Here is a 144179-nt window from a genome sequence, read left to right on the forward strand (position 1 = left end):
ATCGTTTTGGGTCAACTTATGAGTTGGACCATATTACTAATTAGGGTTTTTATATAGCTACTCCTAATACCTAAATTCTAACCCAATATTAAGCTAGGGTTTGCACGATCACGAGGCACATGAGCCGTGATATTTCGTGTGACCTAAGATACAATAAGATTATTTTGTAAAGATTTTATTCTCTAAAGATTATCTTACATGGTCCATGTGGTGGTGCGGAAATGCATGGGCCCGGGGGGGACTCAACCCCTTCGTCATAAAAAAAAAGATTATCTTTACATCACTTTTATATCTTACTTGATATGGTTGTTTATGATAAAGATATTCTTGTTATGGAAAATCTTATCATATATTAGGATTTATGGAAAAAATAATAATAGAATTTATATTCTATCTTTTGAAATATTCTTTATTATCTTTAAGGCTTAAGGAAAGAAATAATAATTAAAAGATATGATTTGTTTACATATCTCTATTTCGGCTATTAGGGTTTCGTGTAAACCGTTAGCTTTGCTCCTTCCTTTCCTATAAATACTTTGCTTTTGCAACATTTAAAAAGGAGAGAGACCTTAAGCATAAAATTGACTTTATTTTTACAAGCAAAAACCGTGTATTTCAAAGCATGAAAACCGATTTGCTATTTTCAAAAGGTCGTGTGTTTTAAACTCGTATGTTCATTTGTGTTATCGTTATAAGATAATAATGCTCATTAGATTTCTTACTTGTTCATTAACGTGAACCTTTGCAAGAATCATTAAGTGCTTTCTTATTAGCGTAAGTTAGTCACTCGAGTATTTAACGGTACTCATTGAGTTACAGCTAGAGTTAGTTGTACGAGTTGGGTTAGTAAATTTGTAATCCGTAGAAAGGTACTAAATTTATTAATCAAGAATAGTGGACGTAGGTTTCGATTTGTGAAACTGAACCACTTCAAAAACCGTGTGTCTCCTTCTCTTTCGTTTGTTTGCTTACTTCGTTCCTACTCATTCATTAGTTAATTAGTTAAAGTTTAATCAATAAACTTTAAATAATTAATTATATTCATACAATCGAAAAAGTTTTAAAAGTTTTAAATCCTCAATTCACCCCCCCTCTTGAGTATTTTGGATTGATAGACTCTTCAGTATCGTCATCACAAAGGCCATGAAAACGGTTAAATTTGTTTTCAAAGAATTTAAAATTGAGTTGAAAATTTTAAAACGGTTAAATTTGTTTTCAAAGATTTGATTTTAAATTTCAAATTTGAAAACGGTTAAATTTTTTTTCAAAGATTTGATTTTGAATTAAATTTGTTTTCAAAGATTTAATTTTGAATTGAAACTTGAAAACGATTTAAATTGTTTTCAATGATTTGAAATTGGAAATTATGAGGATTGAATTCGTCATTACGATGGGTTAGAAAACCGTTTTAACCTTTGAAAGACGGTATGCAAATCGACAAGTGTGAGAATTGAAATCGTCATTACGACGGCGTAAAAGGGCGCTTTGAGAATGCAACGGTCGGTGACAGACCGAGGTTTGAAATGGCCATTATAACGACGTAAAAGGGTATTTTGAAATGGTTTGTGAAAACCAAGTTTGAAATCGTCATTACAACGACATAAAAAGGTGTTTTGAAACAGTTGTAAAAGCCGTGATTGAAAATCGTCATTATGATGGCGTAAAAAGGTTGTTTTTTTAACGGTCGGCGAAAGACCAAGGTTTTGAAATGACCATTATGACTGCGCAAAAGGGTGTTTTCGAAACGGTTGGCGAAAGGCCGAGGTTTTGAAACGTCCATTACGACGGCACAAAAGGGTGTTTTTGAAAGTTTGGAAATGACATGGAAGGACTCATGATCACATAGCACATAAGCACTCGCAGTTCATTATACTATGCATAATGCTGACACGGATTTTCGCTTAATAAGGGTGGGTTGCACACCAAGCGACCAATCCCCGATTTTCGAGAGGGATACCAATCCAAACAAAATGTGTAAGGAGGGTGCCCTAGCCTCTTGCACGAAGGAAATGAAAGCTCTTTGACGAAACAAAAATGTGTAACGTCAACGGTATGCTTGACTCATCGGGATTCGAAACGCGGGGATGAGAAAACTCACGCCGACGAGACGAGCCAATTGGTCAAAAAGGGTTAGGTTGTGGGCCCGGACAAGCAACCCGACTATGACCGTAATATCAATTAATGCATTTCAACCAAGACCTCATTCGAGTCTCACCATCTAGGGATCACAAAGGCACAAGTATCCTAGTTATCTCCAGCGGAGTCGCCAATTTGTGGACATGGGCCACATACCAGTGTGTGGACTAGGGCCACCTACCGATCTGTAGTCATGGGCCACCTGCACGCCAAGCCAATCTGTGGACATGTAGCGGTCTTTTGAAAGCCACCCTCGGCGGCGTAAAAATGCTTTCGACCGGATCGCTTTAGATCGGTCGGTTGTGTCTCAGCAAAGGTCTCGAAACGATGTAGAGATATTCGGAGTCGCCACCAAGAAATTATGGGATGACAGGAAATCGTTCGAATCTACTTTATACCTAGGTCAATCAAGGAAAAAAGCGGTGCTTGCCATAGGTACTAAAGATAAGGATTCGCCCCCCTTTAGCATCCTATCGCTAGAATGACTCTCGTACACCCTAGATAAGGCCATCCACTATCCAAAAGTTCCGAGTAAGGGGTGAGGGTACGTATTGGGAAGCTCTTTAATCGAACACCCAATCCCGCCCGCGTTAGCGGCCTCTACTGATCAATCGTGGTTGTTTAAGTGCAAGAGTTGATAAAACGGTTTAAATGCATGAATGCGCATCCAAAACCTTAACCTAACATGTGAGAATTTCATAAGTCGGTTTGTTTATCCACATATCATGAAATTTATGTCAAAGTTGGATTTAGATTGATTTGCATGTGAGAACGAAAATTAAACATCCATGTACCAAGTTCGGATTATGGTGCTTAACACGATCCATTATTTGAAAAAGGGTGTCAAATGACAATGTGTAAAAACGTAAACTTGTCAATCTGATCCGTCATGTATTCCATTTACCGTAATAGGGATCGTCCTAGACAAGTACCAAAACGAGACAGAATAGTGCCAGGCAGCCCCAGTGGGGCGCGAGCCATTAGGCGAGGCAACAAGGCCTGTTCAGGTTTTGAAATATGAAAACAGACGGCCTCTTGGGGCGCGAGTCAGACAACAACCCAAGGGGCGTCTACTGGTTGTTAAAAAGGTTGTTTAAAACCGTATTTGTGATTAAATGATTTTCAAGTATGATTTGCACGATGCGGAATAATTACTATTATGTTAGTAATATTCATTGTCGGATTTGCAAGTTTGAAAAACATAGTTTACAAACAAAAATGTAAAATATGTGTGCTTAACCATTTTATCACCATACTTGAATTAAATCGACATGGTATTTATTTAAACCAAGGGTGACATTCAATATGGCCAAGACAAAGATGAAAGTAAAATGAAATGAAAGTGAAAGGAAAATGTTTGATTTGAAATAAATATGTTAAGTTCATTTATTTGTAATTAGTCAAGTTTGTCATCGTATTCGAATTAAACCGACATGATATAAAGAACCAAGGATGATTATGAATTATGACTAATATATTTGCAAGTATAAATAAATAAGAAAAATGGTAAATAAAAGAAAAGAGTGTTAGAATACCCTTTAAAAAGTATTAACCAATTATATCATCGAGTCACGGAATAAACCGTCATGGTATAAGGAACCAAGGATGATTTCGGTAATGGTCAAAACATTTGTCATAAAAATGAATTAAAATGGTAAAAACCGTAATAGAAAAGAAGTAAAAATAACAGAAAGTGTTGAAGGAAGATGAACTCAAACACATTTGAGTCTGTCCCGAGAAGCCACAAGAGGTGCGAGCCTCTTTGCATTGCAAAAAGTTTTTGTCTCAGGCCAAAACTCGGTTTTTGCTCATCTAACCTATATTTGAATCGTGTTATGCATTCTTCATGCTTATAAACTCATAAAAATAGTAAAGACATGAAATAAATGAGTTGTTTACACCCTTAAACTTGTGTGTTATAATGTTTGCGAGGTAGACGACTTTAGAGACAGTTTTCTCGTATGCGACTACTCACGATCAAAGAAGTTTAAAAGAGTGCCTTAAAATAGGATTTTGTTTTGAAAATGTGTTGAAAATATGCTGTTGAAAAACATATTGATTAATGTTGAGTTGGTCGAATGGTTCGGTCAAATGCACGGCGACAGTACCAAACAAAATGTGTAAGGCTTGTGTTTTCGATCGGTAGGTCGAAAATTAAACACGTGTAGATTTTTTGGCTTAAGAAGTCGGGTATAGAAGTTTAAGGGAGATGTGAGGGGGCGGACACTCGCATAAGAATTGTGGTGTGTGAAGGTGGGTATTTATAGAGAATGGTGGGGTGGTAGGTCGGTTGAGTTTGCTTGGAGACTAAGGAGGACGCTTAAAGAGGCGCGAGCCACCTAGTGATAGAAAGGGGTGTGTTGTCCCTTTCAATTTGGACGTGGCCTTTGCTCCATCTATTGTTTGGTTGGTTTGATTTGTGGTAATCAAATATGATGTCGTGTAACAATATGGGCATCTAATAAGATGATTTTTTTGGTGTTATTTGGGGTAGGCATTTTGTGCTCGACTCAGGTTTGATCCGTGTTGAGTCGGGATTTGAATTCGGAGTTGGTTTTTGGCCCGGTGTCAGTTTTGACTCTAATTAGTGTCTTTTTAATGCAAATGGCATGATAAAACCATTCATGGCATTATTTTCGACATTCAAGACTCAGGTTGACTCGAGTTGCGGGTTTCTGTGTCGGTTTTGGGTCCGAAGGCGATTTTAACTCTAAATAGTGTTATTTTAATGCAAATGAAGTTAGAAAACCAATTTTGAAATCATTTTTCATATCCGAGTAATGAATTAAACCGTCTCATGTATAGCCAATCCACGCACGCATATCAAAAACATATTGTAGTCCGATCATCGTCGGGTGATTTTTTGAAGGTGCGGATACTGGGTATCTACACCAACCCAACAATAAAATCCATGGAAATGCTCTCCCACTTCTATTCTAGCACATATAAAGATTCAACTTTACCATGTGGTCTCTTGTGCTCTCTCTTCACCCTTTGACATACTAAGCATCTTGCAACAAACTCAGCTACCTCCTTCTTCATCTTTGGCCACCAAAAAGTCTTCTTCAAATCTTTATACAATTTGTCTCCTCCAGGATGAACACAATAAGGTGTAGAATGAGCTTAAGTAAGGATCTTTCTTTTAAATTCATCATTATGAGGTACACACCATCTTCCATCAAATCTAAGACTGTCATCAGAATGAATCTCGAACTTGGAAACACCCTCAGTGCTCACGGCACTGCTCACGACCGTGCGCCACTTCACCACCCTAGGATCATCTTTTTGCTTCTCCCTGATCTCAACACATAACTCGCGTTCTATGGTCAAATCCCTAATTGAATCACCCTTTCGAATCATACAAATGCCCATTTTCTTCACCTCTTCGTGCAACTTCACCCTTGACATAGCAGTGTATAAAGCATGGACAGACTTCCTACTTAGTGCATTTGCCACGACATTCGCCTTCCCTTTATGATATACTATTTCCATGTCGTAGTCTCCATTCAACTCAATCCATCTTCTTTGTTTCATATTCAACTCTTTACGGGTATAAATATACTTCAAACTCTTGTGATAAGAGAATACCTTAAAAGTAGCTCCATACAGATAATGGCGCCACAATTTTAATGAAAATACCACGGCTCCCAGCTCCAAATCACGAGTAGTATAATTCTCCTTATATGGCTTCAACTGTCTCGAGGCATAAGCAATTACCTTCCCATTCTCCATCAACACACGCCTCAAACCATTCTTCGAGGCATTGGTATATACTTCAAGATTTTCACTCCCTTAAGGTAAAGCAAGAATAGGAGCTGTAGTCAGGCGCGCCTTCAAGGTTAGGAAAGCCTTCTCACAACTCTCATTGATACCTGTCCTTTAAGTACCAAAAATAAATACCTAAGTACAACTAACAGAAGCTAGCGGTAAGTAGGGTCGATCTCCACAGGGAGGCGGTCACTATCTACTTGTCAATTCGGTCTGCCTAAGGTCACTAGATGGGGGTTTGAGTTATATAAGCTAAACTAAGGAAGATTAAGGCAAGAGAAAAGGATTAGAGGGATTGACAAGAGAGAGAGAGAAAACTAGGATTTCGGGTCATCAATGAATATCGGATAGTCCCAGCTAAGGTCACAGGTCATTCGATTGTATCGGTATAAGGGGCAACGAATATCTCCTTCCGGTCTCAATTCGCCCTAAAATACTATTAGCTTAGCTTCCGCCCTCACTATAACATCCTATTGTTCACTGCGGGTCTCACCCCTTCCAACCTTCCGGTCTAGATTAAGGATTACCAAGATTAAATAGGCTAAATGCATCGATTCAAATAGCTAGTTACAGCTGAAAGTAGTGATTAACAACATAGACATGATAACAATGAAAGATCTGTAACCTAATTAGCAATTAACGATAAATCATTGAATCCCTAAATCCTAGCAGGGGAATTAGCTAAACATAATAAATAAAACAAAAGCAGAAGATGAAGACATAAAGAACATTGCAAATTAAAGAGAGAATTACTAAAAATAATCCGGAAGAATAGAGGAAGGCAGTATTCAGCAGTAACAGGGGAAAAGTAACGTATGATGTGTTCCTTAAATCTCATGTCGTCTTTCCGATTTATAGGAAAGACAATTATTTAACCTAGAAAACGAAATTAAACTAAAGAAGCCCAAGCCCATTAGATAATTACTCGATCGAACCGTTTAGAGATACTCGATCGAACAGAAACAAGCAAAAACCACTCGATCGAGATGATAAACCACTCGATCGAGGAACCATTAAAAAGCTCATCTCGATCGAACACATAAAGTACTCGATCGAGTCTTCTTATCCTCCAAAAGTGCTAGATCGACTAGTAAAGCCTTCAATCGAGTAACTTTGACTCAGCCAGCTCGTTATGTCGTTAGCTTCAGTCTTGACTTGGCGATTTAGCTTCCGAAATGACTTCACGCATCCCATAACGGCAGTATTCTCGCTCCAAATCCACTCATCCTCTAAATGCAAGCAAAGTGGACGATAAAAGGCTCGATTCTACCACTTATGGGTCTATTCCTGCAAATAAAACAAAACAACCCAAAGTAGAATATTCGGGGCATTTCGTAGCATAAAACTACGAGGATAGCATAGAAATACGTGCATAAAGAGGCTTAAAAAGACTATATAAAATGCACGTATCAAATCTCCCCAAACCAAACCTTTACTCGTCCTCGAGTAAACTAAATGCAAACTAAGGAACGGAAAAGAAAACTCAGAGCTAGCTATAAATGCCCACTCAAACCAATTTATTTCAAGCGAACTAACACTTATAGCGAAGGCTGTCAAATGCAAACGAGTTGTAAGATGTTTATAACAGAGCTGAACCGTCGACCTTGCAAGACCTTTAAAATTGGACTCTCACGGGTCACTCTTCTCTCATGAAGCAAAGGGTGAACATATGAATGTAAGAGATAAGGAAATATAGTCGCACCTAAACTACGACCCACGTAGACATGCATGCAACTAATATGATAGACAATTCTAACTACCGTACACAAACACATTCCAACCAAACAAGGTCCTTTCACAGTCGAGGGCTTACAAAAATATGGTAAAGTGAGGCAATGGTAAGAAAGGACAAAACATTTATGGGAATGTGGAGGTATAGGCGGCCAAGCTAGTACCTAAACAAAACCATATAACAACATCCCATTCTCACTCAATTATAGAATTAAGCACATGTGCCCTCCAATTTGGCACAAAACTCACCAACCAAGAAACAACAACTCCTCATATGATATAGAATAAAGCATAGGAGTAAGACCGTCACAAATCAAACATTTTTTCTTTTTCTTCTTCTTTTCGCTTTCTTTTCTTTTCTTTTTCCTTTTTTTTTTTCGAATTCTTTTTTTTTTCTCATTTCATCCTCCTTCTCCTTCATAAATTACCAGCTCCAGATCAATACAATACAAACCAAACTTGATCGATAAAATATATACCACAGAAACATACACTAAACTAGCTTGACAAGGCAAGCTAAATTTGGTTGTAGTTAAGGGTCAAAAGGCAAATTTGGCTAATGTGGAGTTAAATGGGTATAAATGAAAGAAAAGGGAAATGTAAGTACCTCCCTGCATGTGACACCAACCACTAACCCGAATGTATGTAGGCAAACAGCAAATGAATATCATATACGTGCAAATTAATGTTACATGTTATGCAAGGAGTAAGTACTCACAATCCTACATGAAACCGGTCATAAATGGCACCAGTTTATACGGCTCTAAATCTTAGAAATTATAAGTAGTTTGCCAAAATTATCAGGTCAAGTTTATTCGTTCAGCTGAATTTAAACATTAACTCGTAGATATGCAAAAGACAATGCTAAAGATATTAATTTATGCAAGGCTTAAGCAAAAAGACAATTGCAGTGCAATTTCATCATTGAAATCTACCGTTCCGACTCAACCTATATTGAAAAATAAACGTGAATTTTTTAAAATTTTTAAATTTTTAATTTTTATGAGATTTTTGATTTTTGTAAAAATAGACAACAGTGCATACAGAAATTAAACGTGATAACAAAAAATGCAGTAAAGACAACATGCAGACACAGATATGGATGCATAACCTCCCCAAACCAAACCGTACAATGCCCTCATTGTACACAAAAATAAGGAAAGGAAATGCAAACTAAAAAGGAGAGAGTGGAGATGCGGAAAACTCACAAGAATACGCGAAGTAGGGACCTCCCCAAAGCAGCCAGCAACATGGGAGGTCGCTAATAGCTCCAGAACAACGTCACAGGAAGCGAATCAAGGCAAAAGCACTCGATCGAAATGGAACAATGGTCGATCGAGGGAACTGGGCATCTAGGCAGTTCGATCGAGGGAATAAGGCTCTCGATCGAAAGATCCTCTGTGGCAGGCACTCGATCGAAAAGAATTTGTGTTCGATCGAGTGAAATCAGCAGCAAAAGGGTTCGATCGAGTATATAAAATACTCGATCGAGCCATACACAATAGATTCCTGCAAAGACGCAACAAACAGCCTGCGAAACTAACAAAACAAGCTTAACCAGTCCGTCTTATGGTTTAAAACCAATTATTACACACACAGCTAAATGTTTGAAAAGCAACTAAAAATTAAAAACTCCGGGTTGCCTCCCGGGTAGCGCTAGTTTCAGACAGGTCCCAGCTCGACCTTCTTTTCTTTCAACAGCTGCTCCAGTTAATCGCGATCAAAGAAACTCAAAGCCCTTAGCATTAGATCATAAATCTGCGCATGTGCTACACAAGAGCATAAGTAGCACCAAAATAGAAAAGGAGCATATGAAAGAAATCGAAAGTACTATCTCAGCCTAACAAACTTCCGATGACAAATACGATAAAACATTATTAACTTATTCGTCCAAGCGGAAGGGGGTGGAGCATCAGAATAAAAAGCAAGAGTCATATGAGATAGTGTACTATTAATACCAATAATAATAAAATTATCGTTAACTACCTCAGGTCAGTTTCTCCTAACGTCAGAATCAATGACAAAAGAGTATATTACCTCTTCCGTGCTAGGAACAATTACTGACTCAGCTAGCTTCTCATTTCCCTCCTTTGTGGGTTCTGTCCCATATATCGCAGCCTCTAAAGCATCCAACTCGGCTTTGAAAAGGGAAGATTCACCGTCACCATTGTCTTCATCAAAACTGTCATCCAAAACGAACGAAGACGACATATCATTGCTCTTCGTGGCCATATCACTCGAGCGAGAATGCATAGTGCTCGATCGAGGAGTTTCTTCACACAGTTCACTCGATCGAACAAGGCAAGGTGTTTGATCGAGGTCTTCCTCATACAAACCATTCGATCGAGGAGTTTGTTCTACTCGATCGAATTCCTCCTCATAGAATTCACTCGATCGAATATGATGGGCTGTTCGATCGAGCGTTTGATGCTGAACCGTGGTGAAGTGCTTGAGAAATGCTTCGTGCTCTTCAATTTCTGAGTCGTACAAATCTTCATCATTAATAGACAACTCAGGTCTTTCATGGGAAAGACCACTGACGGGAAAAACAACATATACCGTCTCTGAGTCTCTAGAATCTAACTCGGTAGCTAATTGAGCTACTTGAGATTTAAGTAGCTTGAGGTGAGCTTCCTTAGATTTCTCGGTTTCTTGCATTTGAAGTACAAGTACCTTCACCATAGACTTCAATTCAACAATCCCTTCTTTCTGTTTATCAAGAGAAGGAGTAGCTTGTTGTTGCGGTGGCCAGACAAATGGAGGCTTTTGATAGCCTCGTTGATAAAGTGGATGTGGCGGCACAATTACAGTGGAATGACTAGCTTGTCTACGCTGCTTGAACGCATAGACCTCATCGTTCCCTGCTAAGCAAATAACGACATTGTGCCTAGCAGTACCATATCTCTCACAGTAGACCACCTGTTGCGCCATAGGATGGAATATAGGTGAAAGATCAAAGGTACTCAAGCCTTCCCTGTGATGATCTTTTACCTAGAACTGTCTAGGTAGGACCAATAGGACCTATCAAAACAGCACTAAAGAAAAAGATGAGAACGGCCTCAAGGGAAAAATCCCTTGAGACTAAAAACAGACAAAATTAAACTAGTAAATAAAGTAGTTGCCTCCCCGGTAACGGCGCCAAAATTTGATACCTGTCGTTTAAGTACCAAAAGTAAATACCTAAGTACAACTAACAGATACTAGCGGTAAGTAGCGTCGATCTCCACAGGGAGGCGGTCACTATCTACTTGTCAATTCGGTCTGCCTAAGGTCACTAGATTGGGGTTTGAGTTATATAAGCTAAACTAAGGGAGATTAAGGCAAGAGAAAAGGATTAGAGGGATTGACAAGAGAGAGAGAGAGAGAGAGAGAGAGAGAGAGAGAGAGAGAGAGAGAGAGAGAGAGAGAGAGAGAGAGAGAGAGAGAGAAAACTAGGATTGTCGGGTCATCAATGAATATCGGATAGTCGCAGCTAAGGTCACAGGTTATTCGACTATATCGGTCTAAGGGGCAACAAATATCTCCTTCCGGTCTCAATTCGCCCTAAAATACTATTAGCTTAGCTTCCGCCCTCACTATAGCATCCTATTGTTCACTGCGGGTCTCACCCCTTCCAACCTTCCAGTCTAGGTTAAGGCTTACCAAGATTAAATAGGCTAAATGCATCGATTCAAATAGCTAGTTACAGTTGATAGAAGTGATTAACAACATAGACACGGTAACAATGAAAGATCTGTAACCTAATTAGCAATTAACGATATATCATTGAATCCCTAAATCCTAGCAGGGGAATTAGCTAAACATAATAAATAAACAAAAGCAGAAGATGAAGAAGTAAAGAACATTGCAAACTAATGAGAGAATAAAGAGAGAATTACTAAAAATAATCCGGAAGAATAGAGGAAGGCAGTATTCAGCAGTAACAAGGGAAAAGTAACGTATGATGTGTTCCTTAAATCTCATGTCGTCTTTCCTATTTATAGGAAAGACAATTATTTAACCTAAAAAACGAAATTAAACTAAAGAAGCCCGAGTCCATTAGATAATTACTCGATCGAACCGTTTAGAAATACTCGATCGAACAGAAACAAACAAAAACCACTCGATCGAGTAGATAAACCACTCGATCGAGTAGATAAACCACTCGATCGAGGAACCATTAAAAAGCTCATCTCGATCGAACACATAAAGTACTCGATCGAGTCTTCTCATCCTCCAAAAGTGCTCGATCGACTAGTAAAGCCTTCGATCGAGTAACTTTGACTCAGCCAGCTCATTATGTCGTTAGCTTCAGTCTTGACTTGGCGATTTAGCTTCCGAAATGACTTCACGTATCCCATAACAGCAGTATTCTCGCTCCAAATCCACTCATCCTCTAAATGCAAGCAAATTGGACGATAAAAAGCTCGATTCTACCACTTCTGGGTCTATTCCTACAAATAAAACAAAGCAACCCAAAGTAGAATATTTGGGGCATTTCGTAGCATAAAATTACGAGGATAGCATAGAAATACGTGCATAAAGAGGCCTAAAAACACTATATAAATACACGTATCACTCATCCCACTTAAATCTATTTCCCTTCCTCATTTAGGTAGTCAACGGCTTAGCTATTTTTGAGAATTCCTTTACAAACCTCCTATAATAACCAGCCAAACCCAGAAAGCTCCGGATATCCCCAACAGTTTTCGGCCTCTCCCACTTTGCAACTGCTTCAATTTTACTTAGATCTACCGACACTCCATCTTTTGACACAACATGACCCAAAAACGCCACCTTCTCCAACAAAAACTCACATTTACTCAACTTGGCATAAATATTATTCTCTCTCAAAGTCTTCAACTGATACCTGTCGTTTAAGTACCAAAAATAAATACCTAGTTACACTAACAGAAGCTAGCAGTAAGTAGGGTCGATCTCCACAGGGAGGCGGTCACTATCTACTTGTCAAATTCGGTCCGTCTACGGTCACGATCGAGGGTTTTTAATTGTTTGAACTAAACTAATCAAGATTACGGGAGAAGAATTAAGGGAAAGAGGAATTAACAAGAGAAAGAGAAAACTAGGATTGTCGGGTCATCAACGAACGTCAGTTAATTGCAGCTAAGGTCACAGATAAGTCGATGTGTCGGTCTAAGGGGCAACGAATATCTCCTTTCGGTCTCAATTCGCCCTAAAATACTATTAGCTTAGCTTCTGCCCTCACTAAAGCATCCTATTGTTCACTGCGGGTCTCACCCCTTCCAACCTTCCGGTCTAGGTCAAGGCTTACCAAGGTTAAAAAGGCTAAGTGCATCAATTCAATTAGCTAGATACAATTATGAGCAGTGATTAACGACATAGACATAACGATAGCGAAAGATCTGTAAACTAATTAGCAATTAATAACAATCCATTGACTCCCCTAAATCCTAGTAGGGGAATTAGCTAGACATGAATCAGAAAAGAGCAAAAGATAAGAAAGAAACAAACATTGCAAATTAAATAAAGTGAGTAAAGGGAGAAAGAGAGTTACAGATTAAGATCCGGCAACAATAGAGAAAAGAGATGTTTAACAGTGAAAGGAGAGAAAGAAAAATATCGTAAGTGGTGAAAGAGGAGTCGAGGAACAGTGTCGAAGATAATTATGACCTAATCCCGACTTCCTTTATATAGGGAAGCGGGATTTTACAAACTTAAACCTAATCACGGACTAGCTAACCCGTGTATTAAAGCAAACCACTCGATCGAGCCATTTGAAACTGCTCGATCGAACAAAAACCAACAAAAACCTCTCGATCGAGTAGATAAACCACTCGATCGAGGAAACCCTAAAAAACACATTTCGATCGAGTAAATATAATACTCGATCGAGGTCTTATTCTCTTCAAAAGTGCTCGATCGACCATAAAAGCATTCGATCGAGAGAGTTTGACTCAACCAGCTACTTGTTTCGTTGATTTCAGCGTCGATTTGTTTATTTAGCTTCCGAAATGACTTCACGCATCCCGTAACAACAGTATTTCCCGCTCCAAATCTACTCATCCTCCAAATGAATGCAAAACGGACGATAAAAGATTTGATTCCATCACTTTCATGTCCATTCCTGCAAATAAAGCAAAACAAACCAAAGTAGAATATTCGGGGCATTTCATAGCATAAAACTACGAGGATAACATAGAAATACGTGCATAAAGAGACCTTAAAAGACTATATAAAATGCACGTATCAAATCTTCCCAAACCAAACCTTTACTCGTCCTCGAGTAAACTAAATGCAAACTAGTGGAACGGATATGAAAACTCAGAGCTAGCTACAGATGCCCACTCAAACCATTTAATGCACCAAACTAACACTTATAGCGAAACAGTCAAATGCAAAAGAGTTGTAGGATGTTTATAATAAAGCTGAACCGTCGACCTTGCAAGACCTTTAATGATGGACTCTCACGGGTCGCTCTTCCCTCATGAAGCAAAGGGTAAGCATATGAGTGTAATAGAGAAAGAAATATAGTCGTTCACCTAAACTACGACCCACATAAACATGCATGCAACTAAAATGATAGACAATTCTAGCTACCGTACACACATTCCAACCAAACAAGGTCCTGTCACAGCCGAGGGCTTACAAAAATATGGTAAAGTGAAGCAATAGGTAAGAAGAGGCAAAACATTTATGGGAATGTGGAGGTATAGGCGGCCAAGCTAGTACCTAAACAGAACCATATAAAAACATCCGATTCTTACTCAATTATAGAATTAAGCACATGTGCCCTTCATTTGGCACCAAAACTCACCAAACCGAACTGAATATACTCCTCATTAGATATAAATAAAGCATAGGAGCAGAAACCGCCAACAAACAAACTCTTTTCTTTTCCTTCTCTTTTCATTCTTTTTCTTTCTTCCCTTTTTACGGGTTTTTTTTCTTTCTTTTCCAATTCTTTTTTCTTTTGATTTTTTCTTCTTTCCACGTTTCTTTCTTTTTATTTCTTTTCCTCATTCTTTCTTTTCTACCAACTCCGTACAGATAAGAGCGAGCCAAACTTGCAACAATATGAAATATACCACGAAAATTACACTAAACTAGCTTGACTGGGCAGGCTAAATTTGGATGTAGTTAAGGGTCTACAGGCAAATTTGGCTAATGTGGAGTTAAATGAGTAAAAATGAAAGAAATTGGAATTTAACCACCTCCCTGCATGTGACACCAACCACTAACCTGAATGTATGCAGGCAAAAAGCAATTGAATTTCATATACGTGCAAATTGATGATACAAGTTATACAAGGAGTAACTACTCACAATCCTACATTAACTGGTCACAAATGACACCAGTTTATTAAGCTCTAATTCCTTAGAATTTATAAGTAGGTTGCCAAAATTTCAGGTCAAGTCTATTTGTTCAGCTAAATTAAACTTTAGCTTGTAGATATGCAAAAGACAAAGTTAATAAGATATCAATTTGCACAAGGCTTAAGCAAAAAGACATATTATAGTGCAATTTCATCATTGAAATCCACCATTCCGACTCAACCTATATGCTAAAATAAACGTGAAAATTTTGAATTTTTTGATTTTTATGGGATTTTTTGAGTTTTATAAAAATAAACAACAATGTATACAGAAATTAAACGTGATAACAGAAATACAATAAAAACATAGATGCAGACACAGATATGGATGCATTACCTCCCCAAACCAAACTGTACAATGCCCTCATTGTACCCAAAAATAAGGAAAGGAAATGTAAACTAAAAGGATAGAGTGGAGATGCGTAAAAATCACAAGAATACGCGGAGTAGGGACCTCCCCAAACAAGCCAGCAACATGGGAGGTCGCTAATAGCTGCAAACAGCGTCATAGGAAGAGAATCAAGTCAAAAGCACTCGATTGAGAGAGAATATTACTCGATCGAGTGAAATAGGCTGTGGAAGTATTCGATCGAGAGGCTATAGTACTCGATCGAGTAAAATGTTACTCGATCGAGAGCTCTCCATTATACGTACTCCTAGGTGACAGAAAGACACCTGCAAAGACGCAAATACAACAACAAATACGACAAAAGACCAAGCCTAAATTGTTCCGCAGAGACTATAGTTCGAAGACCAATTATTACACACAACTAAAATGTTTGAAAAACAACTAAAAATAAATATCCGGGTTGCCTCCCGGGTAGCGCTAGTTTCAGACAGGTCCCATCTCGACCTTCTCTTCTTTCTCCAGCCATTCTGATCTATCCAAGTCAAAATAGCTCAAAGCGCGCAACAACCGATCAAATAGCTGCGCATGTGCTACACAAAACTGTAAGTAGCGCCATAGCAGAACAGTAGCATAGGAAAATAAAATGTACAATCGTTTAAGCCTAACAAATTTCCTATGACAGCTCCTAAATTTGTCCACAAACTAAAGGACCTCAGGAGCAATTGATAATAATCTAAGGTACCGTTTCAGGTTAACGAATTTCTGACGACAAGAATGGTGAAAAACTGTTAAATTGTTTGTCCAACCGAGAGAGGGTAGAGCATCGGAAGAAGAAAACATAGGAGTCATATGAGATAGCGTACTATTAATACCAACAATAATAAAATTATCGTTAACTACCTCAGGTTGGTTGCTCTCAAAGTCGGAATCATTGATAAAAGAATGTATTACCTCTTCCGTGCTAGGAACAATTACCGACTCAGCTGTCTTCTCATTACCCTCCTCGGTGGATTCCATCCCGTAAATCGCAGCCTCCAGAGCATCCAACTCGGCTTTGAAAAGGGGAGATTCACCGTAACCATTGTCGTCATCAAAATTGTCATCCAAAATGAGCCAAGATGACGTTGCATTGCTCTCCATGGCCAAACTAGTCGATCGAGTAAAGATAGTACTCGATCGGGAGCTTTCCTCCTGAATTTTACTCGATCGAGTACATGAATCAGCTCGATCGAGAACTTCCTCAAAACAGCTGTTCGATCGAGTGGTATAATCTGTTCGATCGAACATTTCCTCAGATATTTCACTCGATTGACCACTATAATCAGTTCGATCAAGCACTTGTTGCTGTACAACGCAGAAATCTTCAAGTAATGCTTCGTTTTCAGATAGATCATCATATTCCGAGTCATACAAATCATCAGTAGCGCTAGGCAACTCGGGTCCTTCATTGGAAAGATCACTCTCGGTGTAGGTAACGCTTACTTCCTCTGGTTTCCTAATGTTCGACTCAGTAGCTAGCTGAGCTATTTGAGACTCAAGCTCATTAATTTGAGCGTAATTAAATCTATCATGTTCTTGCAATTGGAGTGCAAGTGCCTTCACCAAAGATTTCAGCTCAGCAATCTCTTCTCTCTGTTTATCAGGAGGAGGAGCTTGTTGTTGCGGTGGCCAGACAAATGGAGGCTTTTGACAGCCTCGCTGATAAGGTGGATGTGGCGGCGCAATTATAGAAGGTTGACTAACTTGTCTGTGCTGCTTGAACGCATAGACCTCGTCATTTCCCGCTAAGCAAACAACAGCATTGTGCCCAGAATCACCACATCTCCCACAGTAAACCACCTGCTGCGCCATAGAATGGAACATAGGTGGGAGGTCAAAGGTACTCAAGCCTTCCCTTTGACGATCTTTTACTTAGAACCGTCTAGGTAGGACCCGCATGACCTATCAAAACAACACTAAGGAAAAAGATGAGAACGGCCTCAAGGGAAAATTCCCTTGAGGCTAAAAACAGACAAAATTAAACAAGTAAATAAAGTAGTTGCCTCTCCGGCAACGACGCCAAAATTTGATACCTGTCGTTTAAGTACCAAAAATAAATACCTAGTTACACTAACAGAAGTTAGCAGTAAGTAGGGTCGACCTCCACAGGGAGGCGGTCACTATCTACTTGTCAAATTCGGTCCGTCGACGGTCACGATCGGGGGTTTTTAATTGTTTGAACTAAACTAATCAAGATTACGGGAGAAGAATTAAGGGAAAGAGGAATTAACAAGAGAAAGAGAAAACTAGGATTGTTGGGTCATCAACGAACGTCGGTTAATTGTAGCTAAGGTCACAGATCAGTCGATGTGTCGGTCTAAGGGGCAACGAATATCTCCTTCCAGTCTCAATTCGCCCTGAAATACTATTAGCTTAGCTTCCGCCCTCACTAAAGCATCCTATTGTTCACTGCGGGTCTCACCCCTTCCAACCTTCCGGTCTAGGTCAAGGCTTACCAAGGTTAAAAAGGCTAAGTGCATCGATACAATTAGTTAGATACAATTATGAGCAGTGATTAACAACATAGACATAACGACAACAAAAGATCTGTAAACTAATTAGCAATTAATAACAATCCATTGACTCCCCTAAGTCCTAGCAGGGGAATTAGCTAGACATGAATAAGAAAAGAGCAAAAGATAAGAAAGAAACAAACATTACAAATTAAATAAAGTGAGTAAAGGGAGAGAGAGAGTTACAGATTAAGATCCGGCAACATAGAGAAAAGAGATGTTTAACAGTGAAAGGAGAGAAAGAAAAATATCGTAAGTGGTGAAAGAGGAGTCAAGGAACAGTGTCGAAGATAGTTATGACCAAATCCCCACTTCCTTTATATAGGGAAGCGGGATTTTACAAACTTAAACTTAATCACGGACTAGCTAACCCGTGTATTAAAGCAAACCACTCGATCGAGCCATTTGAAACTGCTCGATGGAACAAAAACTAACAAAAACCACTCGATCGAGTAGATAAACCACTCGATCGAGGAAACCCTAAAAAACACATTTCGATCGAGTAAATATAATACTCGATCGAGGTCTTATTTTCATCAAAAGTGCTCGATCGACCATAAAAGCATTCGATCGAGAGAGTTTGACTCAGCCAGCTACTTGTTTAGTTGATTTCAGCCTCGACTTGTTTATTTAGCTTTCGAAATGACTTCACGCATCCCGTAACAGCAGTATTTCCCGCTCCAAATCTACTCATCCTCCAAATGCATGCAAAACGGAAGATAAAAGACTTGATTCCATAACTTTCAGGTCCATTCCTACAAATAAAGCAAAACAAACCAAAGTAGAATATTCGGGGCATTTCGTAGCATAAAACTACGAGGATAGCATAGAAATACGTGCATAAAGAGGCCTAAAAAGACTATATAAAATGCACGTATCAGCAACACAATCCTCAAATGCTTCACATGCTCCTCATTATCCTTAGAAATACACCAGGATATCATCGATAAAGATAACTACGGACTGATCCAAATAGGGACTAAACACACGATTCATTAAGTTCATGAAGACTGTCGGTGCATTAGTTAACCCAAATGGCATAACAACAAATTAATAGTGTCCATATCTAGTCCTAAATGCAGTCTTAGGAATATCTTCTTTCTTAATTCTCAACTGGTGGTATCCCGACCTCAAATAAATTTTAGAAAATATTCCAGCCCCTTTCAACTAGTCAAACAAATCATCAATTTGAGGTAAAGGGTACCGATTCTTGATCGTCACATTGTTCAGCTCCCTGTAATCAATACACAAACGCATACTCGCATCCTTCTTCTTGACAAATAACACAGGTGCTCCCCAGGGTGATACACTTGGCCTCACATAGCCGTTATCTAAATGTTCCTCCAGTTGCTTCTTAAGTTCCTCGAACTCCTTAGGTTCCATCCTGTAAAGTGCTTTAGAATTTGGTCTCGTCCCAGGTTTTAATTGAATCACAAAATCTATATCCCTCTGAGGTGGCAACCCAGGAATATCATCTGGAAACACATCCTGAAAGTCCTTCACTACCTCAACATCACACGCCCTAGGCACCTCCTCCCGCAGGTCTGTCACATGAAACAAAATTAATTGTCCTCCCTTCCTCAAACAAGATTTTAAGGTAGTTGTAGAAATAAGTTTTACATTAGGCTTAACAACAAATCCCTTATAAGACACCCTTACTCCCTTCAATCGCCTCAAGGTAACTCTCTTTTGGTGACAATCAATAAAGGCTTTATATATTTCCAACCAATCCATCCCTAAGATCACCTCAAAACCTCCCAAAGGAAATTCAATTAAGTTAGAATGAAAAATAACCTCCCCAATCTAAGTAGGTACTTCTTTATAGACTCGACTACAAGGTATAGACTCCCCCGAAGGAATAATTACAATATCTTTAACAACATCAAACAAGTCTAACTCTAAGGCTCTAGCATGTTCACTTGATATAAAGGAATGGGTCGCCCCCGAGTCAAACAAAATAAAAATTAGTTTAGAATTAACAAGGAATGTTCCAGTGACAACGTGAGCATCATCCTCAACTGCTTCCTTCCCCCATCATAAACAACTTCCCACTACTCTTAGCTCCTCCCTGACTAGCTGATGTTGACCCATTCTGTTGACCTCCATTCATTATCTTCTGAAAAGTTCCACTTCACGTGCTTTGATTATTATTGTAACGGTTCTGATTAGAATAGTTGTTGTTGCTTCTATGATAGCTTCCACCTCCAGACCTTTGATTATAATTCCCATAGCTCTGAATAGGAGTTCGAAATCCTTCACTCTGGTTCACATTAGTATACCCCCTTCCTTGGCCACTCATATTAACTCTTCAATCAATAACTTTATGACCCAACTTTCCACACCTGAAGCAACTAACCCCACTACTCCCCACTATTTCGGTCCGGCCATAACCCCCACGACCAACTCCTCCACTACGTGCGTTATTCGAGAAATACAAAAGAAATTGATTTGTATTTTGCTTCTTGTTCCTAGCACTCTTACTTATAGACTCAGTCTTTTTTTTCTCACCCTTTTCTTTCTTCTCCTCTTTTAACATATCAGCGATTCTTTCAGCGTACCCAGCTCTTTGATAGATCTCATCCATATTTTTTGGCTCACCATCTGCAAGCCTCTTCTTGATATTAGTTGTCAAACCTTTCTCAAATCTTAGTGATAGCATCTCCGGGGTAAAGTTGAGATCATCCACATATTCAGCTAATTCCATAAACCTATTGTGATAAGTTTCCACCGTCATATCATCCATCATCATGAATGAGTCAAACTCTGCCCTTATCCTGCTCCTAATATACTCAGGTACAAAGGTAGTCATTAGGATCTTCTTGAAACCCTTCCACTTCACATAATCATTCCCATTATTTGCAGCAGCTTCCTTTATAGCCTCATTTGGACAAGTCCACCACAAACCAGCTTTCGCTCTCAAATAAAATGCAGCTTGGTCTACTTGTAGCTCCTCCGGACAACCCATCAATTCAAAGATATTATCAAACTCCCGACACCACTCCCCCAAAAGAGATGGCTCCCCCAACCCATCATATTTGGTTGGGTTATGCCTTAAAATTTTAGCACTCATCTTTGATAGATCCACAGCTGACCCCTTCGCCTCTAGTGCAGCAGTTAGGGCCTTGTTTGTAGCAATCAGACGATCTACCTCCTCCTGAGACATAGTATTGGGTACGAATTTCTTTGGAGGCATGATTCTATAAAACAGAATAAAACACATAAGCTTCCGCCTAAGAAATATGGCATAACGTTTAAAATAAGTATCCCTGCAAACAAACCAACGTGTAATGGACTGGCTGGCCACTAGCCAGCCCACCACGGTGATTCCAAACCGTGGCCTCCACGTCCCTACCTCCTCACGGCCATCCGTGAGTCCACACTCCCATAATTACAAACCCTAATCACAATTTAGAAATCTCAATGTACTTTACCAATTATCGCTATCTATCATGGTTTAGGGTCACAGAAAGCCGCATATAACTAGACATATAAATTCTACTTCACACATCACACCACATTCAAATATACTCAAGTTATTCAACCAATATTATTAGCATTTGTCTTCCCATATATATAAACCAACTAATAATGTAATTCAGCACACAATCCATATAGTCACCCAAATTACAAAGATAAATTCCAAACTCACAACCACATCACACATGACCCACGACCTTCACACCACCACACAGTACTTACCTCACTCTGCATCCTGCAACAAGGTTAGCAATATTCATCTTAAAGCAACCAATTGACCCCTAGAATTAATATAGCTTCATTTTAATTACCCCACTCTTAATTTTCTCTCAAGGTAACCGATTTATAAAACTGAAAGGGCCAGAAGTTTGGTGTGAGGGGGCCTCTTACTCATCCCAAGCCTAAGCAGGCTCCTAACAATTTCTACCTGGGGTTCATTTTATTAGACACACCCTATATTCATTGTTGTTCATTAGTTTTAGGCATGAGGAACGTTCGCTCTGATACCACTTTGTAACACCCCCATTTATCTAAGAGCCTTAACTAGGCATTTCTAGATAAAAGAAGTTAACATCTCGGATTGCCCGAGGTAGTGAATAACAAAGTAAAACAAACCGTAGTACTTTAATAAAATAAATGTTTAACGGCCTTATTATAATTTATTTAACTAATTAACTGAATAGAAATATTAAATACAATCTCGCAGCGGAAATAAATAAATGATGTATCTAAATAAACTGTGTAAGTGAGCTAGACTTCTAAATGGTCCATCATCATCCATCCTCACGTCCCAAGCTCCTAGTCAGCTAATCTCTAGTACCTTTCAGTCAATCTGCTCCCCATTAATTGGTTCATCACATGTGTTTACAGAATACACTGTTAACCAAATGGTTGAGTAGGAATATCTAAACAACATGAAAACAACCACAATATAAATAACAGTCAAGATATGCAAATGCTTAACAACCAACTCACATCTCCCAAGACACCCATTGATCTCGCCAATCCCTGGACCGAAGTATTCACACATTATCCACCAGACACTAAGTCAGGAGCCTTCTAAATTCACACATTATCCACCAGCGACTAAGCCCAAAGCCTTCCAATACTCACGTTTTCCACCAGACACTAAGTCAGGGGCCTTCGAAATTCACACATTATCCACCAGCGACTAAGCCCGAAGCCTTCCAATACTCACGTTTTCCACCAGAGACTAAGCGTGGGGACTTCCAATACTCAGCCAACCAATTCAACAATATATATACTCATATGAATCATGAATTACTCAATAAATGATAATTATCAATAACAATCCATATAACTATTCACCAGAAATTAACATCCATTATCCAAATAATAACCATATGACAATAAACACATTAACATATTCCAGTTGAGTAGATATCCTATCTTTGCAGCTAAAATCCAATTACGCAGCCCGAAGAATAAATCAGAAATATTCCATTTCAAATCCGTCACCTAAGACAATTTATAATTTAATTATTAATCTTTTCATATCTCATTTATTAATTAATTACGATTCATTATTATTATTTATAAAAATTACGAAACCAAGACCTGTTTTAAAGAATAACAACCCACGCACAAACCCCTCTTGATCCAAGTCCTAAACCCCGACCAAAACAACCCTAGACAAGGTCAATACATGCGTGTCTCATCGTGGTCAACCACCCAAGACCATAGTGAGCCGAACCAGCCACCACGGTCCTGGTCGAGCCCAACCACCAAGCCATAAACCCACGCCCTAGGTCCCATGTGTACGGACAACCCCTTTCAATAACCCACATCCACCGTCTATAAAACCCACAACCACGACCACCATAAGGACCCACACCACATCTGACCACCATCATCATCACATGACACTCACGGTGGTTCCAGAGGTGGCATCCTTTTCCCATCGTCGCAAATCCACCGGTCATGGCAACCATCTTAAGACAGTTTCAAACAAACACAAACAATTCCCCATGTTTGCGTTTTTCGGCCACCATAACCACCAAGGTCCCGCCTTTCTCCCTCCAACAACCACCACGAGGGTCGATGCCACCACCCAAGACCAACCAACCCTAACCCAAGTCACGATGTTCAACGTAAACGGTTCGTATCCCTATTTTTAATCACAAGGCAACATCACAACCCTACCACGAAACCACCCAATTAACCACCCCAGGTAAGTCGTTGACGGTCACGTATGGGTCAGGCGAAGTCACGGTGGTCCAAGCTAGCCTATGGTCTAAGTCACGGTCATTTGGTTGCTTTTATGGTGGTGCACGGTGGTTTATAGTCACAGTTACAAGGATAAACAAGACAATTGAATAATTAATGAGACGGTCTTACCTTTTGTCGATTATTTGATCTTAATTTCCTTCTCTCTAGATCTCTTATTCTTCTCTTTTGTGAATTATTTTTATGTTATGAATGAATAAAAGCTAGGGTAAGGTCCTCTCTTCTCTATTTATACTTGGTAGATTAAGTTATTAGAAGACAATTAGGAAACCACTAATTATATTACTATTACTATTATTATTATCATTAGTATTATGCGAGTCCATCCGCCCAATTACACGGCCATACACGGCCCAATGCTAATTCCCGACTCAACCATTATTTATTATTTTATTATACTATTCCGTATTTGTAGACACCTCATTTCTAAACCTCCCGCCAACCACCCAGTGATGATTGGGCCGCATGTTTAATCACGCAGAACGATTTATGACATTTCGTAAGTTCGTCGACACGTGATAGCTCAAACAGTCAAGTCAACCTCATGGTCGTCATCTACATGCCAATACGGTCGTTTTGATAGTAATTAGAGTTTATTTGGAGTCCGGGTCAAAAACCGCTTCCATTTTCTAAACCGTCATAAACCCGAGTCGGAATATTCTGGAATATTCCGGAGTATTATTCCTAAATTTTATCTTTTATCACAAAAATATCTACTTTGCACAATAAGGAAGCCTACATCTTCCCTAATTGCTAAAATCAACCGCAGAAATCTTTCTTGTTGAGGAGGAAACTGCCCAAGAGAGAACGCAACAGGTAATGCGCCTCATGGAAGGGTCGCAGTTCCTGTTGCGCCTCTTCCTGGGCTGCAGTTTCTCCAGTTTTCATATTTCTTCCGGATTTCTTTCCTAATTCTAGTTTTACCATAATTCCTCCCCGTAATTAGTATAAAAAGAGGCCTCTGCCTCACATATTTTTCACGCGACTGTCCGCCCTTCTCTTCTCCCTTTGCATTCTAAGACCACACTCTTGATTTTTGACGCCTACGTGCTTGCTCTACGTGACCACGTAAGCTCAGATCATTCTGAGTACCCGTCACATTTACGTGACCGACCAATTTGACCACTACACTTTAATAAACTCAATCAATTTGTTCTAAATCCTCTTAAGAGGGCACTTTCATATTACATCGAGTCGAGCAATCACTAATACGACAACTTAGTTAATCTCGCTTCCTCAAACATGTAAGTCTGAGGGTGTAAAATTCCAATTTTATTTATTGTATTTTATTTTGTACCAATTAATGTACGGATTTATATCACAAGTATGCCAAAACCGCTTTCAAAATAACCCTTTCAATTTTATTTTTCAAAACAGCAGCGAAAGACATCCTAAAAGAAACGCATCAGCAGATGCGCCTTTTGAAACAGTCACAACAGATGCTGCGCCTCTTCTAAAGGCTACTTTTCTACTGCTGCTCTTCTTCTTCCGAGTATTTGTGTCTTTGTTTTATTTCGTTTTCTTTTCTTCTTTCTTTCAAATTTCATAATTTCAGTTTATAAATTTGTTTTCATTAATACTTTTCGATAATTTTCGATTTAAATCCCTTATAACTAATATATGCGGGTTTTCGTCATTAAATTCGAACTCAGATTTAAGAGACTCAATTTTTTTCATATCAAGTCCCTTGATTCGTCTTTGATATATGGTTTTCATTATGTTTCTCATCAATCTTTATTTCCTAGTTTTCGTAACTAATTCAAGTTTTGTATATAAATCAATTCTGACATCGTAAATAACCCAACTCGTAATATTTCGTTTAATTTATCCTTTTGTCACTTTATGCAAGTTTATATGTATGTAATCTGACTAAATCACCTCCACTCGAGTTGTATAACAATAATGAATGTAAATTAACCAACAAACGATAACAATTTAACGAGTATGACTTTCACAGTCAGAACTCAACTGAAGAACAGACGCACGGTCTTATGCGCCTCTTCTAAGGGATGCAGTAGATGCTGCGCCTATTATGATGGCTTCTACCTCTGAACTCATCTCGTTCAGACGTAGCTTTAGTTTATGGCTTTAACCGACTTTTATTTTGCAATATCACTTATAATTTGACATTTTTTCATATTTTATTTTATTTTCATTTCTTTTATTTTATTTTCAAACCCTTTTTTTTCGAGCGTACTTGTGACGTTGATTCAAATTATCCATGGTAATTCAATTGTAATTTATTTATTTTTTTATAATTTATTTATTCATATTGTTCTTGTATGATTTATTTAATTGGAATATTCACATGTAACGAATTTAACCTCCTACTTCGACCCAATTAATTGTTAAATGGTTTGTTCACCGACTAAGTTAATATTCACATGCTAGATTTAAAACGTGGATGTTGCGTTGCATGCATACTATTGATAACATATCAAATATAAACAACTTCCCTGATCATTAGTAGAGGCCGATATCGAGGCGGGCGGGATTAGGTGTTCAAATAAACACGCTTCCTAATACGTACCCTTACCCCTTACTCAAGATCTCTGTGAATATCCGTGTTCATTGGCATCACGAGAGTCATTCTAGACATACAATGCTAAGGGTAACGAATTTCTTAGTGTTCATGTCACTAGTTTTTGTCTTGACATGACACGAGGTATTCGAACGGTTCCAATTTTCCATCAAAATTAGTGGCGACTCCACAAATACAGGCTTGTCAAACCTTTCACCGGTTCTAATGCCTTTCAAATCAGTAACGGAACATGACGTGCTTTGGCCTCGCGCCAGAGTTCCGTGAGAGAAGTGTCGCCGCCTCGAAACCAATGCGCGGGAGCGCGCGGCGTGGGTGTTACTCACTATTATTAATTATAAATGTCATAACTAATTATTAAAATGTTCAAGTTGCAATTATAAATGCTACCAAAATATGGGGTATTAAAGTATGATGATGATGATGCCACGGATGTTGGTGGGGCTACGAGACGAGCTTGACGTCATGCCGAGAGTCTAGTTTAGATTTTGGATAGTTTGCATTTAGACTTATCTCATAGTTCCGCTCCTGGATTTGTAGTTTTAATACTTGGTTTGTAAATCACTAAACTTTGGAGTTTATAATAATTGTTTCCTAATTGGAGTTTTTGATGCACAACCTCAGGAAACTGAGATGTTGGCATCCTTATTTATCTTGGCCGGGTAAATGGGGATGTTACAGACATGGTTGTGTCAATCTTTTACCGTTTATTCTTTACATACCGTTCACACATGATTCTGATGTAAAGTTGTTTACTTAATGATTTCTTATTGCTTAATTATGATGTAATATGGATGAGGGAACCCTGAGTTACGTACCACTGACTGTGATATTCCTTTTTATTAAATGAACAGGTTGCAGGTTGGTGCTTACACGAGGTTTTGAGGAGTGAGTTAACGAGCGTTTTACTTACAACGACTGAGCGTGCACGTTGTATTTTATACCCGTGTCGAGTATTATATTTGTGCTTTATTGAGGGATTCCTTGTATTCATATAAATTGTATTTTGTATAAAAGCGTTTAACCTTATGTTTTGTTTTTGTGGCTTAGTGACTTTGCGATTTTTATTATTATAGTTTTTAAAATATTGCATTTTTTGCTCTAATTTTTATCTTCATTTCGTTGTATAACCACGGAGGTTAATAAGGAATTTTTTTTATTACTGATTTGCTTAGCTTTCATTCAACGTCATCAGTGATATATTCAATCAAAACAAACCCCCCTTTATTGCTAACCATCTAAGGCACTTGTTAAACGTAACCTTCTCTTGGTTCAACCTTTAACTTACTGTATAAATACTACATTTTATTTAATGAGTGAAGGTTCATAAATATTTAATTTGGCGGGTCACAACAAGTCAACAAGTATAGCAAAGAATAGAGTCTTAGTCGCAGAACACTCATCATTTGATGATATATAATTTTCAGGATAATATAACACATTGACCTTATCCTTTGGCATTTTTATATTACCCTATACTTTTTTCTTAAGACAGAACTTTGTAAAATAATTTTGATGACAAATATAACCTCTTCAGAATCAACAATTTCCAATAAATATATTTCTTAAAGTATACATTAATTAGCAGCGCAAGCTTTATCAACCTTTCACGTCCTTGGGTTTAAAAGCCAAATGTTGTTTGTGAGCCTGTGTTGGAAGCTTAACATCCTTAGCTAAGCCAATAAATTCAAGAAGCGCGATAATGTACCATGTAAGATCAATCTGCCACCATTCCAAGCCATGTCTAGCTGAGTACTCAAACGCATGGTGGTTATTATGCCACCCTTCTCCGGCTGTTAGCAGCGCCACCCACCTAAAAACCACCATTTTTTAAATACAAGTATGTTAGTATATTATAGTGACGCATGTTACAAGCATTCAAGTTGTTAGAAGTGTTACAATGGAGAGTTCAAAAATCGTAGTCACCATATTGTAAACCAAAATTCAAGAATTTTACGATTACTACTGTTTTATATAGAAATTTTGTACATAATTTCACATCTTATACGTGATGAGTAATAAATAAGTGGTCGTGAAATCCCAACCCCAAGATACTCCTTCGCCCGTTCCAGTAGCATTGGAAAAAAATTAACCATCATATTAGATTATTTTATACGCCCTCCTTGGCCTCCTATTCACTCATTTTTAGCCGAATTTTCTTCCCTTTTTGGAGTTGTGTGTTTTGTGCAGTCAAAATTCATCCCCTTATTTCATGTGAAAAAAAAACACAAGAGAAGAAGGGCATGAATAGGAGGAAGTATAAGTTTTTTTTTTTAACAAGAGTAAAACCTATGCTCATAATTTAGCACTAGTTTAGATCTCGTGTAATATATGCACGATATTTATAAAATTTTACTTTTTAGTGTACACTGTATTATTTATGGATTTTAAATTGATAGTTCATTTATTTCTTTATGTTTCTCATCACTTTATTTTAATTTGAGCAATAAAAATTTAAATTGTAAAAAGTCATGAAATGAATATTTTAATGAAAGTTTTTTTTACCGAAAAATTAATGATGTTATTTTTAAAATATTTTTACTATTAACATTTTTTGTGCAACTTCTTATCATTAAAAGTCAATGAATTTTTATGTATAATTATTTTTAAAAAAAAAAGTATACAGTTTTTTTTATCATATAATAATGGAGATAAATTTATGTATAATGTGAAATAATATAGAATGTTAAAAATACTACACTTTATTTTAGGAAATATTATTTAGGCGAAAAAAATAAGAGTTTCACCTATTCATTTAGTAAATAGGGGATTATACGTCAGATTATGGGCCTTCATATTCAATAAGCGACGAATAAACAAGACACAATGAAAACTACAAAGAAAATCCATAATATCCTTAATTATAATCTTATTATGCTGCTTCACTTCCGAAACGCCAATCAATTGCGATAAGAATTGAAGGTGATCAGAGTTAAAGGTAAGATGTAAAATCATTCTTCTCCTAGCCCACAAGAGAGTTGTAAGTATTTACATATTATTTGTTACCTAGTTTGTAATTATCTGTTTCTCTCTTTGTAACAATTAGTTAATTTAGTTCCTAATTTGAGGATACAAACTTTGTATTTATATTGATGATCTTAATCAATGAAAGGCAACCATTATTTGTTGATTTCCTTGCAATGTGTTATGATAATCTTAAGGATGACGATTGATAAAAGTTGAATGATAAAAAGAATTTGGGAAATGAGTCAGTTCTTTTGCGGCTGCTCAAGTTGCATATCTTTCTCTATCTTTTGGGTTACATCCCTGGTTTGCTTTATATACTACAGCTTCCTATACAAGCTAGGTTAAGAAATAGGACAAGGACAAATTACAGCACATCCCAATACAGCTCATCCTCTCATGTGATGCCTTGACAGTGTATATTTCTGGCATTCTTTTTTTGGACCATGTAACTAGGCTATAGTCCTATGCTTCTATGACATGGGCCAAAATATTGATGCCTTATATTTCTACACCCCCCCCCTCTCAAGATGTGAGTGAGATGCATTTACCACTTACATCTTGGATAACAGCTTCTAATGTTGAGACACAAGTAAAAGCTTAGTGAGAACATCCTCAAGTTGTCTGTAAGATGGCATATAGAAGGGTTTAATAATGCCTTGTGTAACTTTGTCCCTGATGAAGTGGCAGTCAATCTCTATGTGTTTGGTTCTCTCATGATACACAGGGTTGGCTGCAATGGAGATGGCAGCTTGATTGTCACACTTCAAGGCAGCAGAGTGTATATGCTTGAGTCCTAGTTCTTTTAGTAGAGACACGAGCCAGGTGACTTCACAAGTGGTTAATGTCATAGCCATGTACTCTGCTTCTGCATAAGATCTAGCAGTAACAGTTTGCTTCTTTGATTTCCATGACACAGGAGAAGCCCCTAGCAAGATACAGAAGCCAGTGGTTGATCTTCTAGAAAATGGACAGGAGGCCCAATCAGAATCACAATAAGCAGTGAGAGTAGCACTAGATTCCTTAGCTAGGAGTATGCCATGTCTTGGTGCTTGTTTCAAATATCTAAGAACTCGCTTGGCAGTTTGCATATGATCTGATATTGGTTCTTGCATAAACTGACTCAGCAAATGAACTGAATAGGATATATCAGGTCTTGTGATTGTTAAATAGATCAGTTTGCCTATGCGCCTCCTATATAGCTCAGGATTTGGAAGAGGGGTACCCTTAGTAGGTTCAAGCTTGACGTGAGTATCAAGAGGAACTTTCAGGGATCTTTCTTTGTGGATTCCAAATTCTGTAAACATATCTGTGGTATACTTTCTTTGAGAGATAAAGAGGCCCTGTGGAGTGTGTGCTACTTCTAAGCCTAGGAAGTAGGATAGTTGCCCTAGGTCTTTCATATGAAATTTTGTATTGAGAATAGACTTCAGATGAACCAGCTCATGTTTGTCATTACCAGTAATCAACATATCATCAACATAAATGAGCACAGTGGTAATGAATGAGCCTCTGGTTTTTATGAACAAGGAATGGTCTGCCTTGGATTGACTGAATCCAAATTGCAGTAAAATGGAAGATAGCTTGGAAAACCATTGTCTGGGAGCTTGTTTCAAGCCATATAATGACTTCTTTAACTTGCATACCATGTCTCCATTGCTCTTGAAGTCAGGTAAATGGCTAACTTTAATCCTGTCTCCTAGTTTGTGGTAGCCCTTTGGCAGTTGCATATACACTTTCTCATGTAAATCACCATGAAGGAATGCATTTGTGACATCCATTTGACAGGTATCCCATCCCTGCATAGCTGCTATAGCCAATAGAGCCCTCACTGTTGTCATTTTTACAACAGGTGCGAATGTTTCCTTGTAGTCTAAACCTTCTGTTTGCCTGCATCTCTGAATGACTAACCTTGCTTTGTATCTTTCCAAGCTCCTATCAGGTTTGTACTTGATTTTGTACAACCACCTACTGCTAATAGCTCTCCTACCTGCTGGTAGAGAGGTCACATCCCATGTATCATTTGTTTCTAAAGCATCAAGCTCCTTATTCATTGCTTGAACCCAATTAGGGTCAACAACAACTTCATGAAAAAAATATGGTTCAGTATCCTTTGTCACTTTGTTTACCAAATTGGCAAAGGACTGGTGGACATCAGTATTTGTGACAGTGCTTATTTTGGTGGCAGAATGTTCGTTTGTATGCCCTTTGTAATTGACAACAATATCATTCATCCAAGCTGGAGTTTTTCTTTGTCTAGTGGATGCCCTGGGATGTGTCTCTTCTTCTAAAGGTTGCTCTTCAGTTGAACCAGGAGAATGAGTATCGACTTGGTCTGTGGTGTTCAGGTCATTATAGCGGTAATTAGAGTTTCCAGAGATGCCAGAGATGACAACTTCTGGATCAACAGATTCTGATATCTCAAGTTGATGTGAAAGAACAGCAGGTATAGGATGCATGATCTTGCCCTTGGAATGTGATGAGTATGGATATATATCCTCATGAAAAGTGACATCTCTTGACACAAACCTCCTCTTGCTGTCAAGTTCTTGAACAATGTACCCTTTTTGATGAGCGGGATATCCAAGGAACACACATGCTACACCCCTAGGTTGGAACTTATTCTTAATCCTCTCAGGATTGTAAGCCAAAGCTAGACACCCAAATGCTTTCAAGTCATGGTAGTTTGGACACCTTCCATATATGACTTCATATGGAGTTTTGTGATTTATGACAGACGAAGGCAGTCTGTTGATTATATGAGCTGTAGTTTTTACACAATCTCCCCAATAGGACAAAGGTAACCCAACATGAAATCTTATAGCCCTGCTTATTTCAAGCAAATGCCTGTGCTTTCTCTCGATGACCCCATTTTGCTGAGGTCTCTCTATGACACTGGTTTGATGAATTAATCCTTTTTCAATGAAATAAGATCTGCATTGTCTATCATCAAACTCCAGTGCATTGTCAGATCTGATGACTTTAATTTTGGCACCAAATTGTGTGTTTACATATTTATAGAACATTTTAATTGTGTCAAATGACTCAGATTTTATATGACAGAAGGAATACCCATGTACCCCTGGACAATTCATCCACTATAGTTAGGAAATATCTATATTTCCCTTTATAAGCCACCCTATAAGGTCCCCATATATCAATATGTATCATTTCAAATGGCAGGGCAACAATGGTTGTACTCAGAGGGTAAGGGTGTTTTGTGTATTTAGCCATTGGGCAAGTTTGGCACAAGTTGTGAGAGTTTTCAATGTTTATTTTGGAGATATGCCTCAACTTAGATATAGGAGCATGTCGTAGTTTTAAATGCTAAAGAGAATAAGAAGAAACAGCCTTGTTTGCACTCATAGATGATTTTTCATTACATTGTTTTTCAAAAATAAAAAAAGATGGTTTAGAACATGCATGTTCTGCCTTAGGTTTACATTTTTGCAGAACTGAAAAACTATTTGCTAAATTTTGAGCATTGACCTTGGTGATTTCATGATTGGAAAGCTTGGGAGAATTTTTAATGTTGGTGAGGTAGTACAAACCACTGACTGCCCTTCCTAAGATTTTAGCATCTTTACTAGAACATTCCTGCACACAACAATGTGTGTTATAGAATGTCACATAGCAACTATTATCTTTAGCTAATTTTTGCACAGAAAGGAGATTTTGTTTGAAAGATGGTACATAAAGCACATTTTTCAGTACAAGTCCATTTTCAAGAGTAATATTGCCTTTATGAGTAACAAAGGCCATATCACCATTTGGAAGATTGATTTTTAATCTCTTATTCAGGCACACAACATTCCTTAGTAAAGATTCGGTCATATGATTAGAAGCCCCTGAATCAACAATCCAGTCATTTTTAGCCACACATGTATTATAACAGCTAATCATACCTGCATAATTGCAGTCAATTTCCTCATCTGTGTCTCCTCCTCCTCCTCCTTTTGATCCACTACTGTTGGAAACAAGTTTGAGTAGATCCAGCTGCTTTGTTGCAGCATCAATTGCACAAGACAAATCAGTCTCCTCATACTTGGCATTAGCAACAATTTTTTGCTTGTCCCCTTGTACCTCCATAGTTGTTTTGTTGTCTCCCATTACCAACATTGTTGTTGTAGAATCTGCTATTTCCTCCATTGTTGTTAAACCTTATATAACCCTGATAGTTGGAATTAAATCCTTGATAGTTAGGATTAAAACCTTGATTGTTGGGACTGAACCCTTGATAGTTTCTTTGGTTTCTGAAATTCACATCACCATTCCTTTCAAATTATTGATTTGGCTTCTTGTTCTTAGGATGCCCTTGAGGATATCCCTTGAGTTCCCAACAGTCACTGGACTTATGATTACTCCTCTTACAGTGCTTACATTTGTCCTCAGGCTTAGTCACCTCCCCCTTACTAAGAAGAGCAGATACTTCAGCCACCTTGGACCCACTGGTGTTGCTGTTTTGAGCTTCTTCTTGCAGCAGGATGGACACAGTTGTGTCAATAGATGGAAGAGGGCTCATCAGAAGTATGTTGCTTCTCAATGCAGCATACTCTTTATCCAGTCCATTAAGCAACTGAAATAACCTCCTTTCTTCACATTGTTTCTGTATGGCGGTCAGATAGGCTTTCATTTCAGCAGTCACTTTGGTGATAGTAGGGTAGTTGTTCATGTTTTCTAGTTCATCCCACACTATATGAAGTTGGGTATAATACTCAATGCTTCTATTGTTCTGACTAATTTCATATGTATCTTTGTTCAATTTAAACTTCCTAGCCCCATTCTCCACAGTGTATCTCTTTTGCAAAATTTCCCATATTTCTTTTGCAGTTTCTGTGTACATTATTACTAATTTAATTCTTTCACTCACATTTTGCATGATCTAAGAAATAACCAAACTTTTTCCAGTATACCAGGCTTATTCTTTATCAGTATCCCCCACAGGCTTAGACACACTCCTAGTCACATAACCAAGCTTTCTTTTTGCAGAAAGGGGAACTTCCATTTGTCGCCTCCACGTGGGATAATTTCCAGTACCAGTCAACTCAAGAGTGATCTTTAAAGTCTGGGTACCCTCAGAAGGGTTGTAAAACAGAGAGTCTGACATATTGATAAGAGTAGAAGCTCCAGAAGCAGGTGTAGAGACAGTATCAGGCATTTTTTTTAACAAACAAGATAAACAACACCAAGAAAAAGGAAAAGGTAGAAACTTTCACACAATACAACACAAAAGATCTCAACTTTAACACAAGGACATAGCAGAGAACGATAAAATAGTAAATAGAGAAAATACTCACATAACACGAAGGTCATCCATGATTATGAGGAGCACAAAGGCTCTGATACCATGTTGATTTCTTTGCATTGTGTCATGATAATCTTAAGGATGACGATTGATAAAAGTTGAATGATAAAAAGAATTTGGGAAATGAGTCAGTCCTTTTGCGGCTGCTCAAGTTGTATATCTTTCTCTATCTTTTGGATTACATCCCTGGTTTGGTTTATATACTACAGCTTCCTATACAAGCTAGGTGAAGAACTAGGATAAGGACAAATTACAGCACATCCCAATACAGCTCATCCTCTCATGTGATGCCTTGACAGTGTATATTTCTGGCATTCCGTTGTTAGACCATGTAATTAGGCTGTAGTCCTATGCTTCTATGACATGGGCCATGACATGGGCCAAAATATTGATGCCTTATATTTCTACATTATTCTCCTTTAAAGTTGATAGATTTTTTTAGGGTTAGATGCAATAAAGACCTTTGAACTTGATAGTTACAAATGTTTTAACACCTAAAATTGAGAAGAAGAAAAAAAAACATTTCTACTATATTGTAACTCTCATTTTCGTGATATTAGAGTAAAATAAATCATTGTGTTGAAATTTTTTGTGTTAAATGAGCTTATTTTATAATTATATTGTAATTATGTTGACAATGAACCACTTAAAATGATGTGAGGTCATATGACAGTTTTTGCTAATTTGTTTTCAACAATGCATATGATAAATTTTGTCATTTGACCATTTTTCGGTCTTTAAATCTAAATTTAGGTGCTATATTGGGTTTTAAATGTGAATGGATAATTCATTTACATGTGAAAAATCATCAATAAAAAAAGATTAATTTACTGAAAAATAAAATATGTCAATAAGCGACCAAAAATGGGGAAGAACTATACACTTAACTTTTATTTGCCTAGATATATTTGTTGGATGATTCTCAAAAAGAATAGAAAAAAATGGAAATTAGGCCAAAATAGCATTTGCACGGAATTGAACCCATGTTCTCTAGGAAAAAGACAGAATGTGTACCACTAAGTATAATACCCGTTATATTCTAAGGTTATAAGACCCTTTGTGCGTCCAAGTAATGGGTTGGAAAGACGATCGTTTGTATTAGGGTCAACTTCAATCTATAATATCTAGAGTTATAGAGCTCCAATGGGGGTGATTCGAGTTTGAGGTGATACATTATTATCGTATATTTCCAACACATGGTCACAAGCTTTATTCCGCTAAGTAACGAAGAAATAGCGGCTGTTTAAATTAAGTGTGCGAAACTAAAATCGTGCGAGGCTAGGTTCCTCGATCGAGTAAGCTACTTACTCGATCGAGGCACCTAATCTGGCATATGGCTCGTGGGAACCGTAGCAGAACTTTAATGAGGCTTGATTTCACAATCGAGAAGCCCTCTTACTCGGTCGAAGCACCTGACTTTTCTAGCTCGGGTTGAGTTTCCTTATTTCGACGTTTCCAAATATCTTTATATTATTATATATTATTTTATCCTATGACCGATATACCATGGTTTAAGCCTATAAATACTCTATTAAATACCGGATTTAAACCCTTTAGCATATTTACACATTCATTCACATAAATTCAACGCCGAGGAGAGATTTTGAGGGAGATCGCAATTTAAGAACGAGATTTGAGCAATTTAGCAGTTGTGATCATATCTACTATTCGTAAGTAATCTAATTTGTATTTCTAATCATTAAGTTGCGTATTAATCACTATATCGTTGACCTTTAATCGTGTAGATTGAACTGTAACACCCGCGCTTTTCATCATATTTTAAATAAATTTTTAAGTGATTTTTTTATTTAAATAATTATAATTTAAAACTTATCTTTAAATGAAATACTGTCGTAGTCGTATAACAAAAGTAATAATATAGATAACGATAATAATATTTTCCGTCTTGGGTTATAGTAGGCTTGAGATGTAAATTTTAGTGGAAATTGACTCATTTAGAGTTGTTGGGCCTAATGTGCCTCATAGGCCTTTTTCCTTCTCTTTTCTCTTCACAAACCCTTCCATAAACCCACAACTTCATCTCCTTCACTCATAATTTCTGAAATTTAGCAACAAACACACCACCATTGTTGCTCCATCTTCACTCAACCCTAAAATCCTCATATCTCACTCAATTCTTCGCCAATTTCGTCCATTCTCCAACTCATCTCGTTCTACTTCTTTTTAAGTAAGAAAGATGCCGACTTTCCTCATATTTCGAAATTCTCATCTTATAAGGATGTGGATTCTTGACTTAACTCTTTCATTTTTTTTTGTGTTTAAGGGAAGGTTTAGACGGCTCGGAAGAGGATAGCTACATCATTGACGACTCATTAGAAGATTGAAGTGCAAAAAGGTAACGATGATGGGTTACTTTGCATTTTTGAGCTGAAAAATCTTGAAATTAAGCTTCAGTGTGCCTCTGCCGGTGGGCCGGCAGCCGGTGACCCTACCGGCAGAGAGCACATTATGACTTCTTGCAAAACTGTTGGAGTAGGATGAGTCCCCTGCCGGTGGTCTGGCAGCCGGCCTCCCAACCGGCAGCGAGCACATAAATTCCTTGTGTCATTTCATAATAGGAGAGAGTCCCCTGTCGGTGGGCCGGCAGCCGGTGACCCAACCAGTAGGGAACACACTGAGTGACTTAACTATATTTGACATTGGCATGTATCCCCTGCCGGTGGGCCGGCAGCCGATGACCCAACCGGCAGGGAAGACACTTACAGATTTGACTGGCTTGTGTCCCCAGCCGGTGGGCTGGCAGCCGGTGCCCATGCCGGATGGGAGCACCTGATATTTGATTTACTCTTGTACTTATACATGCTTCACATGAATTGTTTACATTATGTTTGTGTAATAATTTTTACTTTTATTTGTGACCCAAGTGTGACGTTTTACATTGTGTGACTACTTAACATTTCTTATTTACCCTTTCAGACCTTTAGTTACGGTATGTGTGCCATGTTTCCGAATTGGGTTATCCGTCCGCCTTTCTTCAGACCTTTGGTTACGGCTATCTGTGCCATGTTTCGAGTCTTGGATGCGATTGGTATATCGTTTGTCGAATCGGGTGACGTCCATCCCGAGAGTTTGGATCCAGGTTTAGACTAGGACCGTATTATTATCGTCATCCTACCAAGAGGTTGGAGTCTAGGTTGTTGTCTTGTGAGTCCATGCTAAGTATATGTCTTACACTTGTTGAGTCGATTCAATGTGAAATTGGTTGACTTAGTTATTCTACTCCCTTACATGCATATTTAATATAATGTATCATGCCTATCTCATTATGAATGTATTATGCCTATCTCATTATGATTATCATTTATATCCTCTTGTTCATTATTATTCAAGTATGATGTATGAGCAATATGTTTAAATAAGTTCTTGTTTACTTGTATTTTGACATATTGTGGCCGGGAGAACCCTGAGTTATTCCCCACTGACTGTGGCTTTCATATTTCTATGATTGACAGGTTCGTGATGAAACTTAAGTGGGGGAGACCGTGTGAGCTAGCGAGTTCTTACCCTGGACCTTATTTTATTATCTATTGGACTCACCCTTTTTATTTGTGCGTATTCGTGGGATTTCGTTTCCCCAACACGTTACTTGGTTTGTAAAACTTAAATTTATACCTATCGTACTTTCTCTTATTTATGTTAAGTGGATCTCGCGCCTTAGACTTAAAAAGTTTTTGAAAACCCGTATTTTCTGCCATTTTATTTAATAACGTTATGTGATTATAGCACTGGGGTTCACAGTTGGTATCGGAACTTTAGTGCTCCCGACGCACACACGTGTACCTCAACTTAAATTTCGAACTTGGCCTTGAATAACAAATGAGAGAGGGTTAGCCTTAAGGATTTATAATTGGTAGTCTTCTTGTGTATGCTCTATGTTAGGTTCGAACATGATTGAATTTTGTTGTTTTGAGAAGATGGTGCGACCAAACAATGTGGAGAATACTATCTTGCAAAACCTTATTCAAATTCTTCAAAATCAACAAAATGTCAATGTTCAAGCTAATCTCGCTCCACAAGTGGGAGATCGTCAAAGAAGTTTCACTTGGATTGCAAGTCAACTAGCAAGGAACAAGGCTAGGACCCTATTGAGCTCTCCGAGTGGTTCCATGACATGGAAAAGATTTTTTATCTTTATGATGTTCAAGAACAAGATAAGGTGAAGCTTGCTTCTCATTTATTGGTGAAGGAAGCCGATCGTTGGTGGACTATGACCGGACCATCCGTTATCCAAGATCCTACTTTCGATTGGAGTCATTTAAAGATGCTTATGAAGACCCAGTTTTACCCCAAAGAACTCAAGCAACAAAAGCTCAAGTAATTCATTGATTTTAAGCAAGGAAGCCTATCCGTGCAAGCTTATACCGATAAGTTTAATGACCTAGATCATTATGCTTCAAAATTTGTGAGAGATGAAGATGAACGTGTCTACTTCTACCGAAGTAAGTTGAATCCTAAGTTGGAAAGCATGGTGAGGAGAGACTCCACATCCTTTGTGGCGGTGTATGATGATGCTCTTTGGGTAGAGAGTTCCTTGAAGGCCATGAAGATAATGCTAAATCCCGTTCTTCCTCTACTTCTTATCGTCCCAACTTTCATGGCAATAGACCGTTTGTGCCTTCTACTCCAAATTTTTCCAACAAGAAGAGGTTTGTGCCGAGAGTCCAAGGGCAAATAGTACAAGATCATGGAGGACAAGAGCCAAGAGTGTAAGAGCCGAGAGGACAAGTCCCCACTTCTACTAATAGGCTTGAGAAGGACCGCAAGTGCTTTCATTGTAGACAAGCTCTACACCACGGAGTTGGATGCTACAATAGGCCATTGATTTGTTTTCATTGCAAGAAGCCCGGACATCGTACCATTGAATGCCCCGAGAAGAAGAATGTTACTACTCCAAATGCTAAGCCAAGAGGAACCATCTTTGTTATGAGTCGAGCCGAAGCCGCCGCTCATCCCGATATCATTACGGGTATGTTCTCAATTCTTGATCAACCATGTCTCTTTCTTTTCGATACCGGCGCATCTTTATCTTTTATATTTTCCAAGTTTTTGGAAACGTTAGCTCTTGATCCTATACCTAGTGAGGATACCTCTATATCCTTACCTTTCGGAGAGATATTCTCATGTTCCTACTCTTTTTCCGAGATTCCTATCTTAATTTCCGGAACTATTTTCCCCGCTAACTTACTTCGTTTTCCCCTTGAGGAAATCGATGTAATTTTGGGTATGAACTGGTTGTCTAAGTACGAAGCAAGATTCAAGTGTTGAGACCAAAATATTCGCCTCAAAAGCCCGTTAGGCACCCGAGTATCTTATAAGGGAGTTTGTTCCCAAGTAAGTGTGAAGTTTATTTCCGCTTTGAAGACGGTGAACTTGTTGCGGAAAAGTTGCCAAACCTTTCTATGTGTGGTGACTTCTACCGAAGTTTCGTTGCCAAAGCTTGAAGAAGTTCCCATTGTTTGCGAGTTTGCCGATGTTTTTCCCGATGAGTTACCCATAATACCTCCCGAGCGTGATGTAGAGTTTTCTATCGACCTTGTGCCCGGAACCGGACCGATTGCTAAAGCCCTTTACCATATGGCTCCAACCGAACTTAAAGAGTTAAGGAAATAACTTGATAATATTATTGATAAAGCATTCATTCGACCTAGTGCCTCACCTTAGGGTGCTCGCGTTCTCTTTGTGAAGAAGAAAGATGGATCCATGAGACTCTGTATCGACTATCATGAGCTTAACCGTGTCACCATCAAAAACAAGTATCCTCTACCAAGTATTGAAGATTTGTTCGATCAACTCAGAGGTGCTTCTACTTTTTCCAAGATTGCATATGAGATCCGGTTATCATCAAATTCCCGTTCGTGAGTCTGATATCCCTAAGACCGCCTTTAGCACGAGATATGGACATTTCGAGTTTAAGGTGATGCCCTTTGGTTTAACCAATGCTCCCTCTATCTTCATGGACCAAATGAACCGAACCTTTAGTGAGCTCTTAGATAAGTGTGTTGTGGTCTTCATCGATGATATTCTAATATTTTTTAAATCCGAGGACGAGCATGATGATCATCTTCGTATCGTTTTTGAGGTTCTTCGTCGTCAAAAGTGGTTTGCCAATTTCTCTAAGTGTGAATTTTGGTTGTCTAAGGTGTCTTTTCTTGGTCATATAATATATAAGGACGGTGTTATGGTAGACCCTTCGAAGATTGAAATCGTGATTGAGTGGAAGAGTCCAGCCGATGTTGGTGAGATCCGTAGTTTCTTGGGTTTGGCGGGTTATTACCGTCGATTTGTGAAAGATTTTTCCAAACTTGCTAGGCCGATGACTCAACTTTTGAAGAAAGAGGCCAAGTTTGTCTGGACCGAAGCTTGTGAAGGTGCATTCCAAGAGTTGAAGAAGAGATTCACTACTGCTCCCGTGTTGACCTTTCCCGAAGATGGAGTCGACTTTGACGTATTTTGTGATGCTTCTAAGATGGGTTAAGGTTGTGTTCTTATGCAAAATAGAAGAGTTTTTGCCTATGCTTCGCGCCAGTTGAGAGTTCATGAGGTGAACTATCCCACTCATGATTTGGAGTTAGCCGTCGTTGTTCATGCATGCCTTAAAGTTGTGGAGACATTACCTCGTTGGAGTTCATTGTCGTATCTACACCGATCATAAGAGTTTATGGTATATTTTCACCCAGAAAGAATTGAATATGAGACAACGACGATGGTTGGAATTGGTGAATGATTACGATGTAGAGTTGTTGTATCATGAAGGAAAGGCAAATGTGGTTGCCGATGCCCTTAGTAGGAAGTCTACTCATTCTTTGAGTGTCATTTGTGTGCTTCCCGATGACCTTTCTACCGAGTTTCGTAAGTTGAGTTTGCAATTTATGGAGAGTGGGTCTATTTACCTGAGTGCTATGGTTGCCGAGCCCGTTCTTCACCATGAGATTCTTGATAGCTTAGTGGATGATGTTACTTTCAAAGGTTTCCAAGCCAAGCTTCTTAGAGGGAAAGCTAAAGATTGTGAGATTGATGCTAGAGGTTATCTTCGTTACCGAGGACGCATATATGCACCCGATGCCGTTGAATTGAGAAAGAGAGTTCTAGATGAAGCTCATCTATCCCCTTATTTGATTCACCCCGGAGGAGACAAGATGTATAAGGATTTGAAGCTTCAGTTTTGGTGGCCTAACATGAAGAATGACATAGTGTCATATGTTGGAAGATGTCTTACTTATCAACAAGTGAAGATTGAGCATAAGAGACCCGGAGGTTTGCTACAACCATTGGATGTTCCTTTATGGAAGTGGGAATTCATCTCCATGGATTTTGTGATGGCTTTGCCTAAGACCGTTGGTGGAAAGGATGAAGTGTGGGTGATTATGTACAGGTTGACCAAGTGTGCTAGGTTAGTTCCTATCCAGGAGACTTGGAGTTTAGATCGACTTGCTAGTGCTTATGTTGAGGAGATCGTTCATTCCATGGTGTTCCTAAGAAGATCGTATCGGATCGTGACCTGAGATTTTGTTCGAGATTTTGGAAAGCTTTGCAAGATGCTATGGGTAGTAAGTTGTTGATGAGTACCGCTTTTCATGCCGCTACCGATGGACAATCCAAGAGGATGATTCAAACTGTAGAAGACTTGTTGCAAGCTTGTGCCCTTGATTTTGATTCTAGTTAGGATAAGATCTTAACTTTGGTAGAATTTTCCCACAACAACAGTGATAAGTGCATAATTTACATACTTTTACCCCTTAGATTAGCTCCATTTTATATGTATTATGCACTACCTTTAGTGTTTATGAGCTAATATTTGCTTTCTAGTTCCATTTGTATGTTTTCTCATGTTTTGTAGGAAAATGAGCTAAAATGAGCCCAATTCTACTCAAGTACAAATACTAGAAGCATGAGCTAAGCTAAAGAAGAGATGATGGACCAACAAGGAAGATGTACATGGATTTGCATGGATAAAATGATGGATTAATTTGAAGAATTACAAATACAAAGTCAAGCTCATAATTCACAAGTCAACAAATGCCTAGGATGCTAAAGTCCCATAGAGATCCTTTCTAAGATGCCAAACATTGCATTCAACCGGGTGATTAAGGCAGAGTTAAGGCTTTACTTAGGATTCCTTGGATCATTTAAGCACGGATTTAAAGAAAAATACCCGGATACCCATGGCCTTGATCCGGGCTGGCAACCCCGATCGGGGTTGACCCCCTGTAGGACTTTTACGTTATGCCCCTATTTTCTTATAAATAGGGACCTTAGTCCGTCATTAGGGTTATCTTTTCTTACGTCTTATATTCTCTATAATAGTCTTAAGCAATATTTCTCTCATTAGCTTTCATATTTGTTTTCAATATTGTTAAGTATTTAGTTATGAACATTTGGTTATACATTTAAGCTTTTGGTTCTACTTTAGTTCTTCCTTACAAGTTCATTTCCATTACGGTATTCCTATTTCTAGTTTATTATTTTACGTTTCTATTTAGTTATCACATAGTTTATCATTAGCACCTTTATTTTATCACATTAGTATTATTCTTGTTATATGATTCACCATTTAGTTTACATCATTTCTACAATTATGTCTAGCATTTTATTCAACAAAGTTTATAGTTTACATTGCACTAAGAGTAGCTAAATTCCTTAGTCTAGGGGCTATGGAAGCCATGCAAAATCAAATATGTAAAATGGTAAATTAGGTTGACATAATATTGTCTAATTGTTTCTATCACATGTTTGCATCGTCACGTTTAATCTTTGTTTAAATGCCTTATTCATCGATTAAGTTTGTTCATTCGTTCTAAAAGTCGAGAGGCGTGGAATTGAATTAGACTAAGCATGTGTAGTAGGACGACCTAGTCATAAACGAGAGTTACTTTAGGACCCGGTCTATGGTTGACGCTAATATCGTAAGGTGGGTGTCTCTAAGCCTAAATAATTGACAATGTTATTATTACCGAGTTTATCAAGGTCATATATTTACCTTTGCATGTGTGACCCAACTCCCCTAGACTCCCTTTAATCATATAGTTTACATCTTAATTTTTGTTAAACAACAAACAACACAAATCGAAATCGACCGTGATAGAAATATTTCCATAGCAATTCACAACGCAATTCCCGTCTCCTTGTGTTCGACCCCTATTACTACATTAATTTGTGTCTAGAGTAATTATCTTTGCATAGGTACACGATAAGCCTATCAAATATTGGCGTCGTTGTCGGGGAGCACGGTTTTATTGCGTTTTGAATTGTCGATTTTTATTTTGTTTTCTTTTGTCTTAAGGAACACTTGTTCCTTGAGACCGTTGCTTATAATTTTATAGAAATTGTTGTCTTATGCCCAGGTCCTCTCGTAGTGGAGATTTACTTTCACCAGATTCCGATCCCGAGAAAACCTTTAGGAGAAGAGGACATTTTTGGAAGGAAGTAAAAGAAGCCTCTTCTCTCGTACAAGTTGAAAGTGCTAGAAAGTCTTACTTAGACGATCTAGAAGCCCTTGAAGAGGAGGAAATTTCAAGTTCATCATCTCTACCACCACCACCATCTTCAGCTAAAACGATGGTGAAACTTTCCGATCACTCAAAGCCCACCGTGGCCATGCTTTCGGCCGGTATTACAACCACTCAAATTACCGCGCTGGACTTCGAGATCAAACCGGATTTCACTAGCCTTGTGGAGAGGAAGCAATTTGGGAGAAGTCCTTTGGAGGATCCCAATTTGCATGTGCAAAATTTCTGCGATTATTGCTCCATGATCCGTCAAATGGGCGTCACTCAAGCCCAAATAAGGGAAATACTTTTCCCTTTCTCGTTAAAGGACAAGGCCAAGCTTTGAATCAATAGCCTTGACCACACTGCTATGGCAATCACAAATTGTGAGACATTGGCTCTTGCTCTATCAAAAGTTTTTTCCACCGGAGAAAACTCAAACCTTGAGGAACCAAATCACCGGATTCCGTTAACAAGCTCTTGGGAGCTTATATGAGGCTTTGGAGAGGTACAAATAATTGCAAAGACAATGCCCACATCATGGGTTAGATGATTGGTTTTTAGCTATAACATTCTGCAATAGATGTTGTGCCGAGTACCGAAGGATTCTTGATTCCGCCAACAATGGGCGGTTTGATCAAATTGACACTGATATTGCTCAGGCCACGATCGAATCTATGGTGGTCCATGATGCACAATATGTCAATTCTCGAAGTGTGCCACTCAAAGGTAAAGAAGAATCCTCCGACAATCTCGTCTTGTCGGCTCAAATTGCTTTACTTCAACAATAATTGGCGGAACGAGATGCTAGAGATTTTCTTCAACAACACAATGCCATGTCTTCTACAAGTCAAATCATTATTTGTGATGGTTGCGGAGGTGCAGGTCATTACACCACTCATTGCCAAGCTCCTATTGAAGAGGTAAATGCTTTTCAAGCTTTAAGACAAAGTTCTTATCCACCGGGTACATTTTCCAATATATATAATCCAAATTCAAGATTTCACTCGAATATGTCTTATAGAAGTGACAATGTGCTTAATCCTCAACCTCAACCCTAACCACAACAAAATGCCTATGTCCTTCAACAACAAACGTATAATCCTCCACCGGGTTATCAAAATCAACAAAGGCCACCAGAACAAAATTACCAACAAAATAAACCCCTCACCACAAAATGGCCAACAAAACAACAAAGGAGGAGGTAAGCTTGAGGGCTTGATAGTGCAAATACAAAAGGAATTGTTGGCTCAAATCCAAAAGAATGAGAAAGCTCATAATGCCGCAATCAAAATGTTGGAGCAACAAATGGCTCAACTAGCCTCATCTAGCTCTTCAAGGAAAACGGGTCAACTACCCCCTCAAGGTGAGCAACCACATGCTACCCTTAATGCCATCTCCTTAATAAGTGGTAGAAATATGATGGACCACCCATGCCCAACAAAGATGAGGAGGTACTTGTTGAGTTGGAGATTTCTCCAAATGGTAAAGAAAGTGAGGATGTTCCAAAGAAGGTGAATGATCCATTTGTGGTAGAAAAAGTCAAAGATGTGGAGGATGCTCCTCCAAAGAAAGATGTTGAAATAAAGGTGCTGGAAAAAGTCAAAGTGCCATTCCCTCATAGATTGGCAAAGTATCAAAAGAATTCTCAATTCGGTAAGTGATGCGTGTTATTTATATGATGTTTTACATCCCATTTTACACGCATTTCAGAGCTCATTCTTGTAGTTTATGCTACATTTCTCCCTATTTCCGTCTACTTCCGTATTTTGTACATTATTGCAGAAATGTGGAGAATTCAACGGGAAATCAAGCCAAATCCGTCCCCGAGTAATCTGCATTGCAAATGACGTAAAGGAATTGCTTAAGAAACGAGCTTGGTGCGCAATTCAAGGCCCAAAAGACAAGTCCACGAGTTAAAAGAAGTCAAGTAGCAGCTCATCCAGTCGTTCAACCGTCACCTTCAGTCGATCGACCAATGTTCGGGTTCCAGAAGCTATTGTTTGCTGAGGAGCAGTCGATCGACCAGCCTTGTCAGTCGATCGACCAGATCGCTATTCCAGACGTAAATTAAAAGACCGTGAATCTTGAAGCCCGTGAAGTTTAGGTTTAGGAAATAAGGTGTTACGTTGATTGCTATATAACGTAACATAAACAATCAAGTTATACATCAGTTTTCTATCCAAGTTTTTATCACAATACAGTACTTTCAGTTTTAGTTTATTCGAGTAATTAGGGTTTGGAACATCGGTTAGCATTGGATTTTCTGTTCTTATTCTTAATCGTTCCTCTGAATCTCGGTATTCTTTCTGCCCTAATTTCCGGTTATTGTTTTAATTTCTTCATTAGTATAATATTTGCTAGTTAGTATCCCAAAGCCATTTATCGTTTTATCGCTATTTGTTATTTACTTTAAGCATGAATTCAGTAATTGCTGTTAGTTTTATTGTTGTTTTTACCTTTAGCATGAGTAGCTAATTCTTTAGTGCTAGGATGTAGGCGATTTACGGCAGAGGCGGCATTAGATTAGAAAGGACTGTTTCGCGTGTTGGTCGATCGACTGACATTGCCAGTCGATCGACTGACCTCGTAGGGTTTTATATTCGTTTTAATTGTTTTAATCTTGTATTTAACGAATCGAATGCATACGACCAGTTAGATACCTATTTTGTGACTGACCCATTAGATCGAAAGATAGGGAAGGTTATTAGACCATCAATTAAATCGACTAGACTGTGCTAAGATCGAAAGATAGGTATAGTTTAGACCGTTAGTCACTTTTCAGGACGAGAGTTAGTATTAGTGACATTAGGGACCTATAGCGAGATCGAAAGATGCTATTTGTTAAGAGTGGACCGAGAGGACCTCTTTATTTCCCGCCTTACCTGTGTTTGATTCAGACCGACTTAGTTTGCTGCCGCCGAAGCTATAATGAACCGATCATCCTAGTACCCTTCTTTTATCTGTTTAAATCGTTTATTTAGTTTATTGCCTTTATTCTCTTTTAGCTGTAGACCAATTCAATTCAACCCCCACAATAGTTACCTCAGACTGAACATAAATCAACTAAAATTTACAACTGCCTCCTTGTGGTTCGACCCTGTTACCACTAGCCTAGGTTAGTCTTAATAGGAGATTATAAATTTTATCTTTGGTACTCACAACGACGGGTATCAGTAAGTTCATGGAAGTTGTGAAGAATCTCCAGGTAACCGTTCCTTTTACCGAATTAATCACTCAAATTCTATCTTATACTAAGTTCATGAAAGACATTTTAACTAAGAAGAGGACATTTGGCAAAGTTAAAACGATAGCCTTCATCGCCGAGGTGAGTGCTCTTTTGGAAAACACGTCCCCTCCTAAGTTAAAAGATCTCGTAGCTTTTCTATTCCATGCACAATTGGCACCTATCAAATTGATAAAGTTTTATGTGATTTAGGTGCTAGTGTGAGTGTAATACCTTACTCTATTTGTGCTAAGCTTAATATAGGAGTCTTAAAATGTACTAGTGTCACATTACAAATGGCGGATCACTCTATAAAAAGTCCTTTGGGAGTTTTGGAGGATGTTCCCGTTAAGGTTGGTAAATTTTTCATTCCGGTTGATTTTATTGTTCTTGACATGGCCGAAGATGCTCAAATCCCAATCATCTTGGGAATAGCCTTTTTACATACCGCGGGTGCGGTAATTGATGTCAAGAATGGTAAAATTACATTGGAAGTGGGTGACGATAAGGTCACATATAATTTGAATAGCGCCATGAAGAGTCCCATGATAGAAAAGTTTTGTTATTCTATTGACATTTTGGATGTTGTTGACATGGTTATAGAAGACTCTACACCTCGATCTTTATCTAAAGATCTCTTGGAGGCACTATTGCTATTGGAATCTTTTGCAAGTGATGATGAGATTAGAAATGAGGAGATTGATGCTTTGGAACAAGAATTGGATGGAGAAGAGCTATCATTGGAGGAAATCTCACACTTTATAGGTTTGGTTGCTACACCTCAAGACCTTGAGGTACAAAAACCCGAACTTAAGCCCCTCCCCTCCAATTTGAGGTATGATTTTCTATATGATGAGGAGATGTGTCCGGTAATTGTTAGTGCTAAATTGAATGAGAGTCAATTGTCTAAATTGCTTGATGTCTTAAGGTCTCACAAGAAAGCCATTAGATACAAACTTTACGATTTAAGGGGCATAAGCCCCGAATTTTGCATGTATAGAATTAATCTTGAGGAAGATCATAAACCATGTGTCCAAGGTCAAAGACGACTAAATCCTAACATGCAAGAAGTGGTCAAAAAGGAAGTGCTTAAATTGTTGGATGCGGGAATTATTTATGCAATTTTCGATTCTAAATGGGTGAGTCCGGTCCAAGTGGTTCCTAAGAAAGGGGGAACCACCGTAGTCAAAAATGATAAAAATGAACTAATTCCAACTAGAATTGTGACGGGTTGGAGAATGTGCATTGATTATAGGAGGCTAAATTTAGCCACCAAGAAAGACCACTACCCATTGCCTTTTATTGACCAAATGTTGAAACATTTGGCATGTCAAAATTATTTTTGCTATCTAGATGGTTATTCCGGGTTTTTTCAAATACCTATTCACCCGGATGACCAAGAGAAGACCACATTTACTTGTCCCTATGGTACATTTGCTTATCGTAGAATGCCTTTCGGTCTTTGTAATGCCCCCGCCACTTTCCAACGTTGCATGATAAGCATCTTTTCTGATTTTATCGAGTCTATCATGGAGGTGTTTATGGATTATTTTAGTGTCTATGGTTCTTCTTTTGATGCATGTTTGGTTAACTTGTCTAGAGTGTTGAAGCGTTGTGAGGAGGTTGACTTGGTGTTGAATTGGGAAAAGTGCCACTTCATGGTGAATGAAGGAGTGGTGCTTGGTCATATTGTCTCGGAAAGAGGAATTGAAGTGGACCGTGCTAAGGTCTAAATTATTGAGCAACTACCCCCACTGGTAAATGTGAAGAGTGTAAGAAGTTTCTTAGGCCATGCGGGATTTTACCGCCGTTTCATTAAAGATTTTTCTAAGCTTGCAAAACCTCTTATGGAGCTTCTTTTAAAAGATGCGCCCTTTGTGTTTACTAATGATTGTCTTGAGTCTTTTAATAGGATCAAGAAGGCTTTGATTTCCCCACCTATCATCTAATCACCGGATTAGCAGTTGCCATTCGAGCTCATGTGTGATGCAAGTGACTACGCGGTAGGTGTCATGCTAGAACAAAGAAAGGACAAGGTTCTCCATGCTATCTACTATGCTAGAAAAACCTTGGATGCGGCTCAAATCAACTATGCCACCACGGAGAAAGAGCTACTTGCCATTGTCTATGCCTTAGACAGATTCCGCTCTTACTTGATCGGTTGAAAAGTCATTGTTCATACTGATCATGCCGCACTAAAGCACCTCCAAGCCAAATAAGAAGCTAAGCCAAGGTTGACATGATGGATCTTGCTCTTGTAAGAATTTTATCTTGAGATTAAAGACAAGAAGGGGGCCGAAAATGTTGTTGCCGACCACCTATCCCGTTTGAAGTTCAATGATGGAGGTATTGAGTTACCTATCGATGATTCCTTCGCCGGTGTTGTTTTGATGATGTTGGAGGCCAATACCCCTTGGTATGCCGACATAGCCAACTATCTAGTTGGAAGAGAATTGCCACCTAAACTTTCATATCAACAAAGGAAGAAGTTCTTACATGATGCCAAGTTCTTCCTATGGGACGATCCAAATTTGTTCAAACATTGCTCCGACGGGCTATTCCAGAGATGTATCTCACATTCGGATATGAAAGGGGTTCTAGAAGGATGCCATTATTCTCCTTATGATGGTCATCATGGACCTTCAAAGACCGTTGCAAAGGTGTTGCAATCCGGCTTCTATTGGCCAACTAGGTTCCAAGATGCTAAAAATTTCGTGATGGCTTGCGATGCTTGCCAAAGGACGGGTTCCATATCAAGGAGGCACGAGATGCCTTTAAATGGTATCTTGAAAGTGGAAGTATTCGATATTTGGGGTATTGATTATCAAGGACCGTTTCCTTCCTCAAAAGGGAATCGGTATATTTTGGCTGCCATTAATTATGTCTCTAAATGGGTAGGGGCAATTGCTACTCCAACAAATGATGCCCGTGCCGTGATCAACTTATTCAATAAGATCATATTTCCGAGGTTTGGTGTTCCAAGAGCGGTCATTAGTGATCGCGGTACTCATTTTGGTGAGAAACAACTTGATGCCTTATTGGAGAAATATGGAGTCTATCATAGAAGAGGCTTGCACTACTACAGATACAGGCTATAACAACGGTCAAAAACCGTTGTTATATAAAAAAGCGGACGTTGTTAAAGCGTCCGTTGTAAAAGGTTATAACAACGGTTGGTTTTCTTAAGGAAACCGTTGTTAAACATATTAACAACGGTTTTAAGTATAAAAACCCGTTGTGGAAAGTGTGACTCAATTTTGGTGGGAAAGTTATAACAACGGGTTTTAATATACAAAACCGTTGTTATAACTAAAGACAACGGGTTGTTTGTAAATAACCGTTGTTGTTTGTTCTTAAAAAATAAAAAAAATTAAATTAAATATTACTAGATGCATGCATAATTACGGCCCGTTAGAATTCCGATGCATGCATTATTACTGACATCACTGTACATATGAACGGATAATATGGAATGAGAAGGGTTAGTAATAAGATTTGAAGCAGCATTATTGAGAGATATGATGATGATTATGGCACAACTTCCTAACATATATATTAATTAAAAAGCAACTCAACCCACACATTGCTTAGTATAAATATATTGCATTATCTCAACTAACATTTCCATTATCTCAATATATTCATCTCCAAACCCTAACTGCTAAAACAAACTCTACTTAATCTTTCAAAACAAACTCCAAAAACTCCAACAAAATGAATGATTTCATCCTTAAGACTCTTACCATGATCGAGAACAACAACAACTTCATCCGCCGGTTCCTCCATATTGAGGAAAGTTTCAGGAGCTACCTTGCGGATGCTCGATCCGCATTGAAGCACGCCAAAGAAGATGGCTTGACGGGAGCGGCGATTGCGGCTATATGACGATATAGCAATCTGGCTGAACGGAACCTCCAAATAGCCAAGGAGGAGAGGACGGATACGATAGAGCAGAATAAGATCCTCTATGAAAATATAAGAATTGCATTTTTATATATGTAATTTTTTTTTTAATTTATGTATTTATAAATATATATATAAATATATATATATATATATTAATTATGTTTATCTTACTTCTTCATCTTGCTTCTTCATTGTTTTACTAACTAATTATGCGAACAATACTTAAACAAATAACATAATGGTCGATAAAAACACATACATGCAAAAGAAATAAATAGAAAAAGAAAATAATGACGATGAAACTAACAGTGACGGCGAGATTTACCTGATAAATACATAACGTAATAGACGATGAAATCAACAAATGTGGCGAGAAGATAAAGCGACGATGAGAAAGAGAGAAAGAGAAAGAGAAAGAGAAAGAGAGTGTGTGTTTTGTGTTTGTTTGTCCGTTGTGTTTGTGTTTGTGTATTAAGGGTTGTGTTTTGTGGTCAGCAGCAGACTTACATTTGTGTGGTTTATAGTATGGAAGGTATCTTGACAAGGGTTATTAAACAACAACCGTTGTGAAATATGTTTTAACAACGGTTGTAAAAAACACCCGTTGTTAAATAAGTTTTAACAACGGGTTTCAAAAATAACCGTTGTGATTACTTTTCACTAACTTTGCGCCAATTTTGCGCCAAATTATTAACAACGGTTGTGCATGTGTGACCCGTTGTTAAAACTAATAACAACGGTTTTTATAACCATACCCGTTGTAATTGATTTTAGTAAAATTCGCGCCATACATTCTACAACGTCTATTGTGATTTTCGTGAATAATCGTTGTTAAAGAGGCGTTGTAGTTGCCTGGATTTGTAGTAGTGTTGGCTTACCATCCATAAACTAGTGGCCAAGTGGAGGTTTCTAACCGTGAGATCAAGTCCATACTTGAGAAAGTTGTTGCCAAGTCACGAAATGATTGGAGTATGAAGCTCGATGATACCTTGTGGGCCTACCGTACCGCATATAAGACACCTATTGGTACCTCACCATATAGGTTGGTCTATGGAAAGGTGTGCCATCTCCCCGTTGAGATGCAACAAAAAGCTTATTGGGCGGTTAAGGAGCTTAATATGGATCCAAAGTTGAGTGGAGAAAAGCGGTTGTTGCAACTCAATTAACTTGATGAATTTCGCTGACAAGCTTATGAGAGCTCTCGTCTCTACAAGGAGAAAACAAAAAGATGGCATGACAAGAAGATCTTGAACAAGGAATTTCAAATTGGTGATAAGGTGTTGCTATTCAATTCCCGTTACAAGCTATTTCCGGGAAAGTTATGATCACGGTGGTCCGGTCCATATACCGTCACAAATGTCAACAAGTTCGGTTCCATTGAAGTAATGACCACCAAGGGCGAAAAATTCAAAGAAAATGGCCATTATTTCAAGATCTACCATGAGAATGTGATCGTTGGTATGATAGAGGAAATGACTGTTCAACCTCTACTAAACAAAGCTTAAACCGACTTAAGCTTTTACATCGTGTGGGACGTTAAACCAGCGCTTCTTGGGAGGCAACCCAAGCTTTTTAATTACTTTTTTTTTTTTTAAAAAATTTTCGCAATTTACTGTTTTTCGTAGATTAGTAATAAAATACTCGACTTGAAGATGTTTCTTTTTGTGATTTATAGTTGAAAATGAAGAATGGAGACTTAGAGGAGAAAGTAGCACGCTTCCCCATGCAAGGACCCCGTTCGGGGACATAGTTTTCGAAAAACGGGACGGATAAAACAATTACCGAGGAAGCAAAGTAAAAAAAGCAAGGACCGGTCAACCCCGATCGGGGACGTGGGTTTATATTTTTTTGGCAGCTGCTTAACATGGGTAAAAAAAAGCATTTCATTTGCTCTCATTCCTAAAACCCGACGGTACCATATTCTACTCTTCTCCTTTTATTTTCTTCATTTCTTCACTCCAATTCACTAGGAAACATCTAGTTCTTCATCATTTTGCAAGATTCAATCAACCATTAACATCAACAAGAAAGTTTCTCTTCCTTTTCTCTTTAATTTCGTCCATTTCAATCAATTTAATCAAGTTTAGCAAACTCTAACTCAAATTGGGGGAATTTGATTTTGTGCTTATTTGTACTAGAAATTGGTTGTAGAATGCTCTATTCATGTTTATAGTATGAATTAGTTCACTAATTCGTTCTATTATGTCTATTTGGATGAATTTTGGTTTGCCTTAAGATGAATTTTTGTCTTAAATTTCAGAAAAATGGCACCAAGAAGACCTCCTACCCAGAGTGTTTCTAAGAGGAGAAGGAATGATGCGGAATCCTCCCGGGCTGTGGAGGATGTCCAAATGGATGAGGTCCCGGAAGGGCGAGACCCGGATTTTCCCGGAGTAATTTTCAATTGTCAAAAACAATATGATAATTGGGTCATCTTAAGAAGCAAAGGTATGAAACCGACTAAGTTTATTAACCAAGCTTCTTTGAATAACATTGGAATTGAAAAGAATGTTAAGGCGTTGTTTAAAAACCTTAGTATGAAACATTGTTACACAATAGATTACAAGACATTTTCCGAACTCACCCTTGAGTTGTTGAGCTCTTTTGAGTTTCATAGGTCTAGAAAACCCGGTTTTGTGCTTTTTGTGACCTTCCGATTATTCAATGATGACCATAGGATGGACCTAGCGGACTTCGCTAATATCTTCCAATTGCCCCATAAAGACTTACCTATTGAATCACCTGATTCTTATAACCCTGTTTTGACATAGAATGTCATTTCTCACTTCCCTTTTCAAAGTTAGGACCATTGCCCTTACCAATACATACATTAACCCGACATTCGGGTTTAGAAAAGGTTTATGGGATGGACCTTTTTTGGGAGAAATGAGCCACGCTCGGTGAGGAAAGTTAAGGTGGAGATTTTGGGTGCTTTCTTGAATGTTATTGGTGATGATACTTGGGGGATCAATATCCCCTACCACTTTGCAGTCCACTTGACCAAACAATGTAACCCCAAAAATAGTTGTATTGTCTTAGGAGGTTTGGTTACAAATATTGCTCACCACTTGTGTCGATTCAACCAAGAAAATACCGACTTGAGACCATTACTTATGTCTAGGGAAAAGGGGGTTGGGCTAGATTATGAATATTTTCTTTCTTGTAATTGGTTTAGGGATACTCACCCTAACATGGTTTGGAAAATTGGTTGGCAAGACTCCATTAGACTACTAAAAGAGAAGAAAGAAATTAAGGCCTTAGTTCTCACTAAGCCATATTATGGGAGTGCCCTTTTCACTAGACCTACTTACCACTTGGACCTAAGAGGTGAGACAAGTACCACCGTTGAGCGGCGTGAGGGAGGTCAACCTTCTCAAGCACGCCACTCCACCTCTAGTATTCATTCACTCTCTAGTCTAGAAATGATGGATATGATGCGAGAATTGAACTTAAGTGTTAATACAATTCGTGATGACCAAAGACTTGCATTACATCCCATTTATGATCATTTTGCTAGGCAAGGAGTAATCCAACCCAAGGGGCCACACCCTTCATTTTATACTTATCCCCCGGGTGGATTTCCTCCTCTCACTCCCCCTTCCCCTCCTAACGATGATGCAGGTACTTTGGCTACATATGCTCCCGGTTCGGATTTTTGTGGTTCGGATTATGGATTTGAGGCATTACATGGAGACTATTGAGGGTATGGTGGACATGGAGGGTATGGTGGTTATAGTAGTTATGGTGATGGTCTTGGTAGTAGCCAAAACATTGGTGAGTATGTCACTCCTCTCCAAGAGGATGATTCTAGTGGAAGTGGTCAACAAGGTGAAGCAAGTGGAAGTGGTAAGAAGAAGAAAGGAAGGAAGAGGTTCAACTTTTGGCCCTTTTCTTAGATGAATGATGAAGAAGTCCCTCGTATACATACTAGCTTGGGGGGAATCTAGCAAGTCTGGAAGTTTTATTTGCTTTGCATTTTAGTTTAATTTGCTTTGCGAGAAATTAAACTAAAATGTAGCAACAAGGTAGGCAAATTATAATGTAGCAAGTCCTTCTTGTTTTGTGCTTTAAGTCATTTTTATGGTTTCATTGGGTAATTTAATTGTTGGCACATTGAGAACAATGTTGTGTTTAGCTTGGGGGGGATTGCATTTGTATCATAGTGTAGTTTTCATGTAGTGTAGAAATTTGAAAAATTTTGAGAGAATTTTGTGCTTTTTGCTTGCTTGTCACCTACTTTCCCTCTTGCTTATCCTCATGATAGCTTTTGGCTAATGATTTATTCTTATATGATGGGATAATTGATACATGGGGATGTCTTGACATAGTAGGTGGGAGATGGAAAATGAACCAAATAGGCTTGATCTTGACTATTGGCAAGCTACAAAATGGTAAGGTGGAACCTCTTTAGACCGATGCATCCATATCCGGTCTCTCTTAGGTGAGTGTAGGTGTCTCCTTATGATGTGTGTTTCATTAAAACGCACAAGTATAGTTCTCATGTCATCTCTTTAAAAGCATGCATTCATTTGTTATAGCATTTTGGAGCCATTTACATAAATATAATTGCCTTCTTGACCCCTTCACAAACATTTTTCCCTAGCTACATTATAATTTGCCTACCTTGTTGCGCTAGTAGCTTTGTTTGGTCGTGTTTGGGTGCTTAATTGGGATTTGTTTCAAAGTTTGAGTATCATGTGAGCTTGGTCTTCATGCTCAAGAAAGAAAAGAGAAAAAAGTGATGATGAATTGAAATGAAAAATTGAGAAAGGAAAAAAAAAGTTGAGAAAAAAGAAATGAAAAAAGCATGAAAGAAAATGAAAAAAGAAGTATGAATTGAAAAGAAAAAAAAAGAGAAGAAGAAGTTAATGTGAGAAACTCTCATGCATTATTTACATATTTTGGAGAGTTTACTTATGATTTAAATTGCAAATTGGGTTAGAATTGGGATTGAGCATCCTTACATTTGGTTGTTGCTAGCTTGACATTAGCTCCACAATCCATAATTTATTTGTTCCCCTTTCTTATTCATTACATATTGCCTTCTTCCTACCCATTTGGCTTCTTTATCATGCTTGCATTTGATTGTTTTGGCTTACTAGTTTTGATTGATTATCATATTAGATTGCGGGCACATTGTTATAAGTCGAGGATAGTTGAGTGTTTATTCACAAAAATGTCCTTTCACATATAAAAGAGTTTGAGTGCACTGTGAGAGTCCATAAATCGAAAGATCATGCAAGAGCTTAAAGGTTCATTTCAAGTTTTCCATGTTACGCCGTCATGTAAATATCATCCATGTTTTGCTTTATTCCTTTGGCCATGTTGTTTCGAGGTTTAAATCATTATGCTTAGCTTGTTTGGGATAGTGCAATTGATGGGATATGGTTTCGTGCTTGGAGACAAACAAGAGTTTAGCTTGGGGGAGTTTGATAAGTGCATAATTTACATACTTTTACCCCTTAGATTAGCTCCATTTTATATGTATTATGCACTACCTTTAGTATTTATGAGCTAATATATGCTTTCTAGTTCAATTTGTATGTTTTCTCATGTTTTGTAGTAAAATGAACTAAAATGAGCCCAATTCCACTCAAGTACAAATACTAGAAGCATGAGCTAATCTAAAGAAGAGATAATGGACCAACATGGAAGATGTGCATGGTCTTGCATGGATAAAACGATGGATTAATTTGAAGAATTACAAATGCAAAGTCAAGCCCATAATTTACAAGTCAACAAATGCCTAGGATGCTAAAGTCACATAGAGATCCTTTCTAAGATGCCAAACATTGCATTTAACCGGGTGATTAAGGAGGAGTTAAGGCTTTACTTAGGATTCCTTGGAGCATTTAAGCACGAATTGAAGGAAAAATACCCTGATACCCATGGCCCCGATCGGGGATGACAACTCCGATCGGGGTTGACCCCCTGTAGGACTTTTATGTTATGCCCCTATTTTCTTATAAGTAGGGGCCTTAATCCGTCGTTAGGGTTATCTTTTCTTACGTCTTATATTCTCTATAATAGCCTTAAGCAATATTTCTCTCATTAGTTTTCATATTTGTTTTCAATATTGTTAAGTATTTAGTTATCAACATTTGGTTATACATTCAAGGTTTTGGTTCTACTTTAGTTCTTCCTTACAAGTTCATTTCCATTACGGTATTCCTATTTCTAGTTTACTATTTTACGTTTCTATTTACTTTTCGCATAGTTTATCATTAATACCATCACATTAGTATTATTCTTGTTATATGTTTCACCATTTAGTCTACAACATTTCTACAATTATGTCTAGCATTTTATTCAACAAAGTTTATAGTTAACATTGCATTATGAGTAGCTAAATTCCTTAGTCTAGGGGCTAGGGAAGCCATGCAAAATCAAATATCTAAAATGGTAAATTAGGTTGACATAATATTGTCTAATTGTTTCTATCACATGTTTGCATCGTCACGTTTAATCTTTGTTTAAAGGCCTTATTCATCGATTAAGTTTGTTCATTCGTTCTAAAAGTCGAGAGGCATGGAATTGAATTAGACTAAGCATGTGTAGTAGGATGACCTAGTCGTAAACGAGAGTTTCTCTAGGACCCGGTCTATGGTTGACGCTAATATCGTAAGGTGGGTGTCTCTAAGCCTAAACAATTGACAATGTTATTATTACAGAGTTTATCATGATCATATATTTAACTTTGCATGTGTGACCCAACTCCCTTAGACACCCTTTAATCATATAGTTTACATCTTAGTTTTTGTTAATCAACAAACCAAACAACAAACAAAACAAATCGAAATCGACCTTGATAGAAATCTTTCAATAGAAATTCACAACAGAATTCCCGTCTCCTTGTGTTCGACCCCTATTACTACATTATTTTGTGTCTAGGGTAATTATCTTTGCATAGGTACACGATAAGCCTATCAAACAGTTTTCATGCTTCTATCAAGATGGCCCCTTATGAAGCCCTTTATGGAAGGAAGTATCGTAGTCCGATTTATTGGGATCAAGCAAGTGATGATCGTAATCTAGGACCCGACAAGTTAGCCGAGACGATTGATCATGCGAAGCTCATCCGTGAAAGAATGAAAGTTGCCCAGGATCGTCAGAAGTCGTATACCGATGTTCGTCGTCGACTCTTGGAGTTTGAAGTTGGAAATAAGGTGTTCTTAATAGTGTCCCTGATGAAAGGAGTTAAGAGGTTTGGAGTTAAATGGAAGTTGAGTCCGAAGTACATTGGACCGTATGATGCTGTGAAGAGGATTGGTGTCGTGGCTTACAAATTGGATTTGCCCCCGAGTTTGGGTAAAGTTCATGACGTTTTCCATGTATCTCAACTTAGGAAATATATTAGTGACCCTAGTCATGTGTTGCAAAATGAGATTGCCGAGCTTGAGCCTAGTCTTTCTTTCGAGGAGAGACCGGTCCGTATCTTGGATAAGAAGGAGAAGAAGCTAGGGAGCAAAGTAGTGCCATTGGTGAAGGTTTTGTGGAAGTGTAGTGTCGTAGAAGAAGAGACTTGGGAGCCGGAGGCTTCCATGCATGTCAAGTACCCTAGTTTGTTTTGGTAAGGTAATACCTTTCGCTTCAAGTTTCGAGGGCGAAAATATTTAAAAGAGGGGATGATTATAACACCCGCGCTTTTCATCATAATTTAAATAAATTTTGAAGTGATTTTTTTTATTTAAATAATTATAATTTAAAACTTATCATTAAATGAAATACCGTCGTAGTCGTATAACGATAGTAATAATATAGATAACGATAATAATATTTTCCATCTTGGGTTATAGTAGGCTTGAGACGTAAATTCTAGTGGAAATCGACTCATTTAGAGTTGTTGGGCCTAATGTGCCTCATAGGCCTTTTTCCTTCTCTTTTCTCTTCACAAACCCTCCCATAAACCCACAATTTCATCTCCTTCACTCATAATTTATGAAATTTAGCAACAAACACACCACCATTGTTACTCCGTCTCCACTCAACCCTAAAATCCTCATATCTCACTCAATTCTTCGCCAATTTCGTCCATTCTCGCGCCATTCTCCTCTTCATCTCATTCTCCTTCTTTCTAAGTAAGAAAGATGCCGACTTTCCTTATATTTCGAAATTCTCATCTTATAAGGATGTGGATTCTTGACTTCTCTTTCATTTTTTGGTGTTTAGGGGAAGGTTTAGACGACCCGGAAGAGGATAGCTACATAATTGATGACTCATTAGAAGCTTGAAGTGCAAAAAGGTAACGGTGATGGTTTACTCAACTTTTATGTTAAAATTTGTGAGAATTATGTAGTTTAGACTCATATGAATGTTAAAATTGGTATCTTTCATGACTTGTGGTGATTTCGTGTTGAGTAGAATGCTTGTATGACAATTCTCACATGTTTATTGAGTGATTTCATGTTTTGTGATGATATGGTGAAATATCAGGTTGTGTTAATGGAATTCCCACTTAATTACATGAATAAATCTTGCTTTAAGGTTCATAATCGACACCATATGTTAATTATATCTTAAATCTGGCAATTCTTCCAAGTATTCTTCATATTGGGAGAGTATAGGATGAATGTAGTTAAGATTGTTGAGTTTTGAAAGCTTTGGATGATTGTTTGTTGAAGATCTCGTGTACATTGTGTCCATGCCGATGGGCCGGAAGCCGGCCTCCCAACCGGCAGCGACACTTTGCATTTTTTAGCTGGAAAATCTTGAAAATAAGCTTCAGTGTGCCTTTGCCGGTGGGCCGGCAGCCAGTGACCCAACCGGCAGAGAGCACATTATGACTTCTTGCAAAATTGGCGGAGTAGGATAAGTCCCCTGTCGGTGGGCCGACAGCCGGCGTCCCAACCGGCAGCGAGCACATAAATTCCTTGTGTCATTTCATAATAGGAGAGAGTCCCCTGTCGGTGGGCCGGCAGCCGGTGACCCAGCCGGCAGGGAACACACTGAGTGACTTGACTATATTTGACCTTGGCATGTATCCCCTGCCGGTGGGCCGGCAGCCGGTGACCCAACCGGCAAGGAAGACACTTACATCTTTGACTGTTTATTTGACCGTGGCATGTGTCCCCAGTCGGTGGGCCGGCAGCCGGTGCCCACGCCGGCTGGGAGCACCTGATATTTGATTTACTCTTGTACTTATACATGTTTCACATGAATTGTTTTACGTTATGTTTGTGTAATCATTTTTACTCTTATTTGTGACCCAAGTGTGACGTTTTACATTGTGTGACTACTAGACATTCCTTATTTACCCTTTTGGAACTTTGGTTACGATATGTGTGCCATATTTCCGGATTGGGTTATCCTTCCGCCTTTCTTCGGACCTTTGGTTATGGCTATGTGCCCCATGTTTCCGATTTGAGGTTACTCGACCTTTGGTTACGGCTATGGGTGCCATGTTTCTTGTCTTGGATGCGATTGGTATATATATTGTCGAATCGGGTGTCGTCCATCTCGAGAGTCTGGATCCAGGTTTAGACTAGGACCGTATTATTATCATCGTCCTACTAAGAGGTTGGAGTCTAGGTTGTTTTCTTGTGAGTCCATACTAAGTATATGTCTTACACTTGTTGAGTCGAGTCAATACGAAATTGGTTGACTTAGTTATTCTACTCCCTTGCATGCGTATTTAATATAATATATCATGCCTATCTCATTATGAATGTATTATGCCTATCTCATTATGATTATCATTCATATCTTCTTGTTCATTATTATTCAAGTATGATGTAAGATCAATATGTTTAATTAAGTTCTTGTTTACTTGTATTTTGACATATTGTGGCTAGGAGAACTCTGAGTTACTCCCCACTGACTGTGGCTTTCATATTTATATTATTGACAGGTTCGTGATGAAGCTTAAGTGGGGGAGACCGTGTGAGCTAGCGAGTTCTTACCCTGGACCTTATTTTATTATTTATTAGACTCACCCTTTTTATTTGTGCGTATTCGTGGGATATCTTCTCCCCAACACATTACTTGGTTTGTAAAACTTAAATTTACACCTATCGTACTTTCTCTTATTTATGTTAAGTGGATCCCGCGCTTTAGACTTAAAAAGTTTTTGAAAACCCGTATTTTCCGCCTTTTTATTTAATAACGTTATGTGGTTTTAGCATGGGGTGCACAACCCTAATTGGAATTTGGGGGATTTGATTTAGAACTGTTGTTTTACGCGCTAGTTAGTACTTTTATAATTGTATATGGTTACTATGGTTGTGAATTTATAGAGGGGTGGTTCTAATAGTGTGCTAGATTTATGCTCCATGGAGAATTGTGAAAATTAGGTAGGGATTACCTACTCAATCTATATGTTATTTGTTATGCAATTGTTAAGTTATCTTATTTTTCATGTGATGGTTTTATAAGATAATTATTGATATTAAGTGTAAAACTACGGTTTTCTGATCTTAGGTTACTCGCTCTAGTAGGCCATACTCGGTCGAGTAAGTTTTTGAGTGCTTTTAAACAGACTACTGTTTTGAGTGCACTCGACCAAGTTGTGAGGAACTCGGCCGAGTAGGTCGTACTCGACCGAGTACCCGGTCTCACGGGTTATATTCCGCGGTTTTGATTAAAATGATTAAAGGGGTATAAGTATCGCTTAATCAGTTTCTAAATCATTTTACAAAACCTAAACTACGTTCATTGCTTCTCTAATTATCTTCATCATCTTCAAGCAAGGGTTGATAGATCATGAGTCCTTGTATCTCGCTTCCCGTGTCGATTCCATTGGTAAGTCTCTAGTATTTTCTTAATCAGTATATGGTTGTCATTAGAGATTATACAAACCCTAGATTGGGTTAATTTGGGGATAGAATTGACTATGATAGTTTGTGATTAGTACTGTTTGTTTACCATTGTTGTAGGTGACGTGTGTTACTCGTTGTGCATTTGTATGATTGGCCGCAGTATAACGGATTGCGGAAAGGTAGGGTTTCCCTACTCAATTTATTGCATAATTGGTTATAAGGCGACATTTGTATTGATTGATTGGTATTATTATTGTGATTGTGGTTGATTGTGATATCTCTGGTTATTGGTTACTGTTGGTGAAGCCATTTTCAGGAGATGGTCTTCACACCCAAGTTCGCTCAATGTGGCTTCCGTCACAAGGGGGATGTGCACATTCATGATTTGGGTTCGCAACGAGCAAATCCTAAAATGCCTGTTTACAGTATGGCGCAAACTTTAGTGAAGAATTTTGGCATTGAGGTCAGCCGTAGAACAATGTACAAAGTTTAGAGAATTAGTTTGTGATCAAATTTATGGAGAGCATAAGACGAGTTACAATGTGTTGGCAGCTTATGGGGAAATGATCAAAAAAACTAATCCTGGGTCATGGGCACTCATCACTTGGCATTCACCTCAAAATGATAATGTAATCCATTTTAAAGGCATGTTTGTTAGTTTTAATGCATGGATTATTGGTTTTTTTAAAGGTTGTCGGACTATTATTGGTGTAAATGGATGTCATCTTAAGGGGAGATACAAGGAGATGTTGTTGTCTGCCATGAGTTTGGATGGAAACAATAATTTGTAATGCATAGCTTATGCTATTGTCGGAAAAGAGAACACAGAGACATGGACATACGTCTTTAGAAATTTAAGGCTTGCTTTTGAACAACATGAATGTGTCAAATGGGTTTGGAATTTTATTAGTGATAGGATGAAAGGGGTTGACAAAGCTTTGAAGAAAGAATTTCCAAGGGCTGTAAGGAGAGTTTGTGCACAGCATTTGTACTCAAATTTTAAGGAAAAATAGAGTGGTCCTTTATACCATGATATATTTTGGACTGCAGCAAATGCCAAATCATCATATGTATACAACAAGGCACTAGATAAGATGGCTCAAATGTCTCCGGCATCTGTGCGCTATCTACAAAATGTTCAGCAACAATGGCCTATCCATACATTTGATCCGGAGGTGGCATGTATACATAATACTTTAAACTTTGTGGAATCCTTTAATGCATTAATGAATGGCTTAAGGGGGTTGCCGGTGATGTCTTTAATGGAAAGGATTAAGACCTATTATATGGCCATGTTTTCTGAGAGGATGGAGTTAGCTGACAAGATAGAATTAACTTATCCAACGCCTTACGCAAAATATGTACTGGAAGTTAACTGTTTGGATTGAAGATAATGTACCGTGATCAAAGTTGGGGGTGGGAAGTTTGAGGTGCGTGAAGGCACCACTGTGTTTCAAGTGGACATCAATAATGGTATTTGTCTTTGAGGAGAATGGCAAGTGGCTGGAATTCCGTGTAAACATGCATGTAGATCCATTTACCATAATAAAGAAGAACCGATTCATTATATTTACGATTTCTTTCTTGGTCATTGCTAAAAGTTAACATATGTAGAGCATATGCATCCGTTACCCGATAAAGAACAATCGCCGAACTTTGATTTTCCTAAAGTTTTACCACCGTTGCAAGAAAGAGGCATAGGAAGGCCTAAAAGACAGAGGAAAAAGAAGCAAGATGAACCGAAGAGAAGGAAGGGTAGAAGGTTCACTACCATTCATGTTCCATTTGCAAGACTCTTGTCCACAATGCAAGGTCTTGTTAGGGTGGTATAACACCAAAGCAAAAAAAAAAAAAAAAAAAAGCTGCAACTACTTGTACTAACCAGAAGAAGAGAGAAAATGATGTAGCTAAGTCATCAACACAAAATCGGAAGAGGTCAAAGCTGATCATGTCTAATGCATCAACTACTTTTCGCAAAGATTGAACAAGTTTGGTAGGTTAGTGGTTTAGTAAAGCGTAAATGTGAAGATTTTTGGTTCATATTGAATGTTTTGGAAAATAAGTATTGGAGAATTGGATACTCCATACATTTTGGCTTGACATATGTGTATCCATACTATTATTGTCTACAATTTAGTATTTTTTGGGAACTTAATGGATAAGTGGACTTATTTTACATTAAGACTTGTTTGAAATTTGGTAAATTAAGGTATTTTGAGCACAATTTCTTTTTTTTCCTTACATGTTACTTATTTTGACATTATTTTCTAATCTATATTTTAATCATAATTGTCCTATTCAACCATTAATTTGTAGCACGTATTAATTATTTAACAGAAGTTACATTATTGGATATGTTCTGCAAAAATCTAAACCTTGAGGGTACCAGGGGCACAAAGTTAAAATTTTGGGCACCACAAGAAAAGTATGAAAGTTCGAGGGCACCGTGTGCATTTTCCCAAATTAATATAATAATAATAATAATAATAATAATAATAATAATAATAATAATAATAATAATAATAATAATAATAATAATAATAATAATAATAATAATAATAATAATAATAATAATAATAATAATAATAATAATAATAATAATAATAATAATAATAATAATAATAATAATAATAATAATAATAATAATAATCCCTCTTTCTCCTTATCTTTTCACTTTGTGTATGGAAGTGCTCTCCAGATTGCTTAGACAACTTCCTTCTCACCCTGGCTTTTCCTATCATCCTAAGTGTGTTAAAGTTAAACTCACACACCTTATTTTTGCTGATGATCTCTTGGTCTTCACTAGAGGGGACTTGCCCTCTATTCAGGCTGTTGACAAGTGCTTATCTCTTTTTGCTGGGTTTTCTGGGTTAAGAGTGAATCCCATGAAGTCTAATCTTTATTTTGGAGGGGTCAACCCAACTTTGAAACAGCTCATTTTGCAAACTACGGGCTATGTTGAAGGGGAACTCCTTGTAAGATACTTAGGTATCCCTTTGTTTGGAGCACGGCTGACACAGAGTATGTTCATCCCCATGATGGACAAGATCAGAGCTAAGATTTCTCACTAGGCTAACAATTGCCTGAGCTATGCTGGTAAGATTGCTCTCATTAACTCGGTCATTTTTGGTATTCAGAACTTTTGGGGTGCTAGTATCCTACTTCCAAAGGGGATTGCCAAGAAAATTCATAAGATTTGTAAGGACTTCCTTTGAGGCACTGATGATGGAGCTCGAAGATGGGTTTTTAAAAGTTGGGCTAGCTTATGTAGACCTAGACGTGAAGGAGGAGTGGATATTAAAGAAATTTTAAGCTGGAATAAAGCTCAGATGATGGGATGGCTCTTTAAACTTGAGACCAATGCTCCTAACATATGGGTACAGTGGGTTAATGCCTACATTCTCAAGGGTGCTAACCTATGGGACTGTCATCTCACTGCTGCTCACTCTTGATTTTGGAGTAATGTTCTTACTTGCAGGGATTGCCTAGTTATGCTCACTGGTGGTGTTCAGCAGGCCAGAAGCTTGCTGGGTTCCCCTGGCTACAAGTCCTTGATCTACGAAAGCTTGAGACCTAAAAGTCTAGGGATTTCTATGCATAAGACTCTGAATGATGCTTTTAATTTCCCTAAGCACTCTTTCATTGGCCTACTTGCTATGCAGAATAAATTGCCCACTATAGATAACCTGTATAGCAGAGGGATGGTGATGGTTAATCGGTGTGTGCTGTGTGAGAGCCACTCAGAGTCTGCTAATCACCTATTTTTTCAGTGTCCTTTTTCTGCTACTATTTGGCGTCATGTCTCCTCCTGGCTGCATATCACGAACCAGCTGTGTCTTCGCCAGATTCTCAGATGGTACAAGCTTCATAATCGGGGCAGCAACTTTGTTAAAAAACAGCGCAGATGTCTTCTGCTGTGTGTCATTTACTTGATCTGGAATGAGCGCAACAGGAGAATTTTCAAAGGAATTCATACTCCTCCTACTGTCATTGCTAGGAGAGCACAATATCTTGTTTTAACTCGGCATGGAATGTCTTAGTCTTTGAGGATTTTATTACTTTCTTGTTGTTTTCTTTGGGGTTCTTTGTCTAAGGTAGCCATATTGGTTCCCTTTTAGATGGTAGCGGATCTGTAACATTATTGTTCATGATTAATGAGAAATGATCCAAACCTTTCTGCAAAAAAAAAAAAAAAAAAAAAAAATAATAATAAAAATAATAATAATAATAATAATAATAAATAAGAATAATAATATTATTGTTGAAATAAAATGAATTAAATGGAGCTGAACTGAACTTAATAATGCTAACTGAACTGAACTGAACTCCTTAGAACTGAAATTAAGTTAAAAAAAACAGGGCCTTAGCAAGAGATAGACGAATCAAAAACTAAAAAATTAAAAAATTCCCAAATCGATGGACCATCACGCCCCACTTGGAAAGGCCGGTGAGGCGATGACGGAGAGAGGAAAAGGAGATGTCGGGATGGTGGTTGACGGCCGTTCGTGGGTATCTCTAACAAGTAACAACGGTAACAACACTGAAGTTTGTTATTCAAGCTTCGGGAGCGGGGTTTGTTAACTTGGTAGAATGGTTGTGCTTTGCAATTGTCACATCATGGTTTGCAATCGTCACAATAATCAAACATGTTTTCCATTACTGATTTCTTGTTGCGCATTCATTCGTTTACTCAAATTTGTTAGTCATAACTAATCATGTTCTAATTATTTAGAATCAATTATATATGTACCAACCTCAATTCAAATCCTAATTGTAAAAAAAAAAAAAAAATCAATTAGATCAATTTAAAGATGGATATTAATAAAATTGTTGATAAAAGGAGAAATAACGTGTGATATGTGCAAGTTATGATCCATAATTGTCGAACTATTAAGGAATTGGTTAGATTTTGAGACATAAGGGTGAAAACTCTTTTCATGATTTTTAAGACGAAGGGTGATTATGGAATATTAAGGGTACGGTGTGTAGGTTATAGTACACTTGTGTACGAGATTTAGCAAGTACATTACAAAATTGCTATCGGAAAATCGATTTGCCCCTTAAAAAAACAGAAACAATTAATCACATACCAATTATTTTTAGACAAATCACCCGTATTCCAAGCTTGATTTCCCCAAATATGGCATACAGAATTCACCAGAAATGTGATATGCAAAACACCTGTAGCTCTTACACCCTGCATGATCACAACGCTAATGATTTAATGACATTAAGTCGCCCTCAAACCAAATCTATTATCATCTCATTTCACTATATATTTCTATTTGACTTTTGAATCTTCTGGACACTATCTTAACTATATTTTCTCATATTATATATTATATAAATATTGAAAATATTATTTTGGGAAATTTTGTTATACTCAATTCATCCAGGCTAATAATTATCTATTAATTTGGTAAAAAGTTCAAGGAATTGACAAACAATGTGAAATAAATCACTTATTTATATTATTAGTATAGTTCTCGCGCAATGCATGCGCAGAATACCGTATACATAGAGTTTTTTTTAGAGTATTACTTTTAAATTTTAAATCGACATCTCAATATTTTTTAATATTACACCCCATTATATTTTGATATGAAACAAAAAAAATTGAAATGACCAAAAGACTAATCAAAGTAAATTGAGTAAAGTTATGTGATGTTTATTTTAATCAAAATATATTTTTTTACGATAGAAATAATAATTTCATGTTATAAATTTTTCTCAAATTATTTTAATTTTTTTTTTTTGTCACGAAGGCAACAGTAAATAAGTGTGAAGGAGTTCTTTAAAATATTAATTATTGCATTAATAAAAGATTTAGCAATTTATATTTTATAGTTTTATACCAATTTTTTTTATTTAAAAGATCAAAATATTAAGTTTAATAAAAAGATTATAGTTTAATTATGGATTATATTTTTAATGAAAAGATAATTATTTAATGAAAAAAGTTTCACTTGTTTCCTTATATAGGTGAATGCTAAAATGCTTTTGAGAGGGAAAATATTTAAAAATGATTATTTTCCTAGTATATATAGAGGAATTCATTCACTTGCACTTAGATTTTTTCAACCAAAACGTTCCCAAAAACGAAAATAAAGAATTATTTACCGATACACCTGAAAAAGGACATATATAACAATTCACCCTGTGTTATAATTTTTTTACCGTCCATTAAAAACACATGTTATAAGAATAGATAAGGTAAAAAAATAATTGAACAAATAATGAGTATTATTTTTTAAACTTAAAATATTGAAGATTAAATATTTAGAACTTTAAAGTAAATTAGTTAAATGCAAGATTATAGAAAAAGACGGAATATGGACAAGGTCTTAAAGTGACACTCACCATCCCCCACACAACGTAAGGAAATCCTCCCAAAGCATACAAGAGTACTCCAAGACCAGCTGAATGCAACAAGGATGTACTCTTCAAAAACCTGTAAAATGGTTGCCTCTCCAAATCTTCTACATTGGTTATCTCTCCGCGCTGAAAATTAGTCACACGCAAGGATAAACAAGAGTCATTCATTCTCTCCGTGCATTTGATTTAATTTAATATGTCGTGGACTCGTGGATGCTTTGTTTTTACAAGAATTAAGAAAAATTATTGAAGATAGTAGTTTAGCATAATAAATCCCTCTTGAAAATGGGAAAAAGGATATGCATATTTGTATTAAGTCTTATTTTTACATATTAACTTTGGTTTCTACAACATTGTATGATAATTTGCAATTGGAGAGAAAACTTCATTGAAAAGCTAAATTGTCACCAAAAAAAAAAAAAAACCCTATATTTTTTCTGATTCTAGATGGTAACCGTCCTTTTCCAAAAAAACACACACACATGGCAACCATCAACTCTATTAATACGTATTGACATGACCCTGAACTTGTATTCTATCAATTTTTTCGTTAAGTACCTAATGGAAAGTGAGGTGACTAATTTAATTTTGAGTTTTTTCTACATGTTAACCTTGTGTTTTATAAAATTCTACATGATAACCCTATTTTGTACAAAACACGCACGCATACAAAAATACTCATTCAATTAATTATTTTTCTCTCATTTTCACTCGATTACTCTATTTGTTTTTTGTACGCTCATGATTCGGAGTTGGGGCATGTTAACAAATTGTTTCCGCCTCCACATCTTTGACGTTATTAATTTCATTATTCAGATTGATTCCAACGCCTGAACAATTGATCATTTGCCTCTTTTTGTCGGAGGGCTATTCATTCGGTGAAAGTCTTGCTCGTGAAGGAAGGAGACTAAGTTATTTAGATTGTAGACAAAAAGAGATATAGAGAGTAAGCTGGCCGAAGAAAAAAAAATTTATCAAACACATTCCTCCAATATCCTTCATATAAACGAGTATTAAAATATCTTCTTTAGATATTGAAAGAACCTTAACTAGATCCTTTAAATTCCAAAGTAAAACACTTCATAGGAACAAAAGGAAGGAGATGTAAAATATTAGACATTATTTAGTGTAATCGAGTGAAAATGAGAGAAAAATGATTAATTGAATGAGTATTTTTGTAAGCATGTAAATAGGGTTATTGTGTAGAAGTTTTTAAAACATAAGTTTACCATGTAGAAAAAACTCAAAATTAAATTAGCCAAGTCACATTCCGTTAGTTACTTAACGGAAAAATTGACGGAATACAAGTTTGGGGTCATACTAATATGTATTAATAGGTTGAGGGTTACCACGTGTGTGTTTTGAAAGGGAAGTTTACCATGTAAAATCGGAAAAAACATAGGGTTACCATGTAGAAAACTTTTTTTTTTAATATCTAAAACGATGTATAGTCAAAATGGACGGAGCGTCAGGAATACACATTTATCGTGTATCTGATTTAGAAAGTAGGGTTGTAAAAGGTCGTCGACATTTTGTAACGAATCGTCGACGTCTTTTAGAAAAAAGACCAAGACTACTCTCTCTCTCTCTCTCTCTCTCTCTCTCTCTATATATATATATATATATATATATATATATATATATATATATATATATATATAACAATTTTGTTTCCCAAATTCTCCCAAATAACAATTTTTTAAAAAAAATACAACATTTTGTTAATCAAATTCAATGGCAAACAACGAATCATCGTCAAATTAACTAATTAATATTTTTTTAATGAATCGTTGACACTTTTCATGACATTGCCTTGTTAATAATCGTCATCGACATTAACGAAATTAAAACATTAGATAAATAATAAAAAAAACTTTAATACAAAAATAAAAATAAAAATTACCTACTTAAATACAAAAGTAACGGTGAAAATAAAATTAAAAAGCCCGAACTATGGACGAACGTTAAAATTCAAAGTCCAACCATGGGTGAAATGTTGAATTTCAACGTCCATGGCCAAATCGGACGTTGAAACTCAACGTCCTACCCATGACCAGACGATGAGATTTAACATCTTCCTCCCCAACCAACGTGAATACACAACGTCTCCCTCCCCACCCAACGTTGAATTTCAACGCCCCTAGCCCTCCTTGACTTTGAGATTCAACGTCCAACACCTTCCATCACGTTGAATTTTAATGTCCCTCACCTTTCTCACAACAACCACCAACAACAAACCCGACAACAACAACAAGAAATGCGAATTGTGAAACCAATAACGCCAGAATTATGGGAACTAACTACAAAATTAATCTATGAAATACAACAATCAAACAAATAAACAATGCAAAACTAATTCAAATAAAAAAAACCTATTTCGAAATAAAAGAAAGAGGTTGTACATTACTCACTAAGTGGGCCGGTGGTTGAAGGGGCCGTTGAGGTGGTGGCTGGTGGTGGGGAAATAATGGTGAAATGGCGGTGCGGTGGTTGAATGGTGCGGATGGGAGTGATGGTTATTTTCGAAAGACAAAAAAAAAGGAAAGTGAGTAAAGGGAAAAGAAAATTGGTGGTGGTGCGATGATAAGGCAGTGGTGCGGTAGTGGGGCGGGTGGCAGTAGTCTAGTGGTTTAATGGTAAGATTGTGGTAAGAGAGAGAGAGAGAGAGAGAGAGAGAGAGAGAGAGAGAGAGAGAGAGAGAGAGAGAGAGAGAGATGTAAAGGGTAAATTGGTATTTTTTTTATAAAACGTCGACAATTCGTTATAAAACGTCGACGACGTTTCGCAAGTCGGTTTAATTCCTACAGGCTACAGTTGTGATTATACTAGACTTGGTTATTTTTACTATTAAAAATAAGGATCAATATTGTTTACTATTTAGTGATGTACTATAAAACTTCTTAGCTCAATCATATATATATATATATATATATATTAAGATCCTGTGTGAACCAAATGTTCCATGTGAACCTATGAACTAACTCTCATAGACTCAATCTCACGTGAAACAAAGCTCCTCACCCTTACCACACGTGAAAGAGAACTCCCTCATTTCCTAAATAAAGTATCCATCTCTCTTCTCAATTCTCTTCATCCACACTACCCACCAATGCTTTCACACTACCCATCAATTTTTTAAACATGGTATTTATATCTAAAGTTTTTGTCCACGGCGGTGGGATTCACGTTGAATGGTTAAAAGTCACTCAGATTGATCGTCGTGACAGTTGAAATAGAATAGCGGCGATGGCCTGCCGGAGTTGATTGGCGAGGAGGCAGGTTCACGGTGGTGTGAAGGAAGCCATTTCCGACATTTGGTAACGGTTCATTTCCTTTCGTCATTTCCTGTAGATCTGGCCATTAGATTTCAATTTTTGATGTTGATTTGGGTCTTTGATGGCATATTTGTTGGGGCATCGAAGGTCTAAAGAGGATAAGGTTGTTGTGGTGATGGTGGTGTAGTCGTCGGTGTTGATGTGAAGTGGGGAGGAGTAAGTGGGTGTCGGTACCGGTGATAATGGTGGTGGGCAGTGGTATGGCGGTAGGCGGTGTGATGGTGGGTGGTGGGCGGTGGTGATGGTGTGGGTTGGATACACGCATTAGTACTGTAGATACCTAAGGTAGTGCTCTTGGATACATTTGTACCTGTGGTCGTAGGGGACAAAGGTGATGCTTATCGGCGTGGTATGGATGGCCGGCGGTGGTGAAGTGTGCTGGTAGAGTGGTGGGCAGAGGTAGGGTGGTCGGTGGTTGATCGTAGTAGTGATAGTTCAAATTTTTGGGGTGGATACATGAAGACAATTTGTGGATACATCTACGAATACTACTAGATACATGTGTATTTGGCATTACTGATATATGTATCTAGTAGTGTTGACTTGTGTATTTAGGTAGTTTTTCGCACAGTTCGCACCGTAACTCAATTCGTAAGGGATATCGCCCATATATATATATATATATATATATATATATATATATATATATATATATATATATATATATATATATATATAGGGATCTCGTGCGAACTTACAAACTGACTTAAAAACCAAAACACAAGTACACAAACAAACGCGGTAGCATTCACACTCCCTGACTAACCATTTCTCACTTATCCTCTCCTACCCAAACTCAATCACTAAACCCCACTGACTTGCTTTAACCATTTACACCTTCACCCCCACTTGTTAACACCGCCGGCCACTGACATACGTCGTCGGAGCTCCGTCACAATCATCGACGCGATCACCGCAACTCACAGTCGGCGCCGCTTTCATTTTTTTTATTCTTCTTCACTTTATAATCGTCATCGACTTGTTGTCCGTACAACCACCGTTATTATCGTCATAATCGGTCGTAATGGACCTTATTTAACTCAAAATCACCATTAATTTCATTAATACGGTTATTTTTTAGAAATTCTTCATCGTTGTTCATGGATCTATGATTTAAATCACGAATTTTTAATACTTGTTTATGTTGAAAATTAGAGGTTGTTTGTTTCTTATGAATTATTTTGTTGGATCTTGTGTGAACAGTTAGTTTGGTATATTTTGTTGTTTTGTAAAAGTTTTTGTCAATTTTTCTTGTGAATTTTTTTATAACCTTTAGGACGTGAAAAATGTAACTTTGGGCTTATAAAAGTGTAACCTTGAGTATTTATGAAGTGTCAGTTTGATGTTTTAAAAAGTGTCAGTTTGATGTCTAAAAACTGTAATTCTGATGTTTTAAAAAGTAGCTCGAAAATTCGGTTGAATTTTGTCTAAAGTGGTTTGTGTGTTTTAAAAAGTGTAACTTTGAGGAGCGTGAAAAGTGTATCTTTGAAGTGTTAAAACTGTAACCTTGAGGATTATGAAAGTGTAATTTTGATGTTTAGAACGTGTTTCTTTGATGTTTCAAAAGTGTCACTTTGATGTTTTAAAAAGTATAACTTTGGTGTTTAATTTTTTCTGATCTTGTTTTTTTTTCTTTTCCAGATCTAATTTTTTTTGTGGGTGTAGGTTGGTGATGGAGGGCGAAGGATGGCCGGACTAAAGTTATACTCATGAAGGACCAAAGTTACACTCATAAATGACCAAAGTTACACTCATATGCGATTAAAGTTACACCCATAAATTGTGTTAAAATAACATAAATTCAACCTTAAAATACTAAAGTTACAAAAATTCAAATTTTTATTTACAAAATGACTACACTCTTAAAATACTGAATTTACACTCCTAAAGTATCAAAGTTATACTCGTAAAATGTTCAAATTATATGAATTCAAATTTTTATATAAATTTTTATGTAATAAAGTTACATAACCAAATTTTTATCTACAAAATGACCTTAAAATATTAAATTTACACTCGTAAAGCGTCAAAGTTACACTCGTAAAATATTAAAATTGTATAAATTTAATTTTTTATATACAAAACCGCCTTAAAAGATCAAAGTTACACTCTTAAAAACCTGGAATAAAACCGAGCAGTACTGAAACTTTCAAAAAGTCAATAGTACACAAAAATATTACTATTGCGACAGGCTCGAAAAATAATAATTTTAGGCTTTTGTTTCGCCTTAATCGGAGTCCGAATGAAGATATACGGAGCGTTTTACGTATATGATTTTATTTTACACGGGTTTAATGTTGTCTGGTAAGATGTCAGCATGTTGCATGTTGGGAAGAGTAATAACATCCTGCAACACCTTCTCTCCTCCTATCACATTTTCATTTTTTTTTGGGCCTATAAAGACCCTACTTCCTCCCACAATCTCAAACATTGATCTCATTCATGTAAAGATTGTAATCAGGACTCAATTGAACCCTTATAGACACACACACACACACACACACACACACATATATATATATATATATATATATATATAAATATATATATATATATATATATGTATATATATGAATCCTTCATATATTTTGTGTCCCTAAATCTTACCACAACCATTAGATCTTGTATTGTGCATGGTTGATATTGAAAACAAGAAACACGTTTAACACTAATTAGTTACCCACTTAACACCACCTTTTGTAACTTTAGTCTTTTAAGGTCATTTTACGAGTGTAACCTTTTGTAATTTCAAAGCAAGTTTACGACAATTTTGCCTTTTACGAGTGTAACTTTAGTCTTTTTCAAGTGTAACTTTATCTTAAAAGTGTAATTTTATACTACAAAGTGATTTTTAACGAATATTATTTTGAATTTTTGTAATTTTAACACAACTTATTGTAAATTGAGTAACTTAAGTGTAACTTTAGTCTATTGAAAGTGTAACTTTAGTCCATATTAAAAATGTAACTTTAGTCCATAGAGAGGAGACCTGGCAAAACGGGTCAACGGATCGGGTTCGGGTCAGGCCAGTTCGGGTAGGGTCAATTCGGGTTTGCCACATTATCGGATTAGTTCGGGTCGGGTCGGGTCCTTTTGGGTTCCCGAGTCATTTCAGATATGTTTATCATGTCATTTTCAGTCAAGGGGGTTGGGTTGTTTGGAGTCAGGTCATTTTCGGGTCAATGATTAAGAAAAAAAAGCATTTCTAGTCTTTTGAGGTCAAATAAAGTTATGTTTTATCGGGTCATTTTCGGGTTGAGTGCTTTCAGTTCGGGTCATTTCGGGATGGGTCTGTTACAAGTCCATGAAAGCTTGGGTCATTTTCGTTTCGGGTCGGGTCAATTCGGGTTTCAGGTGTCATTCGGGTGCGGTATTTCGGGTCAATTTTAGGTATCGGGTCGGGCCAATCGTGTTGGGTTGATTTTGCCAGGTCTAATTAAGAGTGTAACTTTAGTTCATATTAAAAGTGTAACTTTAGTCCATTGAGAATATAACTTTAGTCATTGAGAGGGTAACTTTAATCCATTAAATGTAATTTTAATAGAAATAAGTGTAATTTTAATAGAGATAAGTGTAACTTTAACTTTACTAGAAGATTAAAACCAGCAAATTTTATTAGATTTGAATAAACAAATCTGAAAAAAAAAAGTAAATAAAACTTTACTAGAGATAAGTTAACTCTAACTGTACTAAAAGATTAAAATCAACAAATTTTACTAAATTTGCATAAAAAAATCTGAAAGGAAAAAAAAAGTAATTGTAATTTTAATAGAGATAAGTGTAACTTTAATAGAGAAAAATGTAACTTTAACTTTACTTGAAGATTAAAATCAATAAATAACAACACCAACACCACCAAAAACCACCATAATTCCCAAATTTTAAAAAAACTAGAAAAAAAGAAACAGAAAAGCTTCACTACCTCCACCACCATTCATTCGACCACCACAACCACCAACCAATAACCAAGTTATTTTTTTCGCCAAAAAATCATGATAAAACGACTTTTTTTTTTTTCAAAAATTTACTTTATATTTAGTAAATCTAAGAATAAAACCAATAAATTTGAAAAATCAAAAATCAACAAAAATCTGCTACATATTTATAGATCTATTAAAAAATCTAGTTCGTAATAAAAAAAACCAAACATGGAAAAAAAAAGAAATCAAGAAAAAAAAAGATTTTTTTTAGATCTGAAAAAAAAAAGAGAAAGGAGAAGGGGACGGAGGCGGCACCACCACCACCAGACTACTACCATGTCACCACACCCACGACGGATAAAAAAAGCAAAAAAAAGAGAGAAAGAAGAATGGGACGGAGGCGGCACCACCACCACCCTACTACTACACCGACACCTCTCCCACCACAGATCACAAAAAAAAGAGAAATAAGAACACAATGGATGCGGCAATCGACGAGGAGAGGCGGCAAAGGAAGGAGAGGGAGGCTGCGGAAGAGGGGATGCAGTATAGGACGGTTTGTGAGATTTTTTTACAGATCTGAAAAAAACGAGGACGGTTGTGGGGTGGCGTGCGTGGGTGGCTTGCGTGGCGGTAGTTAGCGCAATGGTGGTGGTGGATCGGGTCATGGGTGGCTGTGGTGTGGCGTGCGTGGGTGGCTCAGATCTGGGAGAAAAGGGATCTTATGCGGTGGTGGGGAAGGTCGACGGTGGTAGTAGTGGGTCATGTTGTGCGGTGGTGGCAATGTTGGGTCGTGGTGGGTGGTGGGTGATTTATTTGTATTATGGGGAGGTGATTTATTTGGTTTTTTTGTGGTTTATGAAATGAGAGGAATGAGATGTAAGACGAGAGAGAAGTGGGATAGAGAGAGATTGGGGTTGTGACAAATGAGAGAAATAAGAGAAAGGGATGGTTAATTAGGATGCGTGATTAATTAGTGTGGGTAGAGAGAGTCCATAAATTAGCTACTTAATCATCATTTTTAGCTTCATCTCAGTCACCCATCTTGCCCATCCAATATCTTGAATTAGGACTTATGGACTCAAGGTTATATATATATATATATATATATATATATATATATATATATATATATATATATATATATATATATATATTATAAAGTCAAGTTCAAATGAGTCCACCTAAAATGGTGAGTCTACTAAGTCCTAATCCTAGCCATTGATCTTCTAAGATTGATGGTTGAGATTTAAAAATTTTAAGATGAAAACTTTAATGTTTTATAAATGAAACTTTAATTTATGAATGTAACTTTAATTCTTTACAATTATAACTTTAATATTTAAAGTCATTTTATAAATAAAAATTTAAATTTATGTTTTAAAATTTTATTTTAAAAATATAAAATTGATTTTTGAGTGTAACTTTAGTGTTTTACGAGTGAAATTTTAATGCTAAATTTTAAAACTTTAATTTTTTTAGATAATTTCTAGTATAAAAATTTGAATTTATTTAATTTTACTGATTTATAAATGTAACTTTAATGTTTTACGAGTAAAACTTTAATGCTAAAACTTAAAACTTTAATTTTTTTAGTCATTTTCTAATATAAAATTTTTAATTTATTTAATTTTACTGATTTATAAATGTAACTTTAATGTTGTACGAGTGAAACTTTAATCCTAAAAATTTTAACATTAATTTTTTTTTACAAAATTTCTAATATAAAAATTTGAATTTAATTAATTTTACTGATTTATAAATTTTATGAATTTTATGTAAATATTGTAATTTTATGAATATAAAATTAATTTTTTATGATTGTAACTTTAATCATAATTTTTGAAACTTTATGCGTTTTTTCAGATTGTAACTTTATACTAATTTGAATTTAATAATGTAATTTTAACGGTTTTTTTGTAACTTTAATCCTAATTTATGAAACTTTATTCTAATCGGAGTGTAACTTCAGTCCATATCGGTGTAACAGGAGTGTAACAGTCCTTAGTTTTAACCACCAACCAACCACAAGGCCGTAGATCTGGAAAAAACAAGATTTGAAAAGCACAACCACCACCCACGCCGCCATTAGACCACCGTAGCCATACAACCTCCCAACAACAAAAAAACAATTCTGAATCTCCTTCCCTTTTTAATCAAAAAATGGAGGAAAAATTAGGGATAAAAAACAAAATATGAAAACAAAAAAAATGACCACCACCCATCAAACCCGCGGCCACCGCCCACCCATCAGACCCACAACCACCACGCCACCAGCCCAACACCCGCAAACTAGTAGACGTCACCAGTCCAATACTCACGACGCCACCAAATCTGAAAAACAAAAGGAGAAATGAGAAGAAGAAAAGGAGGCAGTCGCGGTTGAGTGTACTGTTATTGGTGGCAGCAGTGGTTTGGCGTGCAGGGGTGGCTGTTGTGGTCGTTGTCGATGTCTGGCTGTTGTTGTTGTTGTTAGCGGGGAACAAAGGTGTTGTGGGGGTGGTGTGGGGGCTGTGGTGGTCTTCAGCGTTGTTGACGTCGGTGGTTCTGGTGAGGCGTGGCTTTTGTGGTTGACGAAAGTGTATGCAGTGGGCGGGTGGTGTTGTTGGGGTTGGTGAGATGGGAAGGAGAGAGATGGACGGAGAGAGAAAAAGGAAGGAAGAGAGAAGGAGTGGAATGAATAGAGATTAGGGTTTGTTGTGTTTTATATATCCTCTTTATTTTCAGATTTAATCTTAACCCTTGATTTTGTTATAATCTAATGGCTAAGATTAGGACTCATGGACTCACCTAAGGAAGGTGGACTCATTTGATCCTAATTCTATATATATGTGTGTGTGTGTGTGTGTGTGTGTGTGTATATATATATATATATATATATATATATATATATATATATATATATATATAAGCGGGATCTCGTGAGTTTGGTTCTTATGGTGAGTTTGTGCTTTAAAATCTGGATCATTGATAAAAAAGAGATCTTGCGACTGAGATTAGCCCAGCAACCATGAAAACTGAATGACGCGCGACTTTTACTTAAATATTAACCCCTCTCTCTCTCTCTCTCTCTCTCTCTCTCTCTCTCTCTCTCTCTCTCTCTCTCTCTCTCTCTCTCTCTTCGCCTTCCTTAAAAATTCCTCCCAGAAAATTATATTAAATTAAAGTAAATCTTGTTTCCCCAAATTAATTCAATTCAATTTGAATCAATCTCTCGAATCATTACTACTCTATTTACTTACTCTACTAGTATATATTTATATATTGGTTTCATCTGCTCAATTCACTTTCTCCATCACCATTACCATTAATTAATTATGCTACCTCGCCTAGGATTGTGCTTGGGTTTCCGATCATCGTCTTCATTTCACGTTTCTCCTTTTTCTTATCCATTCCGAGCTCTTTTATATTACCCACTACTGTATATTGAGGACAACACTCACTTTTTCCCGAATTTCTTTTTAATTTTATTTTTCCTGCACAATTGATGATGAATCGGTGGCTACTGCGGTTGTGTAGGAGTTCGATGCGAGATGATATTGCGGTCGGTGTCGTGTCGAACCGAGTTGATGCAAACTGGTGGACGAGGTAGTCCTATGGTGGTGCGAGTGTCCGAGTGAGGTTCAATGGTGAGGTACTAGACTGGTGAAGGGTGTGGTGAAATTAATGGCGGTGGAGAGGAGAGGAGCGGAGCAGGTTGCTCGCGTGGATGCTGGTGATTAGAACAGCGGTGGTTGCTCGCGTGGATGCTGGTGATAGCAACATCAGATGCTATCATGCTTGCCAAGGAAGTGGATCCCAGCGGTATGGTTCAGTCATTCAGTGCCTTTATGCTGGATGCACATCTTATCAAACTATTTGTGATGTATTCACTACTACTGAAAATTTGGTTGTAAATGTTGCAGGTGATAGGACATTTGGTGTGTTAACATAGTTAGATCTGATGGACAAAGGGACTAATGCTCTAGATGTATGTTTGTTTTCTTTAGCCTTCAAATCCATTTTTTGTGCATTTGTTTGAAACTTTGAATAATCGGTAACATGAAATCATAACCCGGAATTAGTCCTATTGTTAGCCTGGTTCATTCCTCATATTAAACCGCCACAAATACGATACTCTTAAACTTATGATCAATACCCAAGAGAGAGAGAGAGAGAGAGAGAGAAGAGTGGTTAATATTTAAGTAAAAGTCGCGCGTCATTCAATTTAAAAGCAAATTTGGTATTGATCAAAGTAGTAAAAAAAATCACAGTGACACCGGAATAACATCACAATAACAGCAGAATAACAGTAGAATAACAGCACAATAACACATGGTAAAAAAAAAAGAAAAAAAAATCAAAGTCGTAAAAAAAATCAAAGTGGCACCGAAATAACATCACAATAACACCAGAATAACAGCACAATAACATGCGGTAAAAAAAAGTAAAAAAATCAAAGTAGTAAAAAAAATCAAAGTAGTAAAGAAATCAAAGTGACACCGGAATAACATCATAATAACAGCAGAATAACAGCACAATAACACGTGGTAAAAAAAAAGAAAAAAAAATCAAAGTGACAGCAGAATAAAATCACAATAATAGCGGAATAACAATAACAGAACAATAACATGTGGTAAAAAAAAGAGAAAAAACAATCAAAGTAAAAAAAAAAAGCACAATAACAGCATAATAACACGAGGTAAAAAAAATAAGAGTAAAAAAAATTTCAAGTAAAAAAAAATCTGGTAATAAAAAGAAAAAGAAAAAAAGGTAATATAATGAGAAAAGTACATAAAAACATAAGAGAAAAAAAAATCAAAGTTGTAAAAAAAAAACATAATAATACGAGGTAAAAAAAAAGAGATAAAAAAAATTAAAGTAAAAAAAAAAGAGTACCACTAGAAAAAAGAGAAAATAAGTAAATGAGAGTGATTTTATATGACAGGTAAGATTAGATCTTGACCATTCATCTCTAATATAATCTAGTGGCTGAAATTTCCAAGCACAAACTCACCACTCACCATAAGAAACAAACTTATAATTAAGTTTAGTAAAAATCGCGCCATACATTCTACAACGTCTATTGTGATTTTCGTGCATAAACGTTGTTAAAGGGGCGTTGTAGTTGCCTGGATTTGTAGTAGTGACATTTTGGCTAGAGCTTGAACACTTGGCAATGGGGTGACTTTCAGTCGATGTTTAAGATAACAAACAAGGTCGGTTTCAGATATTTTTAGACTCTTTGGAAAGGTAGGAGTATAAGCTTTCTAGGCGTTATTAAAATGGCGGTGTTAGGTAGACTTATGTGAGGTCAATTGATATGTAAAGTAAGGTTGGCCAAGGAGTGAATTGATGTTTTTCTGATGTATTTTTATCTCCAATTCACTCCTTGATCAACCTTACTTTACACACCAATAAACCTTACATAAGGCCACATATCACCACCGTATTGGTAACCCCTGGAAAGCTTGTACTACCACATTTCCAAAAAGTCTAAGAACACTTCAAATCGATCTCGTTTGCTACCTCAAATATCGACTTAAAGTCACCCTATTGCAAGTTGGTTAAATTCTTGTCAAAATGTCTTGTTTTACAAAAAAAAAATTTATTAAAGGTTGTGTTTTACAAACTTTTTTTTAAAGGTGGTGTTTGGAAAAAAAAAAATTTAAAAGGTTGTGTTTGACAAAAACCCATATATGATCTCAACAAAGGGCTCTAAGGAGGACTTATGGACTCACACTTAGGAGGAGGACTTATATGATCTCAACACTATATATAGAGTGAAGTTCTTATAAGTCCACTTATATATTTGAGTCCATAAGTCCTCACTACATCCCCTAGATATCCCACTAAGGATGGTTGAGATTGAAAGCCAAAAAGCATACTTAACACTAATTAGGTTCCTATACACTAATTAAACCACTTTCTCTCTCTAACTTTAATTATACATTCACTAATGAATTATTATACACAAAAAATTTTTTGAGCACATTTTTTTTTTTGACTGAAACTTTATACAAATGTTACGACATTTTCACTGTTTTAAAAGTGTAATTTCAACGGAAAAAAGTGTAACTTTAACAAAAAAAGCGGTTTGACGGATTTTATTTTGAAATTTGAAAATTTGAAGCAAGTTTACAATATATTTTGCGTTTTACGAGTGTAACTCAGTTTTTACGACAAATATTATTTTGAATTTTTCCAATTTTAACACAACTCATTGTAAATTGAGTGACTTATAAGCGCAACTTTAGTCTTTTAAAAGTATAACTTTAGTCCATTAAAGTATAATTTTAGTCCATTAAAGTGTAATTTTAGTCCATTAAAGTGTATTTTTAGTCCATTGAGAGTGTATCTTTAGTCCATATTAAAAGTGTAACTTTAGTCCATTAAAGTGTAATTTCAGTCCATTGAGAGTGTAACTTTAGTCCATTGAGACTGTAACTTTAGTCCATATTAAACATGTAACATGAGTCCATTGAGAGTATAACTGTAGTCCTTGAGAGTGTAACTTTAATAGAGATAAGTGTAATTTTAGTTAAAAAAAATGTAACTTTAATAGAGATAGATGTAACTTTAGTAAAGAAATGTGTAATTTTAATAGAAAAAAGTGTAATTCTAATAAAAATAAGTGTAACTTTAATAGAGATAGCTGTAACTTTAACTTTAAAAGAGAGCAAGTGTAAATTTAATAGAGAAATGTGTAATTTTAATAGAGAAAAGTGTAATTTCAATAGAAATAAGTGTAACTTTAACTTTAATAAAGAAATGTGTAATTTTAATAGAAATAAGTGTAATTTTAATAGAAATAAGTGTAACTTTAACTTTAATAGAGACAAGTGTAATTTTAATAGAGATAAGTGTAAATTTAATAGAAATAAGTGTAATTTTAATAGAAATTAGTGTAACTTTAATTTTAACAGAAATAAGTATAATTTTTATTGAGAAATGTGTAATTTTAATAGAAACAAGCATAAAATGGAGTAAAAATATCGCATGAAAACATTGGAGGTGGGATTTTCAAAATTTGAATTTTGAAATCATTGGAGGCAGAATTTTTAGCACACAATATGTAAATTTAAACAAATAAAATAAAAAAAATGAAATAAAAATCAACAATACTAGATCTAAAATAAAAAAACCGAACTAAAAAATATAGATCTAAAACTTTTAATATATCGCATATGTAACTTTAATAAAAAAATCACGCACAACAAGAACAACACACGAAAAAATCTTAATAGACTGAGATCTGAAAAAAAGGAGAAGAACAAAGAAATAAAGTAGATCTGAAAATAAAAAAATGTGGTTTCTCAACAAAAATTGTTTGGCAGATTAAGACTCATTTTAAAATAAAAATCAAATAATTTCAAACAAGAACAAAAATTACCAAATATGAACAACTGAAAATCTGAAAAATAAAATTAAATAAAACCCGAAAAATAAATCAAGGAGGAAGGAGGAAAAGAAAGGAGAGGAGAACGTGGATGGTGGTAGCAGCGGCTAGTGGTGTTGGCGTGAGGGAGTGGCAGCGCATGTGGTGTTTGCGTGAGGGAGTGGCAGTGGTAGGTGGTGGGCGTGTGGTCTGCGGTGGAGGAAGGAGGAGAATGGAGGGCGTGAAGGAGGCTGTGGGTGTGGTGGTTGTTGGGGGAGGCAGGATGGACGGGGGGCGGAAGAGAGGAGAGAGGGCGGCAGTGTTTGCTGTCGTGGGGCCGGCAAGAGGGTGGGGTGGGGTGGTGGGCGTGTGGTCTGCGATGGAGGAAGGAGGAGGACGGAGGGGGTGAAGGAGGCTGTGGGTGTGGTGGTTGTTGGGGAGGCATGAAGGACGGAGGGCGGAAGAGAGGAGGGAGGGCGGCAGTGTGGTAGTGGTGGGGATTTTTTTTTTCTCAAATTTGTTAGAGAGGAGATGAGAATTATTTGAGTTTTTTTTGAGAGAATTAAATTGGGTTTTTGAGAAAGGTGGTGAATGATTTGTGTGAATGAGAGATAAGTGGGTGGAAAAATAAATTATATATAGTTGATTAGTGTTTGATTAATGTGGATTAGTAAGGTAGTGAGAGAGTGGGTTTAATTAGTCATTAATCCCTTGTTTTTTGTCTTTAATCTCAGCCTTCCATAGTGCTCATCCAACGGCTCTAAGGAGGACTTATGGACTCACACTTAGGAAGGGGGCTTATATGATCTCAACACTATATATATATATATATATATATATATATATATATATATATATATATATATATATATATATATATATATATATATAGAGAGAGAGAGAGAGAGAGAGAGAGAGAGAGAGAGAGAGTCAAGTTCAAATGAGTCCACCAATTTTGTGTCGTTTTCTTTTTCTTTTATTTTCAACTTTAAAAGCTACTATTGGAGTGGTGTGGTCTGTAAGCCTCCTGGGACCACAATTGCTCTAGTACCCCATGAGATGGCGTCAAGTACATCACATCACTCTGATAGAATTTTCTGTTTTCAGACTTCTCTAAGTGCATCACTCTGAATTCTAACATCTATGGTACGTTAAAAGTCTATCTAACAGGACTGTCAACTGCAAACGGGGGGTGACAAGGCTCGTGGCACTCCAACATGCCTCACCTACTTTCTCCATTAGGAGCACCCTCACCAGGCAGACTGTGGAACATACGAAATGGAGCCTGGTTGACAGCTCAACGCTTACCCAGCTACCCCTGATACCACCCCCTGGACGTAGCTCGCACTAATCGCAATTAATCAGGGCCCCAACATGCATGCACACATATATGGAACGCAGGGATCTCTGAGCTACCAGAATCCTGCAACGTCCCATCGGTCCTAGAATGACGATAAACTTGCCTAAAGTACGTCCCTGTTGGCTTTAAAAGTGATGAACACACCTTGCATCATGAATAAGGTTAAGTAGTCAGAATGCGGCATACGCCTAAATCAGTCATCAGACTGACACGGCAGCTAGCTGAGTCTAAATCAACCTCTTCAGGCTGACACGACTGGTCTAAATCAGCCCCTTGGGTTGACACGGCCACCTCCAGTCTAAATCTGCCCCCTGGGTAGACACGAAAAACCTCCTGAAAGTATAAATCAGCTTCCAGAGATGACACGGCTACTCGGAACGCACCCAAACTCTGTCAGTGGACAGATAAGGTAACAGCAAATACTAACAAGGACTTGCACCTTGCAAAGTCAACTTCCCAGAACATTTCAACAGTTCTAGAACGACGATAAACTTACCTAAGGTACGTCCCCCAATAACTTAACACTTACTCCTACCCCCTGGTCAGGGGTAGGTATATTTATCATCCTTCAAAACATATTTTGTCCCCGCAGACAAGGACAAAACATATAGGCATGATTGACATTGCATTCACAGCATACTATAGCCCATATCATGCATTAGAGGGTCCTCGCATGCACATGCATTGCATTACTAACATTTTGCAGGTATCATCTACACGACAAGTGCACAATAAACTTGTGCCAACTACCAGACTCACCCTTGGTGACCAAATAACATGATGGTAAGGGCAAGTGGAAACTATTCCTCCTGAGCAAACCGCGTCAAGAAGATTCTCGTGTCGCATCCGCTCCCAAAGATCGCCGTCCTGGTCCCCAGAGTCACCGTCCGGTTCCCAAAGATCGCCGCCTGGTCCCCAAAGTCAGCCGTCTGGTTCCCAACATCAGCCGTCTGGTCTCCAGCGTTAGCCAGCGGGACCCCAATTCAGCCATCTGGTTCCTAGCGTTAGCCATCTGGTTCCCACAGCAACCAACATTGTCCGCCTTCAGGAACTCAACGTCCATCATCAGAATCCTGCCATCCGCTAAGTTGAGCAAAACATCCTTCAGTAGAAATCCGCCTGAAATCTACTTGCTGGCAAAATATGTTAGGAGAAATCTACAAGTCGGCATCTTCAAAACATCAGCTTGGAGATTAACAAAATTAAGGAGTGACAGAAATCACTCTGCCAGAGCAACGGAGTATGGTTCAGTAGAAACAAGTAGATCAGGGCATCAGAATTATGGGTACAGAACGGGGATGTAGAATTATCTAAAATGTATCTACCAGGAGTCACACCTAGCAGGCTCGCAAACAGCTTGCTCTAGCAGAGTTTCACCAGTCTGCTCCAGTACAATTTCAGCAGGCTCCTTCAACAGAAGTTCTGTAGTGTATCCTACGAGAGTTCCAGCAGAGTTCTAGCAACCTTCTCTAGAAGAGTTCCAGTGCCATCTTCCATCGAGATGGCAGCATCTTGTTCTAACAAACTCTCAGCGGCTGAAACCAAAAGCATGACAGCTGTTTGTTTTAGTAGCAGACTGACAATAGCAGGAAAAATTTGAAGAGTCAATTTCCCTCCTCAACGAAGCTGAGAAGCGAAATTGGAGGCAAACTGTTTGGGCCAAAATTCACTATTTGTCCTAAGCTACGTGACACGAGACGAGTGGGTAATTAATTAAGCAAATGGACTTATGTCATACATAGGGGAGTCGGGCCCACGGACCGAAGGAAGAAGAACTCGGCTTGGACTGAGATATCGACAAGACCGCGAGTAAGATAAGGAAGTCCAAGTTGTTACCAAATTCGGAATAAGGAAAGTCCAAATTAATACCAAACTCTACCTTGGGGAACAAGACAATTAAGTGGGGAACCCTAATAAACCCACTAGGGTTTATTCACTATAAATACAAGGAAGCAAGGAAAAGAAGGGATCCATGTTCATACATACACAAGACGTCTAACAAGTACTACGTATAACCAAACCTAAACTTCAATATACATGGCATAACCATCATCATCCTCAATCTCCATGCACTACCTTTATTATTACCATGATTTCCCAATCATTAACCAAGTAATAATTACCCAATCATTAGCTCGCACATAAACCCACAAACAAGCCATAACCATGATACGATCTGGTCGCATGCCTTCTTCTCCGACGCCGCCGTTATTATACGTGCCGCATAATAATCATCCATCCACCATCATGTTATACCATATATACATCTCCAATACCAATCATTACCCCATTAATGACATGTTCCTATATAACCACAATACCAACTAACCTACATATGAGATGCGAACCATAGACTGCCCTTGATGTCCGATTGGTACACCATCTGTCATGATTAGCACACTGGAATAGTTGTCTACCAACAGATCTCTTGTGTCATTATTCCTTTATTTTACCCTTTACATTATTTACATCATTATTTCGTCATGAGTCACATATAATATAACCCCCCGATACTTTAATCCCTAACGAGACAGAATATCGTGTTTTGACAGTTTTTTACCAAAACAATACCCCTTCTTTATTTTCCAAAACCCGCCCTCGATGACTTGTACTAAATTGGTTTCTTAATCTAATTCAATGCAGCACCTTTGCAAAAGAAACCTGAGATAATCTCAAGCCGACTTTATAGCGAGGTTGTTCTACTGCTGATAGTTTAACTTGCCATTCGACACAAATGCGGTATTAATGAGAAGTGGGGATGATATATAGAGGATACATCAGGCTTCATATGCATGGCACAAACCTAGATGATGTTTTTTTTTTATATATTACGTGATGAGTAAGCTAGGGTAAACCAAATTTGGTTCTCGTATATATTTGAACTCTATGTCATCAAAAATAGAGGTATTCTAATTTCTATGGGGCTGGACTCTAGAAATAAGTATTTTTATCTAATTAATTTAAGAGCAGGCCTCGATTTTTAAAAATGAGTTTTTGTTTTTCAAGTTTAATTTTTCAAAAGTGTTTTTCAAAAACAGAAACAACAAATAGTTGCTTCTATTTCTATGGGAAAAAATATAGATTTTTAGCTTTTGAGAAATTTTGTTTTAACTTTTAAAAAACTATGTGTTTAACCAAAAAGTGCTTTTGAGTTCAAAAACACTTTTATAAACTAGGCTAAACAACACTTAAGATGGTAAATATAGATAGGAGACGTTGACATTAACACTGTTAGAGTGAAAAACAACAAAATAAAAGTATTAACTTTGTAATAAAAGTATAGAGATGAGTGAAGGTAACAAAATTCATTACCCTTTTTTTTGTGGTATCAAACATCCAGTTGATGTGGCTGTGCCAAAATCCTTGAATTGGACTATGCGGATCTTGTTTAGTATCACAAAACTTGTTATGTCGCCTATGTGTGTTCACCCATGTAATTGGATCATCCTAGTTTTTTTTTTTTTTAAAAAAAAAAAAAAGTACATCAGATTAAGCAAATTAAGCAAAAATATAACAGCAACATCATCATTTGGTTAGTAGGTGTTGTATAATTAGAGCGCGGTATATATATATACATATAACATATTTATTTAGATTTAAGATTAAAGGATGTGTTTAATATGAAGTCTAACTTTAGCCTATTGAGAGTGTAACTTTAGTCGTTTACGAGTGTAACTTCAGTTCGTCATAAGTGTAATTTTATAAATGCAACTTTAGTCATTTATAGATGTAACTTTAATTCTTTATAAGTGTAACTTTAGTCCTTTATGAGTATAACTTAAGTTCCTTACGAGTGTAATTTTAGTAGATCTAAGATTGAAATCAAAAAATTATATTTCTTTACAAGAGTGTAACTTAGTTCGTTGAGAGAGTAACTTTAATGCATTATGAGTGTAATTTCAGTCCACCAACAATCTACGCCCCCGTCAACAATAATAACCACGACTATCGTTTTTACCAAAAAAAAAAGAGAGATTTATTTGAGAAAAAAAATAATACGAGATTTTAAATATGAAATTTGAAAAAAAAAAATATAACAAGACGAGATTTGAAAAAAATATAAAACAAGACGATATTTGAAATGAGATCCAAAACTGAAAAATCTGAAAAACCATATAGCGTTATATTTTAAACCATATAGCGTTGTAACTTTATATTTTAAACCATATAGCGTTGTAACTTTAATCTGAAAAACAAGATGATATTTGAAATGAGATCCAAAACTAATTTGAATTTATGCAATTTAAGTCCTTGGCGAGTATAATTAGTCCATATCAGAGCGTAACTTTAGTGCATATAAGCGTAACTTTAAACCATATAGCATTGTAACTTTAACCCATGCCGCTGAAAGTTTAGTCCTTTATATTAATCTTTAATTTTACGTAATTTTAGTCCATTACGAGGGTAATTTATTTAGTCTATATCATTGTAACTTTAACACTTTAAAGATGAAACTTTAGTCTTAACCGCTACAAACGCCAACTAATAACCACCACCTCCTTTGTCACCCCACCTGACCCACCACTACCCTCACCAAACATCACCCACGCCCACCACGACCCCTGCAACCACCACCACGCACCACCAGATCTGAAAAAAAAAAAAAGGAGATGGCCACCACGACATCACCACCACCACCATTGCCACAAATGACTCACCAACAACAAACACTCCTTTACTTGGAAAAAAAAGAGAAAGGAGAAGGGAGAGAAGCGGCAAAAGCACCATGACAGCCCCACGTCATCGCCAACAACCACGACCACCGCCAACAATAACAACCACCACCAATATGAAGGAAAAATCAGAAAAAAAAAAAAAAAAAACTAAATCTGGGAAAAAAAAGGACCACGACTGACAACCCTACCTGACCTGCCAAACACCCACCGCAACCACCACCCCCCACACACAAATCTGAAAAAAAAAACAAAAAAGGAGAATGACGGCAGCATTCACCATGACATGCCACCAACACCAAAACTCAAAAAAAAAAAAGAAAGGATAAGGGGCGGCAAGCCGGCAACAACCACCACGAAAACACCAAACAAAAAAAAAGACGCGTCAGTGGTGGCAGGCGTGAGAGGCAGCAGCAGCAGACGGTGGTCGTGGCAGTGCTGGTATCAGGCGGATGATGGTGGTGCCGACGTGAGATCGTATGTGGTGGTGGTAGGGCTGTAGTGGTTGTCGTGTGGAGGAGAGGGGGGATGAGAGAGACGGGTTGTGGTGGCTAGAGAGAGAAGTGAGAGTGAGAGAGGGAGTATGAAAAATGAAATGCGAGGTAGTGTGTGATTAGAGTTTATTTTTATATCTCAACTTTTTATTTTGTTTTAATCTTAATCTTTCATTTTTTTGATCTAAAGGCTTAGATTAGGGCTCATGGGCTCATATATATATATATATATATATATATATATATATATATATATATATATATATATATATATATATATATAGTAAAGTTCAAATGAGTCCCTCATATATTTTGAGTCCCTAAGTCCTCACTACACCTCTTGGATCTTCCAATATTGATGGTTGAGATTGAAAGCAAGAAACACACTTAACACTAATTAATTCTACTTTCTCTCTCTAGCTTTAATTATACATTCACTAATTGATTAATCTACCCAATTAACACTATCTTTTGTCTTCTTATATTTTCAAGTTTTTACAATTTTTTTTTGTGATGCGAACCAAGCTAATGGCCAAGCTAATGACTCGGAGTTGGTTAATGAGCTGGACGAATTGGTTGTGAACACTCACGGTGATGGTCTGATGTTGGCTCGTAGTTTTCAGCCTATAAGTTCCAATTATCCTTCCTTTGTGAATTTGCTAAGTGTGGAATAGAGGAGCTGATGGGGGGGGGGGGGGGAGCACGCATTCCAAGGAGGACGGTCCAACAAGATGTTTTTACTTTACATTTTCAGATTATGTTTTACAATAAAATGTTAGCTTAATTAGTGATTGTCTAAGTTCAATGAACTAGTAGCTTTAAGTATTGTAATTAAGTGAAGAGTGATTGCTCAACTCTTCACCTTGCTTGGACCTTTTGCACGGCTGCCTTGGGGCTTATATAAAGCCTTCAAGTTCATGAATAAAATGATTCAGAAATTTGCTCAAACTTGTGTTTATAAAAATTGTTTCTTGCTTAGAAACAAAACTGGTTCTAGTTGGAACGCGATTCTAATTAAAATTCTCGAGTTGTTGATCAATATAGGTCTTGATCTCACTCACTTTGATCAAGTAATAGGTCTTACTTGTTCAAAACACTATCCCTTATACACAAAAATCAGAACTGGTCGTACCTAGTACGTTCGGTTCACCAAAAACAGTCCGTTAATTTTAAAGCTTTTGATTTCTATATCGATCAGTTTCAGGTCTACGCGTACCTAGTACGAACAGTCCTCTGCACTGTCCAATTCGCTCTTAATTCCGCTGCTCAGTTCGTATCATTTTGAGAGAAAGTTTATACAAATTTTATGACACTTTTACTGTTTTAAAAGTGTAATTCTAACAAAAAAAAGTGTAATTTTAACAAAAAAAAGCGGTTTTGACGGATATTATTTTGAAATTTCAAATTTTGAAGCAAGTTTAAGACAATTTTTGCGTTTTACGACAAATTTGAAATTTTGAAGCAATTTTACGTCAATTTTTGAGAAATATTATTTTTTTTCCAAATTTTAACACAACTCATTCTAAATTGAGTGATTTATAAGTGTAACTTTAGTCTTTTAGAAGTGTAACTTTAGTCCATTAAAGTGTAATTTTAGTCTATTAAATTGTAATCTTAGTCCAGAAGTATAACTTTAGTCCATTAAATTGTAATTTTAGTCCAGAAATATAACTTTAGTCAACTAAAGTGTAATTTTAGGCCATTAAATTGTAATTTTAGTCCATTGAGAGTATATATCTCTAGTCCATATTCAATGTGTAACTTTAATCCATTGAGAGTGTAACTTTAGTTCTTTGATAGTGTTACTTTAGTCAATTGAGAGTATAACTTTAGTCCTTGAGAGGGTACCCTTAATAGAAATAAGTGTAACTTTAACAGAAAAAAGTGTAATTTTAATAGAAAAAAGTGTAATTTTATTAGATAAAAGTGTAATTTTAATGGAAAAAAGTGTAATTTTAATAGAAAAAATGTAATTTTAATAGAAAAAAGTGTAATTTTAATGGAGAAAAGTGTAATTTTAACAGAAAAAATGTAATTTTAATAGAAAAAAGTGTAATTTTAATAGGGAAAAGTGTAACTTTAATAATAGAAAAAAAATGTAACTTTAATAGAAAAAAGTGTAACTTTAACAGAAAAAAGTGTAACTTTAATAATAGAGAAACGTTGTAACTTTAACAGAAAAATGTAACTTTAATAAAAAAAAAGTGTAACTTTAATAGAAAAAAGTGTAATTTTAATGGAGAAAAGTGTAATTTTAATAATTGTAACTTTAATAGAGAAAAATATAATTTTAATTTTTTTTAAATAACATAAAAACGAGATCTGAAAAAAATAGATCTATTACCATCTATACATAAAAACGGTATTTAAAAACGAGATTTAAAAAAAAATCAAAACCACATACATAAAAACCATCTATTATCCTCTAAAAAGGTAGATCTTAAAAATGGAACTCGAAAAAAAAACGATTCAAATTTAGATCTGAAAACGGAAATCAGTAAAGCAACAAAAAAAACATAAAAACCAGAGATTTGAAGGGAGGAGAAGAGAAAGAAGAATAAAAAAACAAAAAAAAATAAAACAACCGAGATTTGAAGGGACAAGAAGAGAAAGTAAAGGTTATCTCCACAATTAATTAAAAAAAAAAGTAAAAAATAATAACAAATTAAAAAAAAACAAAAAAAATGAGAAATGGAAGAAAGAGGGCGGCAATGGGGCGTAAGGGAGGGAGGAAGGAGACGGGGGTAAGGCGTCAGATCTGGTGGTGTGGTGGTGAGGTGTGGGTGTTGTTGTGGTGTGTCGGGTTGGTGGTCACGCGGGTGGTGGTGGGTGGGATGGTGGGTGACGGTTCGGGTGGTGTGGGTGCTGGTGGGTGACGGTTGGGGTCGGTCAGGGTGTGTCGGGGTCGCGGGTCGTGGGATGGCGTGAAGGAGATGGTTTGTGATGGGCTGGTGGTAGCGGTTGTGGGTCGAGGGCGTGGGTGGTGGTGTTAGTGGTGGTTGACGGAATAGGAGAGGGTGAGAGTGAGTGATTTATTTGGGTTTTTATTTATTTGGGTTTTTATTTTTGGGGTTTTTCCAGACCAGAATGGTATAGCAGAAAGAAAAAACAGGACATTAATTGAGATGGTGCGTTGTATGAGAAGTAATGTTAAAATTCCTTCATTTTTATGGGTTGATGCTCTTAAGACGATAGCGTATTTGTTAAATCGGGTTCCTTCTAAGGCTGTCTCTAAGACACCTTTTGAGTTATTTAAAGGATGGAAACCGAGTTTGAGACATATACGTATTTGGGGATGCCCGTCAGAGGTGAGAGTGTACAATCCACAAGAAAAGAAACTTGATCCAAGGACTATTAGTGTATATTTCATTGGATATGCCGAAAAGTCTAAGGGTTATAGGTTTTATTGTCCATCTCATAGTACCATGATTGTGGAATCAAGAAATGCTAAATTTCTTGAAATGACTTGATTAGTGGGAGTGACCTAATTCAGGAAATTGTCCTGGAGAGGGATCATCATGAAGTTCGACCCTCTGATTCAAGTGACAGATTGGTTGTCATTCACACTCCTCAAGTTCAATCGAGTGTTAAACAACCAGTGATAGAAATTCCACAAAATGCTGATCAAAATATGGCAGATCATAATGAGGAAGAAGTTCACCATGAGGATGAACAAGTTCCATTAAGAAGATCTATTCGTGAAAGGAGATCGGCTATTCCTGATGACTATGAAATATATCTATAAGAATTGGATTATAATGTTGGAGCTGATAATGATCCTATGTCGTTTTCACAAGCCGTAAGTTCTACAGATTCAAACTTATGGATGAATGCTATGAAACATGAGATGAATTCTATGCATCTAATGGAGTTTGGGATCTCGTTCTATTGCTTGATGGTGTAAAACCTATTGGGTGCAAGTGGGTCTATAAGACTAAAAGAGATTCACTTGGCAACATCGAGAGACATAAGGCAATACTCGTTGCTAAAGGATTCACTTAAAGGGAAAGAATCGACTACACGGAGACTTTTTCTCCTGTATCAAAGAAAGATTTTCTTCGAGTTGTCATGGAATTAGTAGCTCATTTTGATTATGAGTTACATCAGATGAAAGTGAAAACAACATTTCTCAATGGTGATTTAGAGGAAGAGGTTTACATGAAAAACCTGAAAGATTCTTCTCTAAAGATGGTGAGCATTTGGTTTGTAAGCTAAATAAGTCCATATACGGTTTAAAACAAGCTTCCCGCCAATGGTATAAGAAATTCCATGAAGTTATTCTTCATTCGGTTTCGAAGAAAATATAATTCATCAATGTATATATCTTAAGGTCAGTGGGAGTAAAGTTTATTTTCTAGTGTTCCACATTGATGATATCTTGCTAGCAACCAATGATAAAGGGTTGCTACGTGAGGTGAAACAATTTCTTTCAAGTAATTTTGATATGAAGGATATGGGTGAGGCATCTTATGTCATTGGCATTAAGATCCATAGAGATAGATCTAGAGGCATTTTGTGGTTGTCTCAAGAGGTCTATATCAATAAAATACTTGAAAGATTCAGGATGAAAGATTGTTCACCAAGTGTAGTACCAGTTGTGAAAGGTGATCGGTTCTGCTTGGACCAGTGCCCCCAAGAATGATATTGAAAAGGAACAAATGAAGAATATTCCATATGCTTCAGCTGTTGGTAACATTATGTATGCTCAGGTCTGTACAGACCTGACATTGCATATGTGGTTGGAGTGTTAGTAAGATATCAGAGTAACCCATGTCTTGATCACTGGAAGGCTGCAAAGAAAGTGTTGAGATACCTTCAAGTTACTAAGGATTACATGCTTATGTTTAGACGGACTGAAAATCTTGAAGTAGTAGGTTACTCCGACTTCGATTACGCTAGTTGCATAGATTCACGTAAATCCACATCAGGATATGTGTTTATGCTAACTGATGGAGCTGTGTCATGGAGATGTGTGAAGAAAATCTTGACGGCTACTTCTACTATAGAGGGTGAGTTCGTATCTTGTTTTGAGGCTACCTCACATGATGTTTGGTTGAAAAGTTTCATATCTGGGCTGAGAGTTGTTGAGTCTATTTGCAGGACGCTAAGAATGTATTGTGATAATTCAGCTGCTGTATTTATGGCTAAGAAAAATAATAGTGGAAGTCGAAGTAAACACATCGACATAAAGTATTTAGCCATAAAAGAGCGTGTTCAGGAAAAGAAAGTGATCATTGAACACATTATCACAGAGTTGATGATTGCAGATCCCTTGACTAAAGGCATGCCAATTAAGACTTTCAAGGATCATGTAGTGAGAATGGGACTTGGTTCCATTATCTAGTACATTCATTAAGTTTTTGTAAGAAACTTTTATTATGTTGGATATTTTCTCGTTGGGATTTATATTAGCATATTTATAAAGTAATGTTGAGAAATATCATTTTGTTTGAACCTCGAGTAAACATGGGGTTTACTCATTAAGTTAAATGTGTGTGGTGTGAGTGACTTGATATATTGTGATTCATGGAAGACTAATTCTTGCTCTAAGAGAATTCGTCGCCATAATCCATATGTTGTGTCTCTTGTTAAATGGACCAAGTGGGAGAATGTAAGATATTCCATAAAATAAATGAGTATTACGTTAATAATTAATTAAGTTATTTTATGGAAATTAAGTTGGTCCATTTTATGGTGGAATTTACCTACGATTCTGTTTCCTCTATTATCTCCCATAACTTATCAGTCACAATTTAGAAAACTATTCAGTTGACTCTTTGATGTCAAGAGTATATAAGGGGAACATATTTATTCTGATTAAGGTTCACCAATCCTACCTCATTAAGAAAATACACCATCTAAATGGTGAGGGTGAGGGTTTGGAAGGCAAGTCAGATTTGGGCATAAGAAATTGGGTTATTCATTAAGACGGATCAATAATTTCAAGAAATGGCTGGAGGTAAGTAATCGATCTCTTTTATCGCTTCCGCATTCAGTTTATATATGTTCATTATGATACTAGAACATGTTAATTTAGATTTTTATATATATATATATATATATATATATATATATATATATATATATATATATATATATATATATAGAGAGAGAGAGAGAGAGAGAGAGAGAGAGAGAGAGAGAGAGAGATTTTTGTTTAACATTTGGTATACATTAAATGAAGGAATTGTAAATAGAAAAAGTGGACAAGTAAATTTATGCAATATAATTCATTTGAAGAAATTTGAACTATATATGAAGATTGCTGACCATTATTGTAACACCCGCAATTTTATCTTAATGGATAATTTATTAAAATCGTTAACTTTGAGCCAAACAAAGCTTTTCATTTGTATCTTACTTAGCTAATTTGTGGCAGCTTGCATTTTCCTAAACTTAAGTTCTGTTTGGTAAAATTAATTGAAAAGGTAAGTGAAACATGAAAAAGTAGCTAAAAATTGAGAAGGAAGCTGAACTAAAAATGTATCTAATTAAGTAGCTGAGAATTAGGAGCTGATAAGATAACTGATTATCTAAAAAAATGTTTAGCAAACTAGCTGAAAAGTTAATTGATTTTTGGTAAAATGGCGTAAAAGGATACGCTAATTATTTAATATTATAGATTGAAGGGGTAAAAATGAAAGATAACTTATTTCAAGTGCCTTATTTCTCAAATGCTACGTAACATTTCATTTCAGTGCTACCCTAGGTAGCATTTCATTTCAGGTAACTTATTTGGTTAAATAAACTAATAAGGTAGCTGAAATTTTAGTCAAATAAGTTGCCTGAAGTGTCTTGCCAAACAAAGTCTTAGACCAAGGTAAAACAAAACTTTGACCAAACCAATTTTCAAGTCACATACATCTAATTAGTAGGGTTAAGCAAAACTGGGTACCCGATCCGGTTTTACAAACCGGTCCGGTCCCCGGTTTTAAAAAACCTTAAATTGCTTAAACCTCACCCACACCTCTTTTAATCCGGCTAACCGGTTTTTCTGGAATTTTCAAACCGGATCTGAAAACCGGTTACCCGAACCGGTTTCCAAACCCGGTTTTTGGTTGAATGCTCTTGATTGGCACAATAACCATGCTGCCATTTTAAATATTTGAAGACCTTGGTTGTCAAATGTTAAAATTACTTCATAAAGAAGTCAATACATATTAAAGTTCAAAGAGTCATAGACATGTAAATGATGTTCAAAACTACAATTAAAGAGTCACAGACATCTAAAATTACTTCATAAAGAATTTTTGGTATTTTTAGAGATGATTGAGAGGGGGTGAGAGACTGAAGGGTAGGAGATGAACGAGAGAACTAGGGTTTTGATGTTTTGGGCCTAAGTTTTGACTTGGATGTGTTTAATTCATAGATGAAATTATATTTTTCAGAAAAAAAGTCAATCCGGTTTTAAAAGCGGTCTCCAGTTTGGTTTTATTTAGACCCGCACCCGCACCTCATTTGTGCTTAAAAATTCGGTTCGGGACCTGCACCGGAAAAAACCCGAATTTTTCGGTCTCCATTATTCAGGTTTCGGTCCGGTTTCGGTTTAAAAATGCGGTTCGGATTTTTTTGCTCAACCCTACTAATAAGCTCATCTCATTTACGAGCACATTAGTACTCCCTGTATTTTTCTATTTTCTTTCCGTTTCACTACTCGGCCTTTAGTGTGCTACTTTGACCATGTTTTTAGTGTAATTATATGTAATTTTTTTTGTTGAAACTATAATTTTGTGAGAGATTTTTGAATGGTAAATATAAGTATATCAGTATTATATGATAATTTATTTAACCTGATGTAATATTTAAGGTAAAAATTATTGAAATCTTAACCAAAAAGTCAAATGAGAAGAAAGGAAACAAAATGGTGGCAGTATAGAGAGTTTGAATGGTTGATCCACAAACCTGAATGGCTAAGTTACCAAGATAAGCAAACAAGTACTCGAGCCATTTAGGAAGCTTAAAACTCTTATGAGTCAAATTCCGATGATATGACAAAGTAATGCCCAAGTAGCCCGTTACCACTGCTAGACCAAGAGCCACCCATAACGCACCCCAATCGAAATAAAATGGCGCAAACATAGCCAACCCATGAGTTGTGATGATCATAAATAATGTCTTAATATCTAAGCGATTCCATTTACTTCCTATCAGCGCATTCTCTGCTCTATTCACGACGACATCAGATCGCCAAATTCTATTGGAATTTGGCGTTGATTTGGGCGTCGCGTTTGCTCTGACCGAAAACATTGTCGTAACATTCGTTCTCGTATTAAGGACATATGATGAATAAGGTAATTTTCTAGCCTTTAAGCTCGTTGGGGCGGGACGTGGTAGAGATAACAACGGTTTTAGATACGGATTTATGATTGAGGCAGTAATTGTAGCCATGAAACAAGTGTGCTTAGTTATGAAAGGAAAGTCTTGTGAGCCTTAGTTGTATTGGAAACAAAGCTTTTAACTTTGCATTGCCCGGTTAAAAGCTTAATATAGCGACACAAAGGGCAGGGCCGGACCGAAGATATTTCGTATGTAATAGGTCTCACTTGTGACGGATATATTCGTCACAAGCTTGTGACGGGTCAAATATCACCCACATGGATAGATAAGACAAAAAGTAAAATGCATAGATAATCACAAATGACTTGTCTTTATCCTCCCATGTGGGTTTTATTGATTCGTCACAAATGAGAATTTGTGTTTCGTATGATGTACCAAGAATTATTGTACTTCTTAACAATTTTTTTATGACATCGTTTACCTCTTAACACCGAGTGGGAATCCTTTGTCTCATTTGGTGTCTCGATATGTGTCACTCCAATTAGCTTCTAACACATCAACAAATTAATATAATTATTGCAATAGTTTATTTTGCAACAAGTAATGTGTCAAAAGATAAGTGGAGTGACACACACACAATAGAACACAAAATGGGACAAAGAATCCTTACTGACACCACATGTAACAATTAGTTTATCACACCTTGTGAACGTCACATATTTTCCCTAATTTTTCTTCCTTTAGTACATAAATATAACTCATTTGTCTCACTATATTCCTATATAATTATTATCTTGAAATGACAATTTTATTACGTGGGCAAAGTCTAAGATGTAAAAAAAATACACTGTTAAAATAAATAGCCCTATTTGTATATGTTAACTTATTCACTCCATATAATTTCACTTAAACAATAGAATAATCTCTGCATTTTGGATGTCCTATATATAAGATTTGTATTCGCTCAACATCAAAGATAATTGGTTAGTTTATTTGCATTTGAAGGATGAAAGAAAATGCCTCTCCAATTCCACGTTTCTAAGTTATCTACAATTTATTGCATTTGCAGTTATAATTGTATTTGTATCTATTTATTGCTTTTGAATATTCAAGAAAATAATGAGACTTATGAATATTTAAGAAGAAAGATGATAAATACAACCCACTAGATTGTATTTAAACATTTAATATCTTTCTATATTTGTTATTAATTTAAAAATTAGAGGGTAAATTACACATAAATCAATGCAATTAATACATAAATTAACTATTTATTTCTTCTTTAATTACATTGGAAAAATACATTGCTTTAAGGCTTTAATGAAGTAGATGAATAAGGAAATTAATGGTGTGGCAAATCATAAAACTCTCCCGCATTTTTTTTCTTCTTTGGTTTGCTACACCATAAAAATACATCTGGCTTTAATGAAGGATGACTAGATGAATAAGGAAATTAATGGTGTGGCAAATCATAAAACTCTCCCGCATTTTTTTTCTTCTTTGGTTTGCTACACCATAATTAAACATGGGTCCGCCCTTGACAAACGGTATAAACTATGAAGTACTTCGTACTAAATAAGCCAACTCCCAAACTTAGAAAAAAAAAAATAGGATTACATCGACTCATAGTGAGGAAAAGGGTTAAAAAAGGTAAGATTATATATATGTGGTTCCAGGTTCCCTAATGGTGGGATTGTACTACGCTAATGACGTGGTTAGAAACTTCTCACATTGTATTTGATTTTCCTTTTTTTTTTCCGTGCAAACAAACACATCATTTTTTTTTTTGACACACACATCATAGATTTGAAAAGGTTATAATATCAATGGCGGAGCCAGTTTAGTAGTTTACCTCTTTATAAGGTAAAGTGTTACTCCCTTTATTACCAATTGATTTTAAAGTGCAATTGTTAATTATTCAAATATATATTTGTTCTTTATTGTACTCCTAGAATCTCTCCTAGTATAGTTGTGCATATCTCCTAAAAAGTATTGTTTGTATACATATTATATATATATCAATGAGAAATCCTAACCCTAATTAAGGGATTACAACATTTGACATGATATTATTTAAAGAATAGTATTTCTATAACATCCCCATACTCCAAGTGCCTTACTAGGATCACTTAAGGCATGAGAATGATACCATCTCGATTATCCGAGGCGATGATAATCAAATAGACAATAACGAAACGTACTTTAATAATAATAAAGTTTAAAGCAATACAACCAAAACCGAAACTGATAAAAGAAAATACAAAGGTTCTCAAATGTTAAACCAACTAGCTAAAGAACAACGTTCGACACAGCGGAAGACTTCTAAAACAACTCGTGATGATTCACCCCAGCTATCCCATGCGCATCAATCATACCTGCTCAATAACTGCTCACCACCCCCGAATGGATCACCACAGTTTTTAAAACAATTAAACGGGTCGTGACTGGATTACACACAAAACAACAAATTGCAATGAAACAAAGATACAAACAACTCAAACAGCACAACCCAATCACCACAGCTCCATCTCATCTCCACACATCTGACTACACACTGAAGTGTGTAGCCCTGCCAGAGTACCCATCGCAACAAGTACTCCTCGCCGCCAGTGGGGGACCGCAACCGTTTGATACCGTCGTCAGGTACCAAAAATAAATACATATTACTAGTAAAAGAAGTCAGTGGCAAGTAGGGTCGATCTCCAGAGGGAGATGGGAAAATGTTAGCTTAACTAAGTCTGTCGAGGTAACCAGTTCTTGGGGGTTTGATTGTTTGTTCTAAACTAATAAGGTCAAAGGAGAGAAAGAGAGCAAGAGAGTTGAAAATAAGCAGGCAGAAGAAAGGCAGCTAAGACAGTCGGTTCGCTTTAACTCTCAAGAAATGTAATCTAAGGTCTCAAGTCAATGCAAATTCAATCTACAGAGCAGTGAATATCTCCTTCCGGTCTCAATTCGCCCTAAAAGTTAAAAGTTCTTTCTTAGTGGTGGTGTACTTCACTTAAGCCTCATCCAGAGTTCGACTCACATAGTATATTGCATTTAAATCTTTGTCTTTCCTCTAGCCTAGTACCGCTCCTAGTGCATAGTCACTAGCGTCGCACATAATCTCAAACGGCAAGTCCCAATCGGGAGGCTGTATAATCGGCGCCGAAATCAAGGCCCGCTTCAACCTGTTAAAAGCAGAAAGATATTCATCAGTAAATGCAAAGAGGGCATCCTTAAGCAACAACTGTGTAAGTGGTTTAGCAATTTTTGAAAAGTCCTTGATAAACCGGCGATAAAAGCCAGCACGACCAAGGAAACTCCTCTCTCCTTTGACATTAACAGGAAGAGGTAATTGCTGAATCACTTGCACCTTTGCTTTGTCAACCTCAATACCTCTGTCAGAAACTAAGTGCCCTAAGACAACTCCCTCGTTGACCATAAAGTGGCACTTCTCCCAATTAAGCACAAGATTAACCTCAATGCAGCGCTACAACACTTTATCAAGGTTAGACAAACAATTAGCAAAATCACTTCCATAGACACTAAAGTCGTCCATAAAGACTTCCATAATAGACTCTATATACTCAGAAAATATCCCCATCATACACCTTTGGAAGGTAGCAGGGGCATTACATAAACCAAAAGGCATCCTGCGATAAGCAAAAACACTCTGAGGACAAGTTAAAGTAGTCTTTTCCTGATCATCTGGATGAATAGGGATCTAAAAGAACCATGAATATCCATCTAGATCACATAAAAACTTATGAGAAGCTAACCTTTCTACTATTTGATCAATGAAAGGAAGGGGAAAGTGATCTTTCTTTGTGGCGGCATTTAGCTGTCTGTAGTCTATATACATCCGCCAACCAGTTACTACTCTAGTAGGTATCAACTTGTTTTTGTCATTCTTGACCACAGTAGTCCCCCTTTCTTAGGAACTACCTGAATTGGACTCACCCACTTAGAATGACCAACAGAATAGATAGTACTTGCATCAAGCAGCTTCATTACCTCAGCCATCACAACGTCCTGCATATTCTGGTTCAGTCGGCGCTGACCCTGTCTGCTAGGCTTGTGATCTTCCTCAAGCTCAATTCTGTGCATGCAAATGTCGGGTCTAATGCCCTTAATGTCATCCAATGAATAACCCATAACTTTCATTTTTTTTCTTAAGCACAGCTAATAAAGCGGTCAGCTGATCATCATCAAGTTTAGCACTAACAATGACTGGATATTGCCCTGTATCATCTAAGAAGGCATATTTAAGATGAGAAGGAAGAGGCTTACGCTCAGGTACCTTTACCTCTATGGCGCAAAGAGTATTAATCATTTGTTCCACTCTCTCTCCTTCAGCGTCGGTGAGTTCACGCTCATCTAAAGCAGCTTCAAGCAAATCCAACACAACATCATTGTTATCTGGGTTATCTGCACACTCATCTAAAAGCATCAAAGCTTCTAGTGGATCCTTTATAAAAGAAGCCGACCAGAAGTCATAAACAGACTCGTCAACAATATCAACAGAATAACAAGTATCCTCTATCATTGACCGAGCAAGTGTACTGGGCAGACTAAAAGTGATCGCGTCATCCCCTACTGCAAGAGTTAAACGCCCTTGTTTGACATCAATAATGGCCCCAGCGGTACATAAGAATGGTCTTCCTAGTATAATAGGGGTCCGGGTATCCTCAGCTATGTCTAAAACAATAAAGTCCACTGCTATAAAGAACTTGCCCACTTTGACGGGCACGTCCTCTAAGATACCCAAGGGTCGTCTTACAGATCTATCAGCCATTTGTAATGTAATGTTAGTCATTTTAAGGTGACCCATATTAAGCTTCTTGCAGACAAAAAAGGGCATGACACTGACACTGGCTCCTAAATCACAAAGAGCCTTGTCTATCACTTCATTGTCTATAGTCACAGGTAATAGAGAAACTACCCGGGTCTTTCATTTTTGGTGGAGCTTTGTTAAGAAGTAAATTACTAGACTCTTAATGCAACAGTCTCGAATTCACTAAGCTCTCTCTTACGCGTCACGATTACTTTCATAAATTTTGTGTAAGTAGGTACCTGGGTAATAAGTTCAGTAAAAGGGACGGTTATCTGGAGATTCTTGACCACGTCCACAAACTTACCGTACTGTCGCTCGACTTTAGCATCCTTCAGACGTCCCGATAAGGAACCCTGGTGGCAATGAGCGGGCCCGCGACCTTCTCTTTACCTTTATCAGAACGTGACACCTCCACAGCAGGGGGAGATTAACGGCAGCGGAATTAAACCTTGACGTTGAAGCTCCGCTGGTACTGGTGCTCGATTGAACATTGTTATTACTCGATTGAATAGTTTCATCAAACAAATTACTCGATCGAGTTATGTTGACCTCTCAATCGAGTTCTTCTATTTCAGCATATTTCGATTGAGTTCCAGAATCACTCGATCGAGTAGTATTTTCTGCCAAGTTACTCGATCGAGAGGAATTAACTCCTCGATCCAATCCTTCAATTGGGGCACTTTTCGATCGAGCAGGAATTGTGCTCGATCGAGTACTTGGGGAGGATGAATTACTCGATCGAGTTAAAAGATCACTCGATCGAGCTGCAGGTTGATATTCAACAGGGATATCGTCAATTAACTCCTCCAAATCATTATCCGGGGTATCATCAGTTGTCACAACCCCATCTTCCGGCATTTTCGGTCCATCATAAATAAGACCGCTTCGGAGATTTATGGCATTGACCGGGTCGCATGGAGGTGAATGATTCACTTGACTTTGCGTGAGTGAAAGACGCGCAACTTGATCTCGCAATTCTACTATAACATTGTCATTTTTATTAGATTTCTGGCCGAACAGTAATGATAAGTTCAGCACTAGGGACTTCAATTCTGCGAGCTCTCCATTTGTAGAAGGTGAATCAATCGGTTGAGGCATAGGTTTAGAAGGGCTAGAGGTACTTGTTGTTGTCAAATCTTTATATAGCTTGGAGAATGGAACTCCTTGCTTGAACTTTTGATAGGCACGGACGCGCTCTACATCTGCTATACAAGTAATAGGGTCATGCCCCTCCGTACCACATCTACCACAAACTACCTCATGCTCAGTTATGGCACACACTTTTTCATACACACCCGTAGTTTGTAAAATCTCCGGACTGCCTAACCTTCCACTGGAACTTTCCACTTCAGCTACCACTAACTCATTTACATACCTACTTCCTTGAGGATTTCCATATTCAGCAACGTGGATGGCCATTTCTTCAATAAGGTGCCATCCTTGATCATCCTCCACATTTTTATGGAACCTCCCCTTGGCCGCATTATCAAGAGTAGCTCTCTGGTCCGAATACAACCCATTGTAAAATTGAGTACATAAGAACCAACTCTTAAATCCATGATGAGGTACAGATCGGACGAGCCTCTTGAACCTAGTCCAAGCCCCGTTCAAATCTTCAGTAGGTAATTGCTCAAATGCAGTAATTTGAGCTCTCAACACATTAGTGTGATGTGGTGTGAAATATCGTCTATAAAATGCTAGAGCAAGGGAATTCCAGTTAGTTACACTGGCAGCTTCCCTATCCAAATCTCTCAACCACTCCCGGGCATCATCAATCAAGGAGAAAGGGAAAAGGACTCCCTTAACTCTATCCTGTGTCACCCCAGCAGCTAAAGGAATGGTGGAGCAGTATTCTGTAAAGAGCTCTATGTGCTTGCAAGGATCCTCGTCAGATATCCCCCTGAAGAAATTTCTCTCAACCAGTTGTATATAGGATGGGTGGATCCCAAAGGTTCCCGAATCAGCAGTGGGTAACAAGAAACCTTTAGGAAGAGGATACACCGTAGGTTCTGAATGACTGGCGATATTTGGCATCTTAGCAGATAGAGTCCACAGCAAAGCAGGTATGACAATGTTCTCTTCTAAAACAGATTTCCTGCAAAACTAATTAAGAACTTGGAAAAATATGAGATCAATCTCAAGGAATAAATTCCTTGAGACGAGAGACAAACTTAATACAAGCAACAAAATTACGCCACCTCCCCGACAACGGCGCTAAAATTTGATATTGTCGCCAGGTACCAGAAATAAATACTTATTACTACTAACAGAAGTCAGTGGCAAGTAGGGTCGATCTCCACAGGGAGATGGGAAAGTGTTAGCTTAACTAAGTCTGTCGAGGTAACCAGTTCTTGGAGATTTAATTGTTTGTTCTAAACTAATAAGGTCAAAGGAGAGTAAGAGAGCAAGAGAGTTGAAAATAAGCAGGCAGAAGAAAGGCAGCTAAAACAGTCGGTTTGCTTTGACTCTCAAGAAATGTAATCTAAGGTCTCAGGTCAATGCAAATTCAATCTACAGGGCAGTGAATATCTCGGTCTCAATTCGCCCTAAAACACTAATAGCTTAGCTTTCACCCTCACTAAAGTGCCCTAATGTTCGCTACAGGTCTTACCTTTTCCAATCTTCCGATCTAGGTCAAGGTGTACCGTGATTTATTAACTAATTGCGTCGACTCAATTATACAAGAACAGTTATATGTAGTGATTAACAACATAGATCAATTTCGCATTAAACCTAATCACATGATTCACAACTTCCTTAAAATCATGGCTCCCCTATGTCTTAGCAAGGAAAAATTAGCTACGCATGGTCATTGAACAAGAACAACAATACATAAGTAATAAAGATTAAACATGATAACAAGGATAAAGAGAGATTAAAGACAACAATTAAAGATTAAAGAGGAGAAAACAATAGAGAGCAATAATGAATTAAGATTAAGAAAGGAGTAAGAGTACCAATTACAAGTAGCCAAATCCGAGTTAGGGTTCTAATAGAAAAGTATAGAGAGTAGAGAAGAAAGTCGAAGTAAGGGAGAGAGAAGAAGTATTATGTATGACACTACCGTCATACTTAAATCTAATTTACAAAGCCCAACTCGAAAATAGTCTAAATCTCGCATAAAACACAAAGCCTCTCGATCGAGTGAAATAAAACCACTCGATCGAGGATAAATCTTGAAAATCCTCTCGATCGAATGGAAATGGAGTTCGATCGAGTATCCCTTATAATAGCTATCTCGATCGAGTAACAGCAAAGCTCGATCAAGTGATTCTTGATAGATAAAGCATTCGATCGACCATATAGTGTAGCAAAACTGGTCCATCGAGCTATATTAAAACGTATGGACTCCTTGGCACCTTCCGAGGCTATTTCACGCATCTTTAAGTGATGGATTCCGGGATCCGATTCCTTATTCTCCAAAATGCATGCGAATGGGACAAGTTTAGGCTCGATTTTGCTCCTTTATGGTCCGTACCTGCAATTTACACAAGACAAACCAAAGTAGACTATTCAGGGGCATTTGTAGCTAGATGCCACGTAAATAACACAGAAATTCGTGTAAAAATGAGGTAAAAACCTTTTATAAAATATACGCATCACCTTTCCCACCTAAGCCCCGCTCATCTCCTTCGAGCGATAAACCCATGTTCATTAATGTGCACATCTCTTTTGTGGTGGGTTCCACAGAAGGCGTATCAAGGGCGTGTAGCCACTCCCGCAAGTGACTCCACTCAGCCAGGGACGCACCCCGAAGATCATATACAGTTATACAACAATCATCTTATACAAACAACAATTACCAAAACCAACGCCAATCCGATAAAGAATCAACATCAATCACAACAATCACCAACAATACTATGTAACCAATACTGAGTAGGGAAAACCCTACCTAGAATAGCAATCACCAAGATCATCACAATCAGCTAATCAAAATCGTTCTTCAATGAAATCACCTCCTATCAAACATACAATCATACACTCACAATCTAACATCTACAATACTCCCAAAACCCCCAAATTATCCAATTAGGGTTTTAAATAAACTCAACGAAACATAACATAAATTATACAAGAATCTTACCCTTAACGCGACGAACTCAACGGTGTAAAGAACAAGACATTCCGACGATCCTAGCCTTTGGGATTTGCTAATAACGCGATTAATGAAAGCTACGTAACTTCTTCTTCTCTTTAAATTGATTTTAGAAAACATAAAATTGATTAAGAAGGGTGACAGAACCCTTAAATACTAAACACGCGTTATTAACAAAATCCGACTAAAATTACCCGTAAGACCAACTTACTCGATCGAGTAAGTGACTTACTCAATCGAGTGCCACTTACTCGATCGAGTGCCACACATACTCGATCGAGTACCCATCAGATAGACTATTGTTTCGTATAAAAACATACTTACTCGATAGAGTAAACCCCACTCGATAGAGTACCAAAGACATAGAAAACCGAAGTATTACAATTTAGATCTATTCCCGATTCCTGCCTTGGCTTACATCTTCGTGCTATTTTTCGAAATTGCACAACGCCACCTGTCTTACGCCCATATGCCTCACGCACAAAATCAGCTATGAAAAACAACTCATCATCCCCCAAAACCAGCTTGCATCCCGTGTTTATCGTATCCAATATTCAGCACAAAAAATTTGTGTGCTTGACGGCACGAAAGTCACATATGCATCGTGAGTTCGCCTATTCAAACTCCATGCTCGTGGGTGTAAGGTCTTGTCTCACATCGATGGCACTCCTTCCCCTGCCAAGACGCATGACTCTTATGATTCAGGGTATGAAGTCGATGCTCATGTCCTCCAATGGATCTACTGTACACTAAGCGACGAGCTCCTTCCTCGCGTTCTTGAAGATGAATCAACTGCCCGTGAGGCTTGGGTTCGGGTCGAAAACATTTTCAATAACAATAAGGGGGCTCGTGCTCGAATATGAGTTCAATGCTCTTCAATTGGCCAATATACCTTCGTTGGTGCTGGTGTCCGAAAGAAGCGACAGTTGCGTTTAGCGGCGATAGGTGGTGGGTGGCGTCACTGGTGGAAGGAGGAAAAAAAGATAAAGAGAAGGAAAAGAAGAACAAAAACAAAAAAGAAGGAGAGTAGGCATACCCGAGAGGGCGGTGGCCGGACGTGGTGAGGGTGGTTATGTTGGGTTTTGGGGGCTTCGGGTTAGAAAATTAAAAATCAAATTGGGGGAAGAGTGATAGAGAAGTCGTGTTTTCTGGAATATGTTAAAAAACCTTCTGACGGAAAAACCGTCAGAAAAGTCAATGCAAGTCAAAATTTCCCGACGAAATTTCCGTCAAAAATTTATGAAGCCCTCCGCTCGTTCGGTTCACATCACAATCACGATGTAGCTTAACAATACACCTATCCGACAGATATCCTGTCAGAAAAGTCAATGAAATTCGGCTTTCCTGACGGAATATCCTTAAGAAAACTGTCACACAATATTTGCCCAATTGACACTGTTCAAGGCGCTATTTTTATCTGACGGATATTCCGTTAGAAATATATTCCATTAGAAGTCCGTTAGTTTTCCTTACAAACTAACGGACTTCTATTTTATCAGAACTTGTTCGTCACTTTAATTTACCAATATTATTTAGTAGTGTGGGCTCCTTTAAACCGACCTCAACACCCGTGGTGCATGATTCTAAATTAAGTGTTGATTCTAGTCCCCCGGTTGATGATCCTTCTTTGTATCTGTAAAGCTCGCCCTTGTCGAGTCCTATACCCGACCCGAATAGAGTAATTGGTGTAGACATGGGCCCACCCGCGACGCCAATCCGGCCCGTGGACGTGCAGCGGTCGGAAAGCCACACTCGGCGGCGTATTAAATGCTTTCGACCGGATCGTTTTATATCGGTCGGTATCGTCTCGGCAAGGGTCTCGAAATGATGTTAGAGATGTTCGGAGTCGCCACCAAGCAATTGTGGGATGCTTGAAAACCGTTCGAATCCACTTTATACCTAGGTCAACCAAGACAAAAAGCGGTGTTTGACATAGGTACTAAAGATAAGGAGTCGTTCCTCTTTAGCATCATATCTCTACAATGACTCTCGTTCACCCTGGATAAGGTCGTCCACTATCCAAAGTTTATGAATAAGAGGTGAAGGTAAATATTGGGAAGCCCTTTAATTGGACACCCAATCCCACTCACGGTAGGGCCTCTACTGATCGATCTTGGTTGGTTGAATGCAAAAGTTGATAAAACGGGTAAATGCATGAATGCGCATCCACAAGTTTAAACCTAACATGTGAGTTTACTATACTGGTTGTTTATATAAATATCAAGTAACTGATGTCAAGTTGGATTTAGTATTGATTTACGTGCAAGACGAAAATTAAACATCCATTTATCGAGTTAGGTTTATGGTGCATAACGTGATCCATTTGTCTTAGAAAGGCGTTTTTCAAATACAAAGTAAAAGGCAGACTTGTCAATCTGATCCATCCTACAATCGGTTTAACCGAAGTCGGGATCGTCCTAGACAAGTGCTGGAAAGGAAGCAAGACCTACATTAGGCAGCCTATTGAGGCGCGAACCTTAGGTCGATGCAAAGGGGCCTGTCCAGATTTGAAAACTGGAAATCAGTAGGCCTGTTTAGGCGTGAGGCAGCAGACGACCTAAAGGGGTGTCTCCTGGTTATTGAAATTGTTTATGAAGTTGTTTGTAAAAGGGTATTTGAGCCCCTCTTTGTTGAAAAGGTCGTTTAGACCGTTTTTGTGCTAATTTGAAGAACGGGACTTGAATAATCATCATTGTGTTGATGATATTCGATGTCGGGTTCGGTTTTGCAAGCTTGACATGAATAGTTTTTAAAAATGTTTATTATGAACTAATTGTGTTAAGCTCAATGTTTTGTAAGTAGTCAATGTTCATCATCGTACTCGAATTTAAAACGACATGGTATGTGGAACCAAGGATGATTTTTAATGTATGATTAATACGGTTGTTTTGAAAATGTAAACAAATGAATTAAAGGTTTTAAAATACCTTTTAAAATGTAATTAACCAAATATTGTCACCGAAACATGGATTAAACCGTCATGGTATAAGGAACCAAGGGTGGACATAATTTATGGTTAAAAATATTTATCATAAAAATGATTTGAAACGGTAAAAATCGGTTGTAAAATGAAATGAAAATGAAAAAAATGAACTCAAACACAATTGAGTTCTGACCTGGACAATCCGTTTAGGCGCGAGCCACTTAGTTGTGACTATGAGTTTCTATTTCAGGTCAAAACTCGGTTTTGGCTCATTCGATCCGTATTTGTGACTATGTTATGCATGTTTTAGCATGTTAAGCTCATAAAAACAGATAAAAAGACATGAAAGAAGAGGATTAATTACACCCTCATACTTACATGCTAGGTTGTAGGCGAGAAATTGACGGAACTGTAAAAACTTGTTAGGTCGGAAAACTCGGTTGAAAACCGTTTTAGCAATGTAAAGATTGTTGCTTTGTTTAGTGATTGTCTAGTTTGTCGAATTGGTCAGTCAAGTGATTTAATGCACGATGACGATACCAAGCAATTTGTTTGGCTTGTATTTTTTGCACGATAGGTCGAAAATACGCGTCGGTTTGTGACTTAAGAAGTCGAATCTAGAATTTTAAGGGAGAAATGAGGGGGCGGACACTCACGTACCTTTAAATGGTGGCATTTGAGGGGTATTTATAGATGATTGTTTGGTTGTGTACGTTTTGAGCGACGTGGCCGCATGGGCTACTCGAAGAGGCGCGAGCCATTTCGCGGGTCTTCGAGCTGTCTTGTCACTATCACGCATTTGAAATCATGATTTGTTCTATCCTAGGTTTTGGATGGGGTATCATGGGAAGATGAGGTTTTGGACATAGTTGATGATAGGGACGGGATTTTTGAGTTGAATGAGGTTTTGACGATGGTAAAACAAGGGTAGGTGGATGAAAAAGGGAGAGGTTGTGGTCCGTTAATTTAGACGGCGGTTAAGTTTCCTTTTAGGATAAGGATGGAAGGTAGAGAATGAGATAAAGTGGGGTAGTTGTAGGGTAGGTGACATAAATTGAGTGGATTAGGATTTTTAATCATTTCGTTGGATGACAATTAAATATAAGTATAGACGGAGGTTGAGTGATCATTAAGACTGATACCTGTCGTTTAAGTACCAAAAATAAAACTTAGATACACTAACAGAAGCTAGTAGTATGTAGGGTCGATTTTCACAGGGAGGTGGTCACTATCTAGTTGTTAATTCAGTCTGTCTAAAGTCACCAGATGGGGGTTTGAATTGATTTAACTAAACTAATGAGATTAAGGCAAGAGAAAAGGTTAAGAGGAATTAATAAGAGAGAAAGGAAAACTAGGATTGTCGGGTCATCAATGAATGTCAGTTAATTACAGCTAAGGTCACAGATCGGTCGCATGTGTCGGTCTAAGGGGCAACGAATATCTCCTTCCGGTCTCAATTCGCCCTAAAATAATATTAGCTTAGCTTCCGCCCTCACTAAAGCACCCTATTGCTCACTGCGGGTCTCACCCCTTCCAACCTTCCGGTCTAGGTTAAGGCTTACCAAGGTTAAATAGGCTAAGTGCATCGATTCAAATAGCTAGTTACAATCAATGGCAGTGATTAACAACATAGACACAACGACAACGAACGATCTGTAAACCTAATTAGCAATTAATAACAATTCATTGACTCCCCTAAATCCTAGCAGGGAAATTAACTAGACATAATAATGAGTAAGGCAAGAGCGAAAGATAAAGATAATAAAGTAACAAGCATAAAATAAAGAGAGTAAAGGGAAAGAGAAAGTTACAGAGTAAGATCCGTAAAAATAGAGAGAAACAATGTTCAACTGAGAAAAAGGGTAAAAGTAACGTGTATGGTGTGATGTAGTGTCCGTAAAACCTAATTACTCCTTTCCTATTTATAGGAAAGGGATTTTATTATTCGACCTAAAACATAATAGAGAAAACAGAGCCCGCGTCCAAAGCCCATCAGCTCGATCGAACAGTTTGAAACACTTCGATCGAGTAGAATCCAGCAAAAATCGCTCGATCGAGTAAACAAGTAACTCGATCGAGGAACTCCTAAAACGCACATTTCGATCGAACAATGAAAGCTTTCGATCGAATCTTCTCATCCTCTAAAAATGCTCGATTGATCAATAAAGCCTTCGATCGAATGATTTTGACTCAGCCAGCTACTTGTTTCATTAATTTTAGCCTTGACTTGGTGATTTAGCTACCGAAATGACTTCACGCATCCCGTAACAACAATATTTCCGCTCCAAATCTACTCATCCTCCAAATGCATGTAAAACGGACGATAAAAGGCTTGATTTCACCACTCTCAGGTCCATTCCTGCAAATAAAGCAAAACAAACCAAAGTAGAATATTCGGGGCATTTCATAGCATAAAACTACGAGGATAGCATAGAAATACGTGCATAAAAAGGCTTAAAAAGGCTATATAAAATGCACGTATCAAAGACAAAGACGATTTATCGATTAAGGACATAACACGGAATGAATAAACTAGAATGAAGGATAGCAAACCTGTTTTAGTCAATCATATGAGGGATTAGTTTAATTCACATCCTCCAAATGCATGTAAAACGGACGATAAAAGGCTTGATTTCACCACTCTCAGGTCCATTCCTGCAAATAAAGCAAAACAAACCAAAGTAGAATATTCGGGGCATTTCATAGCATAAAACTACGAGGATAGCATAGAAATACGTGCATAAAAAGGCTTAAAAAGGCTATATAAAATGCACGTATCAAAGACAAAGACGATTTATCGATTAAGGACATAACACGGAATGAATAAACTAGAATGAAGGATAGCAAACCTGTTTTAGTCAATCATATGAGGGATTAGTTTAATTCACATAAACATTACATGCAATTAATTAAGCCAATTTGTAACCTAAGTTTTTCAAATTGTTCTCTTTCAAGTGGTTTAGTAATTATGTTTGGCAATTTGATCTTCGGTTTTGCAAAAAATAAGTTCAACCATGTCCTTTTTCCACGTGATCACGAATAAAATGGTGACCAATTTCAATGTGCTTGGTCTTAGAGTGTTGAATAGGATTTTTTGATATATTTATCGCACTCATATTATCACATAAAATGGGAACGGAGTCATAAATAATACCAAAATCGAGAACTTGTTGTTTTACCCATAGAAGTTGTGAGCAACAATGAGCGGCACTAACATATTCACTTTCGACCGTTGAAAGACCAACCGTGTTTTGTTTCTTTGAGCCCCATGAGACTAAGCACGGACCCAAGAACGTTGCAGTCCCGGATGTACTCTTTCAATCAGCACTACAACCCGCATAGTCCTCGTCGGAATATCCTATAAGATCAAAGGGACAATGTAAGGGGTATCATAAATAAAGATATTGTGTTCTAATCAAATATCAAAGAATGCGTTTATCGGCTTTAAAGTGAGATTCTTTCGGATTTGATTGGAATCTAGCACATAAACAAACACTAAAAAGAATTTTGGGATGACTTGCGGTTAAATAGAGAAGCGATCCAATCATACCTCGATACACCTTTTCGCTAATGCTCTTTCCTTTCTCATCCTTGTCCAATTTGGACTTGGATACCATGGGCGCGGAGTGAGGGTTGCCATTAGTCATCCCAAATTTCTTAAGCATCTCTTTAATGTACTTTTGTTGATGGATCATGATTTCATCTTTGGATTGCTTGATTTGAAGCACAAGAAAAAATCCTAGCTCACCCATCATACTCATTTAGAATTACGATTTCATTAGTTCCAAAAATTGAGTATAAAGTATCTCATTCGTTGCTCCAAATATGATGTCGTCAACATATACTTGGACAACCAACAGTTCACTAGACTGTTGCTTTAAAAACAATGTTTTGTCAATGGAACCTCTTCTAAAACCATTTTCAATGAGAAATTTAGACAATCTATCATACCAACACCTAGGTGCTTGTTTTAAACCATAAAGAGCTTTGTCTAATTTTAAAACATGTTTACAAAAATCATTGTCTAAAAAGCCCAGAGATTGCTCTACAAAGATATCCTCTTCCAAATATCCATTTAAAAAAGCGGTTTTGACATCCTTTTGGAAAAGCATAATGCCTTTGTGAGCCGTAAAAGCTATTAATAATCATATTGCCTCAAGCCTAGCTACCGGTGCATAGGTTTCATCGTAATCAATTCCCTCTTGTTGGTTGTAACCTTGCACCACTAGTCTAGCTTTATTCCTTACGATTTCACCGGAATCATCAAGCTTATTGCGAAAGACCCATCTAGTACCAATGACGGTACGATTACATGGTCTAGGGACAAGGTGCCATACCTCATTTCTTTTGAATTGATTGAGCCCGTCTTGCATAGCAAGCATCCAATCGGCATCGGTCAATGCAATTGTTATGTTGGCCGGCTCAATTTGAGAGAGAAATGCGCTATGGGCACAAAACTCATCAAGAGATGCAAATTCGTTGAGAGAGGCCCTTGTTTTGATATCGGTGTTCAAGTCACTAGTCAGATTTGAGAGTGGATGGGAGCTTTGATGTTTTCATTTTCTAGGAACAAAGGCGTTTTGTTCCCCTTCAGAGGCAACAGTCTCCGTGACTGTTGTCTGTTGATTAGACCCAGGCTCTGGATTGGTATTTGAGGATTCTTCTGAGGCAACAGTGTCTGGGACTGTTACTATTCTGGAAGTGTATGCAACAGTCATAAGAACCGTTGCTGAACGGGAGTTGGAATCAGAGGCAACGGTATCACTGTTTGTTCCCCCTGGATTGCTGCTTGCTCTAGAAGGCAACAACGTCTATGACTATTGCCTAACGCCATTGTTTGGAGCCTCCTCATCCTTAAACACAAAGTCTTTTCTCATAAGACCTATCTCAAATTCGTCATCTTCATCATCCTCTTCATCTTCTCCATCATTTTGTACCTGTCCAAGAATGCTAGATTCATCAAATAAGACATGGACACTTTCTTCAATTAGTATGGTTCGTTTGTTATAAACTTTATAAGCCTTGCTATGGTCGGAATAACCAATAAAAACCACTTCATCACTACGTGGATCGAATTTTCCCAAGTTGTCTTTACCATTGTTGTGAACAAAACATTTGCTCTCAAAGCATCTAAAATATGAGATATTGGGTTTTCTACCACGTAAAATTTCATAGGGTGTTTTATTGATTATGCTTCTTATCATGACTCGATTATGAATATAGCAAGCGGTGTTTACCGCTTCGGCCGAAAAATTCTTAGGCAATTTACTACACAACAACATGGTTCTAGCCACACTTTCAAGGGTCCTATTCATTCGTTCGACCACTCCATTTTGTTGTGGTGTTCTAGGAGCCGAAAAATTATGATCTACACCATTGTCATTACAATAGGCGCTAAATGATGAGTTTTCGAATTCAGTTCCATGATCCGTTCTTATGAAAACAAGTTTGAGATCAAGTTTATTTTGAATCTTTTTCAACCAAATTAAAAACTCATCAAATGCCTCACTCTTGGAACTTAAGAAAAGTGCCCAAACAAACTTATAATAATCATCAACAATGACACACACATAACGACTACCTCCTCTACTTCTAGTTCTCATTGGTCCACATAAGTCGATATGCAAAAGTTGTAATGGACGAAGAGGAATCACAATCCTCTTAGGTTTAAAGGAACTCCTAACATGTTTGCATCTAGCACATTCATCACATACTTTATCAAAGTCAAATTTCATGTTAGGAAATTCTTCTACCAAGTCAAGTCTTTTAAGAGTATTAAAAATTTTAGCACTAACATGTCCAAACCTTTTGTGCCACAACCAAGGATCATTTTTCATTACACTCATGCATGACATGGTATGACCGGATATCCTGTTTAAGTCGGTTAAATAAACATCTTTGACATGTTCCCTTCGAGAATAATTTCATGAGTTGTGGCATCAATTATTCGACACAAATTAGCACTAAACTCCACAATATGACCTTTGTCACAAAGTTGAGAAATGCTAAGGAGATTATGTTTCAAACCTTTGACAAGCCGTACATTGTCGACACAAAGTAACGATGACTTACCGACCTTTCCAATGCCTATTATTTCAGCTTTCTTGTCATTATAAGCTTCTAGTGAGAGGAATTGGCTTCTATCTCCCATCATGTGATGAGAACATCCACTATCCAAGTACCAATTGCAGCCGCCTCTCACCAAGCCCTACACAATATTAGACTTTGAGTTTAGGAACCCAAATAAATTTGGGTCCCTTTTTATCCTTTACATTTCGCAACAAGTCTTTTCGAATCCAAATTTGTTTTACAACCTTAATTTTTTTATTAATGTCATTATGTCTTTTCTTGAAAGCATTAAAGACATGGCCGGTTTTACCACAATAGTTGCAAATGATGCACACAGGAAGACCAACATATTTCCTTCTTCTAAAGTCGGTTTGAGTTGGATCCGGTTTTCTAAGGCAACAATCGGACTGACTGTTCCATTTGAAATCGAGACCGGCAGTTTTATCACATCTCTTGGACTGATTAGTGAGGAAATTTAAGACATTTTGACTTCCTTCCCAATTCTTAGACACATTATTAGCCTCAACAAGTTCCCTTTTTAGTTCCTCAACTTTAAAGGTGAGATACTTGTTCCTTTCTTTAGAGTTTTCTAACTCCTTCTTCATAAAAACATACTCGGATTTTAATTCCATGAAAGTTTCAAATTTTTGTTGAACATTAAGCTTAAGACTCGATATGCAACTATATAAATGAACAATTTTAGATCTAGATGAGCTACATTCGGGAGATTCATTTTGATGTTTGACAAACTTTTCATGAAGCATTCTAATCTCCCTTTTGTAGGCATCTATGTTGACTTAGAGACACTCATTCTCTTTAGATAAATTAGTGACTAGTTCATTTGACACTTCCTTGACATTGTCAGAGGCAAAAGTCTGAGACACTGTTGTTTTAAGTTCTTCTATCTCATCAACTAAGTCATCAATTACACCTTTAGATATGGATTGTTCATTCAGAAGTTCATCACATTCCTTAGTTATCATGGACATTTGTAAAATCAGAGTGGTATTGACATTCTCAAGATCAGAAACATCATTGGGGTTCGACCTAAGACGCTTTAGTTCGTTTGACAACTTTTTGTTCAATTTGTTTACTCTTTTCACCTCATCAGAGGAAACAGTCGCACTGTCTGTTGCCTTAAGTTCACTTTTAAGATGAAAGTTTTCTTGAGCAATTTCCTCTATTTCATCTTGCATGAGATCCAACTTTTCAGTTTGTGAACGACACTTATCAAAGAGTTTGTCAAGAAGCTTACATTTTCTTTGGAGTAAGTCCTAGCTTTGGCCTTTAGAAGTTTTACCTCCTTGTTGGAATCCGAGTCGGAATCATCGGGGTGAGCCATAAGACATCTAAGATGCTCGGTTTTAGAGGGTTTTGAGACTTTGTCCTTGAGGCGACTTATAAGACACATTTTAGCCTCTAATTCCTTCTCGATCCTCTCATCGTCCTCGGAGTCGGACGTTCCCCATATGGCGGACATGACTCGGTTCTTGTAGTCCTTTTTAGCCTTATCTCGCTTATCTTTAGACTTAATCTTATATATCCCACTTAGGATATTCTTTAATTTGATGTGATTTGTCACCACACTTAAAGCATCAAATAGTGATAGAGGATCTTTTCTTTGGAAATGGTTTTTTCGTGTAATTATTGTTGAATTTTTTATGTCCATGGCCATTCACCATTCTAACTAAGTTCCTAGAGAACAAAGCAAACTCATCTTCCTCTTCATACTCATCATCAATTGAAGAGGATGCTAGAGCAAGACTCTTTCCCCTTGAGGATTCACTAGAGTGCTTATCGAGATTGAACTCGTGAGCCATTAGTGATCCCATTAGTTCATGAATAGATAGAGTGGATAGATCTTTGGCCTCTTCTATGGCGGTAACCTTAGGTTGACTTTTATTGGTAAGACTACGAAGAATTTTTCGAATGGTGTCCTCGGACTCGAAATTTATTCCTAGGCTTTTTAGTTCATTTATAATACACGAAAAGCGAGATGAAAAACTATTTATGGACTCGTCCTTTGACAAGTGAAACATCTCATATTGTTGCATGAGAAAGTCAATACGGTGTTTTCTAACTTGAGACGTCCCTTCATAGGCAAGAACAAGGGAATCCCAAATTAATTTAGCCGTAGGATATCCAGAAATCCGACTCACCTTGGCCTCACCAACACACCGTTGAAGAATCGACATCGCATTCGAGTTTTTCTCGGCCAATTTTAAAATCATTTTCATTGTAATCTTTCTCGTCTTTGACCTTAGTAAAACCCGTAAGGATGTCGGTTTCCTCAATAGCAAGAGGTCAGTTTTCGATGATTTTTCAACATTGATAATCAATACTTTTGATGTAGTACTTCATTTTGAGCTTCCATCCAAAATTCTGACCGGTAAAGACTGGGATCTTGGAGTGTTTTGAGGAATCCATATCCCAAAATCAAACTCTAAGGCGGTTAGCCTCGATCAAGAGCACGAGGCTCTGATACCAATTGAAGAGTTTAGGATTCTAAGTACCTAAAAGGGGGAGGGGGTGAATTAAGTACTATTTTTAAAAATTCAACTTAGTCTTTATTGAATTAAAGCAAGTTGATTGATAATATGAAGAACAAGTGCATCAAGTAAATTGATTGATTAAGAGTGTATCATGTTGTTAAGAAGATTGTTATAAGACAACGGTTGATCTGACTGTTGCTTGTTTGTCTTAGCACATGAGATAAGGCTACTGACCAAAAGCAACAGTATCATGAACTGTTGTTAAATAAAAACGTGAGTGAACAACGAGTAAGATAAATGCAGCGGAAATTAAAGTAATCAAAGATTAACACGATGCTTATGAATTGGTTTGGCCAACACTCTAAGGGCCTACGTCCAATCTTCTTTTATTAATAAGTTAAGTAATCTACTCCGACTACTTAAATACTTACAATAAAATGACCAACAACCTACTCCAGTTGCGACACGAGTTCTAAGACTACTCCGTCTAGAAACTCAAGACTCTAACTAGAATGTTTACAAGATCAAGTTTCCTCAAACTGATTCTATGAAAGAATTGATAAGGACAACTTATAGATCAAACGATTCTAGGCAAGAGAATGCAATACATAAGGCAACGGTAGTGAAGACTGTTGCCATTGGAAGACTTAGAAATATTTTGCAAAGGAAGTAAAAAGCTTTCAGTTCTTAAACAGAATTTTGCAAAACACTTTGAAATTCTTTGGAAAGACTTATGAAATGAAGGAGAAGAGTGCTCCTTTTATAGGGAGGCAAACTAGGGTTTAGAGGTCAAGACATAAGGTAGAAAATAAATAATTTTGACTTAGCCAAGTTTGCACAAAAGGGAGCATTCTTCCAAAGGTTGAAGAAGAATAAGAGATTTATTATTATCTTTAAAGGGCCTTTGAAAATCAGTCAAGGCAAGATTGACAACCAAGTGAGGACATTTTTAGAGGAACAAATTTGGAAAGAAGCAAGTTCTTCTTTCCAAAAGCCATGATAAAATGTATTGCCGTTTCGAGTTAAAACCTTTTGAAAGATGTCATTCGAATATCCTTTTCTTAAACAACAACCTTTCACAAAACTCAAATATCAGAAATGAGTATTTCAAAAATAGAGGTTTGTATTTGGAAATATGAGTATTTTGAAATTGAAGACTTCTTCCAAGTGACACGAGTTAAAGCAACAGTCTTGCTGACTGTCGCCTTAGTAACCAGACCGTTTTTGAACAAGAGTCTTGTTTACGGTTGCCTTAGTACTACACTCTTTTACCCTTACATAAGTGACTCTTATTACAACACATTTCTTGGGTAGCTTGTTCAACACGTTTCGTCCATAAGCATTTGATAATCTCTTGATTCGGAGGTTGGACTTAATCCTGAAATGAAACATCTTAAAGCAAGATTAAAGTAGGCATGTCATCATCAACAAAAGTGTTCTAACAGGTAGTACCTTGGCACACAGGTGGTGATAACTATGGATTTTAAAAGGTTTGATTATTATCATTGGTTTTACATTGATACTGATTTTGGAATATAATTTTATTTTCACTATTGTTGAAGCTTTGTTAACTTATAATATTATTTTTTAAACTTATTATTGTTTCTTATTTTTCATAACTCAACTTTGCTGACATCCTTCTGTTTTGGGTTGTTCCCCATCTAGAACCTGTACCGATTTGTGATTTTGGGTACAGTTGATAGGTACACTTAGAGTGATGAATGAGTGCATTCTCGTTTGGGAGTAGTAGAGCGAGGAGGATATACAAATAAAGAGCTTCGTAATAATTTATTTATAATCTCTCATAAGATTTTTTGGCTTTGGATCATATTTAAACTGTTTTGGATTTTGTAAGACTAAGGCTTCCGCCGCAACTAATGTTTTATTTAATGAGCATTTCAGAAATATATTATGTATTTATTTTCTATCTCTATATTTATGTAACACCCCCTTCTTACCCGGCCAATGTAATTGGGAGATGTTACCATCTCGCTTTCCCGAGGCGATGAATCGGAGATACAATCAAGAAACATTTATTATAAATGATAAAGTTTAGTGAATTATATAACCATAAAAGACTAAATAAAAGAATACAACTCATGAATATTATTTAGGTTATCTATCAACTATCCAAGTGCTCGACTCCAAGTCCAAAGAGCGGCCCAAATCCCGATCATGTCAACAAGCTGATAGGTCCATTTTATATACATTTTAACCCCCAATTTTAGCTCTATTTTATATGTCATTTGCACTAATGTTAGTGTTTGTGAGCTAATTCCGTATTCTAGTTGTGTTTGCTAGTTTTTCTTTGTGTTTTGTAGGAAATTAAGCTTTTAGTAGCTTTTTCCCGTCAAAGTAGCAAGTACAAGAGTTCACGAGGCTAATGAGGGCAAGTCTTGATCATGCAAAGGACTTCCGGGAAGTATAGGGGCATTTTGGGAAGAAATATAAATCCCGAGCATGAAGTCATACTAGCTTGGTTGATGCACAAGTAAGGAAATCAAAGTTAAGCCCAAAATGAAGTCCACAAGAGCTTACATTGGATACTAGAAGCCCCTAGGACGCCTTGGAGATGCTTGAAGATGCTACCATCGGATTACGCAAAACATTAAACAAGAGTTAAGACGGAATTAACACAAAAGTCAAGAACACTACGACCCCGATCGGGGTTAGCTCCCTCTTAATTGTTTACGTTTCATATTGTGGCCCTATATAAAGAATGTTGATCCGGGATCTCTTACACGCCTTCTACACCACTTTTATACTTTCATTTTAGTTCTTAGTTTAGTTTAGATTAGGTTTCCCTTTATCATTTCCTTCATGTTATAAACAATTTCTTTAAGCATTTCAATTTATATTACCAGTTCATTTACAAGTTCCATTTCACGCATTTGTTCTTCTATATTCAAGTTCTATTGTCAAGGTAATTTCATTTCTAGTATTATTTTGTTATTCCTTAGTCATTTACATCACTAGCTAGTATGTTTATCTTTATCATTTCATATGTCATTAGATTAGTTTTCATTATGCATAAATAATTCAATTGTCTAGGGAATAAGGTAAACCATGCATAAGTAGTTCTTGCAATTGTTGAACTTGGATGTTATAATATCGTTTCATTGTTTCTATTACATGTTTTTATCGTCATGTTTAATTTAAAGGCCTTATTCATTGATTAAGTTTGTTAATTCGTTCTATAAGTCGAGAGGCACGGAATCATATTAGATTAAGCATGTGTTGTAGGACGACCTAGTCATAAACGAGAGTTTCTCTAGGACCCGGTCTATGGTTGACACTAATATCGTGAGGTGGGTGTCTCTAAGCCTAAACAATTAACGATTCATCAACTCCTACGTTTAATTTAAGCATTTACATAATTTGAATGTGTGACCCGACCTCCCTAGACTATTTCTTTATCATTATTGCTTTCTTCCATCATCCAAACCAACCAATCATACGATAACCGACCTTGATAAAATTCACTCCATAACAACTAATTATCAACTACCATCTCTCTGTGGATTCAACCCCTACGTACTACATTCATTTGTGTCTAGGGTATTTATCTTTGTTAAGTACACGCCAAGCCAATTAAATTTTGGCGCCATTGCCGAGGAGCACGAAACATATTTGTTAATTAGTTGTTGAATTTTATCTTATTTTACTTTGTCTCGAGGAACACTTGTTCCTTGAGATCTTCTCACGGTTCCTTTGTAGTTTTAGTGCCTATTTTGTAGGTAATAAAGCTTGGCCTTTCATAATGAATTACGAATTCGTCCCACAACTCCAACACTACAAAAATAACGCGGGAAACTGACGGAGAGTCTGACGGAAAAATCAAACCGTCAGATATTTAGGAAAACTGACGGAATTGTGATGGAAATTCCGTCAATAACAAAAAAGTGACGGAAATTCCGTCAAAATAAGTCAGCGGTCACTAGCACGTAAAAAAAAAGCAAAGACGCCAATATATATTGACGGAAGTTCCGTCAGAAGTTTACTTTTACTGACGGAAATTCCGTCAGATCTTTCCTTCAATAATCCTACCAGGCAGCAATGATTCATAGTTTACATCTGACGGAAACTCCGTCAGGAAAGTCAACTTTTTGTTGACTTTCCTGACGGAATTTCCGTCAGGAGTGAACAAAAACAGAGAGTCCTGACAGAATTTCCGTCAGACGTTTCCTCTCAATTATTGTCCAACTGGCAATAATTGAAAGAAAGTTCCTAACGGAAAAACCGTCAGGATTCCGCTTTTTTTGAAATATCCTGGCAGAATTTCCGTCAGGATATTTCTTAAATATCCAAAACTCGCGAAACAGTCCCTTCATTGTGTCGCGTATTATTTTTCCCCCAAATCAATTTTTCTCCCAAAACCTAACTAAATCCGACACCACCACCACCACTACCGCCCTCCTCTCCTTCCGACCACCGCCACACTTCAGGTTTGTCTTTTCTCTCTTATTTTTCCTTTTCCTTTTCCTTTTCCTTTTTCTTTTCTAGTCTTTATTGTTTTTATTTGTATAGGTTCCACCGCCATCGCCGCCGCCGTCCACCACCGCGCCATCCACCGTCGTTGTCCCCCTCCACCTTCTTTCTCATCCTTCCTTTTTACTTATTAGTAAAGTTAATTTGGTGTTTTTATTCTCCTTTTAATTTATTTTTTTGTTTAATTAGTTTAATTATCTTAAATAGTTGAATTAGGATAGAAGCCATTTTGTTGTAATTTTTTGTGAATTGTTAAATTTTGTGTAGTAGTTAGTAGAAGTTAGTAGTAGCTTAATTAGCTTAATTAGTAATAGTTAGTAGTAGTTTTGTGAAGTGTTAAATTTTGTGTAATGTTAATGTTTTTAAAATGATAATTTGACTTAATGTTAATTAGGTTAGATATTTAAAATGCAAAATTAGTCATGTTACTAAGTTTTTGTAAATTGACATTATTAGGAAAGTAGTCATTGTTGTATGTTTTGTTTTTAGTATTATTGAAATTAGTGTTCACATAGACTTAGTACCCGTTCAAAAATTACTCATTAGGAGTAATTTTTGAATAGTCCCCGTTTTGGGACTTGTCTTTGTACGTTTCAAGTCACTTAGGTAGTAAACATGTATTTGTGATTTGTTAATGAGGAAAGAGCTCGGTGACAATTCCTTTAATGTTCTCTGAATGCATATGTGGAGTAATTATTTATTCTACATTGTGTATTTGGAGAATATGGGGGAATTGCTGCCGAATTTTTTCCTCATTAATAAATCACAAGTGTGTATTTACTAGTGACTTGAAACGTACATGGATGGGTTTAGGTTGGAGTGATAAGGACCCAATTCAAAAAAAAGAAAGACTACTTGTTGACAATAGTTATTTGTTGGTGATAATGTTTATTGACTATTATTTTTGGTTGTTATTGTGTTTTTATGACATATATACAAACAAATTGAATTGTAGATATATATAAACATGAAAAGATTAGAACGACAATGGATGTATGAAAGATTAGACGAAAAAAAACCGAAGCGTGAATTTGCAAAGGGGGTGAAAGAGTTTATTGACTTCGTGGAACAAAGTATTATGTATAAGAATTTTGGTGAAATAAGGTGTCCGTGTAAGAAATGCAATAATAGAGCTTTTAAAGGGAAAAAAGTAGTTCAAGATCATCTTTGGTCGAATGGTTTTGCCGATAATTACTATGTATGGACGTATCACGGTGAGGAAATGCCTACCAAAGGAAGTTCAAGTAGTATCGGAGTTAGTGAAAATCCTTACCGTGAGCTCGTGGAAAATGCATTACGTGATAATGTTGAACAAATATTGGAAGAGCAACTCAATCCCGACGACCTTAGCGATGAAGAAGTGCGTTATGAAACCCCAAACCCCCAAGTTTCTTCCTTCTATAAAATGCTAGAAAAAGCCGAACAACCAGTGTATGAGGGAAGTAATATGAGTTTGTTGTAAGCGGCAGCTAGGTTGGTAACACTTAATGTGAGAATAACATATCTCTTAGATGCGCGTATGGGTTTGTGTCGTTCGTAGGTGACATTATTCCAAAGAGTAATGAAATGGCGCACAATTTTAATGAGATTAAGAATGTGCTTAAGGGACTCCAACTACCCCACCAGAAGATTGATGCATGTCCTACTCGATGCATGTTTTTCTGGGAGGAAAATGCTAATCTTGAGGAATGTACAAAGTGTCATTCATCTCGGTATAAAAGTAAAAAAAAATTCAAGTGGGAGGCAAATTCCTTGTACACCGTTAACTTATTTCCCGATTGTGCCAAGGTTACAACAATTATATGCAACCAAACACATAGCAGGTGAGATGAATTGACATCATAGAAACTCTCGATTAAGAGAAAGAGGGACAATGGCACACCCAAGTGATGGAGAAGCGTGGAAACATTTTGATAGAGAGCATCCAGAATTTGCAAGTGAGCCTAGTAATGTTCAGCTTGGTTTGTGTATAGATGGAGTTAACCCTTATGGGCAATTTGGGAAGAATTACTCATGTTGGCCCGTGATTATCACTCCGTACAACTTACCTCCTTGGTTATGTATGAAGCGACAATTTATGTTCTTATCTCTGCTCGTTCCAGGTCCTAAGAACCCTAAGACAAATTTAGATGTGTATCTGCAACCGTTGATTAAAGAGTTGAAAGAACTTTGGGAAACCGGTGTGTACACCTACGATGTTTCTAAGAAACAAAATTTTCAATTAAAGGCTGCATTAATGTGGATGATCAATGATTTCCCGGCAAATGAAATGCTTTCCAGTTGGTCCACAAGTGGGTACCGTGCTTGTCCTTATTGTCAAGAAAAAGAACATATATCTTTTTGGCTTAAAAATAGCAAAAATGTTTGTTGGTTCGATTGTCACCGTGAGTTCTTAAGACCTGATCAACTTTCCGCAACAATTGTAAGCATTTTCTAAAGAACAGAAAAACTGAGAATCGCATAGCCGCGTTGAAATTAATAGGTGATGAAGTGTGGGATTCCGTAAAAGACTTGCCAAAAACAGTTGATGCTTCTGATCAAGAATTGAAAAGATTGAAAGACAAGAATGAAGGTTGGTGGAAACAAAGTATACTTTGGGAACTTCCTTACTGGAAAACGTTGTTAACTCGACACAACTTAGACGTTATGCACATTGAGAAAAACTTTTTTGAACAGCTTATCAACACGATGATGGATGTACCAGGTAAAACTAAATTTGGCCCTAAGGAAAAACTTGACTTTAATGAACTTTGTTATAAACGGCCAATAGCATCTAGATTTGTTTAGAAACTGCGGAGAAAAATGCTCTATGTGAACGGGTTGTTAATTTGAAATTCCCGGATGGTTATGCTTCAGATTTGAGTCGGCGTGTTGACCATAAAAATAAGGTGTTGCATTCCATGAAAAGTCATGACTGTCATGTTTTTATGGAACGGCTACTCCCTGTTGCCTTGAGAGAGTTGCTCCCGACTGGTTCTTAAAATGCAATAACTGAGATAAGCCAATTTTTTAGAGACTTGTGTACTTCTACGATTAGAGTTGATTCTATGGAACGTCTAGAGAATAACATTGCGGAGATAATATGCAAGTTAGAGAAGATATTTCCCCCACCTTTCTTCAATTCCATGGAGCATTTGCCTATTCACTTACCTTATGAAGTGAAGATTGGAGGACCTGTTCAATATCGATGGATGTATCCATTTGAGAGATTTCTTAATCATATAAAAAGAAAGATTGGCAACGAAGCTCGGGTGGAGGGTTCCATATGCAATTATTTTTTGTTAGAGGAAATTGTAAATTTCTGTTCCCTATATTTCGAAAGTCACATTGACACAAAAGAGAAAGATTTAGATGTTGGTGTGAATTCCGATGACGACCTAGATTCAATGAAATTACCTGAGTTATTCAATGCTGACATGGGAACTACAACCGGGAAATGTATTTGTTTAGGTATTTTACCCAAGTCGATTGATTAGGGTCAATGTAGTCTTTATTCGTTGGTCAATGGTGTAATAGTTCGTATGTCAATAAGTAAATAGGAAAATAAAGCGCGTAATGTAAATTGACACGAAAGATTTGGTGACGCGGAAAACCCAACGTGGGAACAACCGCGGGAGGGACGGTACCCTGCCAAGTATTGCACTATATGAATAGGAGGATGATTACAATTATGGTACGAAGCTAATCCTGCTGACCCTAGGTGTCAGGCCTGCAAGATCTATAATGAACATATATTATATGCTGAGATGTGATCTTGAATGTTGGTGTATGAATGCCTGTGGATGAATGAATTCTTGATTCGCTCCCTTGGCTATTTATAGGGTAATAACCCTAGATATGTCCTACCTCGAATATGGAAAGGGAATATAATTTCCATAAGGACTCTTTCCAAACCCGGACTCCCTTGCCAATTCTCCTTGATCTCCCTGACTTCTCCCTAACTTCTCCCTAACACCCTTTTCCTTAACGCGGGCGCCCTCTATGATGGGCTCTTGATCTTCCTTAAGCCCGTTTCTCCACTCCCTTGTCCGCGGGCTCCCTTCCTCCTTATCACTCCATCCCTAGCCTTTACCTTATTAACTGGGCCTCCTCCATTATGCTATTTTCAGCCCAAACAGTTTGCCCCAAATTTCTTGTGAAGTACGCTTTCAAGTATCGAGCAAGGAATTTTACGTAACCAAATGTTAAAAAACCCTACGCCGTCTTTTAATCCTTCCCATGCAAGCCGTCATTTCCAGCCGCCCTACTCCTCTTTCTTCGCACCCAACTCCCTCTCTCCTCTTTATAACTCCAACGTTCCTCCCCCACTCTCATTAATCACTTCAAATTATTTCAAAAATTCTTCTCTCTTAAACCCTCAACCTTCCTCCTCCTTCACTCCTTGCCGGTTTCACTGTTCCCCTCACCGTCTTCATCATTAGGTAATCCATCTTCTCTTCTTCTTTTAGTCTTTATTTTCTCTCTCCACCATGGGCAAAACTCGTCAATCCTCCACACCTTCTGATCGTAATCTCGACCCCATTTTCCCTTCTCGGGGGCTTTTTAAGCACCCCCACGACTGTAACTCTGCTTTAACGCCGGCCGACATCCCCACGATCAAGAATCTGCTTGGTCTTGGTGACGAGGTGGATATCGCCATCCCTGAACTAGGACAAAAAGCTGACGCCCTTCGTCCAGAGTAGGTTAGTTTCTACTTGTACCCGTTTAGATATGGCCTCCGTTTTCCTTTCCTTAAACTCATTCAAGATTTTATATTCACCAACAATTTCGCCATGGCACAAATCTCTGCCGCCATTTGGAGAGTTCTTCTCTATTCTCTGGCCGCTGGTCAGAGTACTGGCAAATATGTCACTCTGGGCAATCTGGCCCATATGTACAACATCAGATCCCTGGGCAGGGGTCAATTATCATTCCGGGGCCGTGGAGAGGCTCCCTTTAGACACGTGTCAAAATCTCGCGATGAGAAATGGTTTGAGGACTTCTTCTACGTGAGGAAGGACTCCATCCAGCCTCCTGCCGATTATATTTTCGAGAAATGGGTTCTGACTTCGAGTAAGTAGCCTTCCTGTCACCTGATTTGTTTTATCTCGCTGCTTACTAGCTTACTTCATCGCTTTCGTGCAGGCCCCTGTGACCTTACCCGTATCGGCGCCAAGATCCCTGCCTGCAGCAAGTTGTTCAGCATCTCCGAATCTGAGAGAAAATTTCCAGACCTGCTTCCTGGTTTTTCACCTGCTTCTTCCTCCAATCCTCCTCAATCAGCCCACAGTATGTCTTCTGGTAAGGTTTCTGTAACCACTTTTGTTTGCATGCTGTTTTTACTGATGTTTTAAGCATTCCGTCGCCTGAGGCTATGTGTGCTTGCAGGTTCAAAAGTTGATCAATTGGAACTCATCCTCGAAAGTGCTAAAAGAAAGAGACCTTCTGCCAGCCCTGATGTGGCCTCTGCCTCCAAGAGGAGTGCTCCTGCTGCCTCTTTTTAGACTCCTCCCACAGTTTCCAGTTCTGCTGCACGTGAGCCCCTGGAGGTTACCCCGTTATCTCGCCATCCGCCTACCCCTCCTGCCAGTCCTCGGGCTTCATCTAGCGGAGGCATTATTGCTCACTTCCCAGAGGGCTTTGGGAGCGTGGATAAGGTGCCCTACTGGCCGGAGATTGATCAGCTGCTCTTTCCTCCTGTTGAGGAAACGTTTTCGGAGTTCACCCCAGAGGAGATGGCTGAAAATGACGTGCACAACGCCTTCATGGTAAATATCCTTCATCTTCTACCTGTCTGTCTGTCTGTTTACTTGGATTCCGCCTCCTGACTCCCTTGCTGACCCTTGATTTGCTCTACCCCAGACCCTCCAGTCTGCACTCTACAACAGGAAGATGATCAACATAGTGCAGACGACCAGCCGTGCTACCAGTGCCAAGAACCAGGAGCTGAAGGAGAGTGTTGCGGATTTGGCACAGCAACGGATCGATCTGAAGGAGCGTGTGGTGGAGAGCGAAGACCGAGCTTTGTCACCAAGAAGAAGCGAAAGAGGGGCGATCGGTGGCGCGTACTCAGGCGGTGTGCAATACTTTCTCTGACTCCCTCAAGCGCTCTGATGAAAAGATCAGTGAGCTGATTTCCCTGGCCACCAACGTTGTTGCCTATGCTACCTGGCGGGGAGAGATCAACGGGATGCGTGCTACCCGCGAGGAGGCTCCCACCCAGCAAGCCATAGAGGAAGAGGAGAAGCAGCTGGAGATGCTCTACCCCGCTCAACCTGATATGAGTATGCTGATGCCTGAGGTTGGTGAGGTGAACTCTCCTGCGTTGGCCGAGCGAGGAATTTCTTTGGGGGTGATCTTTGGAATGTCCCGAGGATCTTTGTTGACGGAGCTCGGGAGCTATGGCGGCGAGGATGTGCAAGCCGGTGCGACACGAAATGAGCGGTCGGCGAGCGGAGGAGGTGCGGAGGTGGAGGTCATTAATGTGACCGATAATTAAGTTTTTATGTTTTGATGAACCTTTTGGTAGTCTGGCCCAGAGGTGGCAGACTTTGTAAGTTTTAAACTTTTCTGTGGTTGCCCCGCCAAGGTGGCGGTTAAACTTTGGGCCGTACTTTTGGCCATATTTTGAAATGCCCCTTGTCATATTTTGGCAAGGTTTTAGCTCACATATCGTGTGTTTGTTGCTTATCTTCCCTATTTTTAGGAAGTTTTTTACCGTGTCAGCCTGTTTGACTGATTTAGGCGAGTCTTATCACCCTGAAAAGGCTAACGTTCTGGCTCAGCTAGCTGCCGTGTCAGCCTGACGGCTGATTTAGGCGTATGCCGCAATGTAAGGAGGAGTGGCCGTGTCAACCTAGGAGGCTGATTTAGACCATTCTAGTCAGCCTGAAAAGACTGATCCAGACTAAGCTAGCTGTCGTGTCAGCCGGATGGCTGATTTAGGCGTATGCCGCAGTTTTGGACTACTTAACCTTGTTCATGACGCAAGGTGTGTTCATCTCGTTTTAAGCCAACAGGGGCGTCATTGAGGCAAGTTTATCGTCATTCTAAGACCAAATGGAGACGCTGCAGGATTCTAGTAGCGCAGATATCCCTACGTTCAATGTTCATTTGTGCATGCATGCTGGGGCCCTGATTAATTGCGATTAGTGCGAGCTACGTCCAGGGGGTGGTATCAGAGGTAGCTGGATAAGCGTATTCAGCTGTCAACCAGGCTCCCTTTCGTATGTTCCACAGTCCGCCTGGTGAGGGTGCTCCTTGTGGAGAAAATAGGTTAGGCATGTTGGAGTGTCGTGTGCCTTGTCACCCCGCGTTGGCGATTGTGATCTGCTAGACATCCTTTCAAAGTACCATAGACACTAGGATTCAAAGTGATGTACTTAGAGAAGCCTGAAAATAAGAAAACCTATTAGAATGATGTGAAGTAACTGTCGCCATCTCATGGGGTACCAGAGCAATTGTGGTGCCAGGACGCTGCCAGACCACACCATCCAATAGTAGTTTAAAGTCTTAAAAATAACTTAAAGACACCAGAAATAAGAGTGAAATTGGCAGTATGCCTACTACCGGTTTTTTATTTTATCTTTAAAAATGATTTGGCTTCTCACAGTACATTATTCTGAAAGCTAAAGTCTACTTATTATTAAAAGTAATATCTCTTCAGGTGAAGTATGTTCCATGGGCATTGTATGATTTGACCGTCCATAGTCATAGTCATCGGTCAGATGCACCATGGCCAACAACTCCTTCTACCTGGTATGGTCCTTCCCATTTGTAGGCGAATTTGCTTGCTTTTCGATTCTTGGTGTTCTGAAACACCTCTCGGAGAACCAGGTCTCCTACCTCCAGGAGCCTGACTTTTACATTCTTGTTATAACTCCTGGCCACTGACTGTTTGTAGGCGCCAGACGGATTTTTGCGCTTGCTCGCGGCTCGTCAATTGTGTCCAGGCTTCGGTCATCTCTGTCTTGTTCGGTTCCCTCGTCATATTTTCATACCGTGAGTGGGAACCAGAACCTCTGTCGGAATGATCGCTCTCGCGCCAAACACCAGGTCAAGGGTGTTTGACATTGCTATCTTTGGTGTCGTTCGTCCGACCATAATACTAGTGGCAATTCATCCGCCCACTTTCCTCCTAACTCCTGTAACCTCCTTCTCGGATTGTCCATAATGATTTTGTTCTTTGGATTGACTTGTCCGTTGGACTTTGGAGTCCTAGGTCTTGACTTTTTAAGGTGATGCTCCACCGGCACAAGTATCCTCGGTGTCGTTGGAGATGAATTGTGAGCCATTGTCACATATGATTTCTGATGGGATACCAAATCTGCAAATAATGTTTCGTTTTATGAATGAGATGACCTGTTTGTCTTTCACCTCCGTGAATGCTTCTGCCTCTATCCACTTGGAGAAGTAAACTATCAATGCTAACATCCAGGTTCTGTTTCCTGTGGCCCGTGGTAGAGGGCCTACTATATCCATGCCCCATACTATGAATGGCCAGGGAGAAATGATAGGGTGCAGGGGCTGTGCTGGCTGATGGATCATGGGCGTTGAGCGCTTGCAGGCGTCACATTTTCGTGCGTACTCTGCTGCATCTACCTTCATTGTAGGCCAATAGTATCCCTGTCTGAGGGCTTTATTTGCCAGACTCCTGCCCCCTGCATGGTTTCCACATTCGCCACTGTGGAGAGCATGCAACACAGTCTGTGCTTCCTCTTTGTCCAGGCAACGTAAGTAGGGGCTTGCTAGTGATTTTCTATATAATGTATCATCAATGAGTATGAATCTGGAGGCCTTCACTCTGAAAGCTCTTATTTCCTTCTTGTCATCTGGTAGTTTGTTATAGCGCAGCCAGTCTAGGTAAGGTGTGTGCCAGTCGTCTGCCTGATCGGCTATTTGGCCTCGGGTTTGCCTGTTTGGTGGGAGCTCTCACCTTCCTCTCAGAATCGCTCGGATTTCTTTCTCGCTCGGTGGATCCTCCGTTCACCTCTGTCTATTTAAATGCCTTTTCGAATGGAAGGTTCCAGCATATGTGCTATTGGGATGCTGGATAGCTCTGTTGGTTTGAATGTTACCCCCAAGGTTGCTAGGGCGTCTGCTTCCACGTTCTGATCTCTGGGGATCTGTTTAAGCTTGCAAGTTTCAAATTTTTGTTTTAACTCCTTTGCTACTTTTAGATATGCAATCATTTTCGAATCTCTGGCTATAAACTCATCATTCACGTGGTTGATTATTAACAAAGAGTCACTAGATATGAGCAGGTGCCTGACCCCCAACTCCAAAGCTAGCTTCATTCCCAATATCAAGGCCTCGTATTCTGTCTCATTGTTGGTTGCCTTGAATTCGCATCTTACTGCTTGCGCTATCAGGTCTCCCTGTGGTGACCAGTAGAATTAATCCTACGCCCGCCCCCTTTGGTTGGAGGCTCCGTCAATGTGCATCCGCGCGATTTCTCCCTCCTTGCTTCCTCCTAAAGTGAGGATCTCTTTATCTCGCTAGATTCGGATGGCAGATCAAGTCGACACGAAGTCGGCCAATGCTTGTGATTTGATTCTTTTGTTCCGGGGTCATATTGGATGTCGTATCCACTGAGGTGTACAGACCATTTCGACATTCTGCCTGATAGTTCGGGCTTCCTCATGATAGCTTTTAGCGGGTAATTGGTCACGACATGTACAATGTGGGACTCAAAATAGGGACGCAGTTTGCGAGATGCCACTACCAATGCTAGTACTAACTTTTCAAGGGATGTGTACCTGGTCTCTGCCGGCAGCAGGGATTTGCTCACGTAGTATACTGGTTTCTGCTCCCTTTCCCGCTCTCGACGGGATCGCACTCACTGCTACCTCTGTGACGGCTAGATATAGGAATAGTGGTTCTCCTGGCTCTGGTTTCGACAGCAGCGGCGGGCTGCTGAGGTAATGCTTTAGCTCTCTGAAGGCTTGCTCGTGTTCAGAGGTCCATTCAAATTTCTAACTTTTCCTTAGTACGTCGTAAAATAGCCGCATTTATCTGAAGATCTTGAGATGAACCTGTTCAGGGCTGCTACCTTCCCGGCTAGTCTTTGAACATCCTTAGGCTTGTCAGGTGACTCCAGCTGTAAGATGGCTTTAATCTGCTCGATGGTGGCCTTTATTCCTCTTTGAGTTACGATATAGCCCAGGAATTTGCCAGAAGATACTCCGAAGGTGCATTTAGATGGATTTAGCTTCATCTTGTACTCCCTGAGGGTGCTGAACGTTTCTGCCAGATGTTGCATGTGATCTCTGGCTTTTTCTGATTTCACCACCATGTCATCAATATACACCTCCATTGTTCTTCCTATTTGCTCTTTGAACATGCGGTTAACCAGCCTCTGATATGTGGAGCCTGCGTTTTTTAGGCCGAATGGCATGACGTTGTAGCAATATATTCCTCTTTCAGACATAAATGTTGTCTTCTCCCGATCTGCAGGATCCATCTTGATCTGATTGTATCCACTCCATGCGTCCAGGAATGTTAACATCTCATGTCCAGCTGTCGCATCTACCATTACATCAATATGAGGCAGCGGGAATGGATCTTTAGGGCATGCTTTGTTGAGATCGGTGAAGTCCACACATACTCTCCATTTCCCATTCTTCTTAGGCACCACCACTACGTTGGACAGCCATTCTGGATATTTTACTTCTCTTATTTTCTTTGCTGCCAGCAGGCTATCTACTTCCTGGTTGATTACTTTATTTCTCTCCGCTGCAAACTTCCTTCTTCTCTGTTGGATGGGCTTGTACTTTGGGTCTACACTAAGCTTATGTGTTATGATGGACGGATCTATTCCTGTCATGTCATCGTGTGACCATGCAAAACAATCCATGTTATCTTGTAAGAACTTGACTAACTGCTGTCTTAAGCTTCCTGTACATCCTGCTCCAATGAGCACAGTTCGTTCTGGGTGCAGCTTATCCAGTTTGATCCAGCTCTTCTGCTGGCGGTTCGATGTATTCGTCCTGGATAAGCTACTTCTGTAATTGCTATGCGGGGGGGCTGGCAGTGCACTTGAGTGCCTTCTTATAGCAGCCTCTAGCTTCCTCCTGATCTCCTCTTACCGTTTCTACTCCCCATGGGGTGGGGAATTTTATGCACTGGTGGTATGTTGAGGGGACTGCTTTCATCTGGTGCAACCATGGTCTTCCTAAGATGACGTTGTAAGTAGAGGGGCCATCTATAACCAGGTACCTGACTTGCTTATTGACTCCTCCCACATAGGTGGGGATGGCTATCTCACCTAGCGAGCTGGCTGTTTCTCCACTGAAGCCTACTAGCGGAATAGTCTTCTTCGTAAATCCTTCTCATTTGAATCCCATATTTTCTATAGTTTTCAGCATGATCAAGTTGACCGAGCTTCCTGTATCTACCAAGACCTTTCTAACTGTGCAATTGGCCATTGATAAGGTGATAATAAGTGCGTCGTGATGTTCTCGCTCATCGTATGCATCTCCTTTATCAAAGCCGATCTTTTTGGCAGTCATTGTGAGAAAGTGCACGAATTGGTGGCCTATCTCCTTTGGTCTCTGTAGCGTGTCTCTTGGCTGCTGAATATGTCAGTCTGCTCAAGTCTGAGCCGCCTGTTATCACGTTTATAATTTTGGTGCATGTGGGTGGGTCTGCCGGTTTGGCGGAGCCTTCATTATCTTGCTGCTTGCCCCCACGTGGTAATAGGTGGCTCAGCTTTCCTTGTTCGTACAGGCACTTGATCTCTCTTCGTAATGTATAGCAATCCTCAGTGTTGTGCCCAATATCCCGGTGGAACTCACACTTCTTCTTGCTATCCTTCCTCCATGCCCGCTCTCCTAGGTGGGTTAGGCCACCCGACTCCGTCTCCCATCTCTCGAGTGTCTTCAAGATTCCTCCGATTCTGTGGTGAATCCATATTCGCGAGTGGGGAGTAAGCGATTTTCTTCGATTACGTTGACTCCCCTCCCATATGGTCTGTACCTCTCGTCCTTCTTGCTGGTGGATTGCTTTCTTCCTGATTTCTCTACGGCTGATGTACTGGAGATACTAGGTGTGCTTAGCAAGCTGGCTCTGGCTAAGACATCTTCCTCCAACCTGATTGCGGCAGCTGCCTTCTCCTGTACTTCGAAACTATGGCATGGATGCATAGTTAACAGTTATGCTGACTCACCATTCGTGGACACCATATCCATCACAGCCATGCCAAAGGGATTCACGAATCCAAATATGCCTCTCTTCGACGGCACAACAGATCCCTTTGATCATATCAGCCAGTATAAGCAGAAAATGATGACGGTAACAACTATAGGACAAGTTAAGGAGGCCTGCATGTGCAAAGGATTCGGGTCCACCCTAACAGGACCAGCACTCCGGTGGTTTGTGAGCACGCTTAACAGTCGATATCTACATTTCTTTGAATTGGTGAACGCATTTACCCAACAGTTCAGCAGCGTTAGCAGAAAGCCACAAAAGCACGCAGAGACCCGTAAATGCGTGCTTTTATGGCTTCTCATTGCTTGCGAATGTTGGGTAAATGCGTTCACCAATTCAAAGAAATGTAGATATCGACTGCAAGGTGCTCACAAACCACCGGAGTGCCGGGTCCCGCTTAGGGTGGACCCGAATCCTTTGCACATGCAGCCTCCTTAACTTGTACTATAGTGTTACCGTCATCATTTTTCGCTTATACCGGGCCGATATGATCAAAGGGATCTCATTGTCGGCCGTCGAAGAGAGGCATATTTGGATTCGTGAATCCCTTTGGCATGGCCGTGATGGATATGGTGTCCACGAATGGTGAGTCGGCATAACTCGTCTTAGAGTCGCTTTCTCGAGTGGGGGTGGTAGCCCTGGGACCCCGCTCAAAGATCTCTTTTAGTTCCAAGCATCCGCTGATTAGTTATCGGCCGAACGGGGTCCGTCTATCGCCTATCTGCGTATTTCCTCCCGATCCGGGTTCTTGACGATTCCGATAAGCTCCGTGATCGGGGGGTTGTGGTAACGATGGTCCCCCGCTCCCGTTCACTTTGGTTTGACTCGGATCCGCTGCGGGTGTCCGCCCGGTTCTTTGCGGGGTTCTTGTGGAGAGGCCACTGTTTGTGTCCCTATGCAATTAGCCATTTGCCTACTATCGGTGTGAGGTATCCTAACCCTCGTAGGGTTATTCTTCCATCGACGTCATCGTAGCCAAATCTAATCTTGTTATTAGCTCATTTGCATGTATCTTTCCGCCCGATACTCCCGTGTCAAATCTATTAATGGAGATCTTCCTTCACCTGTCCCACCTGCTGGGGTGACAGATTGCTGTTTCAGGATATCAATCTGTGCCCATAGCTCTCTGTCCCTTCTTCTTGCCTCAGCATCTGCTCTTCTTTGGTCTTCTCTCATGTTTTCCACAGCTTTCTGAAGATTTTCCACGCCAGTGAGTAAGATTTGTGTGGGACTTGGTGGCGGAGTGGTGCCTGAACTTGCTATTCCCCTCTCTGATCTAGGGTGAGTTGTGACAGCAGGAGTCTTAGGAGGTAGAGAAGCTTTTGTTGTCGGTATGACTCTTGAGGTATGTCCGGGAGCCTGCGTGGCCACCGTTGATGTTGGGTTTTGGGTAGATAGTGGTGGTGGCGATGGTTGCCTGCTCCCTGACACGACTTCAGATGCTTGCTTTTCCATTTTATATCTAGAATATCAACGTTTGACGACCACAATGCCCCACGGTGGGCGCCAAACTGTTTAGGTATTTTTACCCAAGTCGATTGATTAGGGTCAATGTAGTCTTTATTCGTTGGTCGATGGTGTAATAGTTCGTATGTCAATAAGTAAATAGGAAAATAAAGTGCGTAATGTAAATTGACACGAGAGATTTGGTGACGCGGAAAACCCAACGTGGGAACAACCGCGGGAGGGACGGTACCCTGCCAAGTATTGCACTATATGAATAAGAGGATAATTACAATTATGGTACGAAGCTAATCCTGCTGACCCTAGGTGTCAGGCCTGCAAGATCTAGAATGAACATATATTATATGCTGAGATGCGATCTTGAATGTTGGTGTATGAATGTCTGTGGATGAATGAATTCTTGATTCGCTCCCTTGGCTATTTATAGGGTAAGAACCCTAGATATGTCCTACCTCGAATATGAAAAGGGAATATAATTTCCATAAGGACTCTTTCCAAACTCGGACTCCCTTGCCAATTCTCCTTGATCTCCCTGACTTCTCCCTAACTTCTCCCTAACACCCTTTTCCTTAACGCGGGCGCCCTCTATGATGGGCTCTTGATCTTCCTTAAGCCCGTTTCTCCACTCCCTTGTCCGCGGGCTCCCTTCCACCTTATCACTCCATCCCTAGCTTTTACCTTATTAAGTGGGCCTCCTCCATTATGATATTTTCAGCCCAAACAGTATTCAAAGGCACTTGAGTCAGAAAGAGTATGAAGATTCTCATTTTTATGTGCTAAGGAATTGTGGTAAATTGTTAGAGCCTTATGAAAAGTAAGTTATTATTTCGTCATTACTCAATACATTTTTAATTACCAAATTAGATCAAAATTATAGGTAATACATAATTAAAACATTTTCCTGCTATATATAGGGAATTTGAGACACATATCAAACTCACATTTCTGATGTCACGTCCTCTGATGATGTTTGGAGCAAACATGACAAAAGTTATCCGAAATGAAGTAAGTAATACGTTTGCTTCATACTTGTTTTGTGTGGATTTTGCGCAAGGCGAAATCAGGTCAGGGTGATATCGTGCAGGGTTAACTAGCTCTAATTAGATTTCTGGTCAGGTTGACAGGGTACGATATTAAGCTATAAATAAGATAATAAAAATAACAAGACAAACAATTTTGTACGTGGAAAACCCTAGAATGGGAAAAAACCACGGGCACCAAGCCAGGAGAGGATTTCACTATATGATTTGAGAGAATATTCTTAAAATAACAATAATGCTTGTGTTTCTAAGTAATATGTGTTCTTCTTCTTGTGTACGAATGATGTCTTTTTTAAGATCTTCAAAGTGTTCTTTATATAGGTTCCCATCTTGAACGGCTGCATGATCAAGCATTGAAGGCTGAATATTCTCCATAATTGCTGGTAATAATTGCTGAATATTTCCCTCTTAATTACCGTATTTACTGCACAATCTTCACACTTAATGCTGCGTATTTATTTCCATTAATATACGCGAATTTGGTCAAATATTGTCCTGATATTTGGACCGTTGTCCTCTCCATGGCCTGGCGCCTAACTTCATTTGCCCTGAGAGCCTGGCACCCTGAGAGCCTGGCAGTCAGGTTTAGATGAAATGCTGATCAGGGTGGTCTGCGGATTTCCAGGCCTAACAATTGCCCCTTATCTCCTCATTGGTAGTGCCAGGACGAAAAAATGAGGAGATAACTTTAATTTTGATAAAATCACCCAACGGTTAAATTTTCCCTGATCAGTTTCCTGTAACGGCTCTTTTACTGCAACTGCTGACGCGTGGTTTATTTACTGCAACTTCCTTAATTATTTTGCGGCTGAAACCCTAATCTTCTTTGCTATAAATACTTGGGTGCTTCATTAATTTGAACTCATCAACATAATTTCTTCGTCTTCTTTCTCTTAACTTTCTTTATCTTCAGTTTTCTTAATTCTCAATTTCCCAAATTTCTTAATCAATCTTCCATAATTCTTCAAACAATGGCTGCAAAGAAAAAATCTACCAGGGCAGCGGTTCCTGCTACTCCTCCTCCTCAGAATCCTGAGGAAGTTTCTTCTGAAACTCTACCTGCTTCTTCTGCTGCTCCATCTCCCGCAGTAGATAAGTCAAGTGATCCTCCATTGGAGATGATTTCAATATCTCATGGCACTTTTCAATGCAAGCCTACCAAGGCTTTAAATGAGGATCAGTCTCCTGCAAACCGCTTGAAGCCTGAGTTCGAGAAGATTTTGAAGGATAAGGGGATTATTCCTGCTGATGCTGAAGTTTAGATCCCTGAGGATTCTCTTATCAGGGCCGACTGGGTTTGTCCTGGTTGGTTCTGCATCCATGATTGGGCCTTTAGGGCAGGCTGTAAGCTTCCTTTTTCTCCTCTTATGGTTGAGGTTATTAAGGAGATTGGTGTCCCTTCTTATCAATTAATGCCGATGGTGTGGAAAGTTGTATGTTCTATTGAGAACCTCTGTAAAAAAACACAATGTCTCTTTTTCTCTTGATGATTTGAAAACCTGTTATGCTGTTAAAACAAACAGTCCTGGTCGTATAAGTTTTAAGGTCAGGCCGTCAACTACTCCTCTTCTGAGCAATTTAGACAGTGGCCATGATAAGGGCTGGGCTGCTGGCTATATGTTTGTCAGGACCAATTCTGTGGGTCCTGACCTGGCATATTTAAATCATGAGGCCTGTGTGGCTGGTGAGTCTTTTGATTTCTTCCTTTGACCTGCATGTTTTTCCTGTTAGTGAGAAAATGAAATGAAAATAATAAGTCATACCTCTTATGTTTGCAGTTGATGACTGGGTTACTGAAACTGAGTACCCTACTCCCAATGTCCCTGCTTTCCTTGTTATTCCTCCTTTGGAGAGGTCCTGGCCTCTTTATTGTGGGGTTGGTCACCTTCCTCGCTGTTTGAAGGCTGATGGTGCTCCTAGGGCTAAAGCGTCGGGGGCTGCTGGTGCCAGCACTTCAGGCTGTAAGTCTATTTCAATCTTTCCTTTCTTTTTACCTGAGCTTCCTGATGATACTTGGTTTATATTGCTGATATAGTACTTCGTGTTGCAGCTACCAGGTCGTCTATTCGTCTTGCCAGGTTTGGTATGGCTGACCTCTCAGCCAGGCTGGCTAAGATTAAGGAGGAAGGTCCTCAGGGAAGCGGGGATACTGAACCTGTCATCGACTTGAGTGAGCAGTCCAATGCTGCCAAGGTCACTACTCGCACTGCTTGTCCTGCTTTGTCCCCCCTGGAACAAGTTCAGTTGAATTTAAAAGGAGAATTGAGGATGTTGATGTTTCTGCCCCGGTCAGGGAGGTGAGAGCCAGGTCGGATAATCTGGAGGCTGCTAGGGTGAAAATCCGGGACTATGCAGCCTCTAAATCAGATGTCATGCTCACTCTTTGTGGGGTAATATCCGTATAATACCCTTTAATTATAGGATTATAACGCAAATTTTATATGCAATTTATAGTCATAAACGAAAAACGCAATGAAACGATAAAGATTAAGTAATAACCTCCGGTCCTAGTGCAATTCGGCAATGAGAGATCAAAGTAGATCTCCTCCTAAACGATGCACCCAAGATTGTCCGAGAAATGCCCTTGTGCTAGAAGGAATCCTCTAATTGCCTTGCAATATCGAGAGGATTGTTTTGTGAGGTTTTGTTGGATGAGAGATCCGAATTTTGAGAGGCACTTTTCTCAAAACCCTAAATTTTTAGCAAATGAATGATTAGGTTTCAAGTGAGGAGAGAGCTCTCCTTTTGTCTCCTCTCATTCGGCCAAAACCGTGTGGACTAGGAGGAAATGGGCTTCCATTTTCTCCTTATTTTTAACTCGTGGTCCGAGGCTAAAATGTATACAACGCGGTGTTTATTATAGATCATTGTCATCGGTTATCGGATATTAAATCATCATCTAATAACACGGATTAGTTGAATTATTAATACATGTCCGACAAAGACAATATTGTATAATTATATTCAATATACATTTAATTAAATATAAAACGCTTATATTCAATTTTACGAATTAACCGCTTAATTCGTCTTAGCCATTATTATTTAATCCGTATTAAATAAAATATCTCAACATCACATTTTGACTAATTATTAGTCAAATAACTCAGACTAACTGGTTAGTCAAATTTGGCATCTACATGACTGTATTTTCATACCGTCACATCTCTCAAACGTATCCTATAGGTGTGACTTTTAGGGACCAGTTGATCACCGCCATCTGTATGACAATAACGTCAAACTTATCTAGCAAGCCAACCGTTATTGATAAACGTGGACCAACCGATTATAATACAAAAGTATACCCTTTGATCCTTTTAGAGATTTATAAGTCCTTGCACTAACTGTAAAGGACACCAGCCCCAACAAGCTCCCACTTGTCCGTACAAGTGTATGTGCAATGACGTTATCCGCACTAACTGGAGGACACCACCTCCAACAAACTCCCACTTGTCCGTACAAGTGTATGTGCGGTAACCGATTCTCATATTCATTTAAAATTTCTCCCACTCAATGTAAAACAATTTGCAGATCCGGATCCGCAAAGGTCGTATTTTACAATCGATCCGTATCATGAGTGGTTTCCCGACTAGAGAGTAACTTAAGCGATAAAACGAATCCGTATCCGAGCATGGCCATGCATTTCGATTCTGACTCCTCGAGTGGCCCCGAGAAATATCGAGTACACGATAAAGGCTGAATATTTCCTTCAACTCGAACTCCTTCCAATCTAAGCACAACATGAAATGACCCAGAAAAAATCTACTTGGCCCCCTGTTACGGATGACCGTGAGAAAGAAACCAAAGTCACCCAAAATCTGCCTTAGTCTCAAGAGACAGTCGATAGTCAAAAGAATCGACTCTTAGGATCACCATGGAGGTCCTATCCACGACCGGGCACCGAATGTTATAAAACATTTAGGACTCCACGTCGATGTCACAATTGTGTCCTACGAGATATCCGTATAAATCGCCTCTGTGATTGGTCAGTCAACCGGTTGACTTATAGCTCGTTGAACCCACCATCAACCAACGTCACAAAATAATTGCAAGAGTTATCAGCTCATGTGGGCAATTAAGGACTAAAAAAAAAATATAATGTTCTTGCAGTTCACTTTGTGGTGTTCAAAAATTGTCGCACAATTCCACATAAAAAACAAAATATATAAATATCAAAACGATGATGTCGTATAGAGTACAAAAGGGAATGAATCTAATCCATAAAAGAGTACTACAACTTAGGAACACGTTTAATTCCCATGGAATTAACGTGCCCTTCATGCTTATCTTGTCGTAATGCTTTAGTGAGAGGATCTGCTATGTTATCATCTGTAGCAATCTTTTCTATCACTACTTCCTTTTGCTCCACGTAATCTCGGATTAGATGAGCTTTCCGTTGTACATGTCTAGACTTGTTGCTAGACTTAGGCTCCTTAGCTTGGAAGATGGCACCACTATTGTCGCAATAGATGGTGATCGGGTCATTCGAACTAGGCACTACAGATAGTCCATGTAAGAATTGACGCATCCATATTGCTTCCTTTGTAGCTTCAGACGCGGCATAGTACTCGGACTCGTCGTAGAAATCTTTGTGAGTTTGTTTGGAACTCTTCCGGTGACGATGCGGCGCCATTAAGAGTAAAAACAAATCTAGGCGAGATTTCGAGTCATCACGATCCGTTTGGAAGCTAGCATCTACAGAATCAAGGTTGCGCATAGCTTTTGAGGGCCTCCATAAGTCAATGCCCAATCTTTAGTCCTCCGTAGGTACTTAAGAATGTTCTTGACACCAGCCAATGTGGTTCACCTGGATCTTTGTTGGAATCGAATTGTCATACTCAATGCATATGCCACGTCCGGACGTGTGCATATCATGGCATACATGATTGATCCTATAGCCGAAGCATAGGGAATCCGTGCCATGCGCTCTTTCTCTTCCGGTGTCTCTGGTGCCTGAGACTTGCTCAAATGCATCCCTGGAGCCATAGGAAGGAACCCCTTCTTGGAGTTAGTCATGCTGAATCTCTCTAGGACTTTGTCTATGTAAGACTCCTGGCTGAGAGATAACATCCGTCGTGATCTATCTCGATAGATACGGGTGCCTAGAATTCTTTGTGCCTCTCCCAGATCTTTCATCTGGAAATGGTTTTTCAACCATACTTTCACCGAAGTTAAGAGAGGTATGTCATTCCCAATCAGGAGTATGTCATCGACATACAATATTAGGAAGACAATCTTGCTCCCACTCGACTTGATATAAAGACATGGTTCCTCGACCGATCGAGTAAATCCATTTTCTTTAATCACTTGGTCGAAGCGATGATTCCAACTCCTTGATGCTTGCTTAAGTCCATAAATGGAACGCTTAAGCTTGCACACTTTCTTAGGATGTTCTGGAAAGATGAAACCTTCGGGTTGTACCATGTACAACTCTTCCTCCAAAAAGCCGTTTAAGAAGGCGGTTTTCACATCCATTTGCCAAATTTCATAGTCATGAAAAGCGGCAATCGCTAAGATAATCCGAATGGAACGCAGCATGACTACGGGTGCGAAAATTTCATCGTAGTGCAAACCTGGCACTTGGGTGAAACCTTTAGCAACTAGTCGTGCTTTATAGATATCTTGTTGACCTTCCACAGAATGCTTTATCTTGTAAAGCCATTTGCATTGAAGGGGACGAACCTTAGCAGGTAAGTCAACAAGATCCCATACGTGGTTCTCATACATAGAGTCCATCTCGGATTGCATGGCCTCAAGCCATAGCTTTGAGTCAGAACTAGTCATGGCACCTTTATAGGTTGCGGGTTCACTACTCGTTAAGAGTACAACGTCATCTATGTCATGTTCCTCGACCATACCAATGTATCATGCCGGAGGAATAGAGACTCTTCCCGACCTCCTAGGTTCCTCAGGAATATTCACCGCAGCCGGGATTGAAGGAATTTGTTCCTCCAATGGTTGCTCGGTATTTGGTTCTGGAATCTCCGACAGGTCGAAGGTTCTATCACTCTTTGCATTCTCGAGAAATTCCTTCTCTAAGAATGTCGCACTAGCCGCAACAAAAACACGTTGTTCGGTTGGCGAATAAAAGTAATGACCAAGCGTTCCTTTAGGATAACCTATAAAGTACGTCTTGACCGATCGCGGGCCGAGCTTATCCTCGTGTCTCCACTTGACATAAGCCTCGCAGCCCCAAACCCGTATAAAGGACAAGTTAGGGACCGTTCCCTTCCATAGTTCATATGGAGTCTTGTCAACAGCTTTAGACGGACTTCGGTTAAGTATTAGAGCAGCTGACAGAAGAGTATAACCCCACAATGAGTCAGGCAACACGGTGTGACTCATCATGGATCGAACCATATCGAGTAGTGTTCGATTTCTCCGTTCGGACACTCCATTCAATTGAGGTGTTCCAGGTGGAGTTAACTGTAGTGCAATCCCACAGTCCTTTAGGTGTTGATCAAACTCATGAGAAAGATACTCGCCACCACGATCTGAACGTAGTGTTTTAATCTTTCTACCCAATAGGTTCTGTACCCTATTCTGGTATTCTTTGAATTTCTCAAAGGATTCACTTTTATGTTTCATTAAGTAGACATAGCCATATCTACTTAAATCATCCGTGAAAGTGATGAAATACCTATAGCCTTCTCGTGCGGTGATTGACATAGGACCACATACATCCGTGTGTATGAGTCCTAATAGGTCAGCCGCGCGAATTCCAACACCTTTGAAGGAAATCCGAGTCATCTTACCGATGAGACATGATTCACACGTGCCAAATGATTGAAAATCAAAGGCCGAGATAGCTCCATTTTTTATGAGCTGTTTTACGCGTTTCTCATTAATGTGTCCCATACGGCAGTGCCATAGATACGTTTGATCTTTGTCACCAAACTTTAACTTTTTATTCATTACGTGTAATATTTCGGTCGTCTGATCTAAAACATAAATTCCGTTCATGGAGACTGCCTTGCCATAAATCATATCGTGTAATGAGAAAATGCAAGTATTATTC

The 144179-nt window shown here is 38.2% G+C and overlaps 2 protein-coding genes and 1 non-coding gene across 3 annotated transcripts; all 3 read right to left on the reverse strand.

The window, feature by feature from the left end:
* Positions 1–20177: 20177 nt before the first annotated feature.
* On the reverse strand, positions 20178–21032 carry LOC141649774 (uncharacterized). Its single transcript, XM_074458454.1, has one exon. It carries the CDS (start codon positions 21030–21032, stop codon positions 20178–20180), a length of 855 nt encoding a protein of 284 aa, XP_074314555.1.
* Positions 21033–27502: 6470 nt separating this feature from the next.
* LOC141648131 (palmitoyl-monogalactosyldiacylglycerol delta-7 desaturase, chloroplastic-like) lies at positions 27503–97779 on the reverse strand. The gene is made up of 5 exons (XM_074456616.1): positions 97210–97779; positions 87453–87587; positions 68154–68294; positions 66884–66990; positions 27503–27945 (listed from the first exon to the last, which is right to left on the reverse strand). Exons 1-5 carry the CDS (start codon positions 97693–97695, stop codon positions 27732–27734), a joined length of 1083 nt encoding a protein of 360 aa, XP_074312717.1. The 5' UTR covers positions 97696–97779; the 3' UTR covers positions 27503–27731.
* Positions 44347–44454, reverse strand: LOC141650876 (small nucleolar RNA R71). The gene has a single exon (XR_012546887.1). It is a non-coding gene; the product is annotated as a small nucleolar RNA R71 (small nucleolar RNA).
* Positions 97780–144179: the final 46400 nt, after the last annotated feature.

Source organism: Silene latifolia, chromosome 3, assembly GCF_048544455.1.
Source record: "Silene latifolia isolate original U9 population chromosome 3, ASM4854445v1, whole genome shotgun sequence".
Lineage (NCBI taxonomy): Eukaryota > Viridiplantae > Streptophyta > Magnoliopsida > Caryophyllales > Caryophyllaceae > Silene > Silene latifolia.

Excerpts from the sequence above, each read along its gene's own strand:
- LOC141648131 (XM_074456616.1), bottom strand. The coding sequence starts at position 97,695 with ATGGCTACAATTACTGCCTCAATCATAAATCCGTATCTAAAACCGTTG. Across the intron at positions 68,295-87,452 it reads TTGATACCACAAAAAAAAGG|CGCGGAGAGATAACCAATGT; the intron begins GTAATGAATTTT and ends ACTAATTTTCAG. Across the intron at positions 27,946-66,883 it reads GATTTGTCTAAAAATAATTG|GTGGGTGGCGCTGCTAACAG; the intron begins GTATGTGATTAA and ends GGTGGTTTTTAG.
- LOC141649774 (XM_074458454.1), bottom strand. The coding sequence starts at position 21,032 with ATGTCTCAGGAGGAGGTAGATCGTCTGATTGCTACAAACAAGGCCCTA.